This window comes from Pyrus communis, chromosome 6 (assembly GCF_041283825.1).
Source record: "Pyrus communis isolate YQ-2024b chromosome 6, ASM4128382v1, whole genome shotgun sequence".
NCBI lineage: Eukaryota > Viridiplantae > Streptophyta > Magnoliopsida > Rosales > Rosaceae > Pyrus > Pyrus communis.
The window spans coordinates 5087798-5198248 of record NC_142570.1 but is presented as its reverse complement, the minus strand read 5'-3'; the positions used below and the strand labels follow the sequence as shown (position 1 = coordinate 5198248).

General features: G+C 37.1%; 10 protein-coding genes, 1 long non-coding RNA gene and 2 pseudogenes across 68 annotated transcripts in view; 4 read left to right on the top strand and 9 right to left on the bottom strand.

The window, feature by feature from the left end:
- Nucleotides 1-8444: 8444 nt before the first annotated feature.
- LOC137711511 (adenine/guanine permease AZG2 pseudogene) lies at nucleotides 8445-10214 on the top strand (annotated as a pseudogene).
- Nucleotides 10215-10321: 107 nt separating this feature from the next.
- Nucleotides 10322-16437, bottom strand: LOC137711512 (uncharacterized). Of its 5 annotated transcripts, none has more exons than XM_068450751.2 (7): nucleotides 16295-16437; nucleotides 14572-14737; nucleotides 12427-14173; nucleotides 12140-12238; nucleotides 11906-11989; nucleotides 11604-11779; nucleotides 10322-10969 (listed from the first exon to the last, which is right to left on the bottom strand). In XM_068450751.2, the coding sequence occupies exons 2-7, from the start codon at nucleotides 14704-14706 to the stop codon at nucleotides 10715-10717; spliced, it is 2496 nt and encodes an 831-aa protein (XP_068306852.2). In that variant the 5' UTR covers nucleotides 14707-14737; nucleotides 16295-16437; the 3' UTR covers nucleotides 10322-10714. The 5 variants fall into 5 exon arrangements, with proteins under 5 accessions (XP_068306852.2, XP_088551693.1, XP_088551696.1 ...); XM_088695567.1 differs by having other exon boundaries at nucleotides 12376-14173; nucleotides 16295-16433; XM_088695570.1 differs by having other exon boundaries at nucleotides 16255-16413.
- A 2615-nt stretch (nucleotides 16438-19052) lies between these two features.
- Nucleotides 19053-21469, top strand: LOC137711396 (E3 ubiquitin-protein ligase AIRP2). Of its 2 annotated transcripts, none has more exons than XM_068450632.2 (5): nucleotides 19053-19289; nucleotides 19933-20095; nucleotides 20215-20281; nucleotides 20620-20848; nucleotides 21041-21469. In XM_068450632.2, exons 1-5 carry the CDS (start codon nucleotides 19198-19200, stop codon nucleotides 21249-21251), a joined length of 762 nt encoding a protein of 253 aa, XP_068306733.2. In that variant the 5' UTR covers nucleotides 19053-19197; the 3' UTR covers nucleotides 21252-21469. The 2 variants fall into 2 exon arrangements, with proteins under 2 accessions (XP_068306733.2, XP_088551692.1); XM_088695566.1 differs by lacking the exon at nucleotides 19053-19289 and adding an exon at nucleotides 19684-19762.
- Nucleotides 21470-21737: 268 nt separating this feature from the next.
- Nucleotides 21738-25155, bottom strand: LOC137711395 (GDSL esterase/lipase At3g48460). Its single transcript, XM_068450630.2, has 2 exons — nucleotides 24461-25155; nucleotides 21738-22383 (listed from the first exon to the last, which is right to left on the bottom strand). Exons 1-2 carry the CDS (start codon nucleotides 25133-25135, stop codon nucleotides 21880-21882), a joined length of 1179 nt encoding a protein of 392 aa, XP_068306731.2. The 5' UTR covers nucleotides 25136-25155; the 3' UTR covers nucleotides 21738-21879.
- Nucleotides 25156-27148: 1993 nt separating this feature from the next.
- Nucleotides 27149-30240, bottom strand: LOC137711178 (phosphopantothenoylcysteine decarboxylase HAL3). 2 transcript variants are annotated; one of them, XM_088695565.1, is made up of 4 exons: nucleotides 29798-30237; nucleotides 29021-29634; nucleotides 27976-28320; nucleotides 27149-27786 (listed from the first exon to the last, which is right to left on the bottom strand). In XM_088695565.1, exons 2-4 carry the CDS (start codon nucleotides 29057-29059, stop codon nucleotides 27484-27486), a joined length of 687 nt encoding a protein of 228 aa, XP_088551691.1. In that variant the 5' UTR covers nucleotides 29060-29634; nucleotides 29798-30237; the 3' UTR covers nucleotides 27149-27483. The 2 variants fall into 2 exon arrangements, with proteins under 2 accessions (XP_088551691.1, XP_068306489.2); XM_068450388.2 differs by lacking the exon at nucleotides 29021-29634 and having other exon boundaries at nucleotides 29798-30240.
- A 7654-nt stretch (nucleotides 30241-37894) lies between these two features.
- On the top strand, nucleotides 37895-61150 carry LOC137709929 (callose synthase 10-like). 2 transcript variants are annotated; one of them, XM_088695563.1, is made up of 52 exons: nucleotides 38049-38459; nucleotides 38848-38945; nucleotides 39075-39238; nucleotides 39770-39881; nucleotides 40092-40202; nucleotides 40332-40457; nucleotides 40597-40686; nucleotides 40855-40896; nucleotides 41516-41613; nucleotides 41717-41834; nucleotides 42296-42424; nucleotides 43373-43449; nucleotides 43533-43611; nucleotides 44512-44604; nucleotides 44787-44889; nucleotides 45036-45159; nucleotides 45246-45432; nucleotides 45536-45588; nucleotides 46544-46604; nucleotides 47084-47165; nucleotides 49178-49227; nucleotides 49524-49610; nucleotides 49867-49949; nucleotides 50400-50427; nucleotides 50991-51088; nucleotides 51215-51296; nucleotides 51394-51554; nucleotides 51666-51786; nucleotides 52108-52205; nucleotides 52302-52392; nucleotides 52505-52665; nucleotides 52756-52865; nucleotides 53369-53503; nucleotides 53647-53715; nucleotides 53811-53982; nucleotides 54513-54630; nucleotides 54965-55084; nucleotides 55397-55512; nucleotides 55624-55707; nucleotides 55837-55949; nucleotides 56587-56639; nucleotides 56722-56898; nucleotides 56987-57034; nucleotides 57159-57317; nucleotides 57944-58057; nucleotides 58162-58250; nucleotides 58393-58551; nucleotides 58651-58753; nucleotides 59478-59597; nucleotides 60242-60292; nucleotides 60391-60573; nucleotides 60666-61150. In XM_088695563.1, exons 1-52 carry the CDS (start codon nucleotides 38252-38254, stop codon nucleotides 60900-60902), a joined length of 5745 nt encoding a protein of 1914 aa, XP_088551689.1. In that variant the 5' UTR covers nucleotides 38049-38251; the 3' UTR covers nucleotides 60903-61150. The 2 variants fall into 2 exon arrangements, with proteins under 2 accessions (XP_068305011.1, XP_088551689.1); XM_068448910.2 differs by lacking the exon at nucleotides 40855-40896 and having other exon boundaries at nucleotides 37895-38459.
- A 1388-nt stretch (nucleotides 61151-62538) lies between these two features.
- Nucleotides 62539-63239, bottom strand: LOC137709932 (large ribosomal subunit protein uL24z). Its single transcript, XM_068448911.2, has one exon. It carries the CDS (start codon nucleotides 63165-63167, stop codon nucleotides 62727-62729), a length of 441 nt encoding a protein of 146 aa, XP_068305012.1. The 5' UTR covers nucleotides 63168-63239; the 3' UTR covers nucleotides 62539-62726.
- A 2121-nt stretch (nucleotides 63240-65360) lies between these two features.
- LOC137709793 (protein NOI4) lies at nucleotides 65361-67269 on the top strand. Its single transcript, XM_068448777.2, has 3 exons — nucleotides 65361-65520; nucleotides 66431-66655; nucleotides 67082-67269. The coding sequence occupies exons 1-3, from the start codon at nucleotides 65512-65514 to the stop codon at nucleotides 67103-67105; spliced, it is 258 nt and encodes an 85-aa protein (XP_068304878.1). The 5' UTR covers nucleotides 65361-65511; the 3' UTR covers nucleotides 67106-67269.
- Nucleotides 67270-68059: 790 nt separating this feature from the next.
- LOC137710392 (uncharacterized) lies at nucleotides 68060-97474 on the bottom strand. Of its 50 annotated transcripts, none has more exons than XR_015963451.1 (21): nucleotides 96527-97354; nucleotides 96044-96115; nucleotides 95497-95595; nucleotides 94913-94981; nucleotides 94300-94368; nucleotides 93697-93765; nucleotides 93088-93153; nucleotides 92495-92566; nucleotides 91900-91968; nucleotides 91290-91358; nucleotides 90686-90754; nucleotides 79718-79786; nucleotides 78563-78634; nucleotides 77961-78032; nucleotides 70910-70981; nucleotides 70347-70826; nucleotides 70027-70150; nucleotides 69364-69429; nucleotides 68815-68895; nucleotides 68492-68653; nucleotides 68060-68354 (listed from the first exon to the last, which is right to left on the bottom strand). XR_015963451.1 is itself a non-coding variant. In XM_088695512.1 (21 exons), exons 1-21 carry the CDS (start codon nucleotides 97019-97021, stop codon nucleotides 68343-68345), a joined length of 2373 nt encoding a protein of 790 aa, XP_088551638.1. In that variant the 5' UTR covers nucleotides 97022-97474; the 3' UTR covers nucleotides 68060-68342. The 50 variants fall into 50 exon arrangements, 48 of the variants coding, with proteins under 48 accessions (XP_088551638.1, XP_088551646.1, XP_088551651.1 ...); XR_015963450.1 differs by having other exon boundaries at nucleotides 68757-68895; nucleotides 69364-69435; nucleotides 70027-70092; nucleotides 96527-97353; XM_088695512.1 differs by having other exon boundaries at nucleotides 69364-69435; nucleotides 70027-70092; nucleotides 95497-95592; nucleotides 96527-97474.
- On the bottom strand, nucleotides 72325-73926 carry LOC148696153 (uncharacterized). The gene is made up of 2 exons (XR_015963453.1): nucleotides 73504-73926; nucleotides 72325-73248 (listed from the first exon to the last, which is right to left on the bottom strand). It is a non-coding gene; the product is annotated as an uncharacterized LOC148696153 (long non-coding RNA).
- Nucleotides 83997-87793, bottom strand: LOC148696152 (uncharacterized; annotated as a pseudogene). The gene is made up of 2 exons (XR_015963452.1): nucleotides 87423-87793; nucleotides 83997-86883 (listed from the first exon to the last, which is right to left on the bottom strand). The product of XR_015963452.1 is annotated as an uncharacterized LOC148696152 (transcript).
- A 371-nt stretch (nucleotides 97475-97845) lies between the features above and the next one.
- On the bottom strand, nucleotides 97846-102454 carry LOC137710568 (zinc finger CCCH domain-containing protein 67). The gene is made up of 6 exons (XM_068449634.2): nucleotides 101718-102454; nucleotides 101360-101425; nucleotides 100711-100830; nucleotides 100276-100551; nucleotides 98424-98696; nucleotides 97846-98215 (listed from the first exon to the last, which is right to left on the bottom strand). The coding sequence occupies exons 1-6, from the start codon at nucleotides 102375-102377 to the stop codon at nucleotides 98003-98005; spliced, it is 1608 nt and encodes a 535-aa protein (XP_068305735.2). The 5' UTR covers nucleotides 102378-102454; the 3' UTR covers nucleotides 97846-98002.
- A 1597-nt stretch (nucleotides 102455-104051) lies between these two features.
- The window catches only part of LOC137711539 (lysine-specific demethylase REF6-like), a 7266-nt gene continuing 866 nt past the window's right edge, over nucleotides 104052-110451 (bottom strand). The window contains exons 1-7 of the mRNA XM_068450786.2: nucleotides 110182-110451; nucleotides 109525-109603; nucleotides 109145-109212; nucleotides 108886-109036; nucleotides 107924-108606; nucleotides 106752-107387; nucleotides 104052-106244 (exon numbers count right to left, since the gene is read on the bottom strand). The exon at nucleotides 110182-110451 is cut by the window's right edge and continues 866 nt beyond it. Of these exons, the coding sequence (XP_068306887.2) occupies nucleotides 104338-106244; nucleotides 106752-107387; nucleotides 107924-108606; nucleotides 108886-109036; nucleotides 109145-109212; nucleotides 109525-109603; nucleotides 110182-110451 (3794 nt within the window). The 3' untranslated portion in view covers nucleotides 104052-104337. The remainder of the gene's footprint in view (nucleotides 106245-106751; nucleotides 107388-107923; nucleotides 108607-108885; nucleotides 109037-109144; nucleotides 109213-109524; nucleotides 109604-110181) is intronic.

Sequence of the window (110451 nt, the reverse complement as noted above, 5' to 3'; positions counted from 1 at the left end):
TTGCAACATCAGTGCCCTAGTTTTCTCAAGAAGATCACGATTTTTACGTTCGGCTACCCCATTTTGTTGGGGGGTTCCAACGCAACTCGTTTGATGCATGATGCCATGGGCACTCAAATAATGTTTCATGATATGGGACATGTATTCAGTGCCATTATCAGATCGTAAGGTCTGTATTTGATATGAGAAATGGTTTTTTACAAGGTTATGGAAATCTTTAAAAACTTCTACAACTTCACTCTTAGATTTTAGTAGGTACAACCAGGTGACTCGAGAGAAGTCATCTACAAAAATCACAAAATGCTTATAACCATCAAAAGATTCACTAGTTGGTCCCCAAACATCGGAGTGAACTAGTTCAAAACACTTACTGGTTCTAGAAAGAGAGGATTTAGAAGATAATCTAGTGTCTTTAGACAAGTGACAAGTTTCACAGATTATATCATCCTTTCCTAACTTTGGGAATAAAGCTGACAAAATGGGAGGGGATGGATGTGCTAATCGTTGATGCCACAACCAAGTATCACGAGTAGAGTCTAGCTTGGCTTGAAAACCCCTGGGATTGCTCTTTGACAGGTAATAGAGACCATCTAAGTAGAACCCTTCACCAATCATCTTTTTGGTGGCACAGTCCTGAAAAATCACATTGTGAGGAGAGAAAATGGCTAAACAATTCAATGTGTTGGTGATCCTTCCCACAGATAGAAGTTGGAATGGAAAGGATGGAACATATAAAGCGACAGATTCTATTTCATCCGACACCAAGTTGATTTTTTCTCTCCCTAAAACCTTAACTTGATTTCCATCTGCTATTGAGACTTGAGAAGATTTGGACAATCTTTCAAATTTTTGAGAATCAGACACATGGTTGGTCATGTGATCTGTGGCACCCGAATCTATAACCCAAAAATCATGCAACATGTTTAATTTGAGTGCAGTTTTAAAGGCTTTTATAATACCTGACATGTCTTCTTGGGGGACAGAATTTGTGTCTGTCAAGAACCCTGTAAACTTGCCAAGCATTGCAGTCGATGTTCCTTCTTCCATGTTATAAGTACTGTCTCTTTGAGCACCTCTTTTCTTGCCTTGAAGAAATGACATGAACTCATTCATGAGTTTTGTCGGATTTGCTGTGAAATTCTTAAATGAATCTGACTTGTTGGAGATGGAGGTGGATGCATGATTTGCTCGATATAGAGCACGATTCACCCTTTGTACACCCTTCATGAAGTCAGGCTTCAACTCTGGATGTAAAATCCAGCAAGTATCCTTAACATGGCCTATGTTATTGCAGTGTAGACACTTTAGGTGAGGGTGCTTTCCTTTGTACCTTCTTTCGTTGGTTACATATGCCCTAGATTCTGGTACATTTGGCATTGTACTCATGTTCATGACTTTCCTTCTTACTTCCTCACGTTGAATAGTTGCACACACACTGGGAAAGGAGGGTAGTTCTGTGTTCATGAGCATGTGACATCGCAGATCTTCATATGTTGAGTCGAGACTGGACAAGAGTTGGAATATCTTGTCTTCTTCTGCCCTCTTTCGTAACAGCACTGCATCAGTTGTATGAGGACGATAGGTTTCCAACTCGTTCCACATGGTCTTCATGCTTCCCAGGAGTTGCACGAACGGCTTACCATCTTGTTGCAGATCGGAGATGTCCTTCTTTAGTTGGAAGACCCGTGCAGCATTATTTTGGCTGCCATACATTTCTTTGACTGCTTCCCATAGTTGATAAGAGGATTCTGAGTAGCTGAAAATTTCAGCTAACTTTTGCTCCATGGAATTTAGAAGCCATGACATAACTAGCTGATCCTTGCTCAGCCAGGATTCATAGTTTAATGAGGAAGCCTCAGGGACTTTGATGCTTCCATTTATGAACCCTAACTTGGTCCTGCCACCCAAAGCCAACGATACAGCTCTTGACCATGGCAAGTAATTGAACTCGTTTAATACGACTGAGCTTAACCTTTGATTTGGATTGACATCCACTTCCTGTGCATTTATGGAGGAAATTTTCGGGGAGCTATCAGCCGTTGAATTTGCCGGATTTTCTTGAGACATTTTTGAGAGTGAAAACTAAGGAAAGCAGTATAGCAGGAACAGGTTAAAGTTCCTGCTCTGATACCATGTTCCTTTTCAAAGATTTTCTTGTATATTCATTATGAAAAATACAAGAGAGTGAGAACACTCTTATATGGAACTACAAAGAGAAGTCACACGGGAGAAGAAAAACACAATCCCTTGGTTTCTGCCCTAGACCCGAGAGAGGCAATAAAAATAAGGGCATGGGACAAGACAAGGTATGGTAAGACAAGAGTAGGGTTAAGACCATAACTTTAGCCCATAACTTAGCTAAAGTGAGGATGACAACCCATCCTTGAAATCCTTACACCATACTTTGGGAAGTAATACCAACCCCATGAATTAAGGAGTTGACAACATGTCACTAAGAAATCAACCTCAGTCACCGAAACCCTAAAGTACACTAAACAACAACTGCCAATACCCGAGTTTGTGCGTGTCTGTTGTCATGCCTTAAGACTATTTGCATACGAAGGTTCAAGGGACGACCAGATGGGTTGGATGCGGCAAAGTACTTGTTGAAGCATGGTAAGGTTTTGAACAAGGCGAAAATTTATACCTGTGATCTTAGTAAAAAATTAGTTATGAAGTTAAGGTGGAAAGTTTCAAGGTCGTAGGGAGTTCAAAGAATTGTACAATTGAATGGATCCTTTGAAAGTTGTGGATGTACCTTTTCGTATCGGATAGAACATGAATTTTGTGCCACAAAATTTTTCCCTATGAAATCTGTTATATTTCTTAAACACCCTTGTAAGTTTGCTAGACAAAGTTAGTTTCGCTACATTTTATGATTTAGAACAACTACTTCATATAACCATATACAAAACCACGCCGGATATATAGTTTTAGTTTCTTTATATTGGTCTCCATACCAAAAAAAAGCACATCCAAGTTGTCCCCATACGACTGAATCGCGTAAAACGAATTTAATTGTTAAAGTTTTCATCGCCAACTAGCTGAGCCATCTAGTCAGGGAATGGGGTTGGCTGAGGGTAAGCTTGTGGCTGGACCAGCATCAAAGTCACACTCTATATGAGAATCAGGCATATCACAACACTAATCTCTGTCCAGAAAATCCTTGCATCTTCCCACTATGTGGCAAATCGTATTTTAAGTTCCTACTTCCGAAGACTTTGAAGGCCAGAACAACAAAAAAAGACCATGACTTTTGACCTTTTTCTTTTAATTTGGCGTTAGGTAAATGAATTAGCAAATTGGTATTAATTAGTATTAGAAAAATAGTCATAATGCTCTTTGTTTTTAGGAAATGCTAGTAACATTTTTACTTTATCCTTCTCATTTTACTTGTTCGGTTCTTCTTCTCATTCTGCATTGTTTTTTTATGATCCGAACTTATGTATACTAGACTATTTAAAGATCAACTTGGCAAAAGAACAACCAAATTAAAAATCATATAACCATTTGATTAATGTTGTCAAAATTTTCGTGTTTAAGTGAGAAACATAGTTCGTTTATTTATTGGATAATCATTAGATTACTAAACGATTTTGGATTTAGTTTAATTTTTGTATAGATGATTTCAAAAGGTGATCCAAAAAATAAATAGTTTCTATCATTAGACAATATTGCAAGATGAAAAGAAAAGGCGAAAAAAATCCTCTTTTTATTGATTCATTTAATAAATAAATAAAGCGCTATCATTAAATTTTTGCATAGCTAATCATTAAAAAGTGATCTAAAAAGTAAACAATTTCAATCATCAAATAAGATTGCAGGATGAACAAAAAGTCGAAAAAACTCCTCTTTTTATTGATTCATTTAAAGAAAAACGCGTGATAATTAACTTTTATAACGCGTCAATAACAACTCTACTAAATTATCATCTTTAAGCAAGTACATCTTTTTCTATATTGACAAAAAAAAAAAAAAAAATTGTTAAGATATATACCCTCTTAAGTAGTGCTTCTTCCACCTACGCGGAGGCCTTGCTTTTGCTCCTCCCCTTCCATTTGGGTATTGGTTCTTAACCTTTTTTTAAGTAATGCCAAACCCCAACACTAATCTCTCAGTGTTTCTCCTTTTAAAAAGTATCTAAAGTTTAATCTTCACTTTCCTCTTCTTTCTTGTCTCTCAAAAGGAGAACCCACTGGGCCACTGCTGTTTCAAGTTTCCACACACTATATAAAATTTCAGTTTCTGCGCATGCGATTAAGAAAAAGTAGGAGTTGTATACATGTATTAGGGTTCATGGTTTTTGAGTTGTAGCTCCTCCAAAACGGTTTCGAAGTTATCGACCAAAAAATGCCACCACACACCACCCCCCCCCCCCCCGGCGGCGGCGGGGATGGAGAAAACTTCTATGAAACCAGTAGGAGTTGTATACATGTAATTAGGGTTCATGTTTTTTAAGTTATAGCTCGTCCAAAGGGTTTCGAAGTTATCGACCAAAAATGCCCCCCGATGGAGAAAACTTACATGAAACCATTGATGTGTACTCTTTTCTAATAGTACTGGAAGAATAGTAAATAATTTAGGTATTTGTCGATTTTTTTCTAAATTTGAAATAAGGAGCTGCTAATTTTTCTTGTGTTTAATTTTAGCTAACTAACTCTGTGAACTTAATTGGCCAGTTTTCCTTTGAACTTAATTTTAACCGATTACTCTTAAACTTTTATAATTAGATAATTTTTTTCAGAACTTTAATTTTATAATTGCAAAAGGTAAATTTATTTCTAAGTAATGTGGAAACATATTGTTTTTTCTTCTTTTTTTTTTTTCTGCTAGTTTACTCCATAAACTTTTTGTTTGAATTTTAAGGTTTAGGGTTTAGGGGGACTTAAAGTTCAAGGGAGATTGACTAATTATAAAAGTTCAAGAGATAATGGGCTAAAATTAAAATTCAGGAAGAAAATTGACCAAATATAAAAGTTTAGAAGGATAATTGGTTAAAATTAAACTTCAATGAGGAAATTAACAACTCTTTATAAATTCAGAGAGAGAAATCGATCAATACCACTAAATATAATTAGCAATTGCATGAGGAGGATCGCCTCTGCTCGGAAGCCTTGAGTCTTCTGATGTATAAGGTTTTTAACGATAAAGTGTATATTTCAACTCTTGACAACACTATTTCTCTCCTCCAAAACATTAATACTAATTAATTAATTGAAGTTAAGGATTAATTAAGCTGCTAATTTTGAGTACAACATTTGAACCTTTGATGGCTACCTAGATTCTTTTAACTAGTGGACAACAGAGTGACAATGGTTTGGCACCTTTTGTTAATATTATTTATTTTTTTCATTTCTTTAATTGCATGCGTTACTCACATCTTTTAATGTATCATATACTTTAGCTTTTCTTAATTTTATTATTATTGGCTTCTATATACGTATTAATAATTCATGGTCCTCCGCATTTACTTTTTAAAGGCTACTGCCCCCTAGTTACTTCGTATTTTTTTGTTGCTAATGTACTTCAAATATTGTCATTTATTACTATAATCTTGTGATATTCTTTTTCATTTGTAAGTGAAAGGTTTTAGATTCGATTCTCGCCAAAGATGAATTTGAACCACATTATTGCTAACTCATTATGAGGCTAAACTCACCCTCCTCTCCCTTAATGTAAATAATATCGTTTGTTCAAAAAAAAAAAATGTACGTCAGATATTTGGTCTCGTACACTACAATACTACATTTTAAGCACACTAAACCTACATTAAATTTAAGATTAGGAAGGTCTTGAGTACGAATTGTAGTTTTTGTTTTGGCTTTATAGCCAAAATGATTTATGAGATTGGTGTAACTCTTTATTTTGATATTTGAGATTTGAAATCGATAAAAGTAGTCTGATCCTTGAGTTTGTACATCATCAATTATTTTGATCATAAAACATCTTAAGCTAAAAAGCCTTTTTTTTACACATAGTACAAATTTTAGTTTAAGATTAGGAAATCCCTACCACTAAGGGTCCACAAGACACAAGATTCTTCCTTACTCTTAAAATTATAAATATAAAAACATTTTCAGATCTTTAAAAGATTTTGATTTTGGAGTTCTCAACCTAGTCATCAACAAAAGAGAACTATATAAATAAATAAGTAAAAAAATTAAGCAAAAACTAACTCAAAATCAATATGTTTTCTTGTTGGGGCCCAAGTTAGTGTACAGATAAGAGACTTAGGTACAAGATTTATAATAATTTGGCCGGTCTCTCATCGTTTAGTCATCAAGGAGTCATATCTCTTCAAAACCCCAAAAATCTATGAGGACGAAACCAGATCATATCAAATTTAAAGGAGATTTGATAGATTATAGGTGGATGAGACATAAGAAGAGAGAGAGAGATATATATATATATACCCTAAAAAAGTTGATGCATATATATGCATCTCCTGCATGGTTGCATGTCATGTGCAATGTTATTAAAGATATATAGTTAGGTGGGCACGAAGACGAACTTGCTTCGTGCTGAATAATTAGTAGGAATTTCTGATAAATAACATGTTGCTACTTATGGTATATTTAATACTGCATAATTAAAAATAAAAAATAAAAGTAAAAAGTGAATATGTGTCAAACTGCTGAGCAGCCAACATGACTATTTAGTAGGAGCTCTTGCTAATCATTCAGTAGCTAAGCAAGGTTCTACAAAGACGACGTGCGTGGTTAAGATCAAAGTTTTGTTATCATATGTATTCAAGTTGCAAATATATTTTGTTATATAAGAAAATTTATAATTAAAATTAATACATGAATAAACATTACGCGCTACTTCAATAGAAAATAAATTTCTCAAGTTATTGATATCAAACTCGCACGATTGATTATAACGCATGCCTATAATTAGTGTATTTAGTTGCAATACTCCCTTTTATTACCCAGCTTTCAATGAATTTGGGTTTATTGAATAAAAATACATTTTGTCAACCATTTATGTTTTACAAATTTCCCACATTATACCTCTACAAGCATTGACTTTTATAAAATATCCAATATAAAATAGTACTTAACAATTCTTTAAGAAACAAAAAACAAAATCCTGTCATGTTTTCTCTCCCACCACTCAATCGAACTTTTCTTCTCTTCCTCCAGCAAAGATTGTCATCCCAAATACAGAGCATATTTAGCTTTTCGAATATGTCTTCGTTCAAGTTGTTCAGAATTTAAGTTGAATAATTTCCAAAACTCTAGTGGCCACAAAATACTGGATCATCACATGTATAATAATGTAAGAGGAGAGCCATCAAAAGCCTCTTCTCTTTTTTTAGCCTGGAATATTAGGAGAGTCAACTGCCAAAACCTATTGCACATCTTTTACAATTTTAGAGCTCGTTTGGAAGTATTTTTAAAATGACTGAAAGTGCAAGTGAATTGGAACCCAAAAGGTATTTTTCTAAAAGCGATTTTAGTTATTTTAAAAACACTTCCAAATTAGCCCTTAAACAATAATTATTGTATATTTTATTTTATCAATAATAAATATGTAACTACGTATAGTTTTTTTTTTTTTTTTTTTTTTAACAAACCATATTAGCCACAAGGGTCTCGCAATAATGTGGTTCAAATTCGTCTTTAGCAAGAATCAAACATCAAACCTCTTACTTACAAGTAAAGAGGAATATCACTAGACCGTAATACTAAGTAGGGTAACTACGTATAGTTTGACTTGCATTTTTAATCCAAAATCAGGCAGGTTGCTTCCATAATATATAGTTATACTTTGTATTAACTATTTATTTTTATTTTTTGTCTGTTAACTATTTAATTTCAATTTACCCTAATTATTATTAGAATCTCCCTCCAAAAACCAAACCACATCAATCTTTCCGGAAAAAAATGCAGTGTGATTGTCTCATATGGTAAATCATTTTATTAATATTCTAATACATGAACCTATGTTGATGTTATACCATGTTAGGTTATACATGAACCTATATTAATACTATACCATGTTAATCTAATTACAATAGGAAACAAATCATATTTAGTATTTACAACTAAATACCATAACTCATGCCAGCATACCATAAGTTTAATTACGTTGTTTGTCTATCCATATTATAATATATAAATTAATAATGTAACATGTACCAATGTAACGCTCAAAAAAAAGTTTATCCAATTCTTATCCTAAAAGCTTGTGACACCATGTGATGAAACGCTTGGAATGCCCTACTACTTCCTAAATTTCAGGTTTTCACACTTTCTGCCCTGCATGGTGCCCATTTGTCCTTAAAATATATCCAAGAAGATTCCCTTCCTAGCCAACTCAAGCATCTTGATACAAATATATATAACTCTAACCACCACCCTAGCATAAGACACAATTTCACACCAAAGAAAGAGAGAGACAGAAAGAGAAAGAGAAAGAGAGGGGAGAGATAGGAGAGAGAGAGAGAGAGAGAGAGAGATGGGGGGAGAGTTCTGTGTAGCAATGGGAAATGGAGTTCTCACAAAGATAGGCAAGTCATGGAGCAAACTAGAGAAAGGCTTAAACGATGGAGTTTCAAAGAGCAAAGTTGGCAAATACTTCAAGTTAGAAGCAAGGAGGAGTTGCTTCACCAAGGAGCTACGTGCCGGCCTAGCCACGTTCCTCACCATGGCCTACATCATCTCCGTTAACGCCACCATCCTCGCCGACTCAGGCGGCACATGCTCCATCGCCGACTGCTCTGTCCCGGTGAACCAAACCGCCACCCCGGATTGCATGATCCTCCCCAACGAAGGATACCAAAACTGCCTTGCAAAGATCAAGAGTGACCTCATTGTTGGCACAATTTTATCAGCCATGATCGGGTCGATTGCCATGGGCGTTTTTGCCAATCTACCCCTGGGAACGCCTACTTGGCTTATAATTTGGTGGGTTTTCATGGAAGTGGGAAACTGTCTTACCAAACTGCCCTAGCTGTTGTGCTACTCGAAGGAATTGCTTTTCTTGCAATTGCTGCTTTTGGGCTTAGGGAAAAGCTGGCCAGGCTCATCCCTCATCCTGTTAGACTTGCTTGTGCAGCAGGGATTGGGCTTTTTATAGCTTTTGTGGGCCTTCAAGTCCACCAAGGCGTGGGCCTAGTGGGCCCAGACCCATCCACATTGGTTACAATAACTGCTTGTGCTAACACAAACCCAGCAACTGGTGAGTGCCTTGGTGGGAAAATGCACAGCCCAAAGTTCTGGCTGGGTGCAGCTGGGTTTATAATCACATGTTACGGCCTAATGAAGGAGATTAAGGGCAGCATGATATACGGCATCGTTTTTGTCACATTCATATCATGGTTTAGGGGCACAAGTGTGACGGTGTTTCCCAACACACAAATCGGTGACGCAGATTTCAGTTATTTCAAAAAAGTTGTCGACTTTCACAAGATTCAATCGACGGCCGGGGCTATAAGCTTCACCAACTTCAACAGGTCTGAGGTTTGGGTGGCTCTGGCAACCTTGCTCTACGTTGATGTTCTTGCCACCACAGGCACATTGTACACCATGGCCGAAATGGGCGGTTTCGTGAACGACGAAGGCGGGTTCGAAGGCGAGTACTCGGCGTACTTGGTTGATGCGGGGTCAACGGTCTTGGGAGCCGCACTGGGGGTGACCCCTATCGCGACGTACGTAGAATCTTCAGCGGGTTTGAGAGAAGGCGGGCGGACAGGGCTGACTGCAGTGACCATCGGTCTGTGTTTTTTCGTGTCGTTGTTTTTCGTTCCTCTTTTGTCTAGTGTGCCCCCGTGGGCTATAGGGCCTTCACTTGTGATGGTTGGGGTGATGACGATGAAGGTTGTGAAGGACATAGATTGGGGGAATATGAAGGCGGCTGCGCCTGCTTTCATGACCATGATTTTAATGCCTCTCACTTATTCCATAGCAAATGGGATTATTGGTGGCATTGGGCTCTACGTTGCTCTTAATCTGTATGATTATTTGATAATCATGATTAAGTGGTTGATTAAGATGAAAAGAATGGTGGGAAGAGAACATAATCAAGTGTCTGCAACAGCTCCTGTAGACTCGGCAATTGAAATTATTTGAAGCCGTTTTTTGGTTAAATTGTTGTTTTGGGGTGATTATAGGAGGACCCTTTTGTAATAAGTAGCTTTAATTTTTTTTTTTTTTTTTTCTCTCTCTTATTTATACCAGTGATATTACGAAAGGACGACCTTGAATACAGAACTTCGAATGCATGAGTAAATACTAACCTCTCAATCAATCAATTTTTTATATTTTTAATATTTCAGGACTAACATCCTTGTTGCTGTAATTTACGCAATTTATGATTGAAGACCAACATCCTCTCTACTTGCGACAATTACACATCATGGACAAAGATTATGTTCCAGAATTAGCATATTTTAACAGACAAAAGCCAACAGTCAGGATCCAGGGCTTCTTGCTCCTGAATCCTGATGGAACTAAAACTAGGTCAAACTTTGTTAGACTACAACCTAATACGTGGTTCCTGCGTGCTGGTTTTGAAGCTCTACAGAAAGAGTAGAGCTATTTCGACCATCTGAACTGACCATCATGCGTATTACTTCTCTAATTGAGGTTAAACCCACATGTGTGGACCCCACCTCTATTAGAGTTACGTAAGGTGGTTTGTTCAAGATGATATAAATAACAATACTCCCACGGTACATACAAAAAATCACAAAAAGTGTTGTATCATCTTAGGTTCTAATTATATGGACGCTGCATATGCGTTCAGATGCATCTTCGATCCCAATAGCACACGTATCTCCCGGTTGAATGTTGTTTGCCTTGCTGAAAGCTTCCCAACCACTTGACAAAATTTTGGAGAAACAATTATCAATGTAGAGGACTGGCCACAATCTCATTGTTGTGTCTCGAAGGAAAATCACCCTCCTATCCGGTGTATGCCTTCCCCTGATGGTCATGCGTATTGGCAAGCGCACTGGCAGCTCCTGCACAAGAATCGAAGGGAGGTAAGATAAGTCAAGCAAAACCTAAAGAATGCTCGGTATCCATATGCAAGGCGAATGCAGGGCTAGGACCTCGATCAAACAGGGCATATCCATTATAACAATCAGCTTGCTCTGATGAACATCTCCATAATTAGAAGTGTGTAATTATCAGATGCACCGTTCTGTGAAAATGAAACACTAGTGTATGTGTAATACATAATGATAATTAAGCGTTCAAGTTTCCACATTGATTTCTCCCTTTTTGCCCCAATGTCCATATATTGATCGAAAGTAAAACTTCAATGATCAATTGATTGACTCTACAGGATTGTGTCAAACTATCAGAACCCTGAATAGATAATATCAATATGTCAGCCTGTTCGGGCCACCAGAAAAACTTCCTATAGAAGCGCATGATTATCAGATGCATCCTTCTCAAAAATGAATTGACAGCATTTGGAAAGAGCTAACAAGGTTAACAAAAGAAAAGCATGTGTAAACATAAAGTAAAAGGAGGTAGCAGTACCAAGAATCAGTCAGTCCATAAATTTATCTTGTCGAAACAGAGTAAAAGTGAATGCTATGAAGGTGCAAAGAAAAAACATAAAATATATAAGGGGATTAACTAACGTACTAGAAACGATTGACTGCCCACTGCCACCAAGCAGGAGAACGATGAGCTTGGAAAGGTTTCAACTTGATCGACAGGTTCAGATTTTACCACAGGCACCGGAAACGCGATGTCCTTTTCTCTTTTAATCATATTAGAAATCTGACTACACACTGCATCGACAGGCTCGAATGATTTCCCTGCATTTAGATGTATTGTAATTAATTTGGAGTGAGATATCCTACAGCAATACACACTCAGCATTTTTCTGCACAAACACAAATAGAGCTTCCCTTACTTAAATGATTTTTATAATAATATCATACCATCTATTTCTGGTATGATTTTCTGAAAGCATGGATCTGAAGTCAAATCTACAGACTCTTTTTTAACGGCCTTCATCATCATATCTGTTCACATCAGATATTCTTTTCGTATTAATAAATGACATTTTTCCAGAAACGGAGAGGTTCTCTAACAATTATGAAGGGACATATAGCATTTGGAAGAAATCAGTAGAATGACAGAAAATTTTTGGAATCCAAATGTAACAGGAATACCAAAAGACTCCAGAGGAGTTCCAGTAAAGTTCTCTTTAGCTCTTTGAAAACTGTCATCAATCAAATCATGCTCCTTTTTGGATGCTGCCACCTTATTGCCTGCCAATGAAATTGAGAATACGTAACAAACAAAATTAAGATATTGAACACAAAGAAAACCGTGTACACTACAGACATTATACACTCAGGAAACCGACAATCAAACAGTTGGGAGCAAGGAATTAACTGCGTCTTACCTGATCCGTCAGCATTCAGCAATTCTATTATATTGTTTACAGAGACGCTACCTGTATCATTCGGATTCACAGCAGCTGTTGGGAAGAGATGATGAGAGGTCTTGTTGGTGGTTCTTGAATCATCACCAGAAGGTGATACCTTTTTCACTCTGGCTTCAGAAGAGTTATTTTTCTCAGTCCCATCAAACTTATATGCATCCAATGGAATTGCTATAGTCACTGCTTCTCTAGCCACTGGAGCTTTATCAACTAAACTAGCGTCACCTCTCAATCTTAGTGATGAATCATCATGACATGAGCATGTTTCATCCATCGGAATTGCTGCAGTCACTGCCTCTTTAGCCACTGGACTTTTATCAACCGAGCCAGCCTCGTTTCTCAATCTTAGTGATGAATCATCATGAGGTGAGTAGGTTTCATCCATTGGAAATGCTGCAGCCACTGCTTCTTTAGCCACGGGATTTTTATCAACCGAGCCAGCCTCGTTTCTCAATCTTACAGATGAATCATCATGATGTGAGCATGTTTCATCCCAAACAACTACTTCATTGCTTCCACCAGTGCCAGACTTCAGTTCGAATAGTTCAAAATTCAGTGAATCATAAATACAGCTTCTGTTGTCTTCTTGTTTGTCTCCCAGTTCTCTATCGATCATACAGATCATATCTTCAATGTATTCTTCTTTTGGCTTGAGCTTTGGCATTTCATTACTATCATCGTAGTTTGAAGCATTTTCTGTTGCAATTGTACATTCCCCCTTGTCATTCATATCATACAGGTGTTGATCTATATCTCCATCTGATTCTTTCAGCTTAAGCTTTGACCTTTTATGACTATTATCACAGTTTGAAGCATTTTTGGTGACCACAGGTGCTTTCGTCTTAGCATTCATACCATACAAATCTTGACTTATATCTCCATCTAGTTCTTTCAGCTTATACTTTGACCTTTCATGACTATTATCACACGAAGCATTTCTGGTGACCACAGGTGCTTTCCTCTTGGCATTCATACCATAAACGTGTTGACCTATATCTCCATCCGGTTCTTTTAGCTTAAGCTTTGACCTTTCATGACTATTATCACAGTTTGAAGCATTTCCGGTGACCACGGGTGCTTTCGTCTTGGCATTCATACCATACAGATCTTGACCTACATCTCCATCTGGTTTTTTCCGCTTAAGCTTTGACCTTTCATGACTATTATCACGGTTTGAAGCATTTCCCATGACCATAGGTGCTTTCCTCTTGGAATTCATATCATACAGGTGTTGACCTATATCTCTATCTGGTTCTTTCAGCTTAAGCTTTGACCTTTCATGACTATTATCACACTTTGAAGCATTTCCCATGACCATAGGTGCTTTCCTCTTGGCATTCATCGGATCCAGATCTTGACCTATATCTTCATCTGCGTCAGACATAAGAGAGGTGCTTGAACCCTGTTTGTCCATCAAACTGTTATCAACTGTGTGGCAAGGACCATCTTTGACAGAGGAATTTTGGTTATCCCACGTCCATTTCTTCTGATTCATGGCCTCAGAAAACTTGAGTTTCTCACACCCTGATTTGTCATAAATCTTAACATCAAAATGTGAATCTGTAACATAATTGAAGATAAGAAATTCTCCGACTTGTAGGTCATTGTCTAATGCAAATGCATTCCATCCTTGTTGAAAAGCAAGGGAGCCATCAACTCTAGATATCGTAACTTTCCACTGCCGCCCTCGTGAATCTTCAAGAACAGCTTTTTTATTGACCAATGCTGACACAGTAGGAGCAAACTTAGGAGGCAAGAACTGCAATGGGATGACTTGGTAAGCTTAGAAGGGACAATCTCTACCATCATAGTGCAAAAAGGGAGTAGCAGAAATTATATATTACTAAGTAATATATACTTATCAAACTCACAAGATAATGAAAAATTAGTTAAACCTTTTGCGTGAATCTCTCTACAGTATACATCACATTGTTTACATAATTCTAGAAAGAACGATACAAAGTAATTTTCGATGTTTAAAATAAGTACTTCCTATGGGAATGTTATCCCCAGATAAGAAGAGATACTGTTGAATTTGTTTATCAGTTTGATGCACATACTAAAAAAAGAGAGCTACAATCTACATAGAACATGGGAATAAAAATTAAATAGATTACAATTTAGTATGGCGGGGGGAAGATGGAAATTTTATCATACCAAAACTTTAGAAAGCTGATCTCCGATCATGATTTTGAAAAAAGAGGCGACAACAGTTGAAGCTTTTTTCTTGTTCCCATGATCCTGCAAACAGTTCAGAGTACATTCTGCACAAGCTTCGAGCTTACTACCCATCACTACTTTCGCTCTGTTGAATACTTTACCACTACAACAAGGAAAAAAGATAAATGAATACGGTATTCTAATGAGATAGTAATATCATATAAAATAAGCTTTGCAGAAACATCATAAACTTCAAAGTGATGTCAGCAGTTCTTCTGAGAGACCGCGCTAATATGATTTATGACCATGACTACACATGCAGCTTCGATCTAACTGGCACAAGTAACATAAATTAACTGCCATGGCGGAGCGCCAAACTAATGGGAACATATTGCACCAAATTACAAATGAAAAAGAATTACGGTAGCAGATGCTCTAACAGATGCTCTAACAATTACGGTAGCAGGAAACACTACGGAAGCACAATCAATTTCCAATTACTCTTGATACAAACAACGCCAACTAAACGAGTGACTAGACTGTGAACTCTAATCCTAAAAAATATATTCGTGAGTACGTTTGTTCATCTGCAGTAGACAACGTCCTACGCTTCGAAAATCCGAAAAACATTATAAATGGTTTGAAGGGGTTGCCTCACTGTAACTAAGTGTGAACCCAACACATCATTCCATAATTTTACGAAAGGCCTGAACCCGAGCCATGTACAAACATGAGTTCCTCTTTAACCCCGAGGCACGCACAATGTGTGCCACCAAATCAAAAGCTAGTTATTGCCCACAAGCACCCGAAAATCGGACTGATGAAATTGAGGTTCCACCATAAAACCAATTGGCAATATGGGGAGTAGCCCAAGACCATATAAGCACATAGCAAACCTTGTCCCTCACCAATGTGGGACAACTCTCAACACGCCCCCGCACGTGTGGCGGATTTTCAAGCCTACACGTGGACAACAACTGGGTGACGTGGAGCGCGTGTGGCCGTTTGGCTTCACACGAGGACAACCCGCTCTGATACCATGATGAAATTGAGGTTCCACCATAAAACCAATTGGCAATATGGGGAGTAGCCCAAGACCATATAAGCACATAGCAAACCTTGTCCCTCACCAATGTGGGACAACTCTCAACACGGACATGATGCGACATTCTTTTGCAGGAGTAACTTAAATTAAACAATGTACTTTCAAAGCTTCACGATCAATGCTTAAACAGGCACCCATGAGACCCGAACAAACAAACAATAAGCTTTCTTTCGCTGAAACAAGAGACCTTTTCACTACATAATCATGCTTCTAAAAGGAAAAGCTAAAAACCCTGTATTAATATACAAAAATTAAAAAAAAAAAATTACAAGAACAAATTAAACAATTTACCATAAAATCTTCACGATCAAGGCTTAAACAAAAACCCATGAGTGCAAAAGGTGAAAAAAAGAAGCTGTCTTTCGCTGAAAGGTGAGAGCTTTTTCACTAAACATACATGATCCCCACATAAAAACTTAAATTAAAAAACCCTTTATTTTAATAAAAGGGCGACCCTAGGCTTCCCTTTGCGAGAGTTGGACAAACGTCTATCGTATTCAGTCTTACTGTTTCTTTACAAAAAGGTTGTTTTCAAGACTCGAAAAAACATAAATTCATGGAAAAATAATACTTACAAGAACAAAATAAGCTAAATTGCGAAGGAAGGCTTCCTACCAGTGAGTGAGAAGCTCTTAGGGGTGAGTTTTTGGGTTGAAAATCCTCTGAAAAAAACCTTTGTCTTTGAAGAGGAAGAGAGCTTTCTTGGCACTCAACAGTCACCCCAGCTGAGTCGTACTACTCGTTGAACGGTGTCGCAGAAAAAGGAACCTTTTTAGTGATGGTCAAATCAGGATGCCCACGTGTACTGCTGATGGGGACACGTGTCATGTGGGCCCTTAATTTGCATGTTGGTACAAAACTCAACGGGATTGGGTTTTGTTGAGAAGTCATGAAACTGGCCCAGTCCAGAGAGAAAATGAGCATGAGTGGTGATATCCCGTCACACGGTCCAACTCAATTTCTTATTGTCGGCTTAAATGAATTTAAAAAAAAAATTAGAGAATAAAAATTAATAAGGAATGTACGAAAAGTAAAAATGAGTTGTGTAAATACACCATCCCAAAAACATAAGCTAAACTGAAAATTGTGGTTAGGGGTGGAAAAAATTCCCGAAAATCCCGAACCGAACCGAAAAAATCCCAATCCCAAACCAAAAATTTCCCAAACCGAAATTCCCGAAATTTTCGGGATGCTATCCCGAACCAATCCCAAAATTTCGGTATGGGATTCGGGATTGGCTTCTCGATATTTCGGGAATCCCATACCAAACCGAAAATATATAATATTAATTACTATATATATATATTTATACATATATATATTATTCTTTTATAATTGATGCTAGTAGTTTCTAATTCATGCTCAGCAACCTAGAATGCTCTACACCTTGCATATTTTTCATGTTCTGTTTGATATTCATGTGGATTTTATTTTTGCTGCTGTCATGGCTGATGATTTCAGAAGGCTTGATTCTTTTGTCTCTCAACAGATTGCAAAAAAAGTTTAATTAATTTGAATTTTGACTATGATAAAAAGAGTCAAGCATGCCAGTGTTCAATTAAATGGTAGTGTGAATGAAATGAAATTCCTAGTTCATGAATGTGTTCTTGAATTATATATTTGAAGAACAATTCATAATTTCATATTTCAATTTGGGATTCCCGATTTGTCCCAAAATCCCGAAAATATTTCGGGATTCCCGAAAATTTGGTTTGGGATTGGTCTTCAAATTCCCGTCCCGAAAAATTTCGGTTTGTGATTCGGGATACTAGTTTCGGTATGGTATCCCATACCGAACCACCCCTAATTGTGGTAGTATCCTTAAATTTAGGGTTTAGGCTAGACCAATTATGAAGAAATCATATATTCATACAAGCAAGTCACTTAGTACTACGGTCTAATGGTATTCTTCTTCACTTGTAAGTAAGAGATCTTAGGTTCGATTTTTGTTAAAAGCTAGTTTGAACCACATTATTATTATCTCATTATGAAGCTAAACTCATCCTCCGGTCCAATAAATGATGCATCAGTAAAAAGTCTTGTGACAGCACCCTCATTCCTTTGCTCCTCATTTCTTCTATCCTAACCATCATGTTGCTTTAAAAGAACTTTGTAAGGTCTGCGGGAATCAGGAAGGTGATCAGGTTCGAATTGCTCCAACATCGCCTTTGGGTTGGGAGAACTGGGCAAAGTTCTTCATTACCTTTTTACAACTTTTTTATTTTTAATCTTATTTCTATTTAAAAAATATTTTTTTGAATGACAAGAAGGTCTCTAAAAATCCATAAGAATCTTTAATCAAAATCTATAAGAATCCTTGAAAATTCATTTAAAAGTTGTAAGGATTCTAGAATCCTATCAAATTCATCACTTGAAAAAATCTTTTAAAATCCTTTTAAATCTCTCGTTTGACTACACCCCCTACAAGTATTTGTTGGAATTAAATAAGTATTTGATAAATGCATTTCTCTCAAATGTAGTTAAAAGCATTTTTAATTGCAGAGCACTTTCGAGATCCATAAAAAATCCTAAGCAGACTCTTAGTACGATTTTCTAGTTCACCACATAGACTTTCAATTTTGTTATGAGCTCTTTTTAAAACGTGTCAATTCGTTCATAACCATCAACGTTATCATATTTTTGTTAATATTTTTTACTTGAATGAACAGAAATCACCTTTCAAATGGACCACGTAGACTTTCAATTTGGTTATGCGCTCTTTTTAGAACATGTCAATTCGTCCATAACCATCAACCTTATCATATTTTTGTTAATATTTTGGACTTGAATAGACAAAAATAACCTTTCAAATTGACGAAGCAGATGTGTGACAAGAGAGGGCGAATTGGTGCGTTCACAGAATCACAAGGGTCAAATCAAAAGTGCAGGGGACGAATCATAGTAAGATGCTAAATTAAGGGGCCAATTGTTAAAAATCCCCAACAAAATTAAAATCGAGTTGTCCTGTAAGTTCTGCAACTCCTGTCCGCAATGGACCTTTCCCATTATTCTGAGCAAAATGAACGGTTCCCATTGGAAGCAGAGAAAGCAGAGAAAACCTACTCAAAACCACTCAACCATCAACCAAACCAAATTAAAAGCAGTCAAACCGCAAGTTTTAAGAAAGTCAACAACTTGCAAACTTAAAATTTAGTGGATAATCAAAACAAACAATCACCAAATCAAATTTAAAAATCACCAAGAGGAGGAAAAAAAGACCAAGTCCCCCCCCCCCCCTCTCTCTCTCTCTCTCTCTCTCTCTCTCTCTCTCTTATTATATTGTGTTAGATGAAAGATTAGGTTGTTTAGTTTTGGTCCCCACTGGCCTCTCACAGCTGCTTCCAGTCCCCAAAAGTCCAGTCTTTGGCAAAGACCCATGATTTTTCTTTGGGTTTTGTGTATAATTTGACCACCAAAATCTTGGGGTTTCTTCATTCTCTCTACTTTTTGATCATCTCTCCTCCAAATTTCCAATATTTTCTTCAAAGCTTGAAACTTTGAGTGGAAAGGATTGAGAGATGTTGGATTACTATGAGCAGCTTGCTTCCAGGCCTTCTTACCATGATTCTCTCAAGTTTGTTGAGTCAGATATTCAGCATGCCAATATGCTGTGAGTACAACATTACAAGTTTACAACCCACTTTTTTTTTTGAAGAATTTTTTTTTTTTGGGTTGAATTTCCATATGAGTTTTGGTTTTGATTTTGATGTACTGTTTCTCTGTGTGTGTGTGTGAGAGAGAGAGAGAGAGAGCTGTGTTTTCGTTTCAGCAAAAGTTTTGGTACTAAAATCCATTTGGGTATGCATAGAATATCTAATGCCTATTGTTTCTGGTGCCATTGTTGTTTCATCTGAAATCGGATACATTGTCGTATTGAAACCCAGCTTGCAAACTTTAACCTAAATGTAAACAATAATCCATGCTTCTGAGAAAGTTTTCGATTTCTGTAATCTGTGCCTAATCTTTGGATATACTGCTGGCTTTTTACTATTATTTTTCATTAGATTCTTGTTGCTGGTTAGAGTTGAAATAATGTTTGGGGTTGCTGAATATGGACAAGGGTTTGCAGAATAAGTTTTAAGGGCACACCATCGGCTTTTGTCCTTGATTACCTTTTTTTTTTTAATTTGGATTGCTGACTCTTAGGATGTTTTTCACCGAGTTCATAGACCCTTTTTTTTATTTTTTTTTATTTATTTTTTGGTGGTTGATCAAGTTAAGTGACTTTTGATGTTACTTGAATAAAAATGCAGGGCAGCTTCTATCCCCCGAAGCAAGGGTGGTACGGTTCTTCAAATGAAATTGGTTTACAATGACTTGGCACACATTTTCCTGTTTTTGCTTCAATGGATTGATTGCTCCTCTTCGTGTTTACTTTCAAGTTACTTAAATCTTTTCCACGTAATTGTTTATAAGGTTGGTTTCTTCCCTGCCTGCGCATGTGTTTCTAAATTAAATTTACAGTTTAATCTTTTCCACGAATGGAATTCGAGTTCTTGAATGTTTCTATGGTTGTTGGTTTCGTATTTCTTCAGGTACGCTCGGATGGGAGATCAAATATCTCTTCATGCGGAAGGAAAGCGACCATCAGCGAATTCTACAGTACGTAAACTTCTACTCTTTTTTGTAGTTAGTTTAACATCTGTTTAAGAATGTGATTTGGACCTTATATAGAGAATGGATATTTGCACATGTTTTACCGAAAACCTCAAAGTGAGTCCATCTGGTGCATAACTTAACTTTAGGATTTCGAAAATTAATGACTAATTCTTTAAATGAATCTCATTTGTCCTGCTGTAATTCCAATTTTAAGGACGCATTTCATTCTGGTCTGCTTTTGAATTTCAAAACACGTTAAACTTCGTGTATGTTTGTGGTATTTAGCAGTGTTGTTTCTGCAATTCATCATTATTCATGTCTTCCCGAACCTAAAACTGCAGATGTTATATTACCGTCCCTTCAGCGTCTCCACGGTGATTCATTAGAGATAGATCTCACCCAAGAGGAATCTCTAGAGATGGCTGCTAGAAAAAGATACAATGATAAGATAAAGCTTTTGGATGTGGACTTGGAGAGAGAAGATGAATGTGGGATCTGCTTGGTACCTTGCACCAAAATGGTTTTGCCTAACTGCTGCCATGCCATGTGCATTAATTGCTACCGTGACTGGTATGAATATACATAGTTCTTCCCTAATTTCCAAAAACATTTGTTCTTCCTTTTCTCACTTTAGTTTCACCCGGTGTTATGCTGTTTCCATATCACTTTAGTCTCATCCGGTGTTATGCTGTTTCCATATGACGATGATGGGGTCGTCATTTATAAACCATTGTCACATCTTTGCATCTTTGTATATTACAGGAACACAAGATCAGAATCTTGCCCATTTTGCCGGGGAAGTATAAAAAGAGTAAACTCGGGGGACCTGTGGGTTCTGACCTGCGGTAGCGATGTGGTTGACACTCAAACCGTGTTGAAGGAAGATATGTTGCGGTTCTACCTTTTTATCAACAGACTACCCAAAGATCTCCCGGATGCTCTGTTCTTAATGTACTACGAGTACTTAATTTGATCAAACGTACTAGCAAAATGGTGTATAGAGAGAGGCAATTGCCAACCATCACATGTACAGAGTCCGGTGAGGTTTTCACATCGAAATTTCTTTTCCACTTCACGCTGTGCAAATAATGTACATGCTTTGTGTAAGAGACAGAAACATATATATGTATATATATATATATATATATATATATATATATATATATATCAGAAGAGTCATCTCTTTTCTCATTTTGATTTTCTGATGGAAGGCAATCTGATTCGACGAAATCCAGTCTGAATTTGTGACCCGATTTGAAAAATGGAGTTTTAACGAAAAGTCCGCGGTACTATTCACTTTAATGAAAAACCACATTTTTACACTAAAAAATCAAATCTGGTACTATTTACTTTACCTTTTATTTTGTACTTATTGTTAAAACTCAAAGTTTTCAAGCTCTTTTTATTAGTTTTCTTTTTCAAAAAAGGCCACCTTTTGCACAAGTTTATAAACAGTAAATAGTTCAACAAGTAAAATTTTCAGAATTATTGAGACTGAGAAGTAATCTCAAAAATAATTTCATCGTCGAAATGTCTGTTGAGATCACAAGCAATCCAGAAAAGTACTAAAAGATGAATCAGATCATCTGAAGGCAGGCAGTTCATCCGTTACGCAGTTTCCTGTCCAACAAGTAACTGAAAGGAGGGTGAGTGGCATTGCCCTTTAGGAACATATCAGAAAGCACCTTGTACATGGCTTCAGTGAGATGAACTCCATCCCAATTTATGTACTGAGACGGGCTTTTACAGACGGTGGCAGAAGGCGTGCCGCATGTGGCAGACACGTCAAAGTTGTAGGGGTCACCGCTCCCGCAGCAGGCCTTGAATCTCTCCTTGAAACCATACTGGCTCGGACTCTTCATTACTGTGAAGTATGCATTCCAGTAGTCAGCATAGGCTATGACAGCATGGGGAAACTGTGTCCGGAGTTCGTGCAACTTTGCTTGGAGCTCAAGGTTGTGGCTGTAGGTTTGGTTGTTGACGCTCTTGACACATCCGATGCGGTCTCTGTCATCTTCCGGCGCCAACGTCATTGCCAACGGCAAGCACCCTGAAAGTGGCAGACCTTGGACGACAACGTATTTCGCACCCTTCTTTAACAATGCCTGCAAGCCAATGTTTTTTTTTTTGTATATTTATATTAGAATTAAGCTCTCTAGCTTTAGGATTCAGAGTTATGTTCTAAATAAAAAGGACCAAATTCAATGCAATTGAAAAAATAAGGTAAAAAAAAAAGCTTTTAGCGCTTGTAGTTTTCATCTTTTCATAAAATTTCACTTTCGCTTCTGTATTTTCAACTGCATCGAATTTGGTTCTTGTAATTTGCAAACAGTCCAAATTTGTTGTCGTTGGAATTGAACATAAAGGACGAAAGTGGAACTTTGTAAAAAGTATGGGGGTTGAAAATGTGATTTAGCCAAAAGAAAACGAGACTCAAAATAGGACTTTAATACTCATAAGCCATTAATAATAAGGAAAATTATGCTTTTTGATTTTAGGATATGTTAGAAAAATAATAAGGAAAATTAATAAAAAAAGGTTTGAAAACTTTGAGATTTTTTTATAAGGACAAAATAAAAGGTAAAGTGAATAGTACTATAATTGACTTTTTAGTGTAAAAATGTAATTTTTCGTTAAAATGAACAGTACCGTGGGCTTTTCATTAAAACTCTCAAAATAATATACCTGAAACCACATCATATAGCATATGAAAACATAATTAATGAAAGCTTTGGTCCAATTTAGTCAAACTCTACCATTTTAGTCAAACTTTAGCTAGGTGTAGCTTGGCAAACGGATCGTGTTTGTCGTGTTCGTGTCATGTTCATTATCTTAACGAGTCATGTTGTGTTAAACTCGTTATCTTAACAGATAACTTGATAATAACTCGAATCATTAATAAGTCGTGTCAAGCTAACGGGTCATGCAAAAAATTGTCATGCATAATGTCTAGATCTGGCAAGTGATATTTTATCGGGTTCTTAATGGAGAACCTGATAAAAACCTGACTCTCTAACGGATTTTTAATGGATTGACTCGAAACTTGTTATTTACGTGTCATTTTATGTCGAGTTTATGGATCGCGTAAGGAATTGTCAAACCTAGCTACGTGAAAAAATAAAAAAAAGGGAAATTAATTTCATGCACTACTTATTACGTTTCTTCTTCTGCACACTCATATTCATTTCATTCCTTAATTCTGAACTCTTCAATCCAAAAGCCAAAAACAAAAATGGGTGTTTAATGGGAGAAGATGGTTCGTGAAAATCACTTTCTAAAATTAAATTAAAAACATATAATTTTCAGACCATTTTGTTTTGCCCATAAAAATCAACCAAATTAAAAATAAAGAAATTAAGTTTCCATCCCTATTTCTTATATTGCATTGATTAAAACCATATTTCTTTTTACTTTTCGATCAAGGTCCCTAGCTTTTAATGAATATCATTATTTCAGTTATAAATTATTTACATCTCAACATAATTGAATTTTATTTTTCATATATATTCATTTAGTGTTAGAAATGTTACATTTGATGTATTTATATTTATCGTTAAACTTTGTATCATATATTTCTATTTTTAGTTTGTACCATTTTTAATTTGCACTCTTTTTTTTTAATTTGTACCAATTTTCTTTTAGTTTGTACCCATATATTAATTTCATTTTGTGCCCATATTTTTAAAATTTTTATTTATACTCATAATTTATTTATAATGTACCCATTTATCTTTACAAATGTACCACTTTGTTATATGTAACATATACCAATTATTTTTTGTAAATGTACCATTTTTTATGTAAAAAGTATCTATTTTTTAATGTAAAATTTATTTATTTTTTATTTATAATGTATACATATTCTATAATAAAATGTACCCATTTTTTAATTTTTTTTGAACACTATGGGTACATTCATTTGATATTTATTATTTCAAAGTTATATTGTTACATGTTTTTATCTATGTATTCAATCAAATTTTTTTAGTTTTTTTTTTTTTTTTTGTAATCATATAATATGTCAAGTAATTAATATCAAACATGTGAAAATACATATCAATATCAATAATAAAATGTACAAAGTCAATGAACTTTGATAAAAATTTGAATACCATTAAAGTTTTAATAAAAAAATATTAATAGCTAAGGACCAAATTCAAAATCACTCGCTAAAAATGGTACCTGGAGAAAACTAGTAACTCTACTGACCCCAATCTTCTGAATTGTATCACCAGGCACATCAGATCCAAGTGTATAAGCATAATCATTGACCCCAATTTCTCCAACCCAAAAAAGTGCATCATCAAATTTGCAACTTGGTCCTCCAACTTTGCAACCTTTACTTTCCAATAGCTTGTTGAACCAAAGCAGCTGAGTCTGGATAGACTGAGGAGTAATGTCAAGGCTGAGGTTGTTCTTCACAAAGAACTCGTGCTCTATGGCGGTGGAGCCGGCGACGGCGAAGTTAACTCCGTGAGTTGAGTCTGCTGTGGCATTGCTCGAAACGGCGCGGTAGGGTTGCAAGTAGGGCAAGGAGAGTGACTCGGCGACGAAGTCAATGACTAGGCGTCCGTCGGAGTAGCGGTTTGTGGGGCGGTGAAAGTAGGTGATGCCGTAGGGAGCGTTTGAGACGTGGCCGAAGCCGCTAGGGCCTGAGATGGACCTTGTGTTGCCTGTGTCTGTGAATGAGTCACCAAAGGCGTAGATTTTCTTGAAGGGCAAGGTAGGGTTTTGTTTTGTTGCGACCGCGGAGGCGGAGGCGGAGATAGAGGAGGAGAGGAGGGAGGAGATAAAGATGGTGAGGGTAACGAGGGTAATTTGCCCAGATGTGGGGAATGAAGAAGAAGAGGAAGCCATGTCCAAAGCTCTGTCACTACTAGCTAAGCTAGCAACCTTTTTACATTGCATGCATAGGTTGCCCTTATATACTTTTTATATCTTGTTCAAAAAGGGTAGATATGTCTTTTTACGTCGACCAGTCCTTTTTTTGTTTTTTTTCCTTCTTAAAGTACACTATTGGAAACAAATTAAAGACAAGGTTGAGGAAATTATTGTTATATGCTATTAGTAGCAACATGATATAATGGATTGATTCATTGATTTGGAAGTAAAAGCAAGATTGTAAAACAATTAGAATTGTAAAATCACATGAAGTTAGGCAAATGTTGGAACTTAGAATCTCTTGCAATCTTTTTCTCCAACATTTATCCACTTCATTGTCGGAATGAAAATGGGAGAAAGAAAATTAAGGGATCCATGAATATTGGCAAAACAAGCGTTAACCTAGGAAAACTATTGATTTACGTAATTGGAAGTGTAAGATTGTACTGCTATGACGAAATGCAAATAAGATTGTTTTGCTATGTCGGTTCCTTGTAACTTGTTGGTTTTGTGATACAATTAAAAATCAACATAAGTTATGAGTTCAATTGACACTCGAATAGATCATCATACTATAATGACAAGAAAATGTCAAATAGTCAAAGTAAAAACTTGAAAGTTACTCTTTTAAGGTCCCATTTGGTGTGATAGATGATATTGGATTTTAGGGATGTGATTGGATTGACATGGACACATAAGATAGGACTTGTAACCTGTGTATAAGGATATATTAGATAACTCATTCGATTATAGATTCATAACTCTTCTTGTCTAGCCATGTCCATCGTATATTTTAAAATAAAAAATTATGAACTAGACTCAAGTCTATTTTAATTGGTCACAATCTATCCCAACCGACCCACTGAACATATCCTAAAGGCTGTGGTGACTCAAGTGGGAGTTATAAATTTGGATCTAAAAAGATCTTTGAAGTACTTGAATGAAAAATAGATGGGTCTTAAATGATCATCTGTCACTGGCCACTCCCTCCCAAGTTCCCAACTGATTTCCTGCTGATTCTTTAGAAAATTCAAAAGAAAAAGGAGTTAATTTAGATTTGAAAGTTTGCGGCTTGGGCGGCGCTTTATGTGCTTCCTTAAATTTTGCATCCACCGCTGTGAGCGTACAGATATAAACCAAATCTTGCAGAATGTCATTTAATTTGGTCTCTTTTGCAGATGGCTGTGTTAAATGATGTGTATACGCGCCACTCAGGATTACGATTTAGCTGTATTCTTTTTTACTTGTAAGTGAGAGGTTTTAGATTCAAATCTCGTAGATGGTAAATTCGACACTAAATTAGATTGTTCATTGTGTGGCTTAGTCGAACTCTCCCTCTCTTAATGTAAATATATCTTGCACTAAAAAGAAAATGATGTGTACACGTATGCACGGATGCAACCAACGCCACAAGAATATGTCACTGTTGGACTCATGCGAGTCTTCTTTTGTTTATGTGAGAACTAAATACGTATGCTCGCAAGTGCTTTTAGACTATACAAGGTATGATATCTATAAGTCATATGATCTGTTTATGTCTGTTCGCCTGCTGTATTTTCTTACTCATCATATATCTAAAAGATAAATAATTATGTCATTTCACTTGTATTTTCTCACTCATCGTATAACTAAAAGATAGATAACAAACCAATAAAATGAGTGAAAAAGTAGGTCAGTGGGCATAGTATCACATTTCTTATTAGAAAGTAGAAATCCAAAGCGCACTTGGAAGTTCTTCACTTGCTTATTTAGTAAGTACCTATAAAATTTTCAATCAAACACTATTAAAAGAGCTTTTTATTGTTCATAAAGCGCTTTTGGCAATTTCAAAAGCAATCCGAAACAATTAAGTGTTTTTGTTAGCAGTCAATAAATGTAAACGACAGATGTGGTCCAACTATGAAATCCACACTCATCAAGGACTAATAGTCACTGACGCGGACAAACAGTACCTTCACACAAGATCAATCTCATGTCTACATCACTCACTAGAACCAATTGCGGATAATATTAGACTCAAAGGGACATTATTCAAGCATAAATCACAATCCAGAACCAATTGCATTGGGACATGGATAACTTCTTCTGAGATTAGAACCAAATGATGAGCCGAATCAGAAAGTGAAAAGCCGAATCCAATTCAACTCCTATAAATTCTAGATGTATAATTAGCCTGGTTCACAAACCAAATCACAAAATGCACCTAAGACAAGATCAAAGAACCCGCAACGACAATTCTAGAATGTTATGGATGCCAAACCAGATTCTGTCATCGGGCCTCAAGTCAAATTCTGTTGTCGAATCTCAACATGGCAGCTTTACGATTATACTGGTTGCTGAACGATATTACCACTCTGTTGAACTCGTGACTCGAAAAAGAGCCTTACCGTGGAATAAATCACAGAAGGTTCTGCCATTGCTCCATTCCCGTAATCTCCACAAGCCAGCCTCTTCGTCACAGGCGGGATGAGTGAAACTCCAAGTTCATCAATCGACATGATATGTTGCTCCGTGAAGGGATTCTTCCATATCAAAGTGTTCATGGCTGGTGCAACGAAGAAAGGCTTGCTGTAGTCCCATGCTCGTACAATGCACGTCAGTAGATTGTCACACAATCCCCCAGCAATCTACAAGAAAAACATGGGACATTAGTTCCATCTCTCATTCTTCCAACGAAACACAAACAGAAGCGATAAAAAATAATAGTTTTGAGTAACATGCTGATGTGACGCGGTTTCTAGTAAAACAAATTCTCAGCCATCTCATACCAAAAACAACTTTATAAAGTCACAATATTTCCAGACTGCGAATATTACCTTGCCTAGTGTGTTTGCTGACAATGGGGCGATAATCAAGATATCAGCCCAACTGCGGAGCTCAATGTGAAGCACACTATCACCAACTTTGTTCCAGGTGGACCATTCATCCTCTTCGGTGTACAGGATTACATCCTTGGGAAGTGTTGCTCTATCAATGAAATGCAAAGATGCTCTTGTGGCAACTGCTTTTACTTCTGCCCATTCCGAAAAACTATGGCATAGGTTGCCAAACTTTATGGCAGCTACACTTCCGCTAGCAGCAAGTAGAATCCGAGGCCTCCTTGGTGCAGGATTGGCTTGTTGCTCAATTTCTGGACTCGCAGGTTCAGAGCTCGTCATACCCTATTCAAAAGATATCAACGAGTTCATAAACATCCTTGATTTCCGATTGATCAAAACAATTTAAAACAAGAAAAACTGGGAAAGTGCCTCAATTTCTTTGAAAAATAGAAGTGACGAGTCTGTAATGAATTCAAACCCCTGATCTACATACCCAAAGTACTAAAAGAAAAGGCAGCCATGACGGAAAACACCAAAAGATTTACTACACCATAAACTTCCTCAAGAAAAACATATTCATTTATGTTCTTTACATGATCTTTAATCCCGCTTGAGTTCATTGAAGGCCAATTCAACAAAACACCAAAAGATTTTAAATTTCAATCTACACAAGACAGCTTCTTAATTACTCCAATACAAGAAATAATTCAATGGGGTGACCAAGAACAGCTTTTTTCCCAGAAAAATATCAATCCAAATGAATACACAAAGCATACAAGAAGTGCCTTCATAGGTTACACCAACACAAAGCACTCAGTCTGAAAGAACAAAACTGGACTGTTTCACATTCCACCCATTCAAGAAAGTGGCAATCTGAGATAAGCAATGCAAGAAACCTACAGAAATCGCTAGTTCGACAAATCCACAACATGGCAATCAACAAATACGAACATTTAAAAAAAAAAAAAAAAAAAAAAAAGCTTGTGAGAAAAGCGTAAGATGTCAACAGAAGAATTAAAGCTCCAAAACATAACGAACATACCCAAAAGTGTCCTCCGGACTGACGAAGGTGATCATTCATGATCTCAAATCGTGATCAAAGATGATCTTGAATGATCACAACAAAAATAATAACAAATGGGATTTCTTGCTGCAGGGAAAGCCTCTGAAAAAACTTAAATATAACTTCCTTTTCTTTCTCAGAGACTTAAAACCAAACACCTTTGCCGCATTTATAAGAGAATGCTCTCTCCCTTTTCCCGCCCAAACCCAGTAACTACCTAACTAACAGCTGCAAACCCACACTCCTAACCCACTTTGCTGACTTTGCCAGTTCAATGAAACAATAAAAATGAAATATTTGCAGAAGTTTCATAACAATATGCGAGGGCGAGCCTTGGCGACGGAAAGATTGCTCGTTTGTGACCAAAATGTCACGGGTTCGAGTCGTAAAAACAACATATTTGCAAAACAAAGGTAAAGTTGCATACGACGTTACTCCCTGAAGTTGCGTGTGATAGACGTTCTTTCCTGACCTTGCAAGACGGAGAGCCTTGTTGGCTTGAGTTCAGACTCTTTTTCTCAAAGCATATTAAAGGCAGAGCATTCTCCATTGTACCGAGGTTCGATTCCCAACAATAATGATGAAAAATACAGCTACAAAAGGAAAAAATATATTCCCTAATTGTCTACTCAGACAAACAGATTAAACAATAAACAAAATTAGCATCAATTAAAGTGTAATTGGAATTTAATCGCGTGTGATTGAGTACTAAAACGAAATAAAACTCTGTCAATTGAGGGAGAAATTGTTACTGACTTGGAGCGGTCAGTTCCCTCTGGGCGTGGTTTGAGGCGGTTTAGGGTTTTTCAATCGATGGGCCAAAGCGGAATGCGAGCAGAAGAAACGGAATCAGAATTTATTTCCCCAGTGATTCCGGCGTTGACTAAATTTAAGTGGGGCCCGCCCGGCATCAGTAATCAGAATCTCAGATCCCTGATTTGCCAGGAGTCCAAACCGCTAGACAGAGGGGAGGGTATTTGGACTCCGGAGGAACGGCTGCATCCGGACTCAGAATTTTCGGTCCAAAGTACCCTTGTACTTTTAATGGAATCCTGAAAAGCCATTGAACCTTTAACCTCTTCTTCCTGCCTCCCTCTACCCAACCATCGCCCACCCTAACTCGGCGAAGACCACCGCACCCGCCTTCCAAGAGAGGGAGATTGTTTTTTTTTATTTTTTATCTGTTGGTATGTGTGGTTAATATTGGGAAACAAAAGGCACTGGATTTTTTACAATTTAAAAAAATATTTTACTTTATTAACCATAGATTGGAAGTACTTTTAAAATAAGCATTTTTAGATAATATTTTTTAGTTTCTAAAGTAAAAATGTTTTGTGTAATAAGCACTAGTTATGCGATTTTTATAAGAAGCATTTTAAGTTCTTTTTCCAGTATTCGCTTGCGTTTTTACTAAAGATTAGTTCTAAAAAAAATTTCATTAAAAATGGTTTCAATAATTTTAAAAATATTTCTAAACGAATTAGTATGACGAAAAAATATTAGCTACCCACGTAAACAAAATTGAAAGAAAAAATGGGTGGCCTTCAGAGGATCCTATGACCAACTAAAGATTCAATAAACTGAAGCTTAATTTGCAGAGTAGCTACATACATGTCCTCATTTGGTTTGTGGATTGATCCCAGTGCTGCCTACCTAAGAAATTAGGCACGTCATCACCAGCCTCCAACACGTGGGGGACGTGCCTCCTGGGGATGGTCAAGTTTATTGATGGGTCGTGACATTCTTCTTCGGGGTGTCCACCGGTAAATTATGAATGGGGCTATAATGTTAGAGTTTGGCATGACAGATGGCTTCCTTCTCTCCCTCTCGGGCACCCTATTCCTCAAGGTAATGTGCAGGTGTCTAGGAGCTTGTGTGTCGGGAACTTGGGATATTGATTTTCTTAAGCTTTTTATTTCTCACGATGAGTGTCAGGCGATTTATGATACATGTATTGGCGATCTATTGTGTCAGGATAGACTGCTGTGGCCGCACATGAGGAATGGGGTCTATACCGTGAGATCGGGCTATTATTGGGTGCATTCTCATGCGGTGCCAGTAGTGACTCGGGTTACGTCCTCTTCGTATATGATTCCTTCTAAAGTTTGGCAAGTTATTTGGAAGGTGAGGACACCCTCGAAAATCCGCTGCTTTCTGTGGAGAGCGTTGACTCGAGCTTTGGCTACAATGGATGCCCTATTTCGGCGTAGATGTTCCCCTACTCCTCTTTTTCCTATATGTAATGCTGAAGATGAATCTGTTGAGCATATGCTATTTTTGTGCCTGTGGGTTGCTACTATCTGGTTTGGTGGGTTCCTAAATTACATGGTGGATAGAGCTGGCTTCTCCACGTTGGCGAACTGGTTTTCTTCTCTTTTTTGTTCAACTATGGGATCTTGTTGGTTTTTTTGAAAGGCTCGGTGTAATTATCTCTATCACAAGATGGCTATCATCCCACAACAAGTCATTATGTCTATCTCCTCATCGGCTGCAGCTTTCTTGGAGGCTTCTAGTAAACCTGTGGGGATCTCTCTGCCTCGGCAGGCTTCCCCTTTGGGTTTGGTTCGTTGGTCTCCGTCTTGCCCCAGGGCCCATGTTTATCAAGCTAAATGTTGATGTCAGCTGGGATGTTATTACGTCATATTGCTGTGCGGGGATTGTTGCCAGATGCGTTGAGGGAAGGTTTGTAGTGGCGAGGAAGCTGATGATTTCTGCTCCGTGTGTTGCTGTGGCTGAGGCTCTTGCCATTTTGTTTGGGTGTGAGTTTGCATGTTCTTTGGGCTTGCACATAATTATTGTTGAATCCGACTCAATAAATAATATATTTGCTTTGGTTAATGATTTATCCTATGGTAGCTAGGAGGCTTATCCTACGTTGACTAGAATCTTAAGGCTTCAGGATACCTTTCAGATGGGTCGCTGGTCTTGGATTCCGAGATCGGCCAATATGGCGGCGGACCGTTTTGGCATCGAGAAGTAACACAGAGATATGCGATTCTACATGGGTTAACCATCCCCCATCTTCGTTGGTGCATATTTTGAATAAGGATGGATGGCCTCCCGTGTCCTCCATAATTGTTTTTTGTTAGCGTAGGGGGTGACGCTTTGCACTTGGTGCCTCATCTTTAGCCTTTGTTCCTCTCTTCATTGCTTTCTGTTTGTTTTCTTTGGTTGTTGCCTCTTGGTAGGTCTCCCTATGTTTTTGGCTATGGCCCTAGTTATGAATATTTCCAGTTTCCTAAAAAAAAAAAAAAAAAAAAAAAGAAAAAGAAAAAGGAAATTAGGCACGTCATCTCCTTCACCTCTCATCCTAACCATTGACATTGAGTTTCAGTTGAAGTTTAGGTTTTTTAAATCCAATTTTAGTTGAACTCTAATTAACTACTAAGGAAGACTAAGGAAAGTTTAGTTGAATTCAAATTTTACTCCCCTTATTTTACGGAAGACTAAGTTTAAGATTGAATGCGAATTACAAATGGAGGCTCACCACAGAAGTTTAACTATCAACTTTATTGTATTTTTTTTATCATGAGGGTACGTTAAAGACATTGTATAATTATAGAAATTGCCCAAACAAATTTGGCCTTTGTAAATTGAAGTCCAATGCTTGACAAAGGGATATAACTGTTATTACAAGCGATATTATCACTTTGCAATAAAATTAAAGTGAGGGGAAGAATTTAAATCCAAGGCACATGGGTTGAAGAGAAAAATAATCAACCACTTGCAATTTTTTTACAATGCATTAATTTTTAATACGAATGAGAATAAATACTTTTACACCATAGTAGTTGTCACATCCCAGACTCCAACCTCTCGGATATTGTCCGCTTTGGCATTCTGGGCCTGGACTATGTCGCAGCCACCCAGCTACCGCACGGTTTTGTTCTTGCAGGCCGTAGCCCCAAAAGGCCTCCTTGAAGTTAAAGCTCTGGGCATGGATATATAAGGCCCAAAGACCACGCCCTCACGGGCAATGTGGGATACTACAATCCACCCCCATTAGGGAGTCCGACGTCCTTGTCGGCACACCACGACCGTGAGTCTGGCTCTGATACCAAACTGACACACTCCGACCCAGAAAGTCCACTTGGACCCTGAATCGAGCTGTGCTGGCCGTCACCTGGAAGGTGACGAAGCAATAAAATGTGATAGTGCATAAAAAGTGAATAAATTTGAATCTAAAAGTGTCTAAGTACCAGAGTGCGCTACGAGTGGGAGCGAACCCATTTCACACGCGATGTCAGAGCATAAGTAAGGTACAGTAGTGTGGGTAAGAATCATACCCTCAGAAATATCCATTAATACTAAGATTCACCATAGATTCTTGTCGATACAAACTCAACAGCTAAAACCTGGAGGACACCAAATAGAAGGTGTGAGTAAGCAATAAAACCAAGCTTCCCAAAGTTACTATCTCTCAAAAAGTAATGCCCCTAAATATAAAGCCCGTATCGTTTTCCATAAGACAGTACAACATATATACATATATCCCAACCATACTCAGAAATGACCAAAACCACGGTTTGCCATCAAATCCACCATACATTAATAAGTAGGCCAAATGGACTAAATCAATACAAAGTAATATATCAGTCAGAGTCATCTAAAATGACATGTACAACTTATCCGTATCTCATCAATCATGGCTAGCATATAAGTCGGAGTCACCTATAGTGACCTGTACGACTTATCCATATCTCATCAATCCTGGCTAGCATATAAGTCGGAGTCACCTATAGTGACCTGTACGACTTATCGATATCTCATCAATCCTGGCTAGCATATAAGTCGGAGTCACCTATAGTGACCTGTACGACTTATCTATATCTCATCAATCCTGGCTAGCATATAAGTCGGAGTCACCTCTAGTGACCTGTACGACTTATCTATATCTGGCTAGCATATAAGTCGGAATCACCTCTAGTGACCTGTACGACTTATCTATATCTCATCAATCCTGGCTAGCATATAGCTCAATAAGTATACCTGCACACGAGTCGGAACCACCTAAAGTGGTCTGTACGACAAGACTGGGTGTAAATAAATACGCTCAAGTGCTACGATCACGTGAAGACTGGGCGAATAATCGCGGGTCACCTACAAGTCGGAACCACCTAAAGTGGTCTGTACGACAGGACTGTGCACCTACCTTGGATCCAAGGCGAGCGCAAGGTGCGGGAGGTGAACATCACGTGAAGGACTGTGCCCTGGCCACAGGCGGGAGCACTAACACCGAGGTGCAGGTTTATGAGCTCTCAATGCATCTCAATATAACATGTGCAACTCATGGCAACCAGTACGACCGTATCGAAGTTGCCTAATTCATAACTGTAGTCATGCTATGACGCAATCGATTCAACTAGTACCATAAACTCACCTGAACTTACCTGGGTGTCCTGAGTTCACCTTTGCACTTGAAAGCATTCCCAATAATTATATGCAAGTAATATACATATGGATATATAATGATGCAATCTACTACTCAACCATGTCGTAGCATTTTCAATTATAAACAATATAGTGTGAAGTGTACAATCAATAACGCCCTACTCCCAAACTACTTATTTTCAAGGATAATTATCCATGACAATCCAATTAACTCTAATTTAACTAATTAATTCACAAAACTAAAACTTGTCTTTACCAATTTCCTTCGCATTACTCAATTTCCCAAGCAAGGTTTTTGTCTCAAATATTTTATGGCTGCATCTAACCTCTCGTTAGACTGCCTACGTACCCTAGACAAGGATCAAGCCATTCGTAGTTCATATAGTACTTCAAGCATTCACAATAATTATATATGAAAGTAATATGCCTAATCAATTTAAAGGTGTCGATAGAACTCTCAATAATAAGTACGATAAAAATGAAAAGATGCACTCACCTGGAGTCCACGCTATGATTCTCTAGTGCACGCATCGAGGCGTCCTGAATGATTGGTCCCTGTGACCAATTATCAAATCACATCTCAGAACTCTTATCCGTAGAATATGTAATTCACATAAAACACAACCTCAACGACATTCTAAAATAGTTTGAGACCCATTGACCACAAGTCAACCGTCGATCAAAGATCGACGGTAGGGTTTACAACCCTGTATAACCTGACCCGGAAGATCCGCATATCAGATTTCCAATCCGCAACTTCCAACGATCCAAAATATGTTTCTAGAATAACATATTAAAATTTCATTACGATCCAACGGTCAGATCTCCGCCAATTGCCTAAAACAAGTGGCCGTGAACATTTATTTTACTAACTTATAAATCCAATTCGGAAAGATCCGTACATCGGATTCCCGATCCATAAATTCCTATGATCTTTAAATATTACGTATTATAATGTACCCAAGTTTGGTGACGATCCAACGGTCGGATCGTCGATTCACATTTTCATCAAGCAATGTATCGTAACGAATTTAGGTTCCAACGATCAACCTATGTCATTCTAATAACAAAACTGAATTCAAGACATTCGACATAGCCTAAAAATAGCATTGGCGGCCCACTGGCCACGCGCCGCCGCAGGTGGCGGTCGGCCGCCCCGACTCGCCGGAAAATCCAACTATTTCCAAAAACTCTCAAACTTCACAGAAATGAAGATCTCAGTGAGTGGAGCAACTTTCATACCTGCCACGAAGTCCAAAAGTGGACGGAAGATGGTCAATTTTGCCCACGAAGCCGGCGGGTGCCTAAAACTTCCCGACGTCGATTCGTCGTCTACGGTGGTCCAACGGGGTCAAGGTTGGTTGGGTTTTGCTCCTGGGATGATGGGCTACAAAGCCCAAGTGGTGGCATCGGCCATTGCTTTGCCGATTTGCCGGAAAATCGAAAAGGGTGGCCGGAGCACCATTGATCTTCGTCAACTTTCGTGGCCTCAAACCTCCACATCCCATGGTTAATCAAGGTGGTTCTTGGGTGAGGTTTGTAGAGGGGAATGAGAGCTTCAAGATGGTGGTGGTGGCATCGAAAAACTCCACCGGAGTTGGCCGGAATCGGCCCTGGAAAATGGGTGGTCGCGAGTGGGAAAACCCACGGGAAAAGCTGGGATTTTTTTTTTTTTTTTCTTTTTTTTTTTTTTTTTTTTTTCTGATTGGGCTTCACCTTAAATAATCAATTTCTATCGTCCGTAACTATACCGTTATAATCCGGACTCGCAAACGGCTTTCGCCTATGCGTTCACATCCACGAGTATTACGAGAATATGTTAAAAGAATAAGTCATACGTCTCTCTAGACGATGGTCAACAGAAGTCAAAGTCCTTGCCTCTAGGGCAATTTCGTAAATTCACGCTTTTAAAATAAAATAAAAACGTAAAATTTGGAACGGGTTGTCACAGTAGTAGTGGTAGAAATACGCATTCTATAGGGGGTAAATTTGTTCTCATAAAATTATGCGAGAATGAATTATCACCTCGCAAGTGTTCATGTAATTGCTCAAATTGAGGAGATTTAGCAATGACCATAATAATTTTCATGAGACAACAGTAAAATTAACCCTATTCTAAACTAATAATTGAGTTTTTCTTGTCACTCTTGTCCTTTCATTTGGGCTCGAACCTTAGGACTAAAAGTACGCTATCACCTCATATAGTAACAGAGTTGTGTGGAAAGAAAAATTAGCATGTCACTAACGCATGTATCTCTTTATCTTAAAAAATTTAATAAGAGAATGATAAGATCGAATTCCCTCAAGAGCTTTTTTATTTTTATTTTTTCTTTTATCAATTCTTTCAAGAGCTTGTTGAAACTGCTTTAAAATAAATAAAAACGGTTTTAGAAAAAATGTTTTTGGGCTCCAAAAGTACTTAAAATTAGGGGTGGTTTGATATGGGATCGAAAATGAAATCCCAAATCCCAAATTGAAAATTTTCGGGATGAGGAATTGAACACTAATCCCGAACTGAAATTTCGATATTCTCAATTTTCGGAATTCCCAAAATGTTTTCGGTATTTCTGTATTTCCAATTCAATTTTAACTGAATCTAAAAACTGATTAAGAAGATGATGGCACCATATTAGCTAAAGCCTGTTCAGTGACATACTCGAAGCATTTCTAACCTCATTATAGTCGTATCGATCAAACAGAACCAAGGTTAACTCAAAGATTGCAACACTTGCAAAGGCAAAACAGTCCAAGACCACTTTCTTCCTCTGCTTCCTTTGTTTAAAACAAATTTGATAAATCCTTTACTCCCTTCGAACAACCCCAATATGTTCATAACATCATTACCAAAACTATCGAAGTATAAACACACAATTATTATTATTATTTTTTTTTGAAACAAGGACAATAATTATCATACTTAACCAAAATAAATGTATATATATATTTGGTTTGGTTTGGGATTCTCGAACCATTGAACATGTAATCCCGATTCTCATATCAAAAGGTTTGGAATTGGTTCGATATAGATCCCAAAAATTTCAGTCTTATCGGTTTGGAAAATTTTCGGTATGGGATAGGGATTTTTTGGTTTGGTTTGGGATTTTTGGAAAAAATTTCCAGCCCTACTTAAAATGCATCTTGCAAGAAACACCGCTTACGTATTTCTTGTATAAAGTAATAAAGTGCCATTTCAAGTCCCATTTGCATTTTTACCTAGAATTTATTCAAAAAATAATTTTACAAAAAATACTTTCAACCATTATAAAAACATTTCCAAACGAGGCTTAATCCTCATTTGTCAACTATTGGTACTACTTTTTCTTTATATTTACAATCTTCAGGCAACTTGTTTATTTCTCATCTTATTTTTTTATTTTATTGAATTTATTTTCTTCTTGTTAAAATTTTGTATCTTATTTGGGCGCGACTATAAATCCCATCTAGTAAACACGCGGTCCACCTGTTCGATAACTCGCGGAAAAAAAGCTCGACTTTCCGTTACGCGCTTCGCAGACGCTTTCGTGCCTTAGCGGTTTAAATCTCAGAGGGCATTTAGGTAATTTAAAGTCCATCTTCCCCATCTCCCCTTTTCTCTCTTCGCACTTTCCCTCGCATCACCTTTCCTTCCTCGTTAAACCTTTCAAGCAACCAGATCCAAACCCCCCTTCCCCGTTTCAAAAATCGTCAACCCATCCGACTCGACTCAGTCTCCCCGAGTCGGACCGCTCAACTCGGACCTAGTCAACATCTAGAGAGCGCGCAGCCGATTTGCATTGATATCTGCAAGCTCCAATTCCATTTGAGCCGGGCTCGCATGCCATGGCTAGGGTTTACGACAATTGGAAGCGGCTGGTGCGGGCCACGCTAAAGCGGGAGCAGCTCAGGAGCTCCGGCCAGGGCCATGAGAGGGTTCCTAGTGGAATCGCCGGCGCCGTCCCGCCGTCGCTCGGGAAGACCACCAATATCGATGCGATCTTACAAGCTGCCGACGCTATTCAAGCTGAGGACCCCAACGTCTCCAGAATTTGTAAGCCTCTTTCTCTTATTTTCTTGAACATTTTAAATTAATGCTGATTTTTTCAGTGCTCAATTCGATATTTGGTGCCGTTGTAATTGTTACTATTTCTGTATGTGCGTATAATTTCGTTTATGATTTAGTTTTAAGCGAGCTAAGTTTAGCTAATCATGGTATCGAACTTAGTATTTGCGTATAAAGATTGGAATTCAACAATATGCTGCTGGTTTTAGTAGCATTTGCTTTGATGTGAAGATGTTTCCAATGTGCTATCGAATCGAAGTGGTTTACGGACTATCTTTTGTTTCCGAGCTCGAATATATGGTCTGGTGGTGTTATGATCCTTGTATTTTGTTGGAGTATTTATGTAGTCACGAGAGTTGTATTGTTTGGATGTTAGTGTGTGAGCAGGCATATAGTATGGCGCAAAATCTGGATCCGAAAAGTGATGGCAGAGGCGTTCTTCAGTTTAAGACTGGATTGATGTCTGTAATCAAGGTATCACTTAAGCTATAATCGTGACTGGTAATTTTTTGAACGGCTGATATTAGTGTAAGTCTGCTGTATTTTCTTTTCATTTCTTACGGTTAAAATTCTAAGATATGAGTATTTGAAATTTTCTTTCAGCAAAAACTTGCAAAAAAAGATGGGGGTCAAATAGATCGGAATCGTGATATTGAGCACCTCTGGGATTTTTACCAGCGATACAAGCGACGACATAGAGTCGATGATATCCAGAAACAGGAACAAAGATGGCGTGAATCTGGAACTTTTAGTGCTGACTTTGGCGAGTATGGCCTCCATTTTTTGCTTTAGTTGGATACGTTTTTTTTTTTTTTAACTGAAAAAATTGTTGGGTTTTCTGTCCAAATTTTTGCGTGTTTGTGTTCTACATTAATAAGCTGCAGCATTCTTACGGAGAATAGAATACGCATATTGAAACTCATGAATGTAAACCACTTTGGGCGTTATGTGCTGGAATGCATAACAGAACTAGGTTTCTGCTCCATGTGTCAAAGCTGTAATTTAATAAGTTCATAATTATTAATAAGGGGGAAAATGAGATTATTTTTTCTTTTCATAACATATCAGTTCTTAAGGGAAATTCCTGCAAAATAGTTTATATTCTGTGAGTGGATATACTGCTGCGTTATGGCATGAAGTTTTGTTTGTTATTTTTCTTTTAAATCCAAAGAATTGGTTTTCTTTTCCACTTCTTCAAACATATTGAAAATGGATAGATCTTTCCCTTCCTCCTTTATGGTATGATTTGTTTAAATATGTTGTTTGTTTATTCTTTTTTGTCTCGTATTGGAGCTCAGTTATTTAGAAATGAAAAAGACAATTGCTACCTTGAGAGCTTTAGTTGAGGTGATGGAGGCACTTAACAAAGATGCCGATCCTAATGGAGTTGGAAGACTTATTACAGAGGAGGTATTTGTCATTTCATTTTCTTGTTCTTGCCTCTTAATTCCTTTGCATTTAGCAAATTTCACCTTATATTGACTTATTTGTGTTGGTTTGGGTGATCAACGATAATGATGAAAAAACAAGGCATTATTTACAAATTTCTGTTGCCAATTATTTTCGGCATTGTTGTTTTTGCTTCAATATACGTGATTTTTTTAATCTGTGGGTTTCCAGTTGCGAAAAGTTAAAAACACCGGTGCAACATTATCTGGGGAGCTTACAGCCTACAACATTGTCCCTCTAGAAGCACCATCATTGACCAATGCAATTGGAGTTTTCCCAGAAGTAAGTTTGACCTGAATTATCTATGTCTTGCCATCTGCCTTCATGCCCTTCAAGAGTTCCATTACATTCACCGTATTTTTTCTCTCATATCATTGAAGTTACCCCTGAAATGTTTGGTTGTCTCACCAGGTTAGAGGTGCAATATCTGCACTTAGGTATACCGAGGAATTCCCCAGACTTCCTGCTGATTTTGAGATATCTGGACAACGAGCTGCGGACATGTTTGATCTTCTGGAATGTGTGTTTGGTTTTCAGGTTTGGGTTTTCTTATATTTTCCCTAAGCTTAATTTTATATGTGGTATGGTATCTTCCTAAAATATGCATATGTTTTCAATTACAATTGCTGTTCTTATGCATCCCCTATGTGATAACTATTCTAGTTAAATTTTTCAGAAAGACAATGTAAGGAACCAGAGAGAGAATGTTGTTCTAACAATTGCAAATGCACAATCTCGGCTTGGTATACCCGGTTTGGCTGATCCAGTGAGTGTTTCGGATGGTCTAACTCTTTATCCTTCTTGTTCTCATGTGGATGAACTTGTCATCAATTATTATACCTATTACATTCCTATTTGCTTATCTAAATTTTCATGTGAATTCATTTCTGCATTTAAGGCCTTACTAGCCTCCTCTATATGGCTTGTGAAGCAGATAGTTCCAAAAATTAAATTTGAAGCATCGTCAGTTTCTGAAGTATGTGATCCTATATCCTAGGTATTTTATATGCTTGTCTATATTTATAAAATTTAAGTTGTGATTTCAAGAAATTTTAAAATATAAGATTTGAAAGATATATTTACATGAGAAACTTATGTCACCTCATGTGGTTGATATTTTTTTTTGTTAATTGAAACAACCTGTTTGTAAGCGGGGCTAAGACTGTATACACCTGATCCTACCTAGACTAAGATCACCCAATGGCGGGAGCCTTGTATGCTACCCTGCTTTTTATTTGAGTCTATGGTTTCTTCTTTGCAACTTGGAGAGCTCAGGTTTGAAGTAGGAAAGAGCCTCACTATGATGGGGTAAGACTGTGTTCACCTGATCCTCTCTAGACTCTGCAATGGTAGGGTCTTGTGTGTTTTACTGTTTTGGACTTCCCTTTTTACTTGAGTCACTAATGCTCACATTCGTCTTATAAGATGTATGTCATTTTGAGATTCATTTTCCTTTAGAGGTGTAATAATTAAATTGCTTATAATTGCTTCTTGGCATGGTCATGTTTCGTTTTATGTTGTATGAGACCTGTGGGCATGGAAATAGTCTTCTAGATGTGATGTTTATTGATATATTTATATCTTGGTGTGTACAGAAAATAGACGAGAAAGCAATAAATGAGGTATTTCTGAAAGTTCTGGATAATTATATAAAATGGTGCAGATACCTGCGGATACGCCTTGCATGGAATAGGTAGTCTCAACTCTAATGCTTTCTTTAATACTTAATTCTTATTTTAACAGCCCTTTAAAAATTTCTTATGTACACTGCTAATTGCATATGTATTCTTTCACAGTTTACAAGCAATTGATCGGGACAGGAAACTTTTTCTGGTTTCCTTGTACTTTCTGATATGGGGTGAAGCTGCAAATGTCCGCTTTCTTCCTGAATGTATTTGCTACATATTTCACCATGTAAGCCTCAAAGCATTGTGCAGTTTGCAGATCACTCTTCTCAGTTTATCTAGATAACCTTCACTTATTTGTTTATTTATTTTAAAAAATTGTTGGTTTTTTATTACTTTTAAATGTTTTAGTTGTGTTATGGAGATTGAGTTGTGCAAACTTTTAATCTTGGTTTCTATACTGTACGACTGTTTGATATCCGTGAACATAAATTTCATCGCACTTCTCACATTCTTCGAATCTGTCTGCTACTTAAAAAAATAGAATTTTAATCTTTCTCTTTTGTGTATGAATTGCATGAAAATTTTAAATAAATATTTTGGATGCCGTTTCTCCAGTATTGTAAATTGTTTGTGTTTATTTGGTGATGCTAGGAGTCTTTGCATATAAAACATAGCATAAATTGTTTGATTGTTTATTTTATATATATTATTACAAATGACTGGTGACATCATCTTACTATTCTACAGATGGCTAAAGAGTTAGATGCAATATTAGATCATGGAGAAGCTAATCCCGCTGCCAGCTGCAGAACAGAGTCTGGATCTGTGTCCTTCCTTGATCAAATCATTTTGCCAATATATGAAACATTGGCTGCGGTCAGTGGACCTCTATTTCAGATTTGTTTGTTGTATTTTTTAAGTATCTCACTTTGTTTTGTTCTTGATTTTGGAATTGGATTTGTTGTTATCTCAATCATGGTATGTATGTTATTGGAAATTTTTGTAAAGATTGTCGGATTTAAATACTCTAGAATTGCATTAATTAATTAATAATAATATGGTGAAGCAGGTTATACATCAAAACATTATAGCTCTAAAACCCTTTTCACTAATTATAAACTAAAACTACTTTTGCCAACTTTATCAGATGGCTTCTCAATAACTTTCAAAAGTTTGTGTATTATTTTTTATTTTCAATCTAGATCGCACTTCTTTCAATGGCATGCCAATAGCTTACTGAGTTTACTTTATTTGTTTGAATTAAGAGTGCAATGCTGCAGATAATTGTATTCTCCTTAGGAGAAAGTCTCATCAGATTCTTTTACTTAATAGCCTCAAGTTGACTAGTGTTGTAGATGATAAAAGTTATGGCTTCTAAAAAAATCGACATAACCGATTTATCCAAAAAATTTAACGGAAAAGAGGTAGAAACAAGAATAGCAATTGTTACTTTAGGTTCTTGTAGAAGCCCTTTAGGTGACAATTCTCTTTGTTCGTTTCCATGGCCCTTTATTATCTAAAATTGGTGATAATGTTTTATGAATGTATGGAGTCTGTTTATGTGGTACATCTAGTTCTGAGATGTTGAAACTTTGCATGCGTGAATTAAATTGTTAGTTCTCTAGTGTGTTGCATCTGATGGGGGATTGGGGTATTACATTTCTTTGCTGGTATGGAGATGGTAGTTTCATAGCTGGCTTTACTGATATGGTGGTTTCTTCCTGATGATGCTTCTTGAAAAGTTTCTAGGGTCATATTGTGCCTGATACATTCTCCATTTAGTCTTGCCAATAACTTCTGCTTTGTTTTATTTTTCGCATGCAGGAAGCTGCCAGAAACAATAATGGGAAAGCTGCACATTCAGCATGGAGGAATTATGATGACTTTAATGAATACTTTTGGTTTGTTTGTTTGCCGTTTCTATTTCAGATGAATGATATGATTCTTCTTTTTGGCAATGTGACATTTCCTATTCAATCTGTAGGTCACCTGCTTGTTTTGGATTGAGCTGGCCTATGAGGAGGGATTCACCATTTTTGTTGAAACCTAAAAAGGGAAAAAGGGTTAGTTATATCTCTACCTTGTGGCCAAATTTATTCATGCTTTTGATGGGAAAAAGGGTTATATCTATAGTTTTCTGCTCCTTATTGGGGTTGCGGTGTTTGGGCTGGTCTGCTAGACCACCCTTTCGGTTTACCTTTTCTTTCTTCGAATAAAATTGTCTCCTTATAAAAAATAAGTTGATTCATGCTTTTGTATATTCGATCCTTCTGAAGGTATTAAACTTAAACTTGACACTACATATTTTCATTTGGCACCTTTCTGCTAAAAAATCTCAATGAGTAAGAGTTGTTTAAAACTCTGAAGGTGTCCATATTTACCCTCCTAATCTCATCATATACGGATGTTCCACATTCAGTTGTCTCAAACTTACAAGTTGTATATTATTTTTTTCAAATTTAACAACTAGAATTGTATATTATTTTTTTCAAATTTAACAACTAGAATTGTATAGCTGTATGTTCACTCTATTCTTATTTGCAACTGTTCTTTCTACCTTTCTTCTTCAATTATTTATTTTTAAGCACTGCCGATTTGATTAAGCATGATGTAACTGGTTTGCTTAAGCATGATGAAATTATGGTGCATGAATTTTTTCTGGAAGTCTTGGTCAGTTGGTCCAAAATTTTCAATTGATTGTTGACATGTCGAATCTCTTTGGTGATTAACATATGTATTTCAGATTGACTGGGTAGTAAATTCTGATCAATTACATATGTTGGTGAAGTAATAATTAAGGTGTTAACAATTTACTAGTATGTACAAAGATAATACTGGGGTGTAATTTTCTGTTTTGGTCTCACTTATTATTGCTTGTAAGTTGTATCATATAGGTGGAAAAACATCCTTTCGCTTAAACCATTTGTTTTCTCCTCCCTTTGATTATTGCTTTGGATTGGCAGACCGGAAAAAGCACTTTCGTTGAGCATCGGACCTTTTTTCACCTGTATCGAAGTTTCCATCGCCTGTGGATCTTTTTAGCTTTGATGTTCCAGGTTAAGTTTGCATTTCCACATGTGGTTTCTGAGATAGTTCGGCTTAAATGCCTACATTTTATTTATTTATATAATTTGTGTTTTCTACATTTTATTTATTTATATAATTTGCATTTCCACTTAATTGGATAAGGCCTTGTTGTTGTTGTTGTTGTATATAATTTGTATTTTCTATTGTGAAGGCTTTGGCAATTATAGCCTTTAATAAAGGACGCATCAATTTGGATACTATTAAGACAGTCCTTAGCATTGGGCCAACTTTTGCCATCATGAACTTCATAGAGAGTAAGTTTTATTTATTTATTTATTTTTGCGTATTCCAAATAATATGCAGATTGATCCTTGCAAATAAGTCTAAAAAACTTATTCCATTTTTGCTATTTTTTTTTTTTTTCCTGTTTTGTTCGTTGGCTGATGTCCTATACGTGTAGGTTTTTTGGATGTGGTGCTCATGTTTGGAGCTTACACCACAGCCAGAGGCATGGCTATCTCTAGACTTGTGATTAGATTTTTCTGGTTTGGCTTGAGCTCTGTTGCTGTGACATATATCTACCTGTGAGTCTTCTTTCCTTTAGACAGTTACCCAAACAACATTTTTACCTGATATCTGTTTAATACATTTACAATTTATAAATTTGCAGGAAAGTTCTGCAGGAAAGAAATGACAGAAACTCCGATTCATTTTACTTTCGGATATATATTCTTGTATTGGGTGTTTATGCAGCTTTGCGCTTGGGCCTTGCGCTATTGCTTAAGTTTCCAGGATGTCATAAAATTTCTGAGATGTCTGATCAATCCTTCTTCCAATTTTTTAAGTGGATTTATCAGGCAGGTCCTATTTTTCTTGGTTTGAAATGATGACCAAATAATTTTAAATTGCTATGGCCAAAATGGTGATGACTTTATTTTTTGCTTTTATTTGCATTTTCAGGAGCGTTACTTTGTTGGACGTGGTCTTTATGAGAAGATGAGCGATTATTGCAGGTGTGTGGACAAATGGAACGTTGTATTTTTTACCATCTGTTCAGTTTTGAGCCTCATTTCTTTTGTTGTCATGATTAACAATGTGATCCTGTTAATCAGAATCTGATGTAGTTGAGTTGAGCCGACACTAATTATTTTGGGATACAGTCTCAAGTGACCCTTGAAACTTGGGAAAAAAAAGGGCTCATTCAATGAACACAAATTCTATTCAGAATCTGATGTAGTTGAGTTGAGCTGACACTAATTATTTTGGAATACAGTCTCAAGTGACCCTTGGAACTTGGAAAAAAAAAAAAAAGGCTCATTCAATGAACACAAATTCTTTAGATAAAGGCTTAGTAGAGTATACTTTAATATTTTTTTGTTCTTGCCTTATCCTTTTTTTGTTCACATTACAAATAGACTAGTATGTGTTAAATGGAACTTGTTGATTATTTGTTATCCGATTGGACTTAGTATGATTGAGTTGTCCAGATTATTTTAGGTTTAGATATGCTTTTGCTTTTCAGATGATATATCAGATATTCTGGCATATTGATAGAATCTCTGTCGCTAGGCTACTCTTGTCATCACTCAAGGGAGACTAACCTCTTTAACTTTTTATATGTAAGTTATGGTGTCATTCCCCGTCATGTTCTGAGAGTCTACTGATATATTTGTAGCAACCCTAAGCTATTTTGAGTTCGTTAGAGTTATTGTGTTCTTTTTCACTTTATCATTGTCTCTTGGTATTTGGAGTTCTCAAGTTTGTACAGATCTTTGTGATGAAGATTTCTGTCGGTACTCCGGCCAGTATAATTTGACAGCCTGGTTCAATTTAATTTTCTTGTTTGTCTATATCTGCCTGTCAAAATGAGTGTTGACCTCCATGCTGGTTGATTACCTTTTATTTCTTCAAGAGACCACATATGTAAAAGAGCCTTGTATGTTGTGTAAAAAAATTCTATTTTTGCAGATATGTGCTCTTTTGGTTGGTGATTTTCATCTGCAAGTTCACCTTTACCTACTTTCTACAGGCAAGGCTACTCTTACTCATCCTTGAGTTTTACCGATCAATGATTATAATTTTCAGTTGATCAACAAGTCTAGCGTTTGGTTATAGAATTATGTGAGAATTTAGTCAATACAAGCTGTAGGTTTGGTTGAATTGGAAATTGTTTTTTTTTTTATTTATTTATTTATTTTTTATAATTTTTTTTATAATTTTTATGGAGAGGGGGAATGGAATTGTAGTGGTGGGATAGAATTAAATTTTTAATCTCTCTTTGGGCATCTTGGTTCAAATATTTAAAGATATTCATTTCCAAGTGTAGTTCTCCTAGTTTGGGATGAGTTTGAGTTGAATGTAATATATGATTTTGCTTTATAGTGTAACATGAACTTTAGGACGTATTGTTGTCTTCTATTTTTTTATATATCGAGTCAGTGTATCGTGTGAAGATAACAAGTTTACATGCCAATCATTTCATTTACTGAGTCTTCATTTATACTGCAGATTAAACCTCTTGTTGAACCCACAAAAATTATTGTGAACCTTCCATCTCTGCAATACGCATGGCATGATTTGATGTCAAAGAGTGAGTTTACATTATTTTACTCTGTGTTCTTGTTTATGCTCATTGCTCACTAATACTTAGTTGCTTGAATCAGCAGTCAATCCAAAGCATATTTTATGTTTTCTAGTAGAAAGGGACAAAAAACTCAGATATTGCTGTCTTTTGGCCCCATAAATTTAGTGAACTGCAATAATTGGTCTAACATTAAATGGGATAACATGATGTCGAGAAGCTACTTCTACATTCAGGATGACTACTTTATCAACATCCTCTGATTCACATTAAAATCATGTTGAACCGCCTTTCTCACTGTTCCTCTTTTTGCACATGGCCCACAAAGCACTACATCTTCCCTAGTGGTCTCCAACAATCGTCTCATGGAAGGTCCTTGTTATGTCTTGAAGCTCTTGGTATTTCAAGACATTGCACTTTAAAACTTGACGTGTTAGTGCTTGGCATCTTTATATTTGTGTCATTCCTACAAATTTAAAAAAACGTAAGCAAACTGAATAAAGCTTTACTCGCTACATGGCTTTGGGAGAAAGGAATCAAATTCTTTCTGGCACAAGGTGATAAGGAGCAAGTACGAGATGGAGGCTAATGGGTGGGACACAAACCCTTCGCTGCGTGGTTGAGTAGTTGTCCTTGGTTAGATATTTCATCTGGTCTTTCTTCTTTCCTAGAGCGTTGCAACTTTGAGGTGGGCATCGGGGGAGGGTGAGGTTTTGGGAGGATGGTTGGTCGGAGGGTGGACCATTGAAAGAGCAGTATCCTAGATTATTTTGTTATCGAGAAAGCACGACCAGAGCATTTCAAGTTTTGTGGATTCTTCTCTTCAGCCATTGAGTTGGAATTTCGATTTCAGAAGAAATTTGAATGAGCTGGAGTTAGCAGAGGTGGCTAGGTTATTAGAGGAGGAAGATGTTTGTTCAATTCAATCAAGAACGGATAATGAAGGTGGAAGCTAAACGGGTCAGGATCGTTCACTTGCAATTTCTATAGCTCCTCCTTGTGCAACAATGGAACTGTGCAACATTTTCCACCTTTCCAAAGGTCAAAGTTCTTGTGTGGTTAGTGGCTATTGGGAAGGTCAACACATGCGATCAAGTTCAAAAGCAAAGGCCTTTTATATGCATTTCTCCACTGTGGTGCAGTTTGTGTAAATCTGAGGAGAGTGTTAATCATGTTTTTCTCCATTGTTCTTACTCGATACAGCCGTGGTAGAAATTGTTCAAGGAAGTTAGACCTAGTTGGGTGATTTCAAGGGGATGTTTCGAGCTTCTAAGCACCAAGTTTGAGCCTTTAGGAAAGGGGAAGAAAGCTAAAGCTTTGTGGGTCTGTTTGGTGTTGGCAGTTTTTTGGAACATTTGGTTGGAGCGTAATAGAAGAATTTTTGAAGATTATAAGGGAGTGGGGTAGAGATAGATACTGGGCAGCCCTCTGGGCATCAGTTTCGAATGAGTTCAGGGATTATACTCTTTCTCATATAGTGATGCATGTGTTAGCAGCCGTAAAATGGATATCAGTCAGTTTAGTTACTAGTGAAGTAGTCCTACTTGAAAGGTCTTAGCTAATTTTTCTAGTTGGCAGATTTCTTATCCAGTTGTTGTAATTTCTTCTATTGGTGTAATAATATTCTACCATTTCTTCTAGGGAAAAAAAAAAAAAAATTTAAAAATGTACCGTTTGGGTGGATATCTTTGTACTAATTGTCTCTCTCTCTTCATTCTTTGCGAATTATCTGATTATACGTTTAAGGCTGTATTGTATCATGATACGTTTGTAGTGATATGGCGTCTCTTATATAAAACTGAATATCATGTTGATTCTCAATAGCCATTATGTCTTAAATCATTAAATTTGTGTAAATTTGTAAGCTTAAGTGTAACTTTTTTCATTTTATATGAACATACTTTTTTCTTTTTTTGGAAAAAATTAACGATTCCACGGTTCTTGACGTTTCTTTAGTGGATTGATTTTTCTTAGAATAGAATGCTGCTACATGTTATTGATCTATACCTGTGTTGTTGCAGACAACCATAACGCATTGACTGTAGCTTGCCTATGGGCTCCTGTTGTGGGTGTGAGTATCTTCTTTCTTTAGCTTCAGAGTTCTTCTAAACGAGAGGATTAACTTTATTTCATGGAGATGTATTGTGTTAGACAATGTTGAGTTCGGTTAAGTATGACCTTGGGAATGTTTTAAAATAGCGTTAAGAATCTGTTGTGCCTCAAGTGAGGTCCTCACTTTCATGTCTTTCTCAGATCAAGGGCTTTCTCCCTTGTTACCTTTTGAATTGAAACAGCTTGTTGTGGCTTAGAATGTGCATGTTGCATCCACTTAGGATGCTCTGTTCTAATGTATGTTCTATGGTCCAGATCTATCTAATGGATTTTTACATATGGTACACCCTCCTGTCAGCCATAATTGGTGGTGTGATCGGTGCAAGAGCTCGGTTGGGCGAGGTATTATCTACTCTGAATAGCTGCAATTTCTCTCTCTACCACATATGTGTAATTCCTGCTCTTTGTTTGTATTGTTCATTATTAAACATATTGTTACTTTGAGTTTATAGTTGTTATGGAAAACTGTTTGAAAATGTAGGATAACATATGTCATTCTATCATCTCATCTGGTCTCATGTTTTCTGTTTTCCTTACACTTGTTTCATCATGGAATTCATCACAATTTCTTACAGGGTTAGTTGTTTGTTTGTGGCAGATACGTTCGATTGAAATGGTGCATAAACGCTTTGAGAGTTTTCCAGAAGCTTTTGACAAGAATCTTGTCTCACAAAATAAAAGGTGGTTATTTTTTAATTTTCGTATACTTCTGAATTTTTTGGTCTGAGGCGTACAGGTCTAGTGAAACGGCAACCTTAAAAACTAAACAGATTGCGTGGTATATTGATATGGCCTTGCTGATATTATGGTATAATAAGATGCTTGATTGTCTAGTATACTAATACGGTGGTGCTGTCCACACTCACACCTTTTTACTGCCCACCCACCCCCTGGTAGTTTCTGTCCTTTGATCCTCTTCAATTCATTTCGATCCGACGACCAAAACTTGACAGGTGTGTGTGGAAGGTAAAAAGGGGTGTGTGGATAGCACTACCCTACTAATATGTGACTTGATAGCCATTGATGAAACTGGATCTTGGTCAGTGTCATTTTCAAATGGTTTGTAATCGAAATTACGTTTTCCTTTGTCATTTTTTTGTTAATAACTGGCATCTCAATTCACCTTTTCAGGTTGCCGTTTAACACTCAGTCATCCCAGGTGATTTTCTTTAAGTTGATTTCTTTCCCTTACTGAAGTTTTTGAGGAAGGCATCACATACCCTTCAGTTATTTTATTAGGTCATTCATATTTCATGTTAGCACAAAGCAATGCTGCAAGTTTTTGCTTTATGAAAGTAATCTAGGATGTCTAGAGTTATTTTGAGTTACATATTAGTTTTTAGGCTTCACTGTAAGTCTCTATTTGTGCAAGATAGTGGGACACAAGTTGAAAGCATCTATGCATGTTAATTGCTCACTCCATCGAATAGGATATGCCAGCTGCATCTGGGACACTTCATTTTGTTCTTGGATTGTTGGATGGATCTAACATGACACTATCTAGCTTCCATCCTGTTAAAATCCATTTGCAGTGAAATTACTTGACTACTTCCGAAAATGTGTGTATCTTAAAATTCATTGTCCTCTTGTGATTTGCTTTATTTTTTGTGGTTATTTTGCAAGTTTGACTTTGCATTTTTCTCTGTTCTTGTTACTGCTACCACTTTTGTTTTCTTCCTGCTATGAAATTTTTGTCACTGAGGTTTGAGTTTGTTCATTCAGGATTCTCAAGATCCAAACAAGATGTATGCAGCCACCTTTTCCCCATTTTGGAATGAGATAATCAAAAGCTTGCGAGAGGAGGATTTTATTAGTAATAGGTAATATGATGAGGCTTGCTACTTGCCAATGAAAAGAAAAATCTCAATTGCTATGCTTCTACTACTCCAGTGTTTTTTTGTCCTATGGTTCGAATGCCTTGAACCTTCATTTTTTTTATCCTACAGGGAGATGGATTTGCTATGTATACCTAGCAACACAGGAAGTCTAAAATTAGTTCAATGGCCCTTGTTTCTTCTGAGTAGTAAGGTACGACCTTTTGATTTTATTTGGAAAATAGATTTAGCCAGTAGAAGTTAGTAGTATAAAATCTCTTTCTTTCTTTATTTATTTTTATATTTTACAGATTTTACTGGCAATTGATTTGGCTTTGGACTGCAAAGATACACAGGCAGATCTTTGGAATAGAATCTGTAGGGATGAGTACATGGCATATGCAGTTCAGGAAGTCTACTACAGTATTGAAAAGATATTATATTCTCTGGTTGATGGTGAAGGGAAACTTTGGTATGAATTCTCTTATGTTTACAATGTTATTCTTCTTTTTCAAATGTGTCAGATTGTTATATATCATGATTGTCATGTTGTTGTGTTGCTGTGCAACCTTCTTTATGGTAGGGTTGAAAGGATCTACCGCGAGATCAACAACAGTATTATGGAGGGTTCTCTCGTCATAACTTTAACCCTTAAGAAGCTTCCGCAAGTGTTACAGAAACTTACAGCTTTAACTGGGCTGCTGGTATATTCTTTGACCATTTGCGTAAGGTTTCATGTTGTTTAAATTAATAGTTTAGAACTCTTATTCTAGTGCTTGTCATTGTAAATTTGTCGTCACTCGTTGTATACGGTTGCTTTATGTAAAGTCCTGGTTCCATTTGTTTTTCTCTTACACCTGGCTACTACAGAACATGTAGCTACAGTTTATATATAATTTAATTCTTTTTATGGTTTATACACAGCTTGTTGAATATTTTTAGGTTTATTATTAGATATCATGTCATTTTATCCTTGTAATATGGTTTTGTAATGTCTTATTGTTCACATGGATGGCTTATGTCAGATACGCAATGAAACTGATGTACTTGCAAAAGGTGCTGCTAAATCTGTATGTGATCTGTATGAGGTTGTTACTCATGATCTTTTGTCATCTGATTTGAGGTATGTGAATTGTTTCTCTTTAATTTTACACAGTATTTTTTTATTTTCTTGTGATGTTTATAATTATCTTTTCTTTTCTCTCCCTTCACACTCCAGGGAGCAGCTTGACACTTGGAGCCTTTTAGCAAAAGCAAGAAATGAAAGGCGCCTGTTTTCCAGGATAAAGTGGCCCAATGATCCAGAAACTGTAAGCATCATCGAATAGAAGACAAAAAGGGAAAAATCCATGCCTTTTATATTATGTCTTCAAAATTTCAGGGGTTTTAATTATGTATAAATTTTTGGGTATGTTGCCGCAGAAAGAGCTGGTTAAGCGGTTACACCTTCTTGTCACTGTAAAGGATTCTGCAGCAAATATTCCAAAAAATCTTGAAGCAAGGAGAAGATTAGAGTTTTTTACAAATTCATTGTTTATGGACATGCCTTCAGCAAAGCCAGTTAGTGAAATGGTTCCTTTCTGGTAAACGATTTTCTTCATGTGAGCTGAAATTTCATTACCTGTCAGTTTTATTTATTTTATTTTGAAATTCTGTTGTTTGTTTGAGAACAGTGTCTTCACCCCGTACTACAGTGAGACGGTACTTTATAGTTCCTCCGAACTGCGAGTTGAAAATGAGGATGGAATATCAATTCTTTTTTATCTTCAGAAAATTTTTCCAGGTATGTTATCCTGCATTTATGTTTATATTCACAAGAACATAATCGTTATCCACATTAATATTCTGGCTTTATGTCATGTGATTGAGTTAGGTACAAGTGCAGATAATATATTAGATATAGTAAGCTTATACATATGCGGCCCAGTTCTGTACGACCTGTATATGAGCTGATAGGAGCCAAATTCTAGAATTCTTGTGCTTGGATTAATTAAATCTAAACAGATTGCGAGCATGAACACTGCTTCTTCTACAAGGGCATTTTATCTTGGGTGGCCTAGTTATTATCCAGCTGAAGATGGACATGACTTTGACCTTTAGTCACTTGGCAACCTCTAAATGAATTAAACCTTGAACAAATATGTGACTGTTTGTTTCAGCTTAACTTGCTTCTTTGAGATGGATCCCTGTTCTCCATGACTGTAGTTTATGCCTGCTCATTGATTTATTAGTTGGTTTCTCTGTTTATTTTACATTAAACGGCTAGGAATTTGTCTTTCATTTTAGATGAGTGGGACAACTTTTTGGAACGGATTGGTCGGGGTGAGTCTACTGGGGATGCTGAGCTGCAAGAAAATTCAAGTGATTCTTTGGAGCTTCGGTTTTGGGTATCTTATCGCGGGCAGACGTTAGCCAGGACAGGTTAGTTTCACTTGCTATCATACCTGGCATTTGTTTCAAAAACTTAACGTCTCTGGTAGTTCATTTACATTTATAATCATATTTCAGTTAGGTCGGTTTACTATTTGACTTGTACCTAATGATTTAATGTTCTTGAATTGCAGTGCGTGGTATGATGTATTATAGAAGGGCTTTAATGCTACAGAGTTTTCTGGAAAGAAGATCACTTGGAGGTATTTGCTTGTGGGAATTTGAATTGCTTTCAAGTTTCTTTGGGTGAGCTCTTGAACTATGTGTGTAACTTAAACGTTTCTTCCTGCACTGTTAGTTGACGATTATCCTCAAAATGATGTCTTCACAAGTCAAGGCTACGAGTTGTCACGTGAATCACGAGCACAAGCAGATTTGAAATTTACTTACGTGGTGTCATGCCAAATTTATGGGCAACAAAAGCAGAGGAAGGCACCAGAGGCTGCTGATATATCCCTTTTGTTGCAGAGGTATGATCTTTTAATGTACATCACTCAACTTTTGAATTATGTTGACCCTTTCTTATGCGTTTGTAAACAATGAGATTCTTTATTTTCTTATTAGTAATTCTGCGTTTAAGACAAGGCCCTTTTATTCCTTAATGTGGACAGTAGACTAGTACCACCTGTAATGGTAAGTTAGGTCTGTGTCAAGTATATAAACCTTCCTATTGGGTTCATGTCTTGTTCAAAATACTCTCACCCAGATGATCGAGTGTGATTGTAAAGCATCACTTCTTGTTGAGATGAGCTTAAATTGCACAGTTAATGATACCTCCTAGCCATCTGTAGCCTAGGTTGTATGCTTGCTGTTCTGTTCCAATCATATATCAGATTTCTGCATACAGTTTCTTCAACTCTTTTGAGGATGCCAAGTTATATATTTACAGTAAGATAAACTTAGTTTTCCTGATCCTAACTTTTTTTGAAACTGGATGGTGGTGTAGGTATTTTATTTTTTACGTTTATGATACTATTTTCAATTCATATTTGGTTACTAGGAATGAGGCCCTTCGGGTTGCATATATACATGTGGAGGAGAGTGGTGCAATTGAAGGAAAGACCACAAAGGAATTTTATTCAAAGCTTGTAAAAGCCGATATACATGGAAAGGATCAGGTACTCTGAAGTTTTGTTTCCTGTCTTTTTCTTCCATCAAGTTTAAGGTCTTCTGTAGTAGACTCTAGAATAAATTTTCTTTTGTATCATTTTGACCTTTTTGTCATCCTATATGACTAATGACATATTGAAGCATCCCATCTGAAAACTCAAATTATTTGGTTGAGAGGGTCGACAGTTATAAGTTGACTATATTAGGTGAATGGTACAGTCTGGGAATAATGCTTAATATCGTCACTGTAACTTCTATGCACTGCTAATTCATCTCTTAAGTGTACCTATTAATCTCATTATGAGCTTTTGTGTGTTTTTCTTGTCTAATATGAATTTACAGGAAATATACTCCATTAAACTACCTGGTGATCCAAAGCTGGGTGAAGGGAAGCCTGAAAATCAAAACCATGCCATAATCTTCACTCGCGGGGAAGCTGTTCAGACTATTGACATGAACCAGGTGACTAGTCTATCATCGGGTGTTTGTTTGTGCCTGAGTGCATTTCTGCTTGGTTTGTGATCTTCATTTTTTTTTCAAACTCTCATTGGCTCCCTATATGGCTGTTTAACTTATTGGATTGTTACTTTATTTGTAAATATTGAATTTATGCACCCTAAAAATGCCATCTCTTTCTCTCTCTCTCTCTCTCTTTAAATTTTTTTTATCACATGTATTTTGACACAAGGCTAATTTTACATGAGATTCGGAACTTTGCCACAATTGAGGATGATATAACAGCTGATTTATATTTGCTCTTATTCTGTTCTTTAGGACAACTACCTTGAAGAGGCAATGAAAATGAGAAATCTTCTTGAGGAATTTCACAGAAATCATGGTCTTCGACATCCAACTATTCTTGGTGTGAGAGAGCATGTATTTACTGGAAGGTTTGGCCAGCTTTTTTTTTTTTTTTTTTTTTTTCCAGATTTTATTTGTTTGTCAACCTTTTATTATCGCCAGCATAACTGATTACATGCGTGTTATAATTATCCATGCAGTGTTTCATCTTTAGCATGGTTCATGTCCAATCAAGAGACTAGCTTTGTGACTTTAGCCCAACGAATTTTAGCATATCCTCTCAAGTGAGTATTCTGTAACTTGACCCTGCTTGTACCTAACATTTTGAATATATGGTTAGAAATGTTGTGTTTGTCTTCCCCTAATTACTATTTTCTGGCATGGGTTTGAGTTTTGTTTTCTCTAATATGTAGAGTTCGCATGCACTATGGACACCCAGATGTGTTTGACCGAATTTTCCACACTACCCGAGGTGGGATTAGTAAATCGTCACGTGTTATCAATATAAGTGAAGATATTTTTGGAGGTAAGCATATAAGATGCTGGTGATTTGTTTCTTATATCCCCCCGGCCCCCCGCGCCTCTCCACTTTTCCTAAATGGCTTTGAAATCAGAATATCTGTCTTTCTGTATCAAAACATGTTATTCAGGAAAAGAATATTTGATTAGACTAAATTAGCAAACATAGTAAAACAGAGGAGTTAAATTGGCCAAAGTGAGTACAACACGGATCATTTTGACATTTAAGCATAAATTAAGACAGGAAGTGAGGAATTCCTTAATTTTTCATGGTTGTACATAAAAGACAATAATCTAAATTTGTGTTGATGTACCTTGGGTGTTATTTTTCTAACATAGACGGTGGAAACAAGTTTTCCCTTGTAAGTTTTTCCAAGTTTATTTCTTTTTTTACTATATTTATACTGTGAAGTGTAAAGGCTGTCTGCATTTTAATGCAGCTTAGTTGATAACCTTAATAATTTGACGGTTCACTGAAGAAAGTAGTTCCAAATGAATTTTTAATTTTAATTTTAATTTTTGTTGGAGTTCCAAATTATGAGTTTTAATCTTTTTCTTTTGGATACTTCTATATATCTTTTGGGTTTATAACTTACTATGCTTCCTCTTGTGTCTTATCAACTTATTTAAAACAAACTCTGCAGGGTTCAACTCCACACTGAGGCAGGGTAACATTACACACCACGAATACATTCAGGTTCCATACTTAAGCAAATGTTGTTGTCCATTTAAGTGAAGAATACCTTTCTGGTGTCTTGATAGTGTGCTTCTTTGTGTAGGTTGGAAAAGGAAGGGACGTTGGGTTAAACCAGATTGCATTGTTTGAAGGGAAAGTAGCAGGTGGAAATGGGGAGCAAGTCCTCAGTAGAGATGTGTACAGGATTGGGCAACTTTTTGATTTTTTCAGAATGTTCTCTTTCTTTTACACCACCGTTGGTTTCTACGTGTGTACAATGGTATTTTGCTTTGGACTCCTGCATAGTCCTATTTTGTTATTTTTGTTCTTCATATTTGTTTCATGATAAAAATTGGTTTGTAATGCAGATGACTGTCCTTGTAGTATACATATTCTTATACGGAAGGGCCTATCTGGTAAGTGGTAACTTAATCCATAATGGAGAAAATATAATTTTGCAAGTGGACGGGCAAATTTAGGTGAACCAGCTCAGTTTTTATAAATGCATTGTAAAGGATACCTTTTTGTTTAATATTATAGGCGTTCTCCGGACTTGATCGTGCCATTGCGAGGCAAGCAAAATTGTCGGGTAACGTAGCATTGGATGCTGTTCTCAATACACAATTTTTGGTCCAGATTGGAATTTTTACCGCAGTTCCAATGATTATGGGTTTTATACTTGAGTTGGGATTGCTGAAGGTTAGTCTATTTAATTCTCATCAGTGTATGTCCATATATAATATCCCTATCTGATGACTGATGGTGATGCAGAATAACTTCTAGGACATTTTAATGTTTTTCCCTATATGATTTAGTTTGCTGTTTGTAACAAGGTTAAGATTACTTTATTATTTCTAGTAGATTTAGGATATAAGGGATTCCATAAGAGAACGCGAATTAGGGTTCAAGATGCAAGAAATAGAAGTTTAGAATTAGAACACAGAAGAAATAGACAGACAAGGAGTGATCTAGAACAGGAGGAGATTTGGGTTTAGAAGGAGGCAAGAGATAAGCAAGGGGAGATAATTTCATTTATCAAACAAATCTGCCTGTATTGAATTACGGACCACCTATTTATAATAACCTAATCCTACAACAAACAAGAAAGAATCTTAAATCTTGATATGGAAATATCTTGCGTTTAAAATTCTATGAGGCATTAGGATGAACAATTTTTTCAATGCTCTAGAGAATGTTAAAATAAGACTGGAAAAGAAACATTGTTTTCTTTATATGCCAATGAAGCATTGTTTTCTTAATATGGAAATATGCGGTTAAAATTCTAGTGTTTCAGCTTTTGCAATTAAAAACCTTTTGTGTTACAGGCGGTTTTCAGTTTTATCACAATGCAGCTTCAGTTATGTTCTGTGTTCTTCACGTTCTCATTGGGCACTAAAACTCACTATTTTGGGCGCACCATTCTCCATGGAGGCGCAAAAGTATGAATTTGGTTTATCCTTTTCTTAAAAGTTCTGTTTTTGTCTATCCTTGTCTTTTTGTATGGAATTAATGGATTATATTTGTATTTTCATTTCACCAAAAGTACCGAGCAACTGGTAGAGGCTTTGTTGTCAAGCACATAAAGTTTGCTGAGAATTACAGGCTCTACTCAAGGAGTCATTTTGTCAAAGCGTGAGTGATATTTTCCAGTTATATTATTTCATTTCTGTTTTGTACAATTTTTGGATGAGGGGTTGTTCTTATATTCGTGCAGTTCTTTAAACTTTTTTTTTTCTTTTGTCAAGCTCTTATAAATCATGTCTTAATTTTTCAGGTTTGAAGTGGCTCTACTTCTCATAGTTTACATTGCATATGGTTACGTAGATGGTGGTGCTGTTTCTTACATTTTGCTAACTCTCAGCAGTTGGTTCCTTGTCATCTCCTGGTTGTTTGCTCCCTATATCTTTAATCCGTCTGGTTTCGAGTGGCAAAAGTATGTTTATTTTTGGTTGACTTTCTATTTGTATGATACATATATGTGCAGCTGTTATTCTTTTGTAACATCTGAGATGTTCTCTTACTAATTAAACAGGACAGTGGAGGATTTTGATGATTGGACTGGTTGGCTTCTTTACAGAGGTGGGGTAGGAGTTAAGGGAGAGCATAGTTGGGAATCCTGGTGGGATGAGGAACAGGTTTGTAACTGTAATAATATTAGAATTTCAACAAAAGTGGTGTTTCTGTTTTCTAAATTTTTTAATTGGTTTATTAATATTAAAATATCTGTTGTTACCTGTTATCGTGTACATAAGTTTTCATGTTGCGGTTATCTGTATAGGTTGAATTAAAGTCCTATTATTTTGGACTCAGGCTTTTGTATGTTAATTCTTTAATCTAGCTTTGTTTAGGATTGTGGGTCGCTTGGCTGTAGATCTGTGTTGGTATACTTGAGGTTATCTCTGTTGTAAACACATTGTCATGTTTTTTTTATCTACAAATCTCAAGGAAACCGCACCCGGCTGTGGAGCTAAATTTTGTGTGGCTTTTTGTTTCTATTTCTTTTTGCCTTTAGACTGGTGTCAAGGGGAGGGGCACTAGCATAGAGCTAGCCATATTTCGACATTAAGTATTTCTTCACTGATGAGTAGCAAGAATATCTGTTTTGCAGCATTGCCTCTGCCTTAAATCTTCTTTTGGTTTTCTAATCTAGGAATATTGTTTTTCAATTTTCTAACCTAGGAATATTTTTTTCAGCCACAATTAATGTTTATCATTGTTTGTTTGTTTTAATGATGCATTTTTTTTTTTTGGTGAAGAATGGTCATCTCGTTTGTTTTTGTTGTGTTCAGGATTGTTTTTTTCATTTTTGCCCTTGTTTTATTTATTTCATGTGTTTAAGTTGATTTTATGCTTATGCAGATGCATATTCAAACGCTGAGAGGTCGTATATTGGAAACAATTTTGAGCTTGAGATTCTTCATGTTTCAATATGGCGTTGTCTACAAACTCCATATCACTGCAAAGGACACATCACTTGCGGTACACTTCATACTCTCTCTTTTATATATTTTTCAACTTTCAAACGAATCATACATGAGTGCAAAGTCAACCAAAGTATTTCCTCGTACCGTGCATCTTGCCTACCGAATCTTGCCTCTAGGAAATCCTAGGGGAAATTTGCGTTCATTAGGTTGTGGACTTGCGCTTAGATCATTTTTTGTTAAATTGTGGGACGATTATTGCTGTGGGTTGTGCTTTCCTCGTATATATGCCTTGCACTCCCACAATTTGAAAAGATAAATAAAAAGAGGAAAAGAAGTATAGGAGAATTCTGTCTGGTAGATTGGGTGTGCTCTGCAGATGGGTGTTATTATCATGGCACAGAAGCTACTTGTTGTGAATTTGAGCATGTTGTGATTTCATGTAGAATTCTGTTGTGATTTCGTAATAACGAGATTAGTATAGAATTTTGTTGCGGTTTCATTTTGATTTGCCCTTGAGAAAGATGATTACGACTCTGCTAGTTCGAACTGATACTACAGTGCATAGTTGAATGTGTGCATACAGCTTTAGCTTATGATGTTTAGTTTGCCTTTTTGTGATTTTGTATTGGACATGTTCTTTTGATTGTTAGCGTTGTTCGCTCTTTATTTTGACAGTTCTCTCTTTTGGTTTTGATCCAGATTTACGGATTCTCTTGGGTTGTATTGGTGACCATTGTCCTGATTTTCAAGGTTTGTGCCAAGAAAGTTATCATCGCCCCTTTTGAGTATGCTCGATAAATTTTAATTAAATTCTTACTCTACGTGACTGAATTTATTTTGCATTCCAGGTTTTCAGTTACAGTCCCAAAAAGTCGGCCAACTTCCAGCTAGTGATGAGATTTGCACAGGGTGTGGCGTCCTTAGGACTTGTTGCGGTTATTGCTCTTCTTGTAATATTTACTGAACTCTCAATAACTGACCTGTTCGCAAGCCTGCTCGCAATCATTCCTACCGGATGGGCAATATTATGCGTAAGTTAGACTTTACATCATTGCACGTGTTAATCTATAAACCCGATCATTTTGCAAAGTTATTTAAGCTGTTTCAATTGTGCGTAAAACAGCTAGCGGTCACTTGGAAGAGGATCGTGAGGAGTCTAGGTTTATGGGACTCGGTGAGGGAGTTTGCCAGGATGTATGATGCCGGTATGGGGATGTTCATTTTCGCTCCAATAGCGTTCTTGTCCTGGTTCCCCTTCATCTCCACCTTCCAGTCTCGACTTCTCTTTAACCAAGCATTTAGCCGTGGGTTGGAAATATCACTCATCCTCGCCGGAAACAAAGCCAACGTTGACGTCTAATCTGACTCTCTCCTGAAAAGTTTTGGCTACCGCAAGTGTTTGACATCGCTTGTATGATATTGTACTTTTTGTGTGCGTGGGGCAAGGGAACGGTTGTTTCTGTAGATAGATGGTTGTAAAAAATTTAGCTGTGATTGAGAATTGTTATGCTTAATTCGTTGACGGGTGAGGGCGACGGTTTTAGGTTTATATCTCTGCTTATTGAATTGCTGCCCCATTTTGGTAAAATGACAAGATAGCCCTTGCGACGTTTTTGTGCCATTTCCCCATTTTTTCGTTAATTCCCAATATAATTAAGGGATTGCCATTCGGTATAATCCTTGGTCATCACCTTTTTAAAGGGATTTGTCAATTTTTTTTCTTCTGAACTTTAATTTTAACCGATTGTTGTTGTTTCAAGAGGATAATCGACTCAAATTAAAATTCAGCAGGAAATTGACCAAATATTGGCCGTTTCTTTCGGTAAGGTAGGGGTGAAATTGGCAAATAAATAACTCCAATTCTTTATTTTACTTAGGGAGGGAAGACTCAAACTCGGGACCTCGAGGGAAAAGATTGTTACTTGGGGAGGTACGACTCGAATTTGGGACCTCGAGGGGAAAGAATATACGCTCCTCAATACTTTGTTTCATCCGCTGAGACTTACGTAGTAAGACCTTGAATTTTTATGGCGCTGAAATGAGCGGCTGGAACCATCAACTCGATTAGAACTACAAATTATAAAATCATGCAAATTTCCGGAAATCGGAGAATGCAACCATTCATCCAAACATCCAAAATACTATGATGAAAAGAAAAATAATGTCACACAAGTTTGAGATGTGATCCTTCCAATCCTAAGACCGCATGACAAAACTACTTTGTATCAAATTCATCTGGAATTTGAAGCTCCAATGAATCCATGAGACTTGCAAGAAAACCTATCATTCACCGCTATCGGTAGTGGGATTCAAACAGAAGCAAAGTTCAAATATATACGATCCATAGAACCAAACACGACCTAAAGGATACAGCACAAAGAACATACATTCAAGAAAAATATATGGCCACAAACCAAAGCTACTAGCCTTATACCAGCTATAAGGCGGTGTATACATGAAGAATGAAAGCCACACGTATCACAGCTCGATATCACTAAATAGACAACGATCGATACAAATCAGTCAATAATCAGTACGAGAACTTCACAATTTCAAACCACGACACTCAGTACATTTAGTTCAGCAAACAGAAATTCCAAAACAAGTTCTCAATCATAATGTAGAAGAACAAATGCACCTAAAAAAACTCCGAAACAAATTCGTAGGGGCTATACTAGGATGCAAATTCAGCTCTTCTCATATAAATCACAACAAGCCAAGCAGACAATCACCCTGTTAAACCCATACGTAATCCTCAAATCTCCCTAGAAATACAACAAACTAAAACAAATCACCAATACGAGAAGAAAAGGCCAAACAAGCAATACTCCAGAAAATGTAATCCAAATGCGATTAATAGGACCGATATTACTTCCAGATTCAGAGAAAATATAGTGAAAGTAATCAACAACCCATTCATTTCGAAATAAACTTCAAATCTTTCGGCAATAAAATGAATTATAATGCAATACACAACCAAAATATAGTGAAAAAAATTATTGCCAAGAACTTCAAAATATAATATATCTTATCAAAAACAGCACAAATCCGTTCATGTCTCAAATCGAAGATCAGATTAAACGCGAAATCCATTAAAGCATAATCAAAATTAAAGTGCTTAACTTGACAGTCGCTAATTTCATTTCAATAACAAAAACACGAACCCAAATGAAATCGATCGAAATCAATCGACGTTCTGCATGATATCCTCTGCGGTGAACTTGGTGCCCTTGTCCTTGTCAGCGGCGGCTCGGCCCTTGGCCTTGCGGTCGAGCAGAGACTTGCGGTCCTTGTCGAGGCGGAGCTTGGTGATGACGACCTTGGAGGGGTTGATGCCAACATTGACGGTGGACCCGTTCACCTTCTCCCGGGTGATCCGCTCGATGTGGATGACCCACTTGCGGCGGTACACCTGCACGACCTTGCCCTCGCGGCCCTTATAGGTCCCACGCACGACCTGGACCTCGTCGTCCTTGCGCACCGGCATCGATCGGACGTTGTACTTGGAACGGAGGTCGGTGGAGAGAGGCGCGCTCATCAGCACACGGCGCACGCTGGACGGCGCCGTGAAGTGAGCCTTGCGGTTCTTCCGGCGGGAGCTGGTGACGCGGGGATTATACTTCATTTTTGCTTGTTTTAGCTCGCTCCTGTTCTGCTGCTAGGGTTTTCGGCTAGGGTTTGAGATTCTGGCTGGTCTTTTAAGTTTGGGTTTATATAGGGAAGCGTTTGAATGGCAGGCTCGCTTTCGGATGCGGAATTTTTTTTATGGACCTTGCCTTGGGCCCAAACAATGATAAAGTTACGATTTTGAACTACATTATTACTATCCTATTGTGAGACTTAATTCACTTTTATACCCTCTTAATATAGATAATATCATTTATTAAAAAAAAAATTGATTGATACGAACATCTCTTAATCTAACGGCTGAAAAATCCGAACACAAAAGGATTCCTTTGAGGACATGTATGTCGGATTTTGAAATATTATGGCTTGGATGATAAGTGGATTGGAAAAGAAATGATATTTATCAATTTAATCATCTCGAGTTCACGTGAGATTTTTCAGTATGCTGATAACATAGTCTGGTATAATATATGTCATAATACAATTGTTTAGAAATTTATTTTTTTAAGTTTCTAACCAATTGTATTTTTACACTTGAAGTATCGGACTGTATTCCTAACACATTGAAAAATCTTTCGAGTTCACATAGTGATTTGGAAGCCATACGATGAAAGGTTATTAGCAATTTTTGAAATGATATTAAAGTCCATTAGGAAAAAGATTGGGAAATTTAGAAAAATAATCAAAATTTATGGTTATGCTAATTATAACCAAAAGTTAATGATATCGTCTTCTTTTCAAAAAAAAAAAAAGAAAAAAAAATATATATATATATAACCAAAAGTTTATATAAAAATACTAATATACCCTTAAAAGTATTATACACGAATTCGCCACTTTCAATAATTAGCTATGCTTGCTAGTGGCGTAGCCAGGAATTTACCTTAATGGGGTCACGAACAAGAAGCTTCCGAAAAATAATATACTTTCGTTTCATTTATAATTGGTAACTACATGTTCTCATATTTTAGAATGTCATATCATAACATCATTATCAATAAAATCAAATACATTTTTTATTGAATATGGCCAAGTAATCAATAAACCATTGATTTTTCATTGGATACAACCATTGACTTTCCATATGATGTGAATTATTTACAATATTGATCACTGACAAACCTCTCCCTATTTTGGAAAGGTTGTTTTGGTATGTTTTAATTAAAAAATATTAATAAATGGTCTATCTATTTTGTTTGCCTTAGCTACTATACGGGTTATATAAAAATTCAAAGGGGAGACATTTGAAGTTATTGGGGGTCAGTGGCAGCCGATGCCTCCCTTTTGGCTCCGCCACTGATGCTTGCAATGATGAAGAATTATGAGTTCAAAGTGAATAGATCGACTAAGGATTGTTTGGAAGTTAGATGTGTGAATGATATTTGTAAATGATGGCTTCGTATCAACTTTCAATCTATCCACTTTGAACTCATAATTTTAAAGATATTATATTAACACTCCACATATTGTTGAATAAACCTCACATACTTAATACACTCCGCATTTTCTTTTTTCAACTAAAAATTATCTTAACACACCTCACATACTTCTCCACAATACCCCCTCCCACCCCACATTCTCAACATACACCTTACATTTTCACATACAGCCCACATTCTTCAAATACTGATTTAGCCATGAAGATCATTTTTTACCAGAGCTCATAATTTATTAATCTATCTAAATTTTAAATCCGAATAGTTCAGTGCCTACAACCAATATTTTAGCCATGATGTTCATTTTTTACTAGAGCTCATAATTTTTCCAGATTTATTTTTCTCGTAAGTTTTTCAAAGTTGGTCGAATTAAAATTTAATTATTGAATTCTCAGTCCCTTTATTAGTTCCATCTTCCTCCCATAAATTTAATCAGATCAGGCTCAAAATACGCAGGGAACAGTATTTATGTACCCCTCTTTACTTTCTTATATCTCTTTCTTTAATTTGGGGTGGCTGGTCCGTAGTTGCATTTGAGATCCTCAATTCGACTTTCTTCTCCTCCGATATCATTTATATATATTTATGATAAGAAAGTCATATAATACGTAGTTTACCATTAAATGGTTCCATATATATATATATATATATATATATAACACTCATGATCTATGATTATAGAAAACAAAAACGGTTTAACAGGATTAACAAAAAGGCTTCATTTTGTTTCCTAAAATTGCCCAACAAATCGCACCTTTCTCTCTCTCTTTCGATCTCTCTCTCTCTCTCTCTCTCTCTCTCTCTCTCTCCCCCCAGTCTGTCTGCACCATTCCCTTTCTATTATCTTTTCCTGTAAAACTTCCTCCTCCAAACCATCAGGTCGGGCGGATCCTGCCTTCCTCCATCATGGCTTCGGTAAAAATTTTCTCCATTTCTCCACTTTTTTTCATTATTTTCCCTCATTTTTCTGTACAAACATGTATAAATTTCGGGTTATAGATGGCGATATAATTTCCGTACGTTGACCAATTAAAATTCTGTTCTTTTCTTTTTTGTTACGTGAATTCTTGACAGTTTATTAGGACAGAAAATATCAAAGAAAGATTGAATTTTATTAGGTTGTGCAATGCTCTAGATTTTAGTTTTGTTAGGAATTCAAGGTTTTCAATTCTAATGACCTAGAGACAATAGTTTTCCCATCATTCCTAGCATGGAAACTTATCATGCATTTCTGGAAAGATACGTATGCATGGAGGATCTTCCTTCGAGCCCTTCTTTTCGTTTTTCCTTTTTGGTGCAAATTCATTGCCTCTCATAGGGATTCGACATAATAATAGAGTGTCGGCTGTTGACTACCTAACCCCCTCACCCTCCTCCTTTATTCGGGCTTGGGATCGGCAGTATAAGCTAAACTTACATAGACGGAGTTTGCAAATTCATTGCCCCTAATCAATCAAATTGTTACCCATCTTAATGTGAAATTCTTTTCTTGTTTTCATTACAATGGTTAGAGAGCACAATATAGTGTCATGCATGATTCTTTTGCTTAAGTTTATTAAAAAGTAAATTCTAAGTCCCGATGCAGTTGCTTAACGACACACATACATGTCGCTGTGTAAGAAACGCAGAAGATTGATGTGGAGGTAAGGTGAAGGTTAGATGAACAAGGACGCGAAAAATGGAGGCAGATGTGTGGAAATATATTTTGGTTTGATTTCATTAAGTTTTCGGTGTTACAGACTGAGTAGGATCAAGACGATTGATGACCTAGCCAGTTTAGTGTATCTGCAGATACTAATCGGAGCTTGTTTTTACAATATTTCAGCAGGATAAAGGTCGACCGTTGCCGAAATTCGGGGAATGGGATGTAAACAACCCAGCTTCAGCTGAAGGATTTACTGTTATATTCAACAAGGCCAGAGATGACAAGAAGACCAGTGCGGCTCAAGTGAAGATCGTCACCCCACGAAAAAATGACGGCAGCACACGAAGAAATGGTGCTGGATACAACACTGTCAATGAGCATTATCCTAAGTATCCTCCCCCAAAGGTAACAAACACTATAGAAGTTGCTCATGAAATTTGATGTTTGCGTTGTGTCCGTATATATGGGCTGTTTGGAGTGTCTTAAGAAGGCTAAAATCGCTTTTAGACAAGCAAAAACGCTTCTAATAACCTTTGGCAGGAAATGTTAAACTTACTTCATGAAGCGCGTGTTGGTAGATGAAAATTTTCACGAGCTTCTCTCAAAAAAGTTATGATAAGTATAAGTGTTTTCTAGATTAGCATTTTCAAATTGCGCTTCCATAAAAGAAGCACATGGCAGGTGCTTTCTGTAAATTTTTTCTTCCAAACATATGGTTAGAAAGCGCTTTTAGTGATCTAAAAGTGTTTTTAGTTATTTTAAAAGCACTTCTAAATAGGTCACAAATCTTCTCATAGCTTTGTTACTAATCTTCTAACTGAATATTTGCAGAATAAATGGTTTTGCTGTGGTTGAACGAATCAACAACTGCTCACGAGGGCGAGGTGATGATGCAAAAATATTAGGGTGGGACTGGGAGGAGTTACTACAAACGAATTAAAGAAATTTTTTTGTTGTGCCTGGGAAATATATGTGGAACAGCAAATCTCTCATATATATAAAAAAAGTTCTTTTTGTTCCTTTCTTTTTTTTTTTTCTTTTTCACTACTGCTTTTATTGATTTTGGCTTCTTTTGCACTTCTATGCCTATATATATATGTTGTGCGGTCCTCAGTTAAATAATTGGGCACAAGAACGTCACTTTATTTAGGTTTGCAGCAGTTGCTTCTTGCTTGTTACAGGACCTTGTATCAATCTGATCATCCCACTCCCCAAGTCCGAGAGCTCGCTTGGTGCCTAAGATTGGATTTGATTTGATAACACAGTAAATTCAAGCATGTTGAAGGACGGAAGAAACAATGAAGTTTTGTCCAAGTTAAAAGGTAGAAGATGAAGTGCAGAGTGAAGAAAACATATCATTTTCAACCCACCACAAAATGGTAGGATACCAACGTCTCTTATAACTTATCCCTTCTCATCCCGTCCCCAGATGGAGAATCATTCACAACTATCTCCATTTCTTACTTCACCATATCTTAAAATAGCAAATTATGAAATCTAATTCTACGCACCAAATGAGAAGGTTTGACAAATTCACTTCAGGAAGAGGCACATACACAAGTATTTTTTTTGTCAAACCTTGTAAATTCGTGGTGCGCTCTCGTTTGTTTTGCTCATTGTCATCGAGGATCATCAAATTTTTTTTGTCCCGTCGAATTATTCTTCGCGATGAGAGGATCAAATAATCTCTATGTAGACACTCGGTTCAAAAAACAAAATGTTTTGAGTTCATCCAGCAATTCTTCCCCATTGTTGGGGTTTATTTGGTTTGGAGGTCAATAGTTAACACAATCACTTCTGTAGGTAGGATTATCCAACAAGCAAATCAAAGATTATTGGGAAGTGACCATAACCACAAAGCAAAGTTGAGAGGATACTCCCCAAATTTAACCTGTATTTTCTAGTCAAATCACATCAAATACGAAATAATTTACATTTTCCGGCTTCAATTAAGTTCTTACATCCGAAAGACCGCTGGCAGCCGGGTGACAAGGTTTGATACATTTCCAAGTTAAAAATAACAAAACGATTCACTGCTCTAGCGGGCGTTTCATGCAAAACTTATAACCCAGGCTGTTGCGGAATTGTAGCATCAGTCCCAGCTCTACTTCCAGATGTTCAAAGGGCATGAGAAGGAAAAGAAAGAGGTCAAAACACGAAAACATCCGACTATTATCCCTAAAACAATGGTAATTCGTACATCAAAATCATGAGAGGTAAATAAACACAAGACTATAATACCGGAGTGATGAATTCTGTAGTTTCGGAATGAATCCCATGAGATTCATAAGCGGATTGTGGGTGAGATTCTTCTGCAGGTGTAGGATCAGGGTGATTAAACAAGCAGTTGTTTTCATACTTGCAAGTGCCATTTCGCATATAGTACCAACAATCTTTCTTCCCCTGTAGTACGTTAAAATAATTATTCAGCAAACATATGGACACTTGATAGTAAGCTCCAACAGACTAGGAAAATAGCAAAGACAAAATCTCAAATCTTAAGCACCATGAATAGATAGATATTCATTCCTCATATTTTTGCAGATCAAGCCGAGATTTTATACCGGACGAATTGGCAGGCCCAAAAAGTTAAGTTCCAGAGCTGGAGCTACAGAGGGTTCCCCTCTACGTCGTCCTGGGCAATGCTGCAACAAGCTCAAGTGTTATATTCATCATGGAACTGTTACTAGGCCGCCATGCACATTGCACAGATTGAATAGGAGGGTACAAAGGGAAAGAAATGCCATTCACAACTTAAAAATTAATTGTAATCCTGTATAAAAAGGAATATGTGATTGAATGTAACACCATACAATTGTCATGAAAACACATCAACTATAAGTTGATCACGTTCAAGACCCTCAACGTTCTATAGTTAGCTACAAGATAAAAGGTTTAAGATAACCATGTCGCCTATGAGTTGATCACGTTCAGTTGTGCATGCTAACCTACTAGCTTTCAGATAACCATATGAGAAGCCCCATTGTCACTCAAAACAGAAAGAGTTAAGATATTACGTGAAACCAAATACGCAAAGTAAAACAAACTTAATGATCTAAAACATGAAAACCAAGCAGTTGCAGTGAAAACAAGAACTTCGGATAGATAGTAACCTTGCTTTCAGGCCGGTCTTGCTTCTCTGCCAACTCTTCCTTCTGCTTTGCCTTGTTCTTAGACACCTTCTTCTTATATATATGATAAAGTTCAAAACACCAAGAAACACAATGTTCTTAGACACCTTCTTCTTATATATATGATAAAGTTCAAAACACCAAGAAACACAATGTGAGCACCAATAACACAAATATTTCCTGAATCATACAAGGCCAGATGCATTAATGTTTCAAACGCTAAATGCAGGCACAAAGTCTCCCTTTTTTTTTTTTTGTTAATCAAAAGTCCCAATTTTTCACGTACAAATTTCATCGCAAAGATGCATGTGAAAGAAAAACATCATCTCTAACAAATATGATATGTGCCTCCATTTCGAGTCAATTCTGCTAACAAAGATCATCGCGGCACAATAACCTAACCGATTAACACATTCTATACACGATGACGCATGCATACATGCATTTCTGAAACAATGAGAGCAGAGGCCGAGAAATCATGAAAAGTCTCAATCTTTCAATCATAAAAACACATATGCAAATACTAAAACAAAAAAGTTATGATACTACTTGCAACCAAATATGCAAAGTAAAACAAACGTAATGATGTAAAACATGAAAACCAAGCAGTTGCAGTCAAAACCAGAATTTCGGACAGATAATAACCTTGCTTTGGGTCTGGTCTTGCTTCTCTTCCAACTCTACCCTCTGTTTTGCTTTGTGCTTACACACCTTACAAAGTTCAAAACACCAAGAAACACAAAGTGAGCACCAACACCACAAATATTTCCTGCAATTACAAGGCCAGATGCATTAATGTGTCAAACACTAAATGCAGGTCAAAGTTTTTTACTCTATAATACATGCATACATGTATTTCTAGGCTGAAACAATGGGAGCCAAGCCCGCGAAAACATGAAAATACTCAATCTTTCAACCATAAACATACATATGTAAATGCTAAATGCGAAAGATGAGTGATATACCTGCTTGTTTTTCCTTCCCCGAGGGTGATTAAACTTGCAATTCGATCCAAACTTACAACTGCCAGTCTTCAGATACAACGAACAGTCTCCAGCTTTCGGCCTCAATGGGTACTGATTCCTTCTGCTACTCTCCACAACAACCTCGTTCTCCATGTCACCACCATTCTGATTCCCTCCTCCAATGCCGCTGCTTTTGCCCTCTCTCTCCATCTCATTTTCCTTTTCAGACTCTCTCTCCTTCTCTTCTTCCTCTTTTTTCTCCCATTCCTTCAAACTCAACTCCCAAATCTCGTCAACAATGGCAGGATTGAAGTTCCAATTCTCAAAGGCGGGGTCGAATTGCTGAAATTTATCGAAGATGGCATAGGTCCTATCGAGCTCAGTGGGGTCAAGGGCAAGGATTTCAGGATTGAGATCGGATGGCAAAGGAGACTGAATAAACAGCGGATGATCACTTTGATCATCGATGCAGTTACACACCTTATAAAGTCGAAAATAGCAAGCATGAAAACCAAGCAGTTGCAATAGAAAGTTAAAAACCAGAACTTTGGATAGATAATAACCTTGCTTTCGGTCTGGTCTTGCTTCTCTGCCAAATCTTCCCTCTGCTTTGCCTTGTCCTTAGACACCTTCTTCTAATAAGTATGATAAAAGTTCAAAACACCAAGAAACATAAAGTGAGCACCAACAACACAAATATTTCCTGCAATCATACACGGCCAAATGCATTAAGGTCTCAAACGCTAAATGCAGGTCCAACGTTCCCATTTTTTTTGTTAATACGAAGTCCCGATTTTTCATGTACAAATTTCATCGCAAATATGCATGTGAAAGAATACATCATCTCTAACAAATATGATATCTGCAGCCATTTCGAGTCAATTCCGCTGACAAAGATCATCATCGCAGCATAATAAACTAACCGATTAACACATTCTTTACACTATAACACATGCATACATGTCTTTCTAAGCTGAAACAATAAGAGCTGAGCCCGGGAAAACACGAAAATCCTCAATCTTTCAACCATAAACATGCACATGCATATGCTAAATGCGAAAGACAAGTGATATACCTGCTTGTTTTTCCTTCTCCGAGGGTGATTAAACTTGCAATTCGATCCAAACTTACAATTGCCAGTCTTCAGATACCACCAACAGTCTCCAGGTTCCGGCCTCAATGGGTACTGATTCCTTGTGCTACTCTCCTCAACACCCTCCTTCTCCACCTCACCACCATTCTGATTCTCTCCTCCAATGCCGCTGCTTTCATTCTCTCTCTCCTTCTCGTTTTCCATTTCAGTCTCTCTCCTCTTCTCTTCTTCTTTTTTATTCTTTTCCTTCAAACTCAACCCCAAAATCTCGGCGGGGTCGAATTGCTGAATTTTATCGAGGATGGCGTAGATCCTTTCGAGCTCGGCGGGGTCAAGTGTCCGAATCCAATCAAGGATTTCAGGATTGAGATCTGATGGCAGAGGAGACGGAATAGACGGTGGACGACCACTTCGATCATCACTTCGATCATCGATGCGGTTGTTGTTAATGGGATTTAGGGGAACGGCGAAGCTTTCATAGAGTTCCGATAGCCGTCCCGATCGAAAGTGCCTATTAATTACGGGTCACATTGAAAGTGACACCTGAAGCAGGAAACTCGCTGCCGGAAACATTGGTAGTTTTTGTGCTGGTGGCGGCGGTGGCTGAAACGGGGTTGCTGGGTTTGCAGTAAACTTGCAACCAGCAGCTACACTATCGTTTATGGATGAAATTGAGTTTAAGTTGGTTGATTAATTCAAAGTCGTCTGCTTTTTCTAGCGGAGGCATATTTGGATTGCATTTCAATTCCAAAGCTGCTTTAGTAAAAGTAGACACGGAAATAGATGGACTGGGTACAGTGCCTCTTACTTCGATGCAACGGAAGCATAATGTTTAAAAATATCAGAAAAGGATGTATCTTTACGTAAAGATCCTACTCAGCTGTGTGTTGCGCATCAGAAATTATTTAACTTTTATTACTTTAAATTAAAAACAAATAATATCTGACGAAAAGTGATTGCATAATACATAATGAATAGGATATGGGGATCCGATCCTCACATAATGGATTTGAAGAGGATCATTTTCCCAAAATCTCAACTGAATACACTGCTTACTCTCCCATTTTGATTATCCTAGGTTTTTTGTTTTTATTTTGAGTCAAAAGTTGACTTATATGATATTGGTTGACTTATTTTACCTGGGTTCACCATCCCTTCTCTTCACTTGGGTCAAAGATTGACTTATATGACCTGAATTCACCATCACCGTCACCTTCATAGGTCCCCCTCCAGTGCCGTGACCTACAAGCATGTTAATTTGTAATATGGGTATGCATTCTTCATTGGTGTTTTACATGCAAGTTTGATCAATGTTACATGCAAGATACACAATGCATGCAACCCCGCAACAAGTTCGATACACAACAGAAGATGCCAGCAGAACTTATGGAGCGAGATCCACAACCAAGCCATTTGAAGATGCTCGGAAAATAGGCAACCACGACGAAATTGAAAACCTGTATCTTCCGGGAAAATGACATAGATAAGAAATAATTTACACGTTCCATTTCCCTTGAGTTCTCACAACTAAAAAGTTTGTCATTCGGGTGGAAAAAGAGATTACACATGTCCAGATGACCTCGGTGATGCGAATCCTGTGCTCTAGGCAAGCATTTCATGCATAGCTCATTGCACGGGCTGCGGCGGACTTGTACCATCAGTTCCTTCCAGTTCTACTTCCAGATGTTCGTACCCCATTTGCAGTTTCCGAGTCACAGTAAGGAATCTAACAATGACGGATGGTCAAATCTGCACGTTGCCCCAGAACAGCTAACGCCAGAGCGACCACTGTGTGCAAACGTTCTGACCCTGGATTGGAAACAAATTTAGGATCAAAACTTACGTAATTGATGACAAGAGGGACGTGATTTGTTAGTTGTCAAACAGTGAACAAGAGGGACGTGACTTGTTAGTTGTCATTGGCCCAAAAGAAAAGAACTTCGAGTTCTAAAACTAAAGTAGTTTCCATGGTACTTGTATCACAAAGTGAAAATACTTCTGAGATCATAATCCATAGTTACGAATTCTCTATAAAAAGAACATTTTGAAAAAGAGTGAACTTACTGGTCTTAAAGGGAGATCCTCGTAGATGCAAACCGGTTGCCAAGGTCGTTCTGGTAATTCTTCAACTTGCTTCAGCTGTGCATATTGTCCGTCGAAGTTGATTTCAGTCACTGCGTTGTTCATAACATATGGTGGAGGTACAGGATACTATTAGGGAACCCAGTTAAAAGGTTTAGATGTACCGAAGTGAAAACGTAAGCATATTACTACAACTGATGCCGACAACAGTTTGCTCAAAATATTGGAAATTTCAAGTCCTTAATGGAGGACCATATTACTAGTTTTATGAGCCAAAACATGAATAAAAAAGGGCATGAGAAGGAAAAGAAAGAGGTCAAAACACGAAAAATTCAGACTCTTATCCCTTAAAAGATGGTAATTCGTCATGAGAGGTAAATAATCCCAAGACTATAATACCGGAGTGATGACTTAAAAGTACCTGATAATCATTCCATTCTCTAGTTTCGGAATGAATCCCATGAGATTCATAAGCGGATTGTGGGCAATGCTGCAACAAGCTCCAGAGCTAGAGCTACAGAGGGTTCCCCTCTACGTCGTCCTGGGCAATGCTGCAACAAGCTCGATCGTTATATTAACATCTTGAAACTGTTAATAGGCCACCATGCACATTGCAGAGACTTGAATAGGAGGGTACAAAGGGAAAGAAATGTCATTCACAATTCAAAATTCAATGTAACAGCATACTACTGTCATGAAAACACATCGGCTATAAGTTGATCACGTTCAAGACCCTCATCATTCTATAGTCAGCTGCAGGATAAAAGGCTTAAGATAACCACATCGACTATAAGTTGATCACGTTCAGTTGTGCATGCTAACCTACTAGCTTTCAGATAACCATACGAGAAGTCCCATCGTCACTCAAAGCAGAGAGAGTTAAGATATTAAGCGAAACCAACTATGCCAAGTAAAAGAAAACTTAAGGATGTAAAACATGAAAACCAAGCAATTGCAGTAAAAACCAGAACTTCGAATAGATAATAACCTTGCTTACCTTGTATCAATCTGATCATCCCACTCCCCAAGTCTGAGAGCTCGCTTGGTGCCTATGATTGGATTTGATTTGATAACACAGTAAATTCAAGCATGTTGAAGGACGGAAGAAACAAAGTTGTTTTGTCCAAGTTAAAAGGTAGAAGATGAAGTGCAGAGTGAAGAAAACATATCATATTCAACCCCCCACAAAATGGTAGGATACCAACATCTCTTATAACTTATCCCTTCTAATCCCGTCCCCATATGAAGAATCATTCACAATGACCTTCATTTCTTACTTCACCATATCTTAAAATAGCAAATTATCAAATCTAATTCTACCCACCAAATGAGAGGTTTGACAAATTCACTTCAAGAGGAGGCACATACACAAGTTTTTTTTTTTTTGTCAAACCTCGTAAATTCTTGGTGCACTCTCATTTGTTTTGCTCATTGTCATCGAGGATCATCAAATTTTTTTGTCCCGTCGAATTATTCGTCGCGATGAGAGGATCAAATAATCTCTATGTAGACACTAACTTGGTTCAAAAAACAAAATGTTCGAGTTCATCCAGCAATTCTTCCCCATTGTTGGGGTTTGTTTGGTTTGGAGGTCAATAGTTAACACAATCACTTCTGTAGGTAGGATTATCCAACAAACAAATCAAAGATAATTGGGAAGTGACCATAACCACAAAGCAAAGTTGAGAGGATACTCCCCAAATTTAACCTGTATTTTCTAGTAAAATCACTTCAAATACGAAATGATTTACATTTTCCGGCTTCAATTAACTTCTTACATCCGAAAGACCGCTGGCAGCTGGGTGACAAGGTTTGATACATTTCCAAGTCAAAAATAAGAAAACGATTAACTCCTCTAGCCGACGTTTCATGCAAAACTTATAACTCTGGCTGTTGCGGAATTGTAGCATCAGTCCCAGCTCTACTTCCAGATGTTCAAAGGGCATGAAAAGGAAAAGAACGAAGTCAAAACACGAAAACAAATGGTAATTCGTACATCAAAATCATGAGAGGTAAATAAACAGTAAACCCAAGACTATAATACCGGAGTGATGACATCATTCCATTCTGTAGTTTCGGAATGAATCCCATGAGATTCATAAGCGGATTGTGGGCGAGATTCTTTTGCAGGTGTAGGATCAGGGTGATTAAACAAGCAGCTGTTTCCATACTTGCAAGTGACAGTTTGCATATAGTGCCGACAATCTTTCTTCCCCTGTAATACGTTAAAATAATTATTCAGCAAACATATGGACACTTGATAGTAGCTCCAACAGACTAAGGGTTGGTTTGGTATTTATGTGCTTTGAAAAAAAGCTGCTTCTGCTGTGTTTTGAGAATAAGCAGCTGTGAAATAAAGTAGCAGAGTGTTTGGTAAACTTTTTTGTAAAAGTGCTTTTGAAAAAAAAAAAGCAGTATTATAGTGTTTGATAAACTTTTATGTAAAACAGATGTGAAAAAAAACCGGTTTTTCAAAGCTGGATTTTGCAGCTTCTTGTTTTTGGCTTTTTTTCACCCAAAACTGTGAAAAAAAGCCACAAAAACAGCTCCCAGCTTTTTTTGATACCAGCTTTTTTCAGAATCATCTCAGTACCAAACCAGACCTAAGAAAATAGCAAAGACAAAATCTTAGATATTCATTCCTCATATTTTTGCAGATCAAAAGAGTTTATACCGGACGAATTGGCAGGCCCACAAAGTTAAGTTCCAGAGCTGGAGCTACGGAGGGTTCCCCTTTACGTCGTCCTGGGCAATACTGCAACAAGCTCAAGTGTTATATTAAGATCATGAAACTGTTACTAGGCCGCCGTGCACATTGCACAGATTTGAATAGGAGGGTACAAAGGGAAAGAAATGTCATTCACAATTTAAAAATTAATCGTAATCCCGTATAAAAAGGAATGTGTGATTGTAATGTAACACCATACAATTGTCATGATAACACATCGACTATAAGTTGATCACATTCAAGACCCTCATCGTTCTATAGTTAGCTACAAGATAAAAGGTTTAACATACGTCGCCTATGAGTTGATCATGTTCAGTTGTGCACGCTAACACGCTAACCTACTAGCTTTCAGATAAACCATATGAGAAGCCCCATCGTCACTCAAAACAAAAAGAGTTAAGATATTACGTGAAACCAAGTATGCAGAGTAAAACAAAACTTGAGGATGTAAAGCATGAAAACCAAGCAATTGAAGTAAAAACCAGAACTTCGGATAAACAAAAATCTAGCTTCCGGTCTGGTCTTGCTTCTCTGTCAACTCTTCACTCTGCTTTGCCTTGTAAGTAGACACCTTCTAAACAATATGATAAAGTTGAAAACGTCAAGAAACACAAAGCGAGCACCAACAGCACAAATATTTCATCCAGTCATACAAGGCCAGATGCATTAATGTTTCAAACACTAAATGCAGGTCCAAAGTCGCGATTTTTCAGTTAATCCGAAGTACCAATTTTCACGTACAAATGTCACCACAAAGATGCATTCGAAAGAAAAACATCATCTCTAACAAATATGACAAGTGCTTCATTTCGAGTCAATTCCACTGACAAAGATCATCATCATGCCATAATAAACTAACCGATTAACACATTCTTTACACTATAACACATGCATACATGCATTTTTCAGCAAAAGCATGAAAAGAAGAGTGCTAAACACGAAAGGTCTCAATCTTTCAACCATAAACATACATATGCAAATGCTAAATACATAAGTTAAGATACTACTTGAAACCAAATATGGAAAGTAAAACAAACTTAATGATGTAAGCATGAAAACCAAGCAATTGCAGTAAAAAGTTCAAAACCAGAACTTCGGATAGATAATAACCTTGTTTTTGGTCTGGCGTTGCTTCTCTGCCAACTCTCTCCTCTGCTTTGCCTTGTCCATAGACACCTTCTAAACAATATGATAAAGTTGAAAACACCAAGAAACACAAAGTGAGCACCGACAACACAAATATTTCATCCAGTCATACAAGGCCAGATGCATTAATGTTTCAAACACTAAATGCAGGTCCAAAGTTGCCATTTTTCACGTACAAATTTCACCATAAAGATACATGTGAAAGAAAACGTCATCTCTAACAAATATGATAAGTGCCTCCATTTCGATTTTTCGAGTCAATTGCACTGACAAAGATCATCATCACGGCATAATAAACAAACCAGTCAACACATTCTTTACACTATAACACATGCATACATGCATTTCTCAGCTAAAGCCTGAAAAATTGAGAGCTGAGGCCGGGAAAACACAAAAAGTCTCAATCTTTCAACCATAAACATAGATATGCAAATGCTAAATACAAAAAGTTAAGATACCACTTGAAACAAAATATGCGAAGTAAAACGATCTGAATGATGTAAAACACGAAAACCAAACAGTTGCAGTTAAAAGTTCAAAACCAGAACTTCGGATAGATAATGACCTTGCTTTTGGTCTGGTCTTGCTTCTCTGCCAACTCTTCCCTCTGCTTTGCCTTGTCCTTAGACACCTTCGTCTAACAAATATGATAAAGTTCAAAATACCAAGCAACACAAAATGAGCACCAAAAACACAAATATTTCATGCAATCATAGAAGGCCATAAGCATTAATGTCTCAAACGCTAAATGCAGGCCCAAGGTTCCCATCTTTTTTGTTAATCCAAAGTCCAAAGTTTTCATGTACAAATTTCACCAAGCATGTGAAAGGAAAAAAATCATCTCTAACAAATATGATATGTGCCTCCATTCCGAGCCAATTCCGCTGACAAAAATCATCATCGCGGCATAACAAACTAACGATTAACAAATTCTTTAATTACACTATAGCACATGCATACATGCATTTCTCAGTTGAAACAATGAGAGCTGAAGTCGGGAAAACAAGAAAAGTCTCAATCTTTCAACAATAAACATACATATGAAAATGCTAAATACAAGAAGTTAAGATACTACTTGAAATCATATATGCAAAGTAAAACAAACTTAATGATGTAAAACATTTAAAGCAGTTGCATTGAAAACCAGAACTATGGATAGATAAAAACCTTGCTTTCGGTCTGGTCTTGCTTCACTGCCAACTCTTCCCTCTGCTTTGCCTTGTCCTTAGACACCTTCTTCTAATAAATTTAATAAAGTTCAAAACACCAAGAAACACAAAGTGAGCATCAACAACACAACTATAGTATTAATAGCGTGAGGCGTGGGCGAGGCGTCCGAGGGATAGCCCAGCCTAGGTGTAAGGCGTGAGGCGAAGCCTCATGAGACCTAAATTTTTTAATATATACACTGAGCATACACATATTTATATTAAAAAAGAAGAAGATTATTAATCAATAATCACCCTGAGCACACACATATATTATAAATACATATATATACATATATTATATATATAAAATAGAGGATGAAAAGCATAATGAGCACACATATAACAACGCACGTAGACGGCACACACATCCTTTATATAAAAGATAAAAATCAGAAAACAAGGCAGAGAGATGATAGTGCAAGGAAGAGGTATGAGGTAGTTAAAACCCTACCCAAAATTTGGGTTTGGGAGTATTTAAAAAAACAAAACAAAATCCCCTGAGGTGCGCCTAGCGGCTCCGGCGACACCTTCCAGCGCCTTCCGCCCACTCCCTCAAAACAGAGGCGTCAACCCTCAAGCCCAGCCTCACAGGGCGCCTAGGCGCGCCCTGAGGCGAGCCTTTAAAACATTATTTCCTGCAATCATACAAGGCCGGATGCATTAATGTTTCAAACACTAAATGCAGGCTCAAAGTCTCAATTTTTTTGTTAATAAAAAATCCCAATTTTTTCTCGTACAAACTTCACCACGAAGATGCATGTTAAAGAGAAATATCATCTCCAAAAAATATGAAATGCGCCTCCATTTTGAGTCAATGCCGCTGGAAAAATCATCATCGCGGCATAATAAACGAACCGATTAACACATTCTTTACGCTATAACAGATGCATACATGCATTTCTTAGCTGAACCAATCAGAGCTGAGGCCGGGTAAACACGAATAGTCTCAATCTTTCAACCATAAACATACATATGCAAATGCTAAATACAAAATGTTAAGATAGTACATGAAACCAAATATGCAAAGTAAAACAATCTTAATGATGTAAAGCAGGAAAACCAAGTAGTTGCAGCAAAAAGTTAAAAACCAGAACTTCGGATTGATATTAACCTTGCTTTCGGTCTGGACTTGCTTCTCTACCAACTCTTCCCGCTGCTTTGCCTTGTCCTTAGACACCTTCTTCTAATAAATATGATAAAGTTGAAAACACCAAGAAACACAAAGTGAGCACAAAAAAAAAAACAAATATTTCCTGCAATCATACAAGGCCATATGCATTAACGTCTCAAACGCTAAATGTATGTCCAAAGTCTCCATTTTTTTTGTTAATTCAAAGTCCCGATTTTTAACATACAAATTTCAGAACAAATATGAACGTGAAAGAAAACATCAGCTCCAACAAATATGATATTTGCCTACATTTCAAGTCAATTCTACTAACAAAGATCATCATCGCAGCGAAATAAACTGACTATAACACATGCATACATGCATTTCTCAGCTGAAACAATGAAAGCTGAGGCCTGGAAAACACGGAAAGTCTCAATCTTTCAACCATAAACATGCATATGCAAAAGTTAATTACAAAAAGTTAAGATACTACTTGAAACCGAATATGCAAAGTAAAAACCAACATAATGATGTAAAACATGAAAATCAAGCAATTGTTGTAAAATCAATAGATAATAACCTTGTTTTCGGTCTGGTCTTGCTTTTCTGCCAACCCTTCCCTCAGCTTTGCCTTGTCCTTAGAAACCTCCAACACAAGGTGATCACCAACAAATATTTCCTGCTATCATACAAGGCCAAATGCATTAATGTTTCAAACACTAAATGCAGGCCCAAAGTCCCAATTTTTTTTGTTAATCCAAAGTCCCGATGTTTCACGTACAAATTTCACCACAAAGATGCATGTGAAAGAAAAACTTCATCTCTAACAATTATGATAAATGCCTCTATTTTGAGTCAACGGCAGCATAATAAACTAACCGATTAACACATACTTTACACTATAACATATGCATGCATGCATTTCTCAGCTGAAACAATGAGAGCTGAGGCCGGGAAAGCACGGAAAGTCTCAATCTTCCAACCATAAACATACATATGCAAATGCTAAATACAAAAAGTTAAGATCCTACTTGAAACCAAATATGCAAAGTAAAAACAAACATAATGACGTAAAACATGAAAACCAAGCAATTTGTTGTAAAATCATAACCTCGGATAGATAATAACCTTGCTTTCGGTCTGGTCTTGCTTTTCTGCCAACTTTTCCCTCGGCTTTGCCTTGTCCTTAGGCATCTTCAACAAAAAGTGATCACCAACAAATATTTCCTGCTATCATACAAGGCCAGATGCATTAATGTTACAAACACTAAATGCAGGCCCAAAGTCCCAATTTTTTTTGTTAATCCAAAGTCCTGATGTTTCACGGACAAATTTCACCATAAAGAATCCTGTGAAAGAAAAACTTCATCTCTAACAATTCTGATAAATGCCTCCATTTCCAGTCAACGGCAGCATAATAAACTAACCAATTAACACATACTTTACACTATAACATATGCATGCATGCATTTCTCAGCTGAAACAATGAGAGCTGGGGCCTAGAACACATGAAATGTCTCTCTTTCAACCATAAACACACATGCAAATGCTATATACAAAAAGTTAAGATACTACTTGAAACCAAATATGCAAAGCAAAACAAACTTATTGACGTAAAATATGAAAACCAAGCACTTGCTGTGAAAACCAGAACTTCGGAATTTGGATAGATAATAACCTTGCTTTCAGTCTGGTCTTGCTTCTCTGCCAACTCTTCCCCCTGCATTGCCTTGTCCTTGGACAGCTTCATCTAATAAATATGATATAGTTCAAAACACCAAGAAACACAAAGTGAGCACCAACAACACAAATACTTAATGCAATCATACAAGGCCAGATGCATTAATGTCTCAAACACTAAATGCAGGCCCAAAGTCCCGATTTTTCACGTACAAATTTCACTGCAAAGAAGCATGTGAAAGAAAATCTTCATCTTTAACAAATATGATGTGTCTCCATTTCGAGTCAATCCCGCTGACAAACATCATCGTCACGGCATAATAAACTAACCGATTAACACATTCTTTATGCTATAACACATGCATACATGCATTTCTCAGCTCAAACAATGAGAGGTGAGGCCGGAAAACACGAAAAGCCTCAATCTTTCAACCCTAAACATACATATGCAATTGCTAAATGCGAAAGATGAGTGATATACCAGCTTGTTATTCCTTCTCCAAGAGTGATTCCTTGTGCTACTCTCCTCAACAACCTCCTTCACCACCTCACCACCGTTCTCATTCCCTCCTCCTCCGCTGCCGCTTTCGCTCTGTCTCTCCTTCTCAGTTTCCTCTTGAGTCTCTCTCTCCTTGCCTTCTTTTTCCTCCTTTTCCTTCAAACTCAATTCCTGAATCTTCCGAATCTCATCGAGGAAGGCAGGGTCGAGATTCCTCATCCATTCGATCACGGCGGGGTTGAGTGTCCGAATCAATTCAAGGCTTTTAGGATCGAGATAGGACGGCGCAGGAGACGGAATAGACGGTGGATGACCACTTTGATCATCGATGCGGTTGTTGTCCATGGGATTTAGGGAAACGGCGACGCCTTCAGGGAGTTCCGATTGCCGTCCGGTTCGAAAGTACCTATAAAGTTCGACCAGCCGTTGGCAACATTGATAGTTTTTGTGCTGGCAGGGACGGCGGGGTCGGCGGCTGAAACTGGGATGCTGGGTTTGCTGTGAACTTGCAACTAGCAGCTACATTATCATTACAGATTAAATTGAGTATTAGTTGGTTGATTAATTGTAGAAACTGGGTTTTGACTGGTTAAATCAAAGTCGTCGGCTTTATCTAGCAGAGGCATGTTTGGATTGCTTTTCGATTCCAAAGCTACTTTGGAAAAGCGGACACTCGTGTACTTTTAGACCCACTAGCTACAGTGCCTCTACCTAAACACCTCTTGCTTCGATACGAAGGAATCATAAACCGATAAAGCTTTGCGCCACTTTACAACTTTCAAAATGTTTCAAAATCTCAATTAAATCATAAACTGATAAAGCTTTGAGCTATTTTATAACTCTTAAAATGCTTCAAAATCTCAAAGAAAGATTACATAATTTTATTTTTATAAGAAAAAGCCTAATTACTCTAATCAAATACTAATAAACTTACTAACTATATTACTGACTTATACAATCATTTTAACTAATCATCTAACTAATGGTGTGGAGCTCTTAATAAGAACTAATAGCAAAAATGTTCTAATCATACAGTCTAAGCCACTCGAAATAAAAGAGGTATACCTGGTTGGTTTTCATTCTAACAGGGTGATTAAACTTGCAATCATCGAGTTTGTTCTTAACAAAATCATTAGATGTAACCACTTGATCAAACTTTAAGTATCATTGTTTGGAAGCTTACTTGAGACCATAGATTGATTTCTTTAATTTACAGACCATATTCTCCTTCCCTCTTTCAATAAATCCAGGGGGTTGTACTATGTAAATGTCTTCTTGAAGATCACCATTGAGGAATGCTGTTTTTACGTCCATCTGATGTAACTCAAGATCAAAGTGGGCAGTGATTGCCATAATAATTCGCATTGAATCTTTGGAAGACACTAGTGAAAATGTATCATTATAGTCAATACCTTCTCTTTGAGCAAACCCTTTAGCAACCAACAGAGCTTTATACCTCTCAATTTGTTCATGTGCATCCCTCCTAGTCTTGTACACCCATTTACACCCTATAGACTAGTCATTGGCTCCACTAACACCCAAACCTGATTCTTGTACATTGAGTCCAGCTCCTCCTTCATTGCATTGTTCCGCAAACTTGACTGTGAACTCTTTATGGCCTATGAATAAGTTATTAGATCATCAATGTCTCCAATGTTATAGTCAGTTTCTTGAAGATAACAAAAAAAATCACTTGTAATTGCAGGTTTTCTTGTTTTTGTTAGGGGTGGAAACTTTTTCCATAAACCGATTTACCGACCGAACCATACCGGTCGGCTCATAATGGTATGGTATAGTTTTGGTATTTTTTCATAATCGGTTGGCATTTTGCGGAACCGACAATTAATGGCATGACTTTGGTAATTAATTTTGTATGGCAGTGGTATGTCATACCTACCAATATATATATATATATATATATATATATATATATATATATATATTTTTTTTTTTTGTCTATTTAGATATTTTAGGTATTTTTTACATGCTTGACTGCTGACTCCTTAGTTTTAGGATTTAAAAAATATATGTATATGTATATGATTCATGCCATAATAAATATAGAAAATATTGTTAACAAAATTGATAGCATGATGATTACTGATACTATATATACACGTACATATATATGATTTTGAATGTATATGCGTTGCTTATGTTTAGGATGATGGAGTTTAGCCCATCAACCGTTGGTGCACAACATGGATTAACCCAAAATGAACCACACAATGCAACCGAACAACCACGCCAATTTGAAAATCAAAATAAGCCATTGGAACTGAAAGATAGCGAGGAAGAAGTGGAAACCATCAGTTGTGCCATTTACCAACCGAACCAGCCAATAATTTTGGCTGAATAGATTTTTGGCAACTGCAAGAAGATAGTTGGCTAGCGGTAAACTAATTTTCAGTAATTATGTATATGTGGCTGGTAGGGGCACAAGGAATTTGGCACGGTTTGCCAAACGAACCCAACCCTAGTTCTTGTGGATCTTCTGATTTCAAGTTGAACTTGAATATTGTCAATTTGTTGTGCAACTTGTTGAAGCATTATCAACCAATTCAATAGCTTGCTGACTCGATTCATGCCTGATTTCAGTTACTTCTTGTTGCTCCATCACTTCAACTATTTCATTAGAATGATCAGACTCAATGTGTTGATCATTGGCTTGAAAGCACCCTAAAATTGGGCAATGTTCACTTGAAGATCCTTCAATTGATGGCTGTTCAAGTTCCTCAAATATAAAGTTCTCAACGGTAAAATCTGAGACATCTTGATCTTCGAAAAACCTTGCATTATGGGTTTCCTTGATTCTGGTGTGAGCCTGTGCACAATAGAACTTAAACCCCTTTGATTTTTCTAAGTAACCTATGAAATAACAAGACTTAGTCCTTAGATCTAGTTTCCTTTCCTCCGAATTATAGAACCTAGCCTTTACCTTACATCCCCAAATATGGAAGTGACCAAAACTTGGCATTCTACCATACTAGACTTCAAAAGGAGTGGTTGATACTAATTTGCTAGGGACTCGATTTAGTATATAGGTAGCAGTCTTCAGAGTCTCACCCCATAAGAAACTAGGCAACTTAGACCTTAACTTCATGCTTCTCACCATGCCAATCAATGTCCCGTTTCTTCTTTTTGATACTCCATTTGTTGTGGTGTGCCAGGAGTTGTGTATTGAGCCACAATTCCTTGTTATTCAGGGTAGAGTGCAAAATGACCCTTTTGTTGTCCAAACTCTGTGTACCTGCCAAAATATTATCCACCCCTATCCAATCTAACAATAGGATTTGTTTAACTGCTTTTCTACCTCAGTCTTAAAGATTGTGAAACATTTTAAGAACATATGACTTTTCACTCATTAAAAATGTATAACCGAAAAATCATCAATGAAATTAACAAAGTAACCATTTCCACAAATTGTTTTAGTTGGGAAAGGACCACAAACACCAGTGTGAATAATCTCAAGTAAATTTTTACTTCTTTTGGCTTCAAAATTTCGAAAATTAGTTAGCTTTCCTTTGAAACAAGCCACACATTTAGTTGTAGTTTCGAAATCAAGTGAATGAATCAAGTTTGCTTTTGATAGTTTAGTGATTCTTTTGATATATGACCTAATCTCTTGTGCCAAAGAATGTAAGAAGTGTCAATGTTTAACATTCTCTTAATGCTTGTATTTAGTGCATGATGTTCATTACAGACCACACTACACTCCAACTGCCATAAGTTTTCAACTAAGCTAGCAGTCCCAAAAGTGGAATTAAGATAGTTCTTTTGAAAAAGTTGTAAACATTCATCATCACCTAGGAAGGAAAAACCATTTTTCACAAGTTTAGAGGCTGAGATCAAATTTCTTCTCATCTTTGGAACATAAAGCACATCATTCAATTGCAAAATAAAACTAGAATTTAGTTTTAACCTAATTGTTCCAACAACTTTAACTGTAACATTTGTCCCTTCCCCCACAAAACATTAAAATAGTTAAAACTAGCATCCTTTTGTTTTTCAAAACCATGCAGTGAGTTAGTTATGTGAACTATGCCGTCAGTATCAAACCATCATAAGTTAAAAGGAATCTCAATTAAGTTCGACTCTACACATACATTAACTATTTATTTCCCATTAGCTTTCAAATAGTCCTTAAATGATTCACAATCTTTTCTTAAATGACCTCGAGTTTTGCAAGAAAAAAAAACACTTAAGCTTAACTTTAGGTTTAAGATTATTAGACCCTTTGGAAGATTCAAATATTTTAGCAGAAATACCAGTCTTATCAGAATTCCTAGAGTTCTTGAAGTTCTTACCTGAATTATTTCCAGCATTGTATGATTTCTTCCCTTTTCCTCCTTGCACAAAGTTCACAACCTCTGCCTTTTTATTGCCTTTGGCAAGTCTCTTCTTGAACACACTGTGCAATTAACTCATCTACATCCCAACTCTTGTCATGTGTATTATTATAAGACACCTTTAGTTGAGAGTACTTGAATGGGAGAGCTTGAAGAATCATGAAAACCAACTGCTTTTCTCCAATGCTAACATCCATTGAATTCAACTTCTTTGCAGCGTCAATCATTTTCATACTATGGTCCATGATTGAACCAGAATTATCAATTTTGTAAGTTGTTAGCAGTGACATATATTGGCTGATCTCTGCTTTCTGTGACTCTTTGAATTTTTTTCTCAATAGCCTTCAAGTAATTAGTTGCTAAATCATGTTTCTTAATGCCTCCACGAACTGTATCAGTCATACCACTCTCCAGGATAGAAAGTGCCACTTTGTCAGCTCTTGTCCACCTTCCATGATCAGTCTTCTCAGCTCTAGTACTCTGATATGTGATCATTGGTATTGGAGTATCAATGACAACGTCATACTCATTGATTGTCAATAATAATCCAATTTCTCTCCTCCATTTTCTGTAGCTACTCCCTCCAATGATAATTGGGATATTTGCCAAGTTCAAAGTCTTCAAGGATATTGCAGACACTGCAGATGAAATCACAATCATGAACCAACTAGGTTCCTGATTTCCTTTTGCAGTTCGCACATCAAAACTTACATCAATGATTCATACATACAGACTTATCAACACATAGTTGACAATCATACATAGAATGACTAATTCATCGAGAACTTAGAAGATCACAATAAGATATGCAACAATAGACAGTTCTCAAGTGTCTCATGCATGCTGCAGATGAGAATTTTGCAAGATATGAAGATAATAGTAATCTTAATTGCGAGTAGTTAGTCCTTTACAAAGAAACTTCAATCAATAATATCACATAATGTTAAATTTCCTTGAACTAATTTGGATCTTTTTTTCTTTTTTTTCTTTTTTTTTTTTTTTTTTTTTTTTTAACTTACGAACCACTCAATTTCAAGACTGAATTCATAGCATGTAGTCTAGGCTCTGATACCACATGTTAACATAAACATATTCCCATAAACATATAATATGAATCACAGAACTTCAAACACAAAACCACGTTCATAAACCTTTGAACATATAACAAACACATTACCTGTAGATGAATTCGAAGAGCCTGCCATGACTTGTTTCTGCAGCAAACCAGAAGTGCACCTTCTTCTCTCTTCAGTAATTAGTTTGCTCTTTACTAATAATAGGTCTTATTTCAAAAGAATAGAGCACGGTAACTGTGAGAGCAAAGGCCACTTTATATATATATATATATGTATGTATGTATGTATATCATAATCCTAGCCAATTCCTACAAAGGATTCCCCTGTTAAAATCCATGTAGACAACCAATTCAACACACAGTGTTTCAGCATGACATGGATTACAAATCCACTCCCAATAAGGACTTCATATTTAATCTTGAATCAAATAACTTAATCCACATATTCATACTCATACTCATGCTCATATTCCCCTATGTCTGTCTATATATATATATATATATATATATATATGTTTGTATGTATGTATGTATATGTGTGTGTGTGTGTGTGTGTGTGTGTATTGTTCGGTTCTCAGTTAAATAATTGGGCACAAGTATGTCACTTTATTTAGGTTTGCAGCAGTTGCTTCTGGCTTGTTACAAGGTAAGGCACATATTCATACTCATACTCATGCTCATATTCCCCTATGTCTGTCTATATATATATATGTATGTATGTATGTATGTGTGTGTGTGTGTGTGTGTGTGTGTATTGTGCGGTTCTCAGTTAAATAATTGGGCACAAGTATGTCACTTTATTTAGGTTTGCAGCAGTTGCTTCTGGCTTGTTACAGGACCTTACCTTGTATCAATCTGATCATCCCACTCCCCAAGTCCGAGAGCTCACTTGGTGCCTAAGATTGGATTTGATTTGGTAACACAGTAAATTCAAGCATGTTGAAGGACGGAAGAAACAAAGAAGTTTTGTCCAAATTAAAAGGTAGAAGATGAAGTGCAGAGTGAAGAAAACATATCATTTTCAACCCCCCACAAAATGGTAGGATACCAACATCTCTTGTAACTTATCCCTTCTAATCCCGTCCCCAGATGAAGAATCATTCACAACGACCTTCATTTCTTACTTCACCATATCTTAAAATAGCAAATTATCAAGTCTAATTCTACACATCAAATGAGAAGGGTTGACAAATTCACTTCAGGAGGAGGCACATACACCAGTTTTTTTTTTGTCAAACCTCATAAATTCTTCGGGCACTCTCGTTTGTTTTGCTCTTTGTCGTCGAGGATCATCAAATCTTTTTGTCCCGTCGAATTATTCTTCGCGATGAGAGGATCAAATAATCTCTATGTAGACACTAACTTGGTTCAAAAAACAAAATGTTTGAGTTCGTCCAGCAATTCTACCCCTTTGTTGGGGTTTGTTTGGTTTGGAGGTCAATAGTTAACACAATCACTTCTGTAGGTAGGATTATCCAACAAGCAAATCAAAGATTATTGGGAAGACACCATAACCACAAAGCAAAGTTGAGAGGATACTCCCCAAATTTAACCTGTATATTCTAGTAAAATCACTTCAACTACGAAATGATTTACATTTTCCGGCTTCAATTAAGTTCTTACATCCGAAAGACCGCTGGCAGCTGGGTGACAAGGTTTGAACATTTCCAAGTTAAAAATAACAAAACGATTAACTCCTCTAGCTGGCGTTTCATGCAAAACTTATAACTCATGCTGTTGCGGAATTGTAGCATCAGTCCCAGCTCTACTTCCAGACGTTCAAAGGGCATGAGAAGGAAAAGAAAGAAGTCAAAACACGAAAAATCCGACTATTATCCCTAAAAAAATGGTAATTCGTACATCAAAATCATGAGAGGTAAATAAACACAAGACTATAATACCGGAGTGATGACATCATTCCATTCTGCAGTTTCGGAATGAATCCCATGAGATTCATAAGTGGATTGTGGGCGAGATTCTTCTAAAGGTGTAGGATCAGGGTGATTAAACAAGCAGCTGTTTTCATACCTGCAAGTGCCAGTTTGCATATAGTGCAAACAATCTGCCATCCCCTGTAATACGTTAAAATAATTATTCAGCGAATACATGGACACTTGATAGTAGCTCCAACAGACTAAGAAAATAGCAAAGACAAAATCTTAGATATTCATTCCTCATATTTTTGCAGATCAAACCGAGAGTTTATACCGGACGAATTGGCAGGCCCAAAAAGTTAAGTTCCAGAGCTGGAGCTACAGAGGGTTCCCCTTTACATTGTCCTGGGCAATACTGCAACAAGCTCAAGTGTTATATTAACATCATGAAACTGTTACTAGGCCGCCATGCACATTGCACAGATTTGAATAGTAGGCTACAAAGGGAAAGAAATGTCATTCACAATTTAAAAATTAATTGTAATCCTGTATAAAAAGGAATATGTGATTGTAATGTAACACCATAAAATTGTCATGAAAACACATTGACTATAAGTTGATCACGTTCAAGACCCTCATCGTTCTATAGTTAGCTACAAGATAAAAGGTTTAAGATACGTCGCCTATGAGTTGATCATGTTCAGTTGTGCATGCTAACCTACTAGCTTTCAGATAAACCATATGAGAAGCCCCATCGTCACTCAAAACAGAAAGAGTTAAGATACTACGTGAGACCAAATATGAAAAGTAAAAGAAAACTTAAGGATGTAAGGCATGAAAACCAAGCAATTGAAGTTCAAAACCAGAACTTCGGACAGATAATAATCTTGCTTCCGGTCTGGTCTTGCTTCTCTGTCAACTCTTCACTCTGCTTTGCCATGTCCGTAGACACCATCTAAACAAATATAATATAGTTGAAAACACCAAGAAACACAAAGTGAGCACCAACAACACAAATATTTCATCCAGTCGTACAAGGCCCGATGCATTAATGTTCCAAACACTAAATGCAGGTCCAAAGTCACCATTTTTCAGTTAATCCGAAGTACCAATATTCACGTACAAATTTCACCACAGAGATGCATGTGAAAGAAAAACATCATCTCTAACAAATATGACTAGTGCTTCATTTCGAGTCAATTCCACTGACAAAGATCATCATCACGGCATAATAAATTAACCGATTCACATTCTTTACACTATAACACATGCATACATGCATTTTTCTGCTAAAGCATCAAACAAAGAGAGATAAACACCAAAAGTCTCAATCTTTCAACCATAAACATGCATATGCAAATGCTAAGTACAAAAAGTTAAGACACTACTTGAAACCAAATATGCAAAGTAAAATAAACTTAATGATGTAAACATGAAAACCAAGCAATTGCAGTAAAAAGTTCAAAACCAGAACTTCGGATAGATAATAACCTTGTTTTTGGTCTGGCCTTGCTTCTCTGCCAACTCTCCCCTTTGCTTTGCCTTGTCCTTAGACACCTTCTAAACAATATGATAAAGTTGAAAACACCAAGAAACACAAAGTGAGCACCAACAACACAAATACTTCATCCAGTCATACAAGGCCAGATGCATTAATGTTTCAAACACTAAATGCAGGTCCAAAGTTGCCATTTTTCAGTTAATCCGAAGTACCAATTTTCACGAACAAATTTCACCACAAAGATGCATGTTAAACAAAAACATCATCTCTAACAAATATGACAGTTGCTTCATTTCGAGTCAATTCCACTGACAGATCATCATCACGGCATAATAAACTAACCAATTAACACATTCTTTACACTATAACACATGCATACATGCATTTTTCAGCTAAAGCACGAAACAAAGAGAGCTAAACACGAAAAGTCTCAATCCTTCAACCATAAACATACATATGCAAATGCTAAATACAAAAAGTTAAGATACTACTTGAAACCAAATATGCAAAGTAAAACAAACTTAATGATGTAAACATGAAAACCAAGCAATTGCAGTAAAAAGTTCAAAACCAGAACTTTGGATAGATAATAACCTTGTTTTTGGTCTGGCCTTGCTTCTCTGCCAACTCTTCCCTCTGCTTTGCATTGTCCTTAAACACCTTCTAAACAAGATGATAAAGTTGAAAACACCAAGAAACACAAGGTGAGCACCAACAACAAAAATATTTCATCCAGTCATACAAGGCCAGATGCATTAATGTTTCAAACATTAAATGCAGGTCCAAAGTCGTGATTTTTCAGTTAATCTTAAGTACCAATTTTCACATACAAATTTCACCACAAAGATGCATGTGAAAAAGAAAAAACATCATCTCTAACAAATATGACAAGTGCTTCATTTCGAGTCAATTCCACTGACAAAGATCATCATCACGACATAATAAACTAACCGATTAACACATTCTTTACACTATTAACACATGCATACATGCATTATTCAGCTAAAGCACGAAACAAAGAGAGCTAAACACGAAAAGTCTCAATCCTTCAACCATAAACAAACATATGCAAATGCTAAATACAAAAAGTTAAGATACTACTTGAAACCAAATATGCAAAGTAAAACAAACTTAATGATGTAAACATGAAAACCAAGCAATTGCAGTAAAAAGTTCAAAACCAGAACTTCGGATAGATAATAACCTTGTTTTTGGTCTGGCCTTGCTTCTCTGCCAACTCTCCCCTCTGCTTTGCACTGTCCTTAAACACCTTCTAAACAATATGATAAAGTTGAAAACACCAAGAAACACAAAGTGAGCACCACCAACACAAATATTTCATCCAGTCAATGCATTAATGTTTCAAACATTAAATGCAGGTCCAAAGTCGCGATTTTTCAGTTAATCCGAAGTACCAATTTTCACGTACAAATTTCACCACAAAGATGCATGTGAAAGAAAAGCACCATCTCTAACAAATATGACAAGTGCTTCATTTCGAGTCAATTCCACTGACAAAGATCATCATCACGACATAATAAACTAACCGATTAACACATTCTTTACACTATAACACATGCATACACGCATTTTTCAGCTAAAGCACGAAACAAAGAGAGCTAAACATGAAAAGTCTCAATCCTTCAACCATAAACAAATATATGCAAATGCTAAATACAAAAAGTTAAGATACTACTTGAAACCAAATATGCAAAGTAAAACAAACTTAATGATGTAAACATGAAAACCAAGCAATTGCAGTAAAAAGTTCAAAACCAGAACTTCGGATAGATAATAACCTTGTTTTTGGTCTGGCCTTGCTTCTCTGCCAACTCTCCCCTCTGCTTTGCCTCGTCCTTAGACACCTTCTTCTAATAAATATGATAAAGTTCAAAACAGCAAGAAACACAAAGTGAGCACCAACAATACAAATATTTCCTACAATCATAAAAGGCCATATGCATTAATGTCTAAAACGCTAAATGCAGACCCAAAGTACTGATTTTTCAAGTACAAATTTCACCACAAAGATGCATGTGAAAGAAAATGTCATCTCTAACCAATATGATAAGTGCCTCCATTTCGATTTTTTGAGTCAATTCCACTGACAAAGATCATCATCACGACATAATAAACTAACCGATTAACACATTCTTTACACTATAACACATGCATACACGCATTTTTCAGCTAAAGCACGAAACAAAGAGAGCTAAACATGAAAAGTCTCAATCCTTCAACCATAAACAAATATATGCAAATGCTAAATACAAAAAGTTAAGATACTACTTGAAACCAAATATGCAAAGTAAAACAAACTTAATGATGTAAACATGAAAACCAAGCAATTGCAGTAAAAAGTTCAAAACCAGAACTTTGGATAGATAATGACCTTGCTTTCAGTCTGGTCTTGCTTCTCTGCCAACTCTTCCGTCTGCTTTGCCTTGTCCTTAGACACCTTCGTCCAAAAAATATGATAAAGTTCAAAATACCAAGAAACACAAAATGCACACCAAAAACACAAATAATTTATGCAATCATAGAAGGCCATAAGCATTAATGTCTCAAACGCTAAATGCAGGCCCAAAGTCCCGATTCTTTTTGTTAATCCAAAGTCCAAATTTTTCATGTACAAATTTCACGAAAAAAGTTGCATGTGAATGAAAAACATCATCTCTACAAATATGATATGTGCCTCCATTTTGAGTCAATTCCTGCTGACAAATATCATCAATCGGTGCATAATAAACTAACCAATTAACACATTCTTTACACTATAACACATGCATTCATGCATTCCTCAGCTAAAACAATGAGAGCTGAGGGCGGGAAAACACGAATAAGTCTCAATTTTTCAACCATAAACATACATATGCAAGTGCTAAATGCACAAAGTTAAGATACTACTTGAAACCATATAAGCAAAGTAAAACAAACTTAATGATGTAAAACATGAAAACCAAGCAGTTGCAGTAAAAAAGAACTTCGGATAGATAATAACCTTGATTTCGGTCTGGTCTTGGTTCTCTGCAAACTCTTCCCTCTGCTTTGCTTTCTCCTTAGACATCTTCTATTAAACGGATAAAGTTCAAAACACCAAGAAACACAAGGGGAGCATCAACAAAATAAATATTTCGCGCAATCATAAAGGCCAAATGTATTAAATCTCAAATACTAAATCGTGGCCCAAAGTCCAAATTTTTTTGTTATTCCAAAGTCCCAAATTTTCACATACAATTTTCACCAAAAAGATGCATATGAAATTATGAATGAAACATCATCTCTAACAAATATGACATGTGCCTCCATTTCAAGTCAATTCTGCTGACAAAGATCATGATCGCAGCTTAATAAACTAACCGGTTATAACATTCTTTACACCATAACACATGCATACATGCATTTCTCAGTTGAAACAATGAGAGCTGAAGTCGGGAAAACAAGAAAAGTCTCAATCTTTCAACAATAAACATACATATGAAAATGCTAAATACAAAAAGTTAAGATACTACTTGAAATCATATATGCAAAGTAAAACAAACTTAATGATGCAAAACATTAAAAGCAGTTGCATTGAAAACCAGAACTATGGATAGATAATAACCTTGCTTTCGGTCTGGTCTTGCTTCACTGCCAACTCTTCCCTCTGCTTTGCCTTGTCCTTTGACACCTTCTAATAAATTTGATAAAGTTCAAAACACCAAGAAACACAAAGTGAGCATCAACAACACAAATATTTCCTGCAATCATACAAGGCCGGATGCATTAATGTCTCAAACACTAAATGCGGGCTCAAAGTCTCAATTTTTTTTGTTTATCAAAAATCCCAATCTTTTCATGTACAAACTTCACCATGAAGATGCATGTGAAAGAGAAATATCATCTCCAAAAAATATGATATGCGCCTCCATTTTGAGTCAATGCCGCTGGAAAAATCATCATCGTGGCATAATAAACGAACCGATTAACACATTCTTTTCGCTATAACAGATGCGTAAATGCATTTCTTAGCTGAACCAATCAGAGCTGAGGCTGGGTAAACACGAATAGTCTCAATCTTTCAACCATAAACATACATATGCAAATGCTAAATACAAAATGTTAAGATAGTACATGACACCAAATATGCAAAGTAAAACAATCTTAATGATGTAAAGCAGGAAAACCAAGTAGTTGCAGCAAAAAGTTAAAAACCAGAACTTCGGATTGATATTAACCTTGCTTTCGGTCTGGAATTGCTTCTCCACCAACTCTTCCCGCTGCTTTGCCTTGTCCTTAGACACCTCCTGATAAATATGATAAAACACCAAGAAACACAAAGTGAGCACAAAAAAAATACAAATATTTCCTGCAATCATACAAGGCCATATGCATTAAAGTCTCAAACGCTAAATGCATACCCAAAGTCCCCATTTTTTTTTGTTAATTCAAAGTCCCCATTTTTAACGTACAAATTTCAGAACAAATATGCACATGAAAGAAAACATCACCTCTAACAAATATGATATGTGCCTACATTTCAAGTCAATTCTGCTAACAAAGATCATCATCGCAGCATATTAAACGAACTGACTATAACATATGCATGCATTCATTTCTCAACTGAAACAATGAAAGCTAAGGCCGGGAAAACACGGAAAGTCTCAATCTTCCAACCATAAACATGCATATGCAAATGCTAAATACAAAAAGTTAAGATACTACTTGAAACCAAATATGCAGAGTAAAAACAAACATAATGACAGAAAACATGAAAACCAAGCAATTTGCTGTCAAATCATAACCTCAAATAGATAATAACCTTGCTTTCAGTCTGGTCTTGCTTTTCTGCCAACTCTTCCCTTGGCTTTGCCTTGTCCTTAGACACCTTCAACACAAAGTCACCAACAAACATTTCCTGCTATCATACAAGGCCAGATGCATTAACGTTTCAAACACTAAATGCAGGCCCAAAGTCCCAATTTTTTTTGTTAATCCAAAGTCCTGATGTTTCGTGGACAAATTTCACCATAAAGATGAATGTGAAAGAAAAACTTCATCTCTAACAATTCTGATAAATGCCTCCATTTCGAGTCAACGGCAGCACAATAAACTAACCAATTAACATATACTTTACACTATAACATATGCATGCATGCATTTCTCAGCTGAAACAATGAGAGCTGGAGCCTAGAAAACATGAAATGTCTGTCTTTCAACCATAAACACACATGCAAATGCTATATACAAAAAGTGAAGATACTATTTGAAACCAAATATGCAAAGCAAAACAAACTTAATGATGTAAAACATGAAAACCAAGTACTTGCTGTGAAAACCAGAACTTCGGAATTCGGATAGATAATAACCTTGCTTTCGGTCTGGTCTTGCTTCTCTGCCAACTCTTCCCCCTGCATTGCCTTGTCCTTGGACAGCTCAATCTAATAAATATGATATAGTTCAAAACACCAAGAAGCACAAAGTGAGCACCAACAACACAAATACTTAATGCAATCATACAAGGCCAGATGCATTACTGTCTCAAACACTAAATGCAGGCCCAAAGTCCCCATTTTTCACGTACAAATTTCACTACAAAGATGCATGTGAAAGAAAATCTTCATCTTTAACAAATATGATGCGTCTCCATTTCGGGTCAATCCCGCTGACAAACATCATCGTCACGGCATAATAAACTAGCCGATTAACACATTCTTTATACTATAACACATGCATACATGCATTTCTCAGCTCAAACAATGAGAGGTGAGGCCGGAAAACACGAAAAGCCTCAATCTTTCAACCCTAAACATACATATGCAATTGCTAAATGCGAAAGACGAGTGATATACCAGCCTTTTTTGCCTTCTCCGAGAGCGCTTACTTGTGCTACTCTGCTCAACAACCTCCTTCACCACCTCACCACCGTTCTCATTCCCTCCTCCCCCGCTGCCGCTTTCGCTCTTTTCGCTCTCTCTCTCCTTCTCAGTTTCCTCTTGAGTCTCTCTCTCCTTGCCTTCTTCTTTTTCCTCCTTTTCCTTCAACCTCAATTCCCGACTCTTCCGAATCTCATCGAGAAAGGCAGGGTCGGGATTCCTAATCCATTCGATCACGGCGGGATCGAGTGTCCGAATCAAATCAACTATTTCAGGATCGAGATCGGACGGCGCAGGAGACGGAATAGACTGTGGATGACCACCTTGACCATCGACGGGGTTGTTGTTAATGGGATTTAGGGGAACGGCGACGCCTTCAAGGAGCTCCGATTGCAGTCCGGATCGATAGTACCTATAAATTTCGACCAACTCTGTAAATGACACCGGTTGCTGAACACCCGTTGGCAACATTGGTAGTTTTTGTGCTGGCGGGGACGGCGGCTGAAACTGGGTTGCTGGGTTTGCTCTGAACCTGCAACTAGCAGCTACATTATCATTACGGATTAAATTGAGTTTTAGTTGGTTGATTATTTGTAGAAACTGGGTTTTGACTGGTTAAATCACAGTCGTCGGCTTTTACTAGCAGAGGCATGTTTGGATTGCTTTTCGACTCCAAAGCTTCTTTGGAAAAGCGGATACTCATGTACTTGGATGCGCTGGCTACAGTGTCTATACGGTCCTAAACAACTCATACTTCTATACGACGGAATTATGAACGGACAAAGCTTTGAGCTACTTTACAACTTTCAAAATGTATCAAAATCCCAACTGAATCATAAACCAATAAACTTTGAGCTATTTTATAACTTTCAAAATATTTCAAAATCTCAACTGAATACACCACTTACTCTATCATTTTGATTATCCTTGGTTTTTATTTTAGGGCAAAAGTTGACTAATATAACCTCAATTGACGTATTCATTGACTTATATGACCTGAGTTCACCGTTAACTTCACAGGTCCCCTCTGGTGCTGTGACCTACAAACATGTTATTTTGTACTATGGGTTCGTCTTTTTCACTGGTGTTTTATATGCAAGTTTAATCAATGTTACATGAAACAGATAACGCAAACGCCGCAACAAGTTCGACACACAACAGAAGATGCCAGCAGAAATTCATGGAGTGACATCAACAACCAAGCCATTTGAAGATGCTCGGGGAATAGGCAACGACGACGAAATTGAAAGGATATTCCCCAACTAAACTTGTTTTTTCCGGTGAAGTGACATGGATAAGAAATCATTTACACGTTTCATTCACAACTAAAAAGTTCGTGTCATCCGCGTGAAAAGGTTTGATACATTTCTAAGATTAAATTTACCGAAAGAGAGATTACACATGTCCTCGGTGATGCGAATCCTGTGCTCTAGGAAAGCATTCATGCATAACTTATTGCACGGGCTGCGGCTGACTTGTACCATCAGTTCCACGTCTGCTCCCAGCTATTCCCACCCCATTAGTAGTCGCCCAGTCACCGAAAGGAAGTTGATGATCAGGACCAGATGTAGTTGAAGATGATATACGTGTCGGGTGGTCAAATTTACAAGCTGGCCCAAATTTGCAAATGCCAAAGCGACTGTAATGTGTGCAAATGTTCTGATCCTGGATTTTGAAACAAATTTTGTGTGATCAATGACATGCAATCATGTAATATGTAATCAAACAGACGCCCTCATCATCGAGGGAAGGGGAGACAACAATTAGTCAATAATCTTTATGATTCAGGAACAAAGTGAAAAAAAAACCCTTTCTAAGGTCATATTCCGAAATCAGGAACTCATTACCAAACACGGTCAAAAGAAGAGCTTACTGGTCTCAACGGTAGGCCTTTGTCACTGAGTTCAGTGAATAGGGGGGCTACGGCGGTCTGAGTTTTTGGATGGTGATATTTGCAATTAGATTTAAACTTGCAATCTCCCGTTCTTAAGAAATAACTGCAATCAGGTTGGCCAGGTCTTTCTGGGAACTCTTCAACTTGATTCTGGTGTGGATATTGTTTGTAGACGTTGGTTTCAGTCACTGAGTTGTTCATCATATATAGTGGACGTGCAGGCATGCTCCTTTCTGGTATAAATGGTGGAGCCTAAAGGTGCAAACAGAAAAACAATTAGCATGACAATTAATATTAGGGATATCAGAAACTAATACGGATGCCAATTAACAAGCTTCGTACGCAGGAATATCAACTAAACAAATTACTACAACTATTGCAGACAGCAATTTGTCAAACTATTTGGAACTTTAAGTCCTGGTTATAGGATAAAATTCATAGCATCTGTCCATGAGCAAATTATTAGTTGGGTTTTTATCACAAATGGTCCTTGAAATTAACCCACCCCATCAAGATGGTCCCTGAAATTGAAAATCAATCAATGTAGTCCCTGAAATTGGATGTCTCAAATCAATGTGGTCCTTCCGCCTAAATTCCTTTAAAAATTATGTTATGTGTTGATGTGACACATGACCGGGTCCCACAAATCTAATTAAATATTACCATGTGAATATAAAAATATTTAAATAATAGAAAACAAGTTTTAGTTTTATATAATTAAAAATCTAAAAATGAAAAAGAAAAAAGAAGAAAAAGATGAACAATTCTTCTTCTTCCCGTCCCACTCGACCAATCACTACAGTCCCACCCCACCCCACACCACTCTGTCCTGTCGCACATGTAACCGCAGTGGACAATTTCCTTGTAGATGCCAGTGTGGTCGAGCTGGAACCGGGTCCGGGTCTAGTCGGGCTAGGTCGAGTCCACGTCCTGGAGTGATTCGAGAATGGATTTCAGGAAGGTGACACGGAGGTGCGAATCGTCGTTGCTTTCTGAGTGGGAGTCTGAAACGAGCTAAAGTAAAAGAAGCCATTCTTATATTGCGACAAGCTTCTGCTTGTTCATCAAATGATTGGCCAATCCAACAGGCAAAGCTCTTCGTAGATCTTCGAGTCAAAAAAAACATAAACAGAAAGATAGAACGAAGAAGGAAAAACAATCTTGGAAAACTTGGGATTCCATAAACTACCCAATCCCATACCAGCGAACGCCTCAAAACCGAGCCAATTTGAAGCCACACAATTCAACCCTATTAGAAATTATAGAAAATTAAATAATATTTTTCCATTTCAATCGAATCCAGCACGAACAAGCAGCCAGAAAGCTACAAGCTTGAAGCTTGAATCCCAATTTATTCATTTACTTCATCATCTTCTTCTTTTTTCTTTTTCATTTTTAAATTTTTAATTATATAACACTAAAAACTTGTTTTCTATTATTTAAATATTTTTATATTCACACAATAATATTTAATTAGATTGATGGGACCCAGTTATGTGCCACATCAGCACATAACAGAATTTTTTAACAAAATTGTGACGGAAGGACCATATTGATTTGAGACACACAATTTCAGGGACTACATTGATCGATTTTCAATTTCAGGGACCATCTTGATGGGATGGGTCAATTTCAGGATCATTTGAGATAAAAACCCTTATTAGATTTATGAGCCAAAAATGAATAAAAAGCATGGCCAAAAAGTATAAGAAAGTTAAACATACAAAAAGATCTTGATCTGTTATCCCTCATAAACTGTTAACTAGTAAACCAAAGTGATCACAGTTATTCAAACACGAGACTATAAAAAAGGAGTGCTAAGTAAAAGTACCCGATAACCATTCCATTCTGAATTTTGAGAAGAAACCCCTTGAGGTGGTGGAATCATCATTGGTGTGTAAATTGGAGCCTCATTCAATGGCCGTGGTGCAGACCACGGTGCCACTGTTGATTGTGATGCAACTTGTAACAATGCAGGACCATCTTTGCCAAATCCAGATGGGCGATCAGATCCTCCTATAGCTGTAGGATCAGGGTGGTTAAACCTGCAGTTTGATGCATACTTGCAGGAGCCATTTCGCATATAGTAGGGGCACTCTCTCTCACCCTGTAATAAGTAAACATAAATATTCACAGAAACCGACCAAGACATGATAATAGCTTTATAAAACCAAAAATAAAAAATAAAAAGCTAAGATAAAACCTTGAAAATGGTGATTACATATTAATTTCTCAAAACTTAGAAATTTAGGTATAAAGTGTATACCGGTCGAATTGGCAGGCCTAAAAAATTAAGCTCAAGAACTGGAGCTACAGAAGGTTTCAATTTGCTGTGGCTGTATCTGCAATCTGTCCCATACTTGCATCCCCCTGACCTCAAGTAATACTGCAACAAGCTCAAGTGTTGTAACATCATGAAACTGTTACCAGTCCACCACCATACACATTGCAGATATTTGAATATAAGGCACAAAGGGAAGAACTGTTACTGACATCTGAAAGCATATTTGTAATTACTTTATAAACGAAACAAGAGAACGTTGTGAAAAAAGCATACAATTTGATGAAAACCCATCCGGTGGAGATTTGCTAACCAGTTACCAACTTGCTATAATTTGATAAAAACAGATCACTTGCCTCCCCATACAATATAGGCAAATAAAGTTCAAGATTTCAGGATTCAGTACTAGCTACAAGATAGAAGATTTTAGCTTTTTTATTCGGTTATGCATGCCAACCTAATATTTTAGACAAACGGACTCAGAAAAAAACCCATCATCATAACAATGACCACCAGGATAACAAATACACGAACTAAAACATAATATACTGATTTGTGACATTTTGATCAAATAATTTCAGTAAAAACCATAACTTCAATTATAAAAATTTCAGAGAATCACAACAATAATAACCTTGCATTCCGTCTGGCTTGGATTCTCTGCCAACTCATCCTTATCCTTGACCCTTTCCCTAGGCACCTTCAATATGAACAAATCAAAACACCAGTAAACCGAAAGTGAGAACCAATAGCAGAAATGTTCTAATCATACAGTCTAAGCCACTCAGAGTTCGCCATCACCATCCTTTAACGCAAAATCTCATTGAAAATGTATGTAAACAAAAAGAACACCATTTTCAGCTACAACCGTACAAATGCAAACACATAAATGGCTTTGCTGCAGAATTTCAGCTGAAACTAACAGAGGCTGAGCAAATATAAACAAAAAAATCCAATCTTTCAACTAAATAATCGAAAGAAAAGAGGCATACCTGGTTGGTTTTCCTACTAACAGGGTGATTAAACTTGCAATTGGATCCAAATTTGCAAGACCCGGTCTTTAGATAATACGAACAGTCTTCAGCTTCCGGCCTCACCGGGTACTGATACCTTCTGTTACTTTCCTGAGTTTCCTCCGCCTTCTTCTCCTCCACCTCACCTCCATCCTCCTCCCACCCCTGATTTCCTCCCCATCCTTCTCCTCCGCCTCCTCCGTCGCTATGACAACTCTGCTCACTCTGCCTCTCATTTTCCTCTCCGTTTAAAATCTCAACCTCTCTCTCACCGGAACTCTTCTCTTCTTCTTCCACTCCCTCCCCGCTCTCCTCCTCCTTCAAATCCACCTTCTGCAACTCACCAGCTCCGTCCTCCTCCTCCTTCAAATCCACCTTCTGCAACTCACCAACTCCGTCCTCCTCCACCTTCTCTGTCGAATCCAGCTTCTGCAACTCATCAGGTTCTCCATCCCCCTCCTCCACCGGCTCTTTCAAATCCAGTTTCTGAAGCTCATCGAGGACCGCATGATCTAGATCAGATGGTGTGGGATCGGGATCCGGGGAGGAAGGCAGAGACCCCTGGTCGGAATGAGCGTGGTTGGTGCTGGGGGTTTCGGGATTTGGGGGAACAACAGATGTTGCTTCAGAGAGTGCCATTCTCCCTCCACATTTCAAAACCCTAAATTTTTCAGATATGAAAATGAACTGACTATCTTTGACCGAGAGGGACGTAAAAATGGAGTTGGTCCGTGCGTGAAAAACGCTTTTGGAGGATTTTTTTTTCTTTCTTTTTTTTAATAAGTTTTTAATGTGCATACAGAATAATTGACGTATTATAATAATAACGAATAATATGGTTGATTATTTTTATTTGAGAGAAATTTACATAATATTGGCATATATTGGTATTGTGGCTTCTTATGCCAATACACAAAGATGTGCGTAAGTTTTTTTTACTTAGTATTGTATAATCAGCACGGTCGTCAAAGTGTCAATATACTCCTGTTATATAAATTAGCACAATATGACTTGGTGGTGTATAACTGATATCTTATTTGTGTTATGTGATTTGATCCATAATTTTAAGTATTCAGAGCTAACAAGTACATGATTAAAAAACGAAAAACAGACAATTTTCACTCGTAGAAAAGGCCTTGTTATGCAAATAAAGAAAATAATACACATATTATAATATAAATAAAATAGAAAATTCTACAGCATATATTTCTCTTATGTTAATAATATACTAGCATATGGGCACACACAAAGTACGTGAGAATTTTATTTTTTTATTTTTTTATTTTTTTATTTTTTTATTTTTTTATTTTTTTATTTTTTAGAGATATGTCAGGATTACATGTAGATGATGCTTTGAAAAAAAAAATAGCAAAATTTGGTTTTGTGAAATTACATTTCTGCCCTATATTTCTTATTCATATTCTATTTTAATTAAAGAGTTAAACTGGTAATTTCATAAAATTTTAATTAACAATAAATGTTTTATTAATTAGTAAAGATGTAACTGTATTCTGAATACATCGACAAAATTTTCAATAAAAACGGTTTTTTGTTGGTGGGTGGGAACACCCAAATGCAATGAATGGTACGTTATTGTTTAAGGTGTGTGAGAGTGTACAATACATTAAGTAATACGTTTTTTTTTCCTTTATTTATTTTATTTTAATTTTTGGCTTTTTGTTCATATGCTGGCCGACCCGACATGTCGTTTATCAGGGGATTAGACTGTTATCCACGGTAAACGTCTCGTTATCAATAGATGATTCAATATCACATGTCGCATGAGATAAGATTCTTCAATTGACATGAAATGAAATGATCTGTTTTGGTTTGTCCTACACAGACAATTTATGAAAAGATTTTTTCCACCCGCCAACTGCAATCGTGTGCGGGTGATCAATTGATGTTCGTATATGCATTGTAAAGAACGTACTTACATTTAGATCAACAATCAGTCAATCGTGCAAATGAGTGCGGCTGAACAAAATTGTTGACCGTAGATGCACTGTTGAGCCCACTTAGATATACTGTCAGTAATCGATCATACACCCACCTACAACTGAAAGAAGGGAAACACAGCAGCTGAACTACTAGTACAGAGTAGCATGCGTGTTATATCCACGAACCATGGATCGGTCTAACAAGGAATCATGAAACATACCATGATTTATATCTAGTAGTCTAACAACGTAACATGGAATTGCACCAGAAGTCTAACAACGTAACATGTCATGTTCAATTATTCGGAAATACATGCGGGCATTAACATACTGAACATGTTATTCATGGGCAGTAACTGCAAAGAGGCAAGTCTAACAAGATCCAAATGAATGACATTAGCATTTGAAAATTCAACTAAAACAGGATTAGCATGTGAACCTCTTCAGAGAAGATGTGCTTAATCTCCAAGCGTCTTTGTTGAAGCAAATGGATGGGCCAAATGAAGGCCCAAGGGAAATCAGAATCAATGGTTACTCTGAATTGCAATTACACTGGAAACCCTAGCCCTATCCTTCTCTCCTACCAACCCTAATTTGTCAATTGAAACAACAGATTCACTAGTCAAGTTACATCATTACATCTGTTTTCCATCATCAAGTCACTTCTTACTCTTCTTCGCCGAATGCCCGGTCTTGCGTTTATGACGGCTGAAATCTGACACAAATCGGAAGGTCTGTGCACACCCTGGTTCAGCGCATACATAGGGACGAGCACCTGTGTGAACTCTAATGTGCTCAGTGCGAGACCATGCCCACTTGAATGTCATCTTGCAACCCTTCCAAGGACACCGAAGGGGACGATCATCTGTGTGAACTCGGCGATGTTGCACCAGATACTTGTGCGAGAAGAATTTCTTTCCGCACCCCTTGACTGGACATATGTTTCTTTTGTGGAGGGAAAGCTCATGCTTCGAGGCAAAACTCATGGTACACCCCTCAAGATCACACACGAATTCTCCATCCTCTTCCCTCTTTGTTTCATTTCGGCCAGCCTGAGTCTTCCCTGCTGAAGCATTCTTTGCCTTTTTCCTAGCGGTTTGTTGCTGCTCTTTTGATTTGGTTCCAGGGACTTTTGAGGGCTTAGGAGCTCTTTTTCTAAGGCGTGTGCTAGGCCCACCTTCTGTCTCATCTTCAGCATATAAATCAAAGCTGTTCTGCTCAGACTGATTATTCTGCTCAGATTGATTATTTCGGAGCCTAGGTGTCTGCTTCTTCGTTTGCTGAGGGGTTTGTTGATTTCTCAGAGTGCGAGTACCTTGTTTCGCAAGAGGAGCAGTTCCTTGTTTCACTTGGCGAGAGGTTTCTTGTCTCATTTTCCCACGGGTCTCTGGTTTGGTTTGCTTGTTTCGAAGATTTCTCTTATGCTGCTGAGAATTATCTTCCGGTGTTTCATCCAGAGAGGTATCTTCTCTCTCCATGAATCTGGCTCTGGCCTGCTTGCTTCTAGAAATGCTCCTTCGTTGCTGATGAGAACTAAACCCGCGAACATCCTCCGAAATCAAATTTTCTCTCCCAGTGCATTTAGTTGTCTTGCTTCTAAGGACCCTCCGCTGCTGATGAGAACTACCCTCAAACGAATCATCTGAAACCACATCTGTTTCCACTGGTTTGAATTGCTTACTTTTAGCAGTCCTCCTATGCTGCTGATGAGAATCAATTCCCACAGAATCATCTGAAACATCACTTCTCCCAATATACTCAACTTGCTCACTGTGAAGAATCCTCCCATTTTGCTGATGAGAATCATCCTCTTGCATTGAATCATCTGAAAATGCATCATGTGTCTCAATACACTTGGCTTTCTTGGTTCGACCTCTCTCAATATATTTGGCTTGCTTGCTCTTAGGAAGCCTCCTTTGCAGCTGATGAGAGTTGTCATCTAATGAATAATCTGAAACTGCATCCTCTTTCTCAAAACATTTGGCTTTCTTGGCTGTCCGAGTATCTGCAGCCATTTTCCTCTTCCTAGCATACTTCTTAACTGTCTTCTCAGTTCTGCGTGTGATTTCTGATTTTACCTCATCATCCTCTTCTGGCATTGCCCAAGCACGGAAGGACCGCTCTTCTTCATCTTCTGCTACTTCTACTTCTTCCTCAGGGTCCCTTTTTACTAGAAAAGAATGAACTTGATTCGACATCCATACTTTACCACACCATTTCCCTGCCACTACCTTTTTTGGCTTGCCACCTCTCCTCCCATAGACATCAATTCTTGTTGGTGAACTAGCAGGAGAGCTCCGGCCAAATGCTTTGTATATAACAGAATTGTATGGCATCTGCTTACTATAAAGATGAGAGCGGCTAAGGCTGGCACTGTAGAAGAGATTGATCCCCAACTTTACAGCCCAGTCCCCGTTCCCAGCAATGGCATCCTCGCTATCCAGAGCTAACTGAATCCTCGTCTCATCTTCCTTGGTGGCATTCATGAATGCCATATCATTCCAGAGATAACTTATTCCCAGCTCTTCTGCCATTGATTTGGCTTCCTCCTCTATCCTTGGGTAGTCTGCAAATGTTTTTATTGATAATCAGAGAGATGATTAGAGGACAAATGCCTCCCCATAGCCATAGCCATAAAAATGGTTGGCTACTTAAAAGTTTGAAATGTTCCAGACAAGTAAATAAAACAAGCCAGCCGAAGAACTTCTTGGTGTAAACAAGACTGTAAATAGCATGTATCTAAGTTTCCTTTCCATGGCAGTTCTATTTTTTCGTAAAACAAATTCCACCAAGCAAAGGAAGTAGTATGGATTCATAGTGGCCAACATATGAATATGAAGTCAGTACCATCTTGACACATCAGTGATACAGTACTTAACAAAACATTTTCGTTAGTTGCTGATAACCTGATAACAGTATAAATTAGAAAAGTAACTCTACCCATCTCGTATATATTTGTGTTTAACGGAATTTGCTAAACAGGTCAAAGTGCACAGAACCGAGGTGAACAGTAAATAAAAGAAATAAGCGAAGAAAACTATTATTATACAAACTTTCTAGGGCAACAGCGCACCTGGATGACAAAGGAGTAAAATATGGACACCTCCAATTGAACGAAGCTGCTGCTGAACCTCTACAGCATGCTCAAGGCAGAAGACATGCATTCTAGAAGAGTCTTCATCGCATCCTGGATGACATGACGTGTTTGTTTTCTGTATTGGTACGATAGCCTTACCAAAACCTGTTGCTGTGGAAGCATAATTATTAGTTCTGAAATCAGCAGAGCTGTCAATGTCTTGATGGCTGGTATCCTTGAAATTTGCTATTTTACGTCCATCTGTAGCATAGTGATCAAAATTTTGGAGACGAAGTTCTTTCTCACAATCAGATCCTGCTGACGAGGGACTGTGAACCCCACTTGTACCACCATAAGGAAGACTAGCACTTTGGTCTCTATATCTACTTTCCAAAGAACAGTTTGTCACCTTCGGTTCATCAGAACAGACAGGAGCATCTATTTCAACCTGATCTTCCTCCAAGTCAGATGAATTTCCATAATTCAAAGCTAATAGACCAAGAGCTGAAGTCTCTCTCGGCATTTCAGTATTTGAAACCACTTCATTTCTTTTATCAACCACCTGGATTTGATAATTACCAGAGTGAACAGGCACATCATATAAACCATTAGGGGCATTGTTTTCCTCCAATCCTGTTTTTGACAAATAAACAAATTAACATTCAACACATAGAATTCTATTAAAAGGCAAAGTAGAACCATTATATACAGAAAGACATCTCCAGAGGAGACAGAATAATATGCAGGTCAAGTGTATACAGAAACTCGAACAACACTGATTGTACTCAGATATAGATACAACATAACAAATATGGCTGCCTTAGTGTAATTCAACTTAAGAGTATAATAGTTGGTGCATCTTTCGAAGAGTTATGGGGGAAAGGATAAATAAGGGGTGCCTAGTTGTGTACCGTAACAAATGTAAGTTGGGCATTTCATCCCAGAGATTGCATAAACCATTGGAAAAGCCAGGCTTTACTCTTAACTGTGAATCAACACTAATTTTCTACTAACAGAAATTTATTGAAAACTACAACTTACGGATAAGCTTGCCTTAGTTCACATGGAACAGTAGGTACAATAAAAATGATTACTTAAGTGAATTGTGCCCTACTTTCAGGTCATATTTTAGACGATCAACAAAAGAAGAATATCCAAATGGAACCAACCTGTGCAAGGAGCATTATTTGAAGTAACTGGATCCCCAGTTACACCCGAGAATGCCTTACTACCCAATCCAGATCCAACAACCCAATCATTGAAAAAGCTACAATCTGCCGACATAAGATATCTGGCTGCTTCTTCTGTTGGTTGAATAATAGCAACACAAGCAAAGCTCAAAATTCCACATGTAACACAAGAAAACAGTCTCTGATCTGACAACCCCTCCCCTTCGACATGACTTTCTCTTTCACAGCTCAAGTTCGACCTCTTTAAATGCAGGCCGCATACATTGTTACATCCACTTAAAGAGTGAAGACTATTACTTTCACTTAGAGATGCAAGTTTTCCTCTCACGGAATAGAAACCTTTAACCTGCTGCCCTTCTATCATGAGACCATCAGAAACTGAACCTGAGGATTTCATTTCTTCCTTCAGATCGTATGAGCCCGGCGAAAAGCCAGGGTTTACTCTTGACTGTGAACCAACACGTAATTTTGAACAAACAGAAAGGTCTGAAGAACTTTGGGGTAGAAGGACAATTGGTGACCCCTTTCCAAGAACATGAAGCAGGTCATTATTCTGAATGACATCCTGTACAAATAACTCTTTAACTACTATGTCTCCTTCACCCTTTCTCTTATCTTTCAGTCGAGAACTCCGTGGTTCAGAACTTATGCGCGCAGGCATTCTGCAAGGAGAGCATTAGATAATTGAGGGATCTATACACTTAACCACCCGGTTTATCTTTTGAATCTACAACACATCTAAGTTCATTTAATAAATTATAAAAACTTTGTGGCATGTTTTTCAACCAATTTATATTCTTAAACGTGCTTTTTCCTGAAATATTGAAATCCCTATTTTCAAACTCAATAAATTGGTCAACTAATGTGTGTGTGTGTGTGTGTGTCTGACTATATAATTATGTAATTAGGTAGAAGGGATGTCATAAAGGTCATGGACAAACCTTGAACACAATGCTAAAGCAAGATCATAAAGTAACTGAAAATGAGACACCATTGGAGGATAATTGATTGAAGCTCGTCGAATAGCAGCATCTTTTGCAACCCTCAACCACTCAGGAGTTGCAATGTTAGCTGCCTCCGCAAAATTAAATCCTACGTAAAATTTCAAACAAATGATACAGTTATCTTCATTTATATAAAAACAAAGATAAGAACAATGATTACTTAATTCTAATAAATTAAAGACTACTGCTCTCTCACCATGACTGAATCCAGTGTGATACGCTCTTGGGAAAGTCACAACAAAGTCCCCAGCATTTTGCACAAGCCTGATTAAAACAAATTAAAGATGTAAGAGATACATGGAAGCATTGACACCACAACACCGAGGTACTCTAGGAATGCTACAGGCGACTTCTACGAAGAACAACTTGGCAATTTGCATACATAACTTTCCAGGGAAGAAAAAATTCCTATTCTTATATCAAACAGCAAAGGTAAATATGAGTTGGCATAAATCAAACAGGTTCACGTTGATGATTCTTTCAAAAATTAAATCAAAGCATAACCGATAGCATCACTGGCATTAAAGGCAACAAGAGGACATTCAGAAGTAGACAAAACAACGATGAAAGAGTTACCTGCAGCATGGAACTCCTGAACTGACAAATACTTCAGGCGCCATCACAGTCGTCTTCTCGCCAAGGGTTGAAAAGGTAACTGATGGAAGACATATTCTAATAAGGGTTAGTCGCTCAAAGCGTATCCAAACCCAATCCAAGTCTACAATGACAAGTCACGGCTTTACATTGCAATTCTTAGTGTACAAAGAAAATGAAGTAAGAACAAACACTGCAAATTTGTAAAAAGGAATGCAGAACGAGGGCAGCATTGACTCTCAAAACTGTGCATCAAATTTCAAAAGAAATACTCAAAATCAACCACTCTTAGTTTTCTAGCAATCCTTAATTAATATCCTGATACTGTACTTGCAAGTCGAAAGGTCAGTTCAGACATAACAGACCACAAACCCTAACTAAGAATGCACTCTTGTCGGCGTAAAAGTCATCCATTTTAACAAGTAATACTTCCCACTCTTTACTTCCTAACAAAGGCAACTTAAATGAACAACATCCCATAGATTCAGCACCATTTCATAACAACATCAAACAAACAGTGTAATGAAAGTTTCAGAAAAAAGTTCAAACAAAACAAAACACAATTAGAAACAGAGGATCAGCCAGTTTCACAGTCCACTGTTTCAGTCCTGTAAATATTCAACATTGCCCTGAACTCACCAAGAGGATTGATCTCTCCCGCATAGCCCTGTACCCTAACAACCTCCTCGAATGCAACCGCAGCGTCCCTCGGCACACCATACCACGTCTTCCCTGCTCCCATATGCAGATAATTCAAGCTGTGCAAGTCATGGTCCTCCACATGCCAAGCAAACCAGCTGAACAACATAGCTATATACACCATCGGCGAAGTAACCCCCGGAATCTCCTCCTTCATAAACCTCAATAACGACCCTTTTGACCTCGACACCCCCCTCATATTCCAAGCAG

Excerpts from the sequence above, each read along its gene's own strand:
- LOC137711512 (XM_088695567.1), bottom strand. The coding sequence starts at position 14,706 with ATGGGTAGTAAGCTCGAAGCTTGTGCAGAATGTACTCTGAACTGTTTG. Across the intron at positions 12,239-12,375 it reads GCTGAATGCTGACGGATCAG|GCAATAAGGTGGCAGCATCC; the intron begins GTAAGACGCAGT and ends TTTCATTGGCAG. Across the intron at positions 11,990-12,139 it reads AACTCCTCTGGAGTCTTTTG|ATATGATGATGAAGGCCGTT; the intron begins GTATTCCTGTTA and ends TGATGTGAACAG.
- LOC137711396 (XM_068450632.2), top strand. The coding sequence starts at position 19,198 with ATGTTGGATTACTATGAGCAGCTTGCTTCCAGGCCTTCTTACCATGAT. Across the intron at positions 20,096-20,214 it reads TCCACGTAATTGTTTATAAG|GTACGCTCGGATGGGAGATC; the intron begins GTTGGTTTCTTC and ends GTATTTCTTCAG. Across the intron at positions 20,282-20,619 it reads GACCATCAGCGAATTCTACA|ATGTTATATTACCGTCCCTT; the intron begins GTACGTAAACTT and ends CTAAAACTGCAG.
- LOC137711395 (XM_068450630.2), bottom strand. The coding sequence starts at position 25,135 with ATGGCTTCCTCTTCTTCTTCATTCCCCACATCTGGGCAAATTACCCTC. Across the intron at positions 22,384-24,460 it reads GAGTTACTAGTTTTCTCCAG|GCATTGTTAAAGAAGGGTGC; the intron begins GTACCATTTTTA and ends ATTGGCTTGCAG.
- LOC137711178 (XM_088695565.1), bottom strand. The coding sequence starts at position 29,059 with ATGAATGATCACCTTCGTCAGTCCGGAGGACACTTTTGG. Across the intron at positions 28,321-29,020 it reads AGTCCGGAGGACACTTTTGG|GGTATGACGAGCTCTGAACC; the intron begins GTATGTTCGTTA and ends TCTTTTGAATAG. Across the intron at positions 27,787-27,975 it reads CAGCAAACACACTAGGCAAG|ATTGCTGGGGGATTGTGTGA; the intron begins GTAATATTCGCA and ends TTTTTCTTGTAG.
- LOC137709929 (XM_088695563.1), top strand. The coding sequence starts at position 38,252 with ATGGCTAGGGTTTACGACAATTGGAAGCGGCTGGTGCGGGCCACGCTA. Across the intron at positions 39,239-39,769 it reads TTTAGTGCTGACTTTGGCGA|TTATTTAGAAATGAAAAAGA; the intron begins GTATGGCCTCCA and ends ATTGGAGCTCAG. Across the intron at positions 45,433-45,535 it reads TTTTTAAGTGGATTTATCAG|GAGCGTTACTTTGTTGGACG; the intron begins GCAGGTCCTATT and ends TTGCATTTTCAG.
- LOC137709932 (XM_068448911.2), bottom strand. The coding sequence starts at position 63,167 with ATGAAGTATAATCCCCGCGTCACCAGCTCCCGCCGGAAGAACCGCAAG.
- LOC137709793 (XM_068448777.2), top strand. Across the intron at positions 66,656-67,081 it reads CTAAGTATCCTCCCCCAAAG|AATAAATGGTTTTGCTGTGG; the intron begins GTAACAAACACT and ends GAATATTTGCAG.
- LOC137710392 (XM_088695511.1), bottom strand. The coding sequence starts at position 97,021 with ATGTTGCCAACGGGTGTTCAGCAACCGGTGTCATTTACAGAGTTGGTC. Across the intron at positions 94,369-94,912 it reads AATTCCAGACCGAAAGCAAG|AAGGTGTCAAAGGACAAGGC; the intron begins GTTAATATCAAT and ends CAAATTTATTAG. Across the intron at positions 70,827-70,909 it reads AAGACCAGACCGAAAGCAAG|GTGTGTAACTGCATCGATGA; the intron begins GTTATTATCTAT and ends CGACTTTATAAG.
- LOC137710568 (XM_068449634.2), bottom strand. The coding sequence starts at position 102,377 with ATGGCACTCTCTGAAGCAACATCTGTTGTTCCCCCAAATCCCGAAACC. Across the intron at positions 101,426-101,717 it reads TTAGTAGGAAAACCAACCAG|GTGCCTAGGGAAAGGGTCAA; the intron begins GTATGCCTCTTT and ends TTCATATTGAAG. Across the intron at positions 98,216-98,423 it reads AAGGCCTACCGTTGAGACCA|GATCAGAACATTTGCACACA; the intron begins GTAAGCTCTTCT and ends TTCAAAATCCAG.